This window comes from Convolutriloba macropyga, chromosome 5, assembly GCF_964194025.1.
Source record: "Convolutriloba macropyga chromosome 5, txConMacr16.3, whole genome shotgun sequence".
Lineage (NCBI taxonomy): Eukaryota > Metazoa > Xenacoelomorpha > Acoela > Convolutidae > Convolutriloba > Convolutriloba macropyga.
In genome coordinates this window covers 72,289,215-72,433,393 of record NC_134472.1, presented here as the reverse complement: position 1 = coordinate 72,433,393, position 144,179 = coordinate 72,289,215, and the positions used below count along the sequence as shown (strand labels likewise).

Genomic DNA, 144,179 nt, shown 5'->3' with positions numbered 1-144,179 from the left:
TGGAGTAGTGATTATGGTCACGTCGAAACAGTAAGTGGAGCGAAAAAGCGAGCAATTCAATTTTCACTCCAATTTTGAAGCAGAGAGTGAAAAAAGTGTTTGAGCAAAAATTTGCTTTCTTGCTAGTGGTTTTCTGTTCACATGCGGCAATTTCATTTTAATTTTTGCTGGGTTTTCAATTTTTTGGATCGGATTTTTTGCTAAATGGTTTTCTCATTCCATTCACAATTCACTCTAGGCCTTTTTTTGTTTGAACCAAATTTCCCTTTCTCGTCTCGCTTGTGGTTTTTTGTTCACATGCGGCATTTTTTCATTGACTTTCTGTTTTCTATCTGATTTTTTGGACATGGTTTTCCCACTTCAATCATAGTCCGTTCTAGGTCTAGTTTTTTATTTAGTCTAAGAAATTTTTTTGAACTGTACATCAGAACTTGTCCTGCTGAGTTTTTTAAAGATCTGTTCACACATTTTCATGATATTTAAAGTCAAATTGGAGTAGTGATTTTGGTCACACCGAAACAAAAAATTGAGCGAAAAAGCGAGCAATTCAATTTTCACTCCAATTTTGAAGCAGAGTGAGAAAACGGCGTTTGAACACAAATTTACTTTCTCGCTTGTGGTTTTGTGTTCACATGCGGCAATTTGACTTTGATTTTTACTGGTTTTTTCATTTTTTTGGATCGGATTTTTTTCTAAATGGTTTTTCCAATCATTCACAGCTCACTCTGAGCCTTTTTTGTTTGAATAAAATTTCTATCTCTCGCTAGCGGTTTTTTGTTCACATGAGGAATTTCGATATTGCTTTTTTGTTTTTGTTCTCAATATTTGCGATCTCATTTTTTTAGAAATGGTATTGCCAATTCACTCATAGTCCGTTTTAGGTCTAGTTTTTTGTTAAGTCATAGAAAATTGTTTGAATTGTACGTCAGGACTTGTTCTGCTAAGTTTTTAATTCGCTTTACCTTTTGATTGCCTTTTTCATTTTACATAAGTCACGATATTCACGTTTGACTTCTGACTTACTTCACACAATGTTTCAATTGAATAAATATGAAATTCTGTCACCCAATTGAATTACGCAATCTAGTGAATACTGTCAATGTCAAAAGAGCAAAATCAAAAGAAACGGGATAAAACGATGAAACCCGGTCATTAAGTCGTAGCGCGCTAGGTTATCAAAGTTCATTGGAGCGATTGCTAGCTCACATCAAAATTAAGCTTAATAGCCTTCAGTTTAAAATTTGAACTGAGTTTTTGTTACAATCTAATTGAAACTGCAGAGCGCATTAGAACAATTTTTAAAAATAGGGGAAAAAATCTGTCAATTTCCATTTATTCATTTTTCGTTTTCTGCTTCAACCCCATATGAGCCTAGCGCGTCAACGGCAGCTATTTTCCGGCAATCTGCCCACTATGCTCTGATTTCAATTGGTCCATGTCCGAAACAAGATGAAAAAGTGAATGCTGCACGTGCAAAAATTTTTGATTTTTTGAACATAAATGGAGAGCAGATGGAAAAGAGGCTGGTGTTTTTGTTCATATCATCTGTCAAAGAAAGAGAAAAAGTCAGTGCCAATAAAATGCGCTGAACGAGCGGCATTGTTGATAACGTGTAGCCTTTTAAAATTTGTTTTTTAGCATTAGTTCTTAAATTTTTGGTATAGTTCTTCTAGAATATATTAACAAATATTTGTACTTATGGGAACAGTTTAGACCATTCTAAGCATACATTCGGCCTATAAATGCAATTTTTAATCATTTTCGACAATTTTGCGTCCCAGACGCGTTTTGTGTCCAATTAGAATTTGCGATAATTTTGGCGATCTGTTCATGTTTTTGCCAACCTTTTGGGCTATGACTATCAAACGTATTTCAAACCCTCTTAACTGAATTTGTTCAATTTTAAGCCTTTTGTCTAATTGCCTGTTTTTTTCACATTTGCGTTTTAATAGAATAGTCCGCTGTTTGCTTTCAATTGTTTATTTTTATTTTTCTCGGAGGAACATTAAAAGGAGACACTTTAATGTTTGATCGGCCAGTCTTAATAAATTTAATAAAACATATTTAAACGATTGCCGTTTTTGATTTGTTTTGTCTATGTTTAAATTATTTTGTGAGGCGTCAGATGAATAATTGTTCCTTAGTCACATAAGCAGTTCCTGACCGATTAAATAGATTACCAGAAAATAAATCACTGAAGAACAGTCGAAATGAAAAACAACTCGTAGAGAGTATCAAAAAAATTGACAAATTGTATTGAGTATTTGATTGTTTGCTTCCGTGTGTCAGGTTGAAACTTCAACATTGAAACAACTCAATTGTATCACAAATTTGTTGAGTATATAAATTGGCAGTCCTGCAAAAAATCTTCACATTTTGTGGAAAATATTAGATTTTGCCGTTTTCTTATTTCTTTCTCTCATTTATTCTTCAAATTGTATAGCTTAAGGCAGTAAACAGCCTATTTAAATTATCAAGTACAAGTTTTATTTATAGTGTGAGTCAAATTTTAGTTTGAGCTCCGGCTAAGTTTCTTATTTCGGATCATTTTTGTTTTTGCCTTTGTGTATTAGTGATTTTGGTCAAGTTGAAACAAGAACTCGAGCCAAAAAGTTAGTAGCTTTGCATTGTGAAGTTTTCCCTCTCAAAATTTGAGAACAATAAAAAAACGTTGTTTGAAAAAAGTGCATTCTCGATTGTTGTTTTTTGTTCGCATGCGTCAATTTGACTTTTATTTTTTTTCAAAATTTTTTGTTTTTTTTTTTCACTGGAGTTTTTCATCTTATTGAGCTTTCAAGTACAATTTTTTTCACCTTGAGATCTATTGTTTTTCAGTCAAGGAAATTTTTCTGAACTGTGGGGCAGCACTTCTCTTTCTTCCAATTTTTTTTTAATTTGTGGAACAAAGTTTTTGCTTTTCCTTAACTATCAGCCTGTTCAACATTTTGCTTGATTTTTTTAATTCTTGAGTTTCACTCTTTTCTCGCTCTGCTCAAAGTTTTTTCAAACAGGAGTTGCTCAGCGAATATTCTAGAATCAACAATGTCAGTATCGAAAATTCAAATCAAAAACAGAAACCGAGTGAAACTCTAAAGCCAAACTTTTGATGCCCACTACTCTAAGTTTGTTCCTAGTTGCATTCTCTAGTGCTTACCGGGTCTGATACTAGCCCTTCTCACTAAAAACAAAAGTATTTCTAGCAACGAGATGACATCAATTTAGGTCGCACTTTAAAAATGGTATTGTACAAAAATCCGTTTTTTTTTTCGTTTTTTTTCCTATTCTTTTAACCCTAATCGTGGTCATGGAAATCAATGGTGGTTACTTTCCGGTTGTCTGCCAAGAATGTTCTCAAAAAAGATCAAAGTCGAATTTTTGCAACACAAATAACAGATAAGTTACCTATAAGTGTATACCCTGTGCAAGCATAAAGGAAAGCAACTAAATTTTACCGGCAAGCCTGCTCCAACTCAACGTGTCAAAACTAAAGTGTATTTCACAATAGTGCAGATTGATCAGATATAACAGTTTGTATGCACTTTTTTCTGTTAGAACACCCAACCCTCAGGAATCTACAGCTCCCAATATAGTATGGAAACGGCAATTTTTGTTTTTTTTTTAATCTGAAGTAAGTAAAAAAAACCTCCTGGTTAACTTTAATGCTAGAAACTTTAAGACAAACATATTTCAAAATGTAACTACCTTAAACTTATAAAAATTCTTAATTCTGTTAAAAATTGTATTTGAATTCGGTTAATCTTCCGTCAATGGGAACTCTTTCGTACCATTTCTCTTGCTAGTTTTGTTTTAATTTCCGCTTAGGTGTTTTGTACAATTAATATTGGACGTTCAATCCATGTTCGAATCCGTTTTCGCATAATTGAGCTGTTACTCCATCACAGCTTACGTTTTGATTCCAAAAAGTTCTCGATGCCATTATCTAGATTAAATGTTAAATTAGCGAATAATTTGTTTTGGCTAAAGCGGTTTTTTGTCAGTTGTCAATAATGAGAACAATCTATTTAACGGAACTTTTTTATTTGCAGTTCTGCTGGGAGAAATCATTGATTCCAGGAGAAAATCCCTGGCGATTTCGTTTTTGGGCTTGAGAGAACAAATATGTATGCCCCAGTTTATCTGCTTCTGAATTATGTCAATGGAATGATATGATAATTTATATTAATACTAATGGGAAACAAGTTACAAGTGTTTAACGTCGCAGCTTTCTGATACTTGCTTAGAAATTGTTGGCATAAACTATGAGTTTTGAGAGCTCAAAAATCTTCCTAGGGAAGTGATCACCCAACCTGAAGTACGTGAGTATACAAGAAATCAACTTAATTATCATGCTTGCATTTGGCAAGCCTAAGTGAAATAATTAAGGTCTATGTGTCTTCCGAGCAATTAAAGAAAACAAATAATAATATTAAAAAAACATTTTTGCCCGGATTCATTTATTGTGATAGATTCTTTGTAGCCCACAACAGCGCATTTTAGGTTAGCATCATGGTATCAAAGAGCTACGTACAACTCAATTCATTTTTGATAACTTCAAAAAACAATTTATGTTGAAGTATATAGCAACTTGTTTTGTAACCACGACTATCAGACGTTTTTTTATCATCCCAGTGAACTGAAACTTGGTGACCTTGATAAGAAACATACTAAATCTTGTTAAATCTTGCCATGATGTTGACACGGTACTTACCATGAAAATATCAAGATTTATACGAAATTGAAAGATGGCTGTCAAGAAACAAGATCTTAGCAAGATAACCAAGAAAGAATAACTTTGACATGGCAAGATATTCCAAGTTGTGAAAAATGAAAAGCAGCTTTGAACAAGATTTACCTCGAATTGATATGAATACGCAACAATTGTCACGATTTACCAAGAATTGTCAAGAATTATCAAGAATTGTCGGAATGTTGGGATTTGAAGATCTTGGCTAAATGTTTCAAGTTTTGCAGGAAGTGTCAAGATCATGCATGTCTTATCAAGGTGTATCAAGTTTCAGTTCACTGGCGTTTACATACAATTTTCGAAGGATATCTGCATCAATTTCGTTCCAATTTTATTTCCTTATAAATTTTCCCCAAAAAATGTTTTCTAACCGCTGCTAAAAAATTTGTCATAAATTATGAGATATTTACTGGCCTCGACATATGTAAAATTTCAAAATGTGTATGGGGAGGGTATATATTGATTACAATTGCACAGTCGAGGTACACAGATAAAGTCAACCAAAAGTCTTTTCATGGGTATATACATGACTATGTATAATTTATAATAGGCGAAGAAGTGATGGAGGAAGAACAGATAGCCGAGGAAGAGAAATTGGCCAGAAATGAAAGAATGCCGACTGGGATGTATGCGAGCGATGACATGGAAGAGGCGGAACACTTTGAGTCCCTGGATTCTAAGAGTCCAGAGGAGCAGGAACAACCTGATGACAATTACATGGATGATTATTATTATCAGAAGGATGATTATGAGGAATTGTTTCTGTTCTTTGAGGCAAATAAAACCGTCATAAAGAGCAAAATGTAGTTCACTAGAGAAAGATTGGCAAAACTCGAAAATGTGTTGTCTTTTTTTTCGAACAAATATTTTGAAAACTCATAGCCAAAATATGCTTTCAACTTAAAAAACATACAGTTTATCTCGCAACTTCGTAGCGAACTAAATGCGCCTGCTTTTAGTGAGACTAACTCATAAGACTATAAAAGAACACTAAATACAAGATAAATTTCAAAAACATTTTTCATTAGATAACAACCGAAATCATTATATTGGTTCACTTACACCTCATCAAGAAGCCATTTGGTTCTTTAATAGCTTACATTAGTAATCAGACTGCAAAAAGAATAACAAATGAAGGCAAAATACAGGAATTCAGTTAATGTTTTTTAAGTTTCTTCGTCAAAGCCATAAAAACCAGCAGGTTTTCTTTGAAAACAAACTATATCTACCTTCAACCTTATTTTGAACTAAATAGGAGCTGTCAATAATGGAGCCCTGAAATAAAACTTTTGCTAGTAATTATCACTAAAAAAATAAAAGCAAAATATTTTGAAACCAACAACAGCGCCGAAAAAAGTTAAAAAATTCTGATCGTAAGAATCCCTGATCAAATCAAACGTGCCCTGAATTGCGGCGCACGCAACAAACTGTCCAATTGTTCCTGTTTCAAATATTTGCGCGTTAGACCAATTCTTAAGTGAAATATTTCAAAAATAAAGTAAAACAACAATAGTGCGTTTTGTATAATTATTGAGTTAAGTTTGCAAAAAGGAGGCAATATATTAGTTCCAGAAGAATTTTTGGTGGCGCCTAATTTAAACTAGCTCGCTTTTGGAGTTCACACAGATTGTGTCAGCGGTTTCTAGGGCTCTACTTTTGGCAAAGTAAACTAAAAGAGACCAAAAAAAGCACTTTTTGCACCACTTGATAAAAGTTTTTAGCTAGAAAAACTACAGTCGAACAATTCAGCAACGTTATTCAATCTCTATTGTTAACAATAACACTCTACCGTTAAAAATTTCAACATATTTGACAGTTTATCAGAAAAATTGAGCTAAAATTTAGCAAAAATTGTGGGTTGTGAATAAAAACTGTCGTATTTTCCCAAAAATTTGAACCTCGGTAACTCCCTGAAAAAAATAAATTAGAAAAAATATTTTTAATTCCATATTCTAGGATGTACGTGCTTTCTAATGAGACCACTCGCAACTCTCTGCAATGAATATATCGATCAGCCAAAATTAACTGAACAAAAAAACCCATTTGAGTATATAATTCCTCCCTGTCCACTAAAGTAGGTAAAAAATAGGTAAATTTTACGATATATATCGTGTAATTTAGTGTAGAGAAGATGCGTACTTAATACTTGAATTTTCGTGTGCTTTTTAAAAAAATGGTTTTCTTTTAAGATAATTACCCCCCCCCCCAGTACGTTATGCTCCCCCAGTTACGAAGCACGTGTCATTACATAGCAAATCATCAAGTAAAATCACAACCCTCACATTTCCTCTATTTTTTAAAAGAAAATAGTAATCATATCAACAAACTCAAAACAATTTTACATTAGAATTTTCTAGAATAAAAAGTATGAGCCACAATTGAAGACAGCTTTCGATACTTTGAGGAAAGAAACATTTCCATTTGAAGGAAGAGGCAGCGGATGATCAGGAAGCTGAATATGATTATGAAGGGGGGCAAGAATACGACAAAGCACACAATGTACAAAATGAGGAAAAGGGCAAGGGAAGCAAAAATATGGAAGAGACTGTTGATGGAGTCGAAGAAGGTGACGGAGCAGAGATGGAAGCTGAAGGTCAGAAAAAATCAAATCCTGAAGGATGGAATTTTGTTTAATGTTTTAAGACCTACGAGAGATATTAGGGTAGTTTAACAATTTGGCATATATATCACAAAAAAATTGAGCTTCAAAAATTGAGTTTTTTCTGTTTTTAAGTTATAGATATAAATGGAAAAACACCAATTTGAAAAACGTTGAAACAAAACAAACTCATTTTCTTAAAAGTTCAAGGTTTGACTGATAAAGTTTGACTTGTTTCAGCTAGTTGAGATTTTAGAGACCCCGAATATCCCCTTAAGACTAATTCATATATTTGACAAGGTCAAACTCACGGATAAACTCGACAAAACAAATAGGTAATTAGAGTGAAAACACAGTTGTTGACTTAAATTGAGCTGTAGTTGATCCTTCAATTGTTCCTTCATTGATTTACATTTTATTGTCACGACTGAAAAATCTTACTGTTTCAATTGTCTCCAAAATGCTCCAAACCAAAGAATAAAACAAGAATTTCGGATACGATATTCTTGAAGAGAACTAACTTGTTTACTTGTTTACTTTCCAGCTCAAGTTCATCTTCTCAAAGCATTGAAACACACAAAAATTATCTTGGTTCTGGCAATTATTTCAAAATCACCCAATAATACATAGTGTGTACACAGCAAAACAAAAAATAAATCATTGATAGTGCATAATTTTTCAGAAGCCGAAGCAGACCAACAGGACCACTTAACTGCCAAATCTGAGAAGACAAGAGACAACGAGGAACTGCAATCGGCTGAAAAGAGTGTCAATTTATCCGCAAAGTCACGTGAGGGATCCGACGACAGGAACCGGACACCCTCAGCTGACGACTGGCGAAGCAACCTCACTCCTGACGATGTTCCCGAAAACGCTGACGAGGAGGACGAAGAGGATCGAATGCGAAGTATAAATGACGTCATGTATAAATTTGACAACAAGGACGATAAGAAAGTAACAGTAGATCCAAATGCTCCGGGTTCAACCGTGGTTACTTCGTCGCATGATCAAAAAAGCAATGTTAAAGTTCGCTCACTAAGAAACACAGAGCGTGAAAAGTTATTAAAGAAGTCAGAAGCTGAGGGGGAACAGATTTCTGAAGAACCGCAAGGATCTCAGGAACCTGGAACGTCAAGAGATCTCAATGACCAAGATATCCCGAAAGAGTCTGTTGGACAGACAATCGGAGAGCAAGGATCAGAGACCAAAGAATCGGATGTTGTCCTCGAAGGTTCCAAGCGCCGTGACTCGGACATCGATTCCTTGCCGGCAGCATCGAAAGGTCAACATAGTACGCCACGAGATGCGTTTCAAATAGCGAAACCAAATCAAACTCACAGCGAGGTCAGTGGCAGTCTTCAAGAGGAGGAGGAAGAAGAAAAAGAGGAAGAGGGGGAACAAACTCAAGAACCAAAAGAAGATCCAAGATCGGAGTTTGAAGATCAAGAAGAAGAAGAATTGCAAGATCCGACGCTGCAGGAACCAACGTTGCAAAATGAAAGAGAAAGCAACAACTTGCTGTATACTCAGGAAATGACTAGAATGCAATCCGAAATGCGTACGAGTGAAGGCCCCGAACCCTCGTCCGCTGATCCCGGACAAAAATCCGAAGAGTTCAAATCACAAGAACAATTATCCGAAGGTGGGAAGACTCATGAACCACAATCTGAAAGCCACGTGAGATCTGATAAGAAAACAGAATCCGAAATTGAAGAGGACAAAGATCTGAATGGTGATCAAATCGCAGTTTCGGTTTCGGCCGAAGATGAAGACTGGCAAACAAGGAGCATCGTGTTTTCCAGTTCTGATGATAATTCGTCCAAAAGACGCCGCAAAGCTAGAAAGGGCAAATAAATCACAATCTCATTCAGAAATTCATAGGACAAAAATTATCATGAAAACGAAACTTTTCATGAAAACGAAAAAAAATTAAAGTACAGTAAAACACTTGCATCTACCATTATATGGAAACAACGGTGCTCATAATATTGATAAAAACTTGTTTAGTATGCACAAATATTTATTATTATTTTAAAATTCCAAGTAGGTTCTGATAAATTAATTTCATTTCATTAAATTTAGATTTCAACCATTAAATTTTTATGTTCATCTTTTGTTTTGGGGAGCTCGCAATAGATTTCGGCTAACGTCTCAAACTGAATTTTTTGAAAATAAATATTTGGATCCTGTTGGTATTTTTGAAGCCATTTTTCGTTTGATCAATTTTTGTTTGAAAAATTGATCAAATGAAAAATGGCTTCAAGAAGACCCCCCCCGTACCCCCTGAAGCTAGCCTCCCTAATGTTAAGCTGCTAGTTTTACTACTCAAGCCAACCCAAAGACACGGGGGGAGCAGATTGGATCCTCAGAAGTTTAGAAATACGATCATTGTTTTGTTTGCAGCATTGAGTTACTTTTCTCTCCCGCTGTGATTTGGCTCGCCAAATTTTTATTAGCTTTATTCATCAAGCTCAATGTGCGATTTCAGACAACATGCAAACTAAGAACTAGTCTGCATACATTAGAAAAAATTTTTAAGGATCGGTTGGCTCGTGTGGTAATCTACTAAAACTTTTTGGCAATGAAGATATAATCAAGAGGAACATTTTGGAATTTAGACAACCTCTACTTTGTGCTAACCGATTGCCACTGTAATTTTGTAATTTTTGTAATATTGACAAAGTTTTCCTTCCTTTTATTTGCAATTACAGTAAAACATTTTATTAGAAAATTTGAAAAAAATTTACGACAATACTAATATTATTATTTCTATTACAATCTCACTACAACTAAAACGAAAGCAAAGATATTCAGTTTTGCAGCCAAGATTTATTTTTTTTCTTGCTGTAAGCTGGCTAGCCAAAATTTAACCCGCGTATGGCCAGGGGCTACTGCCATTAAATTAACTTTAATATAGTCAGCCCTTAGTGTAATCCCATGTGTTGCCTAAATTTTTGGCGATCTCTCAAATTGCTGGTTCAGTAACTGAATAACAAATGGTTTTTTTTGTTGAGCGCTAAAAAATGAAAGCCTTGTGTTTGTAAATTATCAAACACCTTTGATAGTGTTTCTCATGAGCCTTCTTATCGATAGGTGATAATCTGAAATTTGCTGTCTTAATACACAGTTAGCAATAAGAGTCAGTTTATGTGGAGTTATTGACAAATTAGGCTTGCATTTGATGTCTAATTGAAAAGATAATTTTTTTGCAATCAAAATATTTGTTAGCAGGTTTTTATATAGTTGCTCTAAATATTCAGCTAACACTGGTATCACATTCTTGAGGAAATGTGAATCTAGTGAGGTAGTTGACAGAAGTTTCTCCAACTGCTCTTGCATGATGATTGCAGTAATTATTGCAGTCACGTATTTGTTTTTCAAAGAAAAAATTATATTCACTGTTTTTGGCGTTTACCTTCACGTTTTTTCGTTCACATTTTTAAGCATATAGCTCTTATCAAAGGGCGGAAGTTTACTGGTAACATTGGCTCTATTCTGCTCCCCCATGCGCAATGTGCTATTTTTTTCATAGTAACGTGCTATATAGCATATATTTTTTGAGTGAGGTTTAATAAACACTGTCGCAAAAACAGAATAGATCCTAAGAATTCTTTTCCAAACACTTTCACTTTTCCAATTCAGAATCAGTTGCTCTTCTCTTATTGCAAACTATCACTGCAAGTAAGCGCAAAAAGATTAAGTTCAGATTTCGATCCGCTAATCACAATTCTGGAAGTATTAAGCTAACGCACATCGCATTTGCCTAATTAAATATAATAGCGTGCGACAAGGCGCAAAGGAGTTGCAGTGTCTGTATCTATAAGATGAATTCAAGTTCTTCTTACAAATTATAAAATCACGCTTAACAGCAAAAATCCAGGCCTAGCATGCTGAACCCTTAGGTATTAGAAATTCGAGGATGAAGTACTTAAACGGAAACGCTGTCGGAGCCTTCTTTGTTTGAGTCAATATGCTGAACTCATCAACGTAGTTTAAAAATATTCACCTCTGAATCAATCAGCGTGTGTGTGTGTGTGTGTGTGTGTGTGTGTGTGTGTGTGTGTGTGTGTGTGTGTGTGTGTGTGTGTGTGTGTGTGTGTGTGTGTGTAAAATCGCAGGATTCAATGACACCAAATGTACGTGCTCACATAGTCTTGAAAGCCGACGTGCGCTCACCAATTTCGAAAGTGTGTGCCCTAAGTTTTCATCACGCCCAAATTAATTACTACTTCACAAAATAAACTCGAAGTTAAAAAGATTAATTTCTGCTCTTAATCTTTTTTGCCAATTCTTTAGGATCCTTTCAATTGGTTCAACCTGTTTCATCCTGCTTAATTTCTTTGTGGCAATGTTAATAAATTTTTCCTCTTCTCTAATCATTGGTTTACTAAAAGACCTCAAAAGCGCTACATCGTTTTGTAAGATATCGCATTATTTTCTCTACTAACTTTTTATAAGACCGTTCTGGCAGTCAGATGAATGGCTCTGAGTGTTGTGATTACTAGCAATCAAAATTTGGCACCATACAGAACTCCTCTGCAAACACCAGAATTCAATTGACATGAGAGCTAAAGACATGATGGCATTGAGGATATCAAAGAAAAAAGCAATTCCTGGAAAACCATTGAAAATTTGAAAAAGAAACAATGCAAAATATCTATAGCGAAACTGTTGACTATATGATGGTCTTTTTTAATATCGGCAAAAACGAAATCGGATTATTCTGACCTATATATTGGGGAAATTCGTATTAAAATACTCAAAAACTCTAACGAAAATAGTCAGCCAAACGAAAACCCAATGAAACATGCAATGATAATGCCCCACCTAACTCTTGCCCGAACAAAATTGATGGATCAGATGCAATTTAGTTGATCAGAATAACGAACGCAAAGACAAATCAGGAACCTTTACATCAGAGCAATAAAAAACAAATGAATGAAAACCAGGTTTTAGACAAACAGATAGAAATTGTTAAGATAGCTAGCGCTTTTGGATGATCGCCCGATGAAGCAAAAATATTTTCCAATCAAAATCAGGAAAACTGAGTATCAAGGAAACAATTCAGACTCTAAGCAAAACGTAAACAATAAAGCAAAAAGCAAATTCTAAGTAATGTGTGTCTTGAATTACCCCTCACTAATAAATCTTAAGAGATGCATCGAAAATCCAACTGGCAGCAGTGAAGACAAGTAGTGGTCACGGTCCCTTCGGTTTTCGCAGAACACTTGCATGGCAAAAGTTATTAACATCATATGGAGCTTCGTCAAACGATCTTTGTAACATTTGAGCAAAGCTTGCCATTGGATTTTTGATTGAAGATTCAGACTTTTTGGCTCCTCACCATGCTTGCTTTCTAATAGCACCAGATACACATCCACACCAGACTTCTTGGTATAGGCGAGATGCTAACAATAATAACAATCTTGAGGAGTATAGCAAAGCTTCGTTCAGCAATTCATGCAGCAAAAATTGCACGAGACAACTGCAGACTTCTTCTCAGAGAGAAACTCAAGTCTCAAAATGGTACGACACATCGGCACCCCATAGCTATGGCACTGTTTGGTGTGCTTTTTCCTTTACTCCTACATGTGTTTAAAAATCAGAAAATCTCCTTACAAGGGAATGCTGATTACATTAATGCCACAGGCCCTAGTAAATCATAAAAACTTGTACTGGAAGAGCTCACTGAACATCATTTTTTTTCTGGATACAATTTAACGAAGTTTCATCTAATTGCAAACTCGAAATAAGTAAAGAGAGAGTGAAAAAATTTTGGGTACAGATGTTAATGGGATTGAACTTGTTCTAAAATGAGCTCCATAGTAGACTCAAGTGAATATTACAATCAGTTGCGAAAGTAAAAATCAAACCTTGTGATTTAACTTTTCTCATTCCTAGTAAAACCAACTTTAACTATTTATGGTGATTTGTTAAAGTTGTTTCATTACCCTCATTTACTGTTTGTGTTTGTGTATAGCAAACTACTATGTACAAAATTATCAATGTGATTAGGGTCGTAAATATTATATGCCAGCTGTGCTGAGGGGGGAGCAGAATAATTCCGTCAGAATTTATACATGTATATAGGAGCTCACTTGCCATCCCGAATAGACTGTCTACCCTCAAAGAGGAGGTGAGTTCTTTTAAGTGACGATTTTGAAGAGACTACAAAAAACTCAGGCACCCAGTTGTTCGAAACTCAATCGTCAAAATTTCGCGGTTGGTTTTATTGCTCTCAATAGAAGTTTGCAGGAATTATTTTAGTCCTTTTGGTGTTGTTTTGCGATTTTTTCGCTTGACCGCCTTTTCGTCTGATCTTTTTGCATTTGTTTTTTAAAACGGGATTAACAGATAATGCCGAGCCGGCATTAAAATTCACTACAGGCATTAGACGCATTGTGTAGTCCTTCGAATGCTTTGTAGGCTCAAGTGAATGGGAAGGCCGCAGATAGGGGTTAAATGGGCTCAGGTACCTCCTGAAAAATTTCTTAAAAAAACTGCTGCAAAGTTTAGAAATAATGGAATGATTATTAACAATTAATTACCCGAGTTTTAGCAATTTTCAAATAAAATTTAATTTCTAATCTTCAGAAAGTTATTATCATGGTCCCAATTTATGGATTTTTATGAGCCAGTGAAAGTATTTTAAGCTTGAAATAGGGATATGGGATAGTCTATTGAGACAAAGAAAGGGTTCTGAAGATAATAATATCGCAATTTTCGCGAGATTTTGTAATTCTATTTTTTTAGTTTTTGGATGTTTTGTGTCTTATTTTATTATTATTGTTATTATTATTATTATTATTATTATTATTATTATTATTATTATTATTATTATTATTATTATCATTATTATTATTATTATTATTGAGTCGTATCATACACATCAAAAAAAATTATTAGGGTGTATCTTACACAGTGAATTATTGAGATCGTATCATACACCGAAATCCTCAAAGTCACCTTTTCAACTGAAAATTTTCAGAAGTCTTGTGTGCGATTCTTATCTTACCCCAAAACAAACCTGCATGCTGAATTTCGGCCCTACACAAAAACTAAAAACCACTAATAATTGACTAAAAAATTTGCATAGCAAATTGTTAATTATTAAGGGCGCATCATACACATTTTTGTGAATCGACCATTCCAGGCCTGCCATGTTAAGAACTGCTTGAAGAACGAAAAAGTGGGCCTCTTTCAGATCTAATTTCTAAAAAAGGCCTGTTTTTGAGAAGTTTTTGAAAAAATTGTTTTTAATTATTAGGTCGCAACATACAGCCCGATTGTTAGAAAAAAGCTGTTCCAACTTTTCTCAGTGCGATTAACTGGACATTCCGCAATCTGTCTAGCAAAACATAACTTTTTACTTTTAAATTTGGTCTTCTACAGCCATCATTGGCATACCAAGCGATACCAGACGTTGTCAAAGCAACATCCCTGGCATGTTTGTACAACTCATTTTTTATCAGTAGTAATGTATTCGTTTGCGAATTCGAACTCAATCAGTTTTTTGATGTATTCGTATTCCATCAACCTCGTTCCCCGGTAGAACAAAACAAACTGTGCCTTCTGAATTGAATCTGTTGCAAACAATTCCTAAATTTTTTATTCGAAACAAATTTTACAAAAAATTTATCTTGATGTGCATAGAGATATTTCTCTACGTCATCTTTGTCTGCTTTATCAAAAACTTCGCAAATTATGCCTCTCGTTTTTCTGTTTGAGTTCAATGCGTGAACTTAGCGTAGAAATGGTAACTGGGTTATCCAGTTCATCAAGTAAACACAATTCTTCCCATGAACTATTAACTATGGTAAAAAAGTCTGAATCAAAATCATTTTGCACTAAAATCTAAACAATTTGTCAAAATCAGTTTAAAATGTAACATCTGAGGACTGGAATCGAAATATTTGATGCAAAATCATCGCTAACAGCAGCTTGCCTGAAGAATATGCCGTCGGAAACAAACTTTTCAAAAAATTTATCTTGATCAGCATATAGATAATTTTCAACGTCATCTTTGTTGCCTGCTTCATCAGAACTTCGCATCCTATGCATTTGTTGCTCTATTTGGATTCTAAGAAGAAACTGAGTGTAGCAACGCTACTTGAGTTATCTAGTTCATGAGTTAAACATAATTCCAAAGATAAACTATCGACTTTGATATCAAATTCTGAAACGAAATAATCCACTTTGCACCGAAATTAAAACAAATAGTCAAAATCAGTTTTATGATTAACATTACAAGGATTGAATTGGAATAAAGTAGGCAAATTTATTGCTAACAGCAGGCTGCCTGACGAATAAGGGCGTGATCCGAACAGAACAGCACATTTAAAATAAAGTGAAAGTAATGTTTTCAACAAAAAAACCTCACATTATAACATCGTTACTACCGTGCAAGCATGCTGTTATACCCAGCAGAACCCTAACGACCAATAGAACACTCGTTGCGGGTTTTCTGGGAATAGAGATAAAGTTTTCACAAAAAATATCACCTTGGACATTTTTTTTGTATGATGCGCCCTAAATAGTTTTTTTAATAATGATAATTCTTAAAAATTTTTGAGCACCGACGGGGCTCAATTTTTTTTCTGTCGATGAAATTGGACCTAATATCTTAATCTATGTTCAAAATTTCATCCAAAAAAGTAGTTGGCTCGGTGTTGGCCGAGGGCGTATCATACAATCATACAATGATATTTCAAAACCGGCCAGGGCGCATCATACATTTATCATTGTATGATACGACCTCAATAATAATAATAATAATAAAAATAATAATAAAAATAATAATAATAATAATAATAATAATAATAATTATTATTATTATTATTATTATTATTATTATTAATATTATTATTATCATTATTATTATTATTATTATTATTATTATTATTATTATTATTATTGTTATTATTATTATTATTATTATTTTTATTATTTTTATTGTTATTATTATTGTTATTAATATTATTATTGTTATTATTATAATTATTATAATTATTATTTTTATTTTTATTATTATTATTAGTACTATTATTATTTTTATTATTATTATTATTATTATTATTATTATTATTATTATTATTATTGTTCTTATTATTATTATTATTATTATTATTACTATTATTATTATTATTATTATTATTATTATTATTATTATTATTATTATTATTATTATTAATATTATTATTATTATTATTATTATTTTTATTTTTATTATTATTATAGGTTTAGGCACAATTTAAATACTCAAAAGTGCATCAGTATTAAATAATCATATTAAAAAATTTTCTGTTTCTTCATATATGTAAGCTTATCTGGTATTAGCTTCAATTCGAATGGCAGTCTGTTCCATCCGTGTGGAATTGCAGGTCTGAAAGACTTTTTTCTTTTTTCCGAAGTTTGTTTTAGTGACCGAAATTAGAAGGTTGTGAATATACTGGCATCTTTAACTTTATCATTGCGAGACACAAGAGAGCTAAGATACGTTGGAACTCGTTGAGGATGATGAGTTAGACGATGACAAAGAAGTAAATTTTCGAACAGCACACGTTTGTGCCCAGGTAACCAATGTAGCTGCTTGATGACTCTTGAAATTGCTGTTCCGTGTGACAGTCGAAACATCAGTCCGCATGCACATTTCATTATCCTTTGTAACTTCGCATGGAGTACAGAAGGTAATCAATTATAAAGTGAGTTGAAGTAGTCTAGCCGCGAAATAATCATAACTCTTACCAACTCTATAGAACATCACTGTCATGTGTGTCTCTGATAAAAAAGATCTTCAGTAGCAGATAAAAGCAGAGAGAAGTAACCGAGCCGATTTGCTTTGAAAATAAAAGTTTGTCCTCCAAAATGAAGCCAAGGAAATTCACATGATTCAAAAATTCGGAATCCACAGGGAGTTTTAGATCGGCATTGAAAGTAATAATTCGCACAATTTTCATAAACTCTGTTTTACTGGTATTCAATTTCAGTTTGACGCCACAAAACCATTTCTTTAAGGTGCTAATAATCAGATCAAACTTCTCCTGAGTCACCGTTTCCTCATAGACAATGTAAATAACGGTATCATCCGCATAGAAATGATAGTTTGTTTGCAACTGTTTAAATATTAGCTCTAATGGCAGCAAATAACAGGAGAAAAGTAGGGGGCCTAAAACCGATCCTTGTGGTACCCCAGTCTTTATTTCCTGTTTTGAAGACAACATACTTTTTATTAATACTCTCTGAGATGGACCACTCAGATAGCTTTTTAGGAAACAGAGAACATCAAGAATTGATCGAAAAATATCATGATCCAGTGTATCAAAGGCTGCCGATAGATCGAGTTCAGTGTAAAAAGTGCTCTTTTTGTAGCTCTAAATTAAGTAACATGTCGTTGGTGGCTTTTAGTAGTGCGCTTTCTGTTACATAAAACATTCTATAGGCACTTTGAAACACACAGAACATGGCATTGCTCTCGAGGTTATCGGTAAATTGTACAAGAGCTGATCTTTCTAATAACTTTGATGTGTAACTGAGGTTTGATATAGGCCGATAGTTTGCAAAGACCTCCGGATCAAGGTTTACGTTTTTAATGTGAGGTCAAACAATTGCTTGTTTAAAACGTATGGGCAAACTCCTTTTTCCAAAGAATAATTGATTACGTTCAATACTACAGAAGACAATTCATAGGAAAAGAATTTACATTCCTCGTCGGAATCCTATCCAGCGTTGATAGACTAGTCGTTGAAGCGGTAAGTTGCTTCTTTAAATCGCCCCGGGATAACAAAGTGAAGGCGCAAAACTGTTTATTTGTCAACGGGAAGATCTTTGGACATTCAGCTGCCTGAATTGATGCAATAATATTCCCAACTTTTGAAATAAAAAATTATTTAAATCTGTAGCAAGCATTTCCATTTTTTTCACATTTTGGTAGTATCTGCTCATCTTTACAAAATAGACATTTCAATAACGCATACTTTTGACCTGTACACTTCCCCAACAAGTCATTGTTGATAAACAGTGCCATTTTTTCAAGAAACTTATCGAAATGAACTTTGGTATTCAAATCAAAAGCCGCTTTAATATCAACGCTTCGGGTTTTTCGATATTATCGCTCATATTTCCTTTTCTTCCTCTTCTAGAATAACAAGTCGTCGTCATAAATTGCGCATATATGGTCAAAGATAGTTTTAACTTTGAAAGATAATTGATCCATCAAAATATTTTCCTCTGCAGCCAGATAGTCATTCCAGGCCTTATCAACGCTCGAATTTAGCTCTATGCTGAAACTATTTAACAGCGAGTTCAGATACAAGTCAGGCCTAAACAATTTCCAGTTCCGGTAAAATGTTTGTCGCTTGGGTTTGCTAGGTTTCAAATTACTTATCCAAAAACAAATTAGGGAATGATCAGAATGAGTCAGAAAAGATATCGATATTACTTTAATCCGAATTTCACCCGACGGTATAACATGATCGAGAAGACCACCGGATTTGTTAGTTTGGCTTTTGACTTGCTGGATTACACCAAAAGCTTCCATAATACGAGCCCAGAGCCGTGAAGCATCATTGTTGATATTCAAGGAAATGTTGAAATCGCTTAAGAGAAGAATTCTATCGAAACGTAAATTTTTATCTTCCAGAAAGATAGAAAAAATTAACAGCGATTGAATAAACAACTTGACTCTACCTCCAGGCACTCTGTACACTATGATTAGGCAAAAAATATTTTCAAGCGCAGCAGCATTTGAAGAGCTCTGACGATTGTATTTCAAAATTCTCTAAATAAATATTTGATCTGTAGAAAAAGCAAATTCCTCTGCTTCTTTTGTTGAGTCGTGGTGCACTGTGAAACTTAAAACCCAAGGGGCAACATTGTTGCAAGAGGAAATTATAATCCATATTATTTCTAATCCATGAGTCAACACATATTCTAATATCTATCTCATTTTTTTGCACTAAAGCATTTATTTCTTTTGTCTTGTTTCTCACATAGCGAGCATTATGTAAGAAGCAGTTAAACCTTCGCTTTTCATAGTTGTCAGAAAGAAAAGCTAAATTCTAGTTATCTTTTCAACTCTTTTCAGCCATTCATGAGCCGGCTCATTCAGATAGAATCTTGATACGGTAACATTTTCAGTCCAAAATTTCGCTGACTCGACTTTTCATATTCAAACATAAAAACACAATGAAATGATTGCGCTGTGATTCTGCTCCTGAAATTTGACCAATTTGAAGGAGTTCAGTGCCGTTTGTTTCATAGTATTCTTTCATTTCAGTGACAGAGATAAGTTGGCTAAGTCGTCCAACATAGATATGACGGCGCTTTGGAAGTCTTTTAACGCCCGATATTACCGATGTGTTCGTATTGGTACCAGTTTTTAATTCTTTAGAAGCTCTTTGTTTTCGCTGTGTTGTTTTTATTTACAGTCAAATTTTCGGCTTTTCGTTTTTTGTTACCTGAAGCACATTGATAAATCGAAGTGCTGTTATTTTGGGTTTTCAGGAGCCCCGTTTTTGGGAAAATCAGGTTTTTTCATCTTAGCTATTCCATTTCGAAGTAAAAACACCTCGCGGATAAGAGAATCAACGCAATCCAGTTTTCTTCCAATTGTAGAAATTCAATCAAATGCCGAAAGCTCTGCAGCGCAAGTTGGCGAACGCTTTCTGCAGGACCAAAAATCATTCCATTAATAATTGAACTGTTCAAAAGGTCCAAACACGCACAGTGGGCATAAACGTTTTTACATTTAACACAATGGGTACCAACATGGGCGCTGCATCACTGAACTGAAATTTCACAAAGCCGTTCAGGGGGTGGTGGCGGTGGTGGGGATGCCATTTCCCAGGCGAATAATAAAAATGGGGATCAAAGGAGTTCGCCCACAAGGAGCTCGAAGTTGCGCGCTACAGAGGGTTGATGTACACATAATTGCTTTGATAATCCACAAACTTGAAAAAAACTATTGCAAGGTCAGTCAAACAGATCAAACAGATGCGGAGAACCTTCACGTCAAACGTTTGAGCTGAAAACTATGCAACGTGCAGAGGAACAAGTTCTGCGAATAACTTGAGCAAAATGAATAAACCGAGCAGATTCGGAGAAACCACACGCCAAATGCTAGAAAATTCAAATTCAGATGTCTGTCCTAGATACGAATTCTTCCGCCGGAATCTGAATCCCAAATAATTTAGGCTACCCAAACAATTTCCGGCCTCTTATCACTCAGTAAGTAACAACAATCACGAGCTGAAACAAAAATAAATAGCCTCCCGGTTGCAAAGTGGAGACTATTTAATAAATTTATCACAACAATTGGGCTAACAGTCAGCAATTAGCACAACAATTAGCAATTATTTTGAGCTCAATGATCACTACTGTCCAGCAAATTTTTTTAAGTCTTGCACATGGGTCTTGACAGAACTCTAGAGAGAAAAAAAGACTTGAACGTTTTTTGCGCTGCAAAATCTGGAAACTTTTTCAATTTTGTTTTTTTTTCACTGCTTTTTTTCTATTTAGTTTAACTACTAACAAGGCTAGAAAACTAGAACTTTCATAGTGAAATCCCACCATGAAAAATATTACTAGCTCTCTCTTTCTCTCTCTCTCTCTCTCTCTCTCGCTCTCTTTCGGTTGGGGTTTCTTTCCTTCGCTTTCTCGTTCACGTTTTATCTTTCATACTATCTCTCTTTTCTTTCCTTAACTCTTTTTTGTCGATGCTGCACCTCAGCTGCTATTATGTGGCGTGATGTCATCATCTAATATCCTCTTTTACGCTGAAGTAAAATAGAAATGACTTGCCATAAATTACCTAACTAGCACTTTCACTGCTAAGAAATCACTGCTATTTGTTGTGGGCATTAGGTTATCATAGAGCCTTTCAGCTCACTAGTCTCCAAGTGTGCGATTCACATAAATCCTTTTGGGGACTTATGCTCATGGTGTTAAGGCTGGTTCTTAGAAATTGACCCCCCCCACACGCCACGCCCACAGCACCCCAGACCCAATCCCCACCCCTGCGCATTGTTCAGGCCGTAAGGGCACCATGCAGTCAAAGATCATCTCTAACGGTCGCCCCCCACCGCGGCACCACTGTCTTTCTGCAACATGTAAGTTAAAACTATAAGCATACGGTTAAATATACTTGAAACAAAAAATACTTCAAACCATTCAAACAAAATAAATTAATAATCATCAACAAGTTTTTTAAAGAATCACATTGTAAAGTTTTCTTGCGATTGTTTTCTTCCTAAAAATAAAAATAGCTTTTAAAAGCTCCTACGTTTCCATTCAAAGAATTTTTTTCATGTTGTTAGAGCAAGAAGTCATTCAACGTGGTAACTTATTTCATTTTTGTACGCATTGACGAAGGATGGAATTGATTCCAAAGCTGGTTTTTGCAATCTGTCTAAATTTGAATTGTTTTGTTCTAGTATTTTGATGAAGATACAGATACCCGTGAAAGTGTTCAGAATTTTTTGGCCTGGCTAAATCAAAATGAAATTTGATTAGCGACATTTTTGCTATGATTAGCTCAGCTGGCAGGGTCTTTGTCTGGATTAAAAGATCTCTCGCTTTATCATACTTTTTGCGTAAAAGACACAATTTCATACCCAGTTAATCTGTCGGTTAAGGCGTTTTAGGTTTTTTGCAGGTAAATTTTGAAAAAAGATTGCCGAAAATGATAAATGTGAAAACACAAATCATTTTAGAAGAAGGATGCGCGCGTTCAGGGGAATTTGATGTCTTATTAAGTAAATTGATCTTATAGCATGAGCCAATTTTTTAAGGGTTTCCTCAGCTGCTCATCGAAACTAAGATTCCTGTCAATTTGAATACCAAGATATTTGCAATTTTGTTCTGTTGTGAGAACTTCGTTTTTGTAAAAAGTAGATCCGAAATCAGAATTATCGCGAGAAAAAGATTAATTCGGTTTTGTTTGTATTCAAAGTTAGTTTTTTCATCTCTACATATTATTCTGTTTTTTGTAAAATTTCCATGACTTTTCCTTGTGAGCTACTTTTCTGTCCACAACAGACAACACTTGTGTCGTCTGCGAATTGAATTACTTCTTCATTGTATTTATATCAGACAAAAAATTGTTCACAAATAAAAAAAATGACTGGTCCTAAAACAGTTGCTTGTGGCACACCGTGATTCACAATTTCACAATCAGAGAACATGCCATTAAATGTTACCTTTTGTCTTAGGTTGGCAAGAAATAAACACAGTAATTCTTTTGCTCCCCTGGAAAAACCATACAACTCAATTTTTTTAAGGGAAATGGAATTAAACGCTTTTGCAAGATCTAAAAAATTAGCAACAGTTTCTTTGCTTTGATCTAAATTAGAGGAAACTGTTTCAACCAGTTCTAAAACTGCATCTGTTGCTGACTTTTTTATCTGAATTCCAATATGCTCTTTTTTTAATAATTTTAAGCTTATCAATGAAATCAATCATCTGAGTCAGAAGGAGGCGCTCGAAGATTTTTGCAAAACTCGGAGTTACAGAAATTGGTCGATAGTTTGTGCTATCTGCTGCCCCCCTCCACCCACGCTGCGCTCACCTCACGACCATTCAATTAAGCAAAAGCTCATCTCTCTAAACCGTGGCTAGTTTCTGACGAAGCCAACCGCTCGCTTGTAGTTTGAGAGCAATTCGCTCATAATTTTTTTTTTTTTAGATGCCAGATAAGCTTGAAGGGCAGAATAGATCCTTCAGAATTTTTGCATGTATATGGGAGTTGACTTGCAGCCCCGAATCGACTAACTAACCTAAAAGGGGGAGGAGAGTTCTCTTAAATGACGGATTTGAAGTCACTACAATAGAGTCAGGCCCCCAGTTGTTTGAAGTATATTCGCTCGAATTTCGCTGTTTGTTTTGCCTTTTTTAATTGTTTCGAGTGGAACATGATTTCTTCAAGGAGCATATTTTGATTGCGGCGATACCGAAGAAGGGATCTTTTCAGTTTGCCCCCAGCTTGCCACATCTTTTTTGCACCCCCCGACGCACGTCTCTTGTTTTTATTGTTGTTGTTGTTGTTGTTGGGGATTCGCAGCGTGTTTGCTGCAGGGCCGATTTACGCCCGATCGTCAGTTGTTAAAATAGAGTCCATATATTTCTGCATACATTGCAGTCACAAAAGGTTTGCCAAGTGTAGACTATCTTATCGCAAAATCGTTTATTGACAAACTCCCACATTATGTTTATCAGTCTCTTCTTGAGTCCGTAAGGTCTACTGAATTCGACATATTTCTCTAATCGGTTTGCGAGTCTGCAATTTCGGAAGGTGAATTTGTTTCTAACTTTTTCCGTTCTTGTTTTTTGGAAACGAAAGACTTCCCTTGTGCGTCCATTGGCTCTGGCGAGGTCATGTAGTTCAATGCAGTGCAAGCTTTCATGCATGACTTTTGCAAGTAGAAGTAGGTCGTTCACTTGGAGAAACATAGGCAAGGGGAGAAAGTTGAGAAGCCGAAGTTGACTGATATAAATCACTCCTTTGTTTCCCGTGATCCACTTCATTGCTTTCTTTTGAAACCATTTGAGGTTTTGTAGCTCGGTTTGTAATGGGTTTATGCAGGTGAAGCCGTAAAGCAAAACGGTAAGGATTAGTGATTTGTAAAGCCCAAGTTTGATGAGTGGTTTAACTTGTACTGCGACGTTTTGTCTGAGGAAGTATAGTACTTTGTTAGCTTTCCTGAGTCGCTCTTCTATATGTTTACTCCAGCTCAGGTCATCTTTGATGTGAATTCCCAAGTTTTTACTGCATCTGCATTTGCCAAATCTCACCCACGATATCGAAATTATGCTTTTTCTCTCGAAATGTTATCTGAGCACATTTGTCCATTGCCAGCTTCATCTTGTTTGATGTGACCCACGTTGTAATGCGGTTGCTTAGTTAGTCCATGAGAATTTGCAGGAGACATTCTCCTACCCCAATAATTGCAACCTTTTTTAATAGCTCAAAATGAGGTAATTTTTCGAAAGCTTTCAAGAAGTCCGTGTAGAACGCAATAACTTCTGAGTTTGGATCGTTATCAAGTGCATCGTGGAAATTTATCAGGAAAGTAATCATGTTTGTGAAAACAGATCGATTTTTAACAAATCCATGCTGGTGCTTTGTCAAAAAAAAGTGGCAAAGTGGTCGCAAAGAGTCACGTAGTTGCACTTTTCCAGGATTTTACTTTCTATGTCAAGTAGGGACACTGGACGGTAATTTTGAACGTAGCGTCTGTCTCCCTTCTTGTGAATTGGCGTCACAGCGGCTGTCTTCCATGTGTCAGGTATCCTTCTTTGCTTCTTTATCACCTTCAGGAGCTTATTTAGGACGGCCAAGATTTTTCGTGACGTTTTATTGAAGAAGGCCAGAGGGAGTCCATTTGTGCACCTGGATTTATTAATGTCCCTTTCGGACCCAAGGGAATGTATGATCCCAATCGATATGTTAAAGTTTGTCAAAGTAGGGTTTTTCGTTTCGATGTCAGAAATGCTGAATGTTTGTTTTGGAGAGAAAAACTGAATGGAAGAACTCGTTCATAATATCGACTTGTTCGTGGACAATGGTGCTCACTTTATCACCACTCACGATTTGCTTCGGAAGGCTGGGATATTTATTGAGACTTTTCATGTGTTTGAATATAACTTCAGTGTTTCTTGTGGACATTGAATTCTCCTGGTAGTCTTTCTTGTCTGCTTCGGCTGACTCGGTTACCAAGTTCTCCAGCTTCACGACTGCTGTTTTCCGATAACTCGTTGGTTTCCTTTCAAGGAGCCTTTTCTGCGTTTTCAGTTTTTTCATAAGATTTGACGTGAATGCAGAGATCCATGGAGGGAGGCTTTGGCGATGTCTGGTTCTTCGAGGTACATACATCTCAACCACTTTGTCGACATATTGGTAAAATTATTCACACATTGTGTTGACGTTTGTATGGCAAATAAATTGGAACGGGTTGTCTGTAAAAAATTTATTCATTCCGTCGTAGTCAGCGTTTCCAAAACTCCTGAATGATTGAAGTACGGGTTGCGGTTCAGTTACTGGGCATTCGATCAAAGATGGATCGCATCGTGGTCAGTGCAGTCGTATGTCCTGGAGAAAGACTGATCGTTTTTGGCAAAAAGAAAACAGTAGCGATAGAAGGCCACGTCAAGGATGTTATTTGAACAGGTCGGAAAGTCAATGGCTTTTCTGAACAGGGCTTCGTCAAGGATTTCGATGATCTCGTTTTCTTCTTCGTTAGTGCTGCACGCTGTTTTCCAGCTGAAGTTCAGGTCGCCACCAATTAGGGCCTGTTTTGACTTTGGAATGTTTTTAAGAAATTTTTGGAAATCGTTGATATCTTATCGGTATGCACTACCTTTTGATGGGTTGTTGAACGAACAGATTATCACTTCAGATCTGTCTAATTGAATTTTGCAGGCTAGGCATGAGTTGAGAAGATCCGCATTGATCTTCTCAGAGTTTAGAGAGTTTTTCACTGCTATGAGGCTACCGCCGTGGGCGTTTTTATCTCCCAAGAGTGTACGGTCGCTTCGATAAATGTTGTATTCGTTTAAAAGTAGTTCGGAGTCGTTGATCAATTCGTTCAGCCAGGTTTCGCAAAGACATATGAGAGTGTAGTCCGCTACTTGGACTGCATTGACAATTTTTTCTCTTCGGTCGATGTTTACCAGACTTCGTGTGTTGAGTTGAAGAATGTTGAGGAAACCTAGTCATGAAGACTCGGTTTTCTCAGATTCTAAGTGATTTTTCTTCCTATCATTGAACAGCTCCAAATTTTGAATTCGCAACTTCTCTCGAGGAACGCCTTGGTCGAGTAGTTGACGTCTTGTTTTCAGAATGATGTTTTCCTTCATTGCATCTTCTCGCGAGAGAGCAGACAGGAAGTAAATGTTTCGCTGAGTGAGATCTTCCTTGTGTTCTTGACTTTTTGCCAAGGTCAGGCGTGCTTGATGTTCGTTCGCTACCGTGACCAGAAGGGGTCTGGGTTTCTTTCGCTCGGGGTCGAATTCGCCTAGTCTTTTGAACTCAAGAACATGTGGCTCAGCTCCAATCGTAAACAGTATTTCGTTCAGAGTTCGTTGGAACAAAATATTCGGCTTTAGATTTCGATGGGTCTTCTTTTAACCCTTGGATTCTGAAACTTTGGTTGATATTGTGATTTGACTTTTGGGCCTTTTGTGCTTTTGGTCGCATTTTGTGCTCCTTTGGGTTTCCCGCTCGTGGTTTTGTCCACGGCGACGACAGCTGCGTATGTTTTCCACTTTGTCGCAAGTGGTCATCATTGCTTCTCCAATTTTTTACATAATGATTTGCTATGTTATGGCACTGCTCTGTGACTGGGGGGGGGGGGCATAACGCACTGGTAGCACAAACGGAAAAGGTCCTGATAAAGATCCGAGTGCTCACTTGCCGCCGCGAATTGACTGTCTACCCTAAAAGGGGGAGGAGAGTTCTCTTAATTGACGGTTTTGAAGAGATAACAATAGACTCAGGCCACCAGTTGTTTGAAATTTATTAGTCCCCATCACCTTCTCAATTCATAATGATTTGGAATATTGTGTTGAAAGAATTTGTTGTGTATGGGGGGCATAAGGTACTGGGAGCACAAACGGAAAAGATCCTGAAAAAGACCCGAGTGCGAATGAAAAGTATGTGTCTTCAATTGCTCTCAAGTAAAGTCTAGAAAAATTTTTATTTTGATCTGTTCTGCAGTAATATGCAATTTTTGGTCAGTCCGATAAAAACGTACTGAGAGAATCAACTGCTAAAGCCGGGTGACATTAAGTACCCGAATACTTCTGTTATATATTAGTTGGTATCCAAAAGCATATACGGCCTGAACGTTTGGATCACCACCCCCAGTTCTCTGATCTCCTACAGCAGGGTGTTGAAAATGCTTCAAAAGGTCAATAAAGACATCAAGCAGTTTTTTTTATAACTTGACGCTCGTTGACAAAAGTAAACTCACAAAATGCAATTGACTTCGAGAACAGGCAGTCTACCATCTAAAATTGGATTTTAAGCGCTTACTTTTGTCAACGAGCTCAGAAAGTTTTATTGACTTTCATATAAATCGACGCATATTCAAAAGAAGTTTAGTAGATCTTAATTGGCGCATTTAGGAGAAACTGACTAGCGCACTTACCAACTTTTTTGAAAATGCATTTAAAACATTTCAAAAAAGTTGTCAAAGCATTTGAAACATTTTCTTTGTAAAAATGACCGTAGTTATTTTTGTGACTGGGCCGTCTTTACACTGTCTGGAGGGGAACAGCTTGGAGTGCAGCATCTGGCTAAGTGCTGCTCATCATCCCTTATGTTCGGACCTACATTCATCGTTGCCGGATGGTGTACACGGTCCTTTTTAAAGGAGGTAAAAACAGTGCAAATTGAGCACGAAACGACTAAGTAACTCTTAAAAGCTCCTAAGAAATTTTGTCAGTTTTTGCCGGAATTTAACACCGTGAAGATTATTATTTTTCTGAAGTTTTTCAATTTGGAAAAAGAACCTTAGTGCGCGATAGCTTCGTTTTGAACTTTCTTCATTAAGAATTAGCGAAATGGTTTCATAACTGCAGTTTTTATCCGAGATCACTTAAGTGAAAATAGTTTTTGATATACAAAAAACAATTTGATAGAAAGTGATTCGTTTCTTATTTTCAACAATTGAAGAAATCTTGTACCTGTTTATTTTCAATACAATTTTAGGATATTAGTAGTGATGTAAAACGAATTGTCGATAACTATGAATATAACATCATTGTAGTGCATATAAATATCTTCATCAGAACAATCAAATATTTATTGTTCGCTGAAAATTTTTTATCAATTTTGAGAAATATTGGTTACTTTTGTCCTGCGCTAAGGCGAAAGCTTTTACTACAAATCTACTAGCACTGATGAAAACGCTCGACTTAACGTCAAAGCAAATGGCTTGTGGGGTCTAGATTCCGCAGAATTGTTTTTCGACGTTTATTGGTCAAGTGCTGCCCAAAAGAAGCCAAGGAAGCCTACAAATATCACGAAGAAATTTAAAATCTAAAATACGCATTTTGAAAATTGAAAATAAAAATGATATTTTCAGTTTTTTCCTCCAGTCCTATATAACCAGTATTTTGTACCCCAAAATATGCACGTTTTGGAACGGATTTCTTTTCCGGTTGTCAATGAAATTTATTTTATATTTTTGAAGTTTTTTCGAGACTTCTCTTTAGTTGCAAACTAATGTTTAAGAGCGGGTAATCTGTAAAGAGTCAGCCTCTTCGAAAGTTTTAATCCAACTTCTTCAGTTAATGGAATATAAAGATCATTTTCTGCTGAGACTCATTTTCTGCTGAGACTCAAAACTGTAGCCATCTGAACCTGTTTCTCCTATAAGTGATTAACATCTGTTTTAGGATATTTACGCCGGTGTGATTATAAAGTTTACTGTTACACGTATGTTTTGAGATATTTAATTCCATGCCTCAGCGGCCCGTGGGATTTGATATGAAACTATCACAACCGATCGTGGGATTAGATTATCCATTTGAGTATGCTAAACATACGTGTAATAGCGACTGCTAATTTTTTGTCGGATTATTGAACGAACATATCAAAGTGCATTGGGTATAAAGGCATATGGAATTGGTTAAATTGTCCTGACAGCGATTGAAAACCAATATTAATGAAGATTCTGATCCTGGATTGATCAAGAAATTTAGTCATTCGTTGAGAGGCAACCTTTTACTTGCTATTTGATTTTTCGTTGCGGCATGGAAATTAAGTTTTCATACACTCCTTGAATACGCTGACAAACTTCCACCGAATTTGATTGCTGGTTTGAGGCAATCTGTGTATAATAGTTAAGTTATGCAAGCTGATTTTTAGGTCAATTAAGGGTAGGGACTATTCCTCCGTCATTATATTTTTTCTTCATTTTTAAAATTAGAATGCCATAAGATGCCTCAATTCCTTTAGCATTTGCATGCCAAATGAGCGAAGCCGGACAGTGGATTAAATTGCGGAAAATTAGCATGCAAATAGGATTTATGAAGCTCCCTTGCAATATTTGATGCAGATTTATGGCTGCTACAGAGAGTGGCAGGGAAAAGCGTGTGCCACACCAGTCAGGAAAAGCGTGGAAAAAGTGATTCCCTAAAATGCCAGCTAAGTTTAGTGGGACTGGGATCAAATCGAATCGAATGCATTTAAATTGCAGTTGCAAAGTTGAACTGAGTAAGTAAGTGCGTTAGTTGGTTGCCTGGTCGATACTTGTGAAGTTAAGATTTAAGCTGCGGATTGACTTGTGGGGCTGACTTGACTTGACTTGACGTAGCAGGGATTGAACGAAAGTAGTGCTTAGTTTTCTCTCTTTTTCTGTCACTAACACTACCACAGCCACCAATGTATATTTCACTCTTACCAACCAGCAGCTAACTCTTTCTCTAAGAGTGCTTGGTGGTGTTGCTGTTGTTGGTGGTGGTGGTAGAAGGAACTAAAACTAGAAGCAAAATGAGAGAGAGGTACTCTCTATTTCTCGCTTTTCTGTGCTGTGAACAATTATTTTAAGATACGTGCCTCCACCCGTTGCGCGCTTTAATCCCCTTTCAAGCTGCAACAACTATTGCGTGTTGGTTGTAGTGGAGATATTTCGCTGTAAGCAAGATAGCTTTAGCGCTCTATTCCCTACTCTACTATCCTACTAGCTCTATCTATCTCCCCCCACCCCTCTCTCTCATTCCTTTCCCTCGCTCCTCGCTCGCTTTACTAGAGGCTAAGGATAGAGTAAAATGAAAGGAGCCAGTGTTGAATTATGAAAATGAAAAAGATAGAAAAATCACTTGAGGCTGGACCAATCCGTTTTCCATTGCTTAATGCCTGTTCGATTTTTCCTGTCCTTCCATTATTTGTATATTCGTGCCATAATATTCTATGTCTGTTTTGTATGGTGTGTAACGTAGCCTGCCATTTTCCATCTATTTGCTAGATTCTTCTCTTCTGTCCAACATATTCTTCCATTCCTAGTTACTTACTTAACTCTCTCTCTCTCGCTCTCTCTCTATTTCTTTCTCTCCCCTCCTCTCTCTCTCTCTCGTTCTCTACTTCTAGTTGTAGCTTGCTAGAGAGAGCTAGCTACTAGCTCTTTTCTTTTTTCTTTGCCTGTTGTGTTATACGCACTGTGCCACTTTACTTTAGCCTAAATACTACAACCAATACCAACTATTAATTCTACCTAACATACCATTCCGTGTCTTCTTGTTCTATCTATCTTTCTCTCCACTCTCTCTCTCAGCGGCTCAGTTTTGTTTCTAATAATATTCGAGTCCCCCTTTCTTTATCCACTACTACCACATTTTGATTAGTTATTATATCGCATTTGCTTCAAAGCTCGCTCTCGCCCTCTCTGTCCCCCGTGCGCTCTCTCTCTCTCTCTATCCTTGGGCCTATCTAGAATTATCACGGTCACGCCAAACCAGCTGTTTTTCCCGAGCGCACAATCGCCCAACTTGCCTTAGATCCATTTCCTACTCCTTGCTTGGATAGAAAACAAGGGAAACAAATTCACAGTTTGTGAACTTACAAGCAAAATTAACGGCCGCGAAAATAACTTTTCAGTCAAGTTTATACCACCGCTTTGATAAACATTCTTGCCAACCATTTTATAGAAATATGTTGGAAGGCAACCGAAAAGTCTTTGATCGTGAAACGGAGTTCATTATTGAGTGAAAAATTATAGGTGTTGTGTTTGATTTTATAGACTCGTCCATTTACAATGCACCATTGCTATTGAGCCATTAAGTGTCCATGAATCGAACCCTACTTGAAGGTGAGCTATTTCAAATGACATTTTAAATATGCCATAAATTCATCCGTGACTAAAGTTTTACATGTTTTGAAGCAACAAATACAAATGCTAGCTTATTTTTGTATGCATATTATTAGTGTATAAACTAACACTATCAAGCACAAAAACCTGAAAACAAACTAACCATGAAAAATTTTTGCGTTAGTATATTTCCGTACAGAGTAAGGTGCGTCTAAGTTTTTTTTTAAATGGCCAAATACGAAAAGGTATCGTGTCGCTATAAACGCGTCATTTCATGCTTGCTTTCTCAAACTAATTTTTTAAGTAGTCTTCGCCCTTAAATGCTCTGCATCAAATTAGGCTTTAATTGCATTTTTGTGGGCTGTTCATATTCTTGTCTTGTGACTTTCTCAGAAAACAGAGTTTGACTTTTTTTGTTGATTCATGCTATGCGACTATTGAAATCTCGCGCTTCCCTTTTAGACCATTTTTGTTGCGACCCACTTTAGTGGGGGAGGAACTATATACTCAAACGGTTTTTTTGTCTTGTTAAGTCAATTTTCGCCGATCAACATGTTCGTCGTAGAGGGTTGTGTGTGGTATCATTAAAAAGCCCGTCCAGCGCAGAAGATAGAACTGAAAAGATTTTTTTGATTTCGTTTTTCCACGGAGTTATCGGGGCTTAAAATTTTGTGAACATTTGACTGATTTTCGTTCTTACTGTTCACATTTTCCATAGTTTTACGCAATTGTTGCCAATTTTGCTTCAAAATATATTAGAATTGGCAACGATAGTGTTGTTGGGTTCACCTCTAAAAACAAATGGGGGCTGTTGAAATGTTTGATCCAATTTTTTGGCCAAAATTTTTCAAAATTCAGTCTCATCAAAAATGACACGAAATAAGCTTTAGTCTCTTTCGTTTGCATTGACCGAATTAACATCCCTAAAAAGCGCTGAAACAATCTTTATCAACTCATTAGCATTTTGTGAACAATTTCGTGTTCCCAAAAGACGAAAGGCAATAGGAAGGCTAGCTTTGAATTAATCGTTCCAAAAAAATTCGGATTGCAATTAGTTGATTTTTCTTAAATCACCTTTTTTGCTTTTTCTTACAATAATTACAGAATAATATGAATCAAGGCGTACTAATGCCAGATGGAATTGGCTTGTCAGAGAGTTTCAAGGGAACTTATCTATTTTCTTATTAGATAGCTTATGGTTTTCACTTTTGTAAAAACATCTTTCTAAAATAAACAATGATGAGCTTTGCGGCTTTTTCCTCTTTGTTGGCCAACTTGTAGCTTCGGGTCAGCAAAAACAGGTCGCATCGTGTTTCTGATGAATTAAAGTTTAATGCGGGTTTAAGTTCTAAGTAATGGTTTTCTGCTGCGATACTACGAGTTTTCACAGAAAAATTGTCAGATATCAAAATTGTGATATCTGACAATTTATATCACAAAATTGTCAGATATCAGAAAATTGATATAACAAAATTGGCATATTAATTATCTGAAAATTGGCATCTTAAAAGAAGGCGAAACTGAAGGCATCAGTTCTTCATTTATAGTTTTTAGTCTTCGTGTTGTAGCAGAATTCGATGAAATTTTGACTTCGTTTGTCGTTTTTGTTGTCGAATGATAAATTCTGAACAATATCAGGTGTTATCGGCGTCCTATGGCAGAACAAGAAACCGCTTTCACTGATTTAAGTTGATATTTACAGTTTTTCATGACTTCGAAATCAAATCTTTAAAAAGAATGTATGGAAATTTTCTTTGCATTTTGCTGATCTTTTTTGTCTACTTATACTTAGTCTCATTAACTACAGGTCAAGTATGCACAGGTGCATATTACAGGTGCATATCAAATTATTGGTGTTAGAGAAAAGCACAATTGAAATGATTTTGGGTTTTCAGTTAACTGCTTATTGTTTTAACGGCTTCGATACCGGTTCTTTGCAAAATGTTTATTTTTTTTTTGATATTTGTTTTTTTATCGTTTTTTTGTAGACGTATGGCATATTCTTAGTTACAGATCTTAATTGCTTTTGTTTGAGAAATTAATGAACTTAATTTTGCATTTATTTTGCTCGCTAATGTTTTAATGCCTTTGAATTAAGTTTTTTTGAAAAATAACATACAGGTTTTAACTTTCTCTTTTTGTTCTTTTATTATACTTATTACCTAGTCTCATTATTGAACGGTCATATATCTCGTTATTGGTGTTCAAAGAAGGCCCTATTGATTACATATTAAATTTCACGAAATAGATTGTTTTAACGGCTTCGACACTGTTTTTTTTTTGCTAAATTTTAATTTTTCTCTGCTGTTTTGTGTTCAGAAAACTGAATCCAAATTAACAACTGTCATAGTACTTATGTACATGAAAACTGTAGAAAACAACTTTTCTAGAGAGCGAGGAAAAGACAACACAAAAATGAAATTTTTCATTCATCTTGTGGTTTTTTTCTGGCTGCCTGAACAACTTTTTTTTGGGTGCAGTTTGATGGCTCTATTTTTCGAGACTATTTCATTATATTTAGAAAATTAAGTTTCATAATTTTCCTTCGATTTGTAACGTAAATATTATTGAAAAGAAAGAAAAACCGCTGTTTAGTTTTCTTTTAATTGTACAATATTAAAATTTTTCAAATATGGAAAACATGAAATTAAGAAAAACTTGGAATTAACTTCTTGCCGAAAAGACAAACCATGACATAGTTAGTTTTACTCTGATTTTTATTTGCTGACTTAAAATTTTCAATTGCTTTTTTAAACTTGAAGTTTCTGTAAAAATCTGTTTCAAATTGCAAAATGGTTAATAACGCCATTGATACTTCATTTCGTTAATTTATGTCAACATGAGGGTTCAGAATTGTTTTGTAGTCACTGAAGATTTTGTAGTCAAAAAATTTTTCACTTAGAATACGGAGAAGCGTTTGACGAAGTTTAGACGTTGTTTGGGAACTTTCTGTGCTACGCACAGTCTCGCCTTAGCCGTCTGGTTTTGTTTTCGAAAAAGTGAATGTGATAACTATCTTTTCAAACGGAAGGGCTCAAGACTATAAATCAGCACACTTGAAGCTGATAGATTTGCTTAATTAGTTTTGTGAAATAAGGAAGAACATTCTTTGGCCAAACATCTCTTAGGAGAATAGCGAAATTTCAAGTTGAACAAGTATGGAGATCGTTAATACCATGCATTATATGAGATTGAAAAAAAAAATAGGGTGCTCCTTAACTAGCGTTTTATTATCATTTTTTTCAAATTTTTGATCAGATAATGTTTTGGACTTCTCTGCCTGCGTAATAGCAAGTATATCTGTAATGGCAGGAACTTTTGATCTTGGTAGTTCCTGATTTTGGAACATTGCATTCCCAAGCCAGTCTATTTTCAGTTACACTAGGCTGTTATTGTTGCGGTTCCTTGAGACAACGATTAAGGCGTGTTGGCTAATTATTTGCTATCAAAGGAAGTTTGAAGCAACTTTTGTAAACTGGTCTTTTTTGCAAAATTTTTGCCTGACCGTTTTGGATAATATTCTTTGATCTTGGCGATATTGGACACCTTTGATATTGGACACCACTGGATTGAGAGCTGTTTGTCCAACGGTAGTCGGTTTATAAGTTATAAATATTTTTAATCAAATTATAGTATCTCAGTAATTATTAAAATTTGAGAAATTTCTGTTTTTTGTTATATTTTTGAGACTCCTGATCTGCGAAACTCCACTGGATTGAGAGCTGTTTGTCCAACGGTAGTCGGTTTATGTTTGTAGACTCTGGTAAAAAAGAGGTTTAATATGGTGTTCTATGAACTTCTGTTTTATAAGTTTATTAATTGCTTTCAAACGAAGTTCGTAGCAATTATAATAGTCCTTTCGGTCTTTTTTTTAATTCAATGTTCGCTTGACCGATTTTTCGTTTGACCCATTTGACGTTTTGCCCTCAAAAACGGGATAGCGCTCTTTGAGCTTTTCAGCTCACTAGTCTCCAAATATGCCATTCACAGAAACTTTTGGAGGCTTATACTTATGGTGAAGGGCTGTTCTTAGAGGTTGACCCCCCAACCCACATCCCCTCCCCTCGCACAATATCCCTCACCCCCCCCGCCTACTTCAGCCCCACTCCTCACTTCACCTACAATCCTCACGCCTGCACATTGTTCTGGCCGTAAGGGTCTCGTGCAGCCAAAGACCCCCCTTTGCCCCCACTCACCCACCTCAGACCCCCCGCCCGGTGCAGCCCCCCCCCTCCACGCTGCGCCCACCTCATGCCCCTTCAATTAATCTAAAGCTAGCCTCACTAAACCGTGGCTAGCTACTGACGAAGCCATCCGCTCGCCGGTTGTTTGAGAGCAAATCACCCGACGTTAGTCGGTTTGAGGTTACAAATATCTTGATATTAATGCTTTTCTCTTTTGAATTTATGCTTGATTCTAAATTCAAGATGAGGTCAACTGAGTACTTGTAACTCTAATTGAAGGTTATTGGGGAGCGCCTAATGGAAGCAGCTATAAGTTATAAATATTTTTAATCAAATTATAGTATCTCAGTAATTATTAAAATTTGAGAAATATCTGTTTTTTGTTATATTTTTGAGACTACTGATCTGCGAAACTCTTGCAACTATGTTTTGGCAATCTGCCAGCTAAGTTTGTTGTTAATCGAACTGCAACTGACTAATGTTTTTGTGTTCAAATGCTGCTTTGTCTAGAGAACTGCGGCAATAATTTTTCAAATTTGTAATCTGGGTTTTGCCATTTTTAAGTCTAGAATTTAAATGCTCTTATGGGGAAACTAACTTTGAAACAATTTGAGCTGAACATCATCCAAAATGATTTTTCATTATTTAGGCAAATTTATCAGTCGTATAGTCATTCAAAATGGAATAAACGTGGATGCAGGTGCGTTAATGTGGGGCTCAAAATTTTTTAGCATTATTTAAGTAACATTAAAGTTTTAGTGTCATTTCTGTTTTGAAAAGCGGTGTTGAGTTTTAGCAAACTTATATGCAATTATTTGGTCTTCTGTTGCACGCTTTCCGCGTGGTTTGATTCTTTTTGCTTAAAAGATCTGAAATTAAAAAAAATGGGTTGCAATTTCGTTTTAATACTTGTATACAAAACAATGTTTGCTGTGATAGAATAATTCTAATATGAAAGGGTTCACGCTTTCCTCCCGTTGTGTTCACGCGATCAGAGCCGATCTGTGAGAAAAGGCACGCCAAAACTATCACCTGTCAATTAGTTTCTGCCGCAACTTACATGACAGCTGCTCTTAAATCCTACCTGAACAACTTTCATATCAGCTTGTGTAATTAAGGGTTGATCAGTTTGGCAGCTGATAATTTTTGAGTGACTTCTCCTGACTGATTGTTTCTGTTTACGGGAAGGATTTGATCACGCTCGGTCAGCATGTGAAGTGTTTACGTCGTCTAGACAGGTAAAGATCTTGTTAATCACGCATGTAATGTGATGTCTCATGCTTAAACGTGTGTGTCATATGAACACGGTTTGCAGAGCTCTTGTTACGGATTGTGTTTTTCTTAGTTTCAGAACTGCTGACAATTAAGAGCGAACAGACCCTAGTTCAGGGAAAGCTGGAAGGGCTTGAACAAATTCTCCAAAACAGCTGAGATGTTTTAATTTTTATCCTCCTGTGAATATGCAAATCATAAACATTTTAAGTTTTGGTTTTTTTCTTCAGTTGTTTGAGTTTTTGCTCTAATAGATTCAAAATATTTTAATATAATGATTGATTCAGTTGTTGGATTGGATTATCAAACTTAGCGGACTTCACTACTCTAAATTGATTCATTTCATTTTGCGTAGTAAGATGCTTTTTCAATGATACGTCTGTTAATGGCTGCTGTAATATAGGAAATAATTTGGAATTTACAACCTGTTTTCAGTCTTCATCACGTTTTTGTATCTTAGATCTAGCATCAATTGCGTAAAGTGTTATGACTGCTAAGTCTATAATAGTTTAAAATGTGATAGCAAATCTATTTCAAGAAAAATAGGAAATTTCAATTTTTTAAAGTAAATTTAAGGAGTATAGCCAAATGTTAAACATTTGCATGTTAATCTGTAAAATTGATGTGCTCTGTCGTTCAGTTTTCCCGTTGACCTCGTTTTCAAATTGATAATGATATGACGTCATTTTTGCCATTGTAGTGCTGCTCACTCAGAACGTGAACCTGTAATGAAAACGGTGTTTTGATTTCATTATCATTCTTGGGAAACGTTGCTTTCTGAGATTTTGCTCGGAAAACTGAAGCAGAATGTAATTAGTTTCTCAAAATCAATTTTGCAAATCTAGTAAGCTTTGAAAATTTGGCAAATTCAATACATAATTGAATAATTTTTGCAAGCTATTTATACTATTTTGCGGTATTTTGGGCGGGCACTTTAAGCTCTATTGTACGTATTTGATACGTTTTTCTTTTGACATATCTCTAAACAGCGAAACCAGAAGATCGTTTGAAACGTTTTCCATATATTATTAATAGATCATAATTATTCTTGACAAATGATTTATTGTCGTTTTAATGTGATTTTACGTACATAAACGCTAAATTTATCAGTGCAGTGGAAAATGGTGGAAAAGTATATTGCTCATTCCTTTGGGTACGTTTTTTTTTCTTTTTGGCTTATTTTTGCCTCGATGTCTAATCCCCCCCCCCCCCCACCTTACTGAGCGCAATTTCCCCCTAAGCTAGGCTAACTAAAACAAAAGCCAGACGCACGCGAGTCGATTGAAAGAAATTAGTCCGACATTAGTCGGTTATGTTTGTTTTTTTTTGTCGACAGTGTTTCGTCACAGAATTTTGGTACCAGCATTTGTTGAACAATACTTGAAGTCGTTATTTTGTTTAGTCTTTGACGAGGGCCAATCGGTGCCAAGATATAAACCCAAAATTAAGCCAATGTTTCGCTCTATAATTCAAAATTAGGATCAAGAAATAAATTACTGTTTCGAAATAGCCGCATAGCGATATGGATATTGTTTATCTAATCGTGTTTTTTTTTTGCGACTCGAAGAAGTTTAATAGTGATCTTTTGTTTTCAATGTGTCTGAATAGCATGTTAAAGTCCATTTTAACTCTGGAAAATTGGTTTTTAGTTGCTCTCGAACGAAGTTTAAAACAATTTTTTGTAAACATTCCTTAATGTTTTCGTCAAGAACTTGTTTCTGATTTCACTTCTCGAGTGTCTTTTTCATGCTCGACTCTGATTTTTTTAGTTATTTGAATTGCGCGCTTTAAAGTATTAAGTCTGCTACTAAAGTAAAACCGATTGTTGACAGTTGAACGTACGTAATCTTCGCGGGTTTGACGCCCCTCACTAGGCAGAAGTTTCTGCACCATGATTGTTTGTCCCTTCTTAATTTTTTGTCTCGGCAGTCGCGCGAGAGCAAATCGTCGGACGTTAGTCGGTTTTTGTTTCTCTTATTTGCTAACCAGAAAATAAGCGTTTGCCAGCATTTTTGAAAACCATGATACGCTTTTATTCAACTTATGAAATTTGGGGGCTATTTTGACATTTTACATCTTTTTAGACGTTTTTATTTCTTATAGTTTTCAGTCTCTGGAACACTTCTGGGGTGAATTTTTTCATCAGCTTCTGAGAACTTATGATTCGATTGTATCAATTTTTGTTATTTTTAGTGAAGAGAAAATATCGAGGACAGCTATATTTTTGCTTTAAAAAATATATTTTTGGAGTTATTGTTGCTTTCATAGAATTGATTATAACTAATCTATCGGGTTTGTTGCTAACAGAAATTGTCTGAATGTTTGATGAGACATGTTTAGTGAAGTGAGCAAATTTTTTTCATTTGTTTCTTTTGCTGTTTTGTTCTTTTGATTCTTTAGCATTATTGTATTTTGACATATTGCTTGTCGTTCCTAGTGGCAGGCACTAACTCGACAAGAACAGTCGATTTTTTGGGGAAGATTTTTTGGGGACGTCAGATGTTGGAATTCGTGAAAAAAGTTTCCGGTTTTGACTTTATCTCAAGGTAACCTCGATATGTATCTTTTTAATTTGTCTGTCCTGTTATAAGTAGTATTTGAACCGACAGGGTATCACATTTTTTGTTGCAAATATTTATTTTGGAGTCTGAACCAAGTTTTTTTCCAATTAAGTTTTTAAGTTTCATATTGGGTTTTTTTAATTTTCATTTACTGCTGCTTTTTAAGCGCCGTAATTAAACAATCTAATTCACGTTAGAGTTGGCTATGGTGTCAGTCAAATTTTACTTCAATTCGAGGCTGGAGTAGTCTCGTAGGTGTATCAATTGAGTGTCTAGCTCCAAGATTCTTCGAACGGTTTGTCTTAATATATCACTGAGCATTGCTCAGCAATTTACTTGGTGTACGTCATCTGTTTCTCTCTTTCTGAGATTTTAGGTCATGAAAAGTTTTTTTTTATTTGAATAAACCCAATCTAAGTTAATGACTTCGGCACAATTAGTTTTAAATTCTAAATGCGTTCACTAACTGAAACCCATTAAAATGCACCTCAATCTACTTACTTTTTTGAAACGCTCATCTCAGACATCTAAATTTCTACAGAGCTCTGTTCCTTATGAAATCTATCTTTTACGGGTTTCAATTAAGTTTCTTTTCTTTCAATGAGTCCTATCGCAGCTGTGGGTAATATGCCATAAACATTTTTTAAACTTTTTAAATTTGTTCAGTGTAGATTACTTAAATTATGCATGTTTAACCTGGGCTATTGTTATTACTTCACATTTTGAACCGATAGACCTCAATCACACGTCTCAAGGAAAAGCTGTCCTTTAATTTTTCTCTTGTACTTCGGTCAATTTCTCAACTTCAATTGATCTACTTATTCAGTGGTCGAACCGAAAGCATGAATCGTGCCTGTTCGAAGTTTTATTGTCCATTTTCTTGGGGCGTAGAACGATGCTAAAATGGACGCTCGCTCTCAGTTCGGACAATTGAAGGTGTTTTCCATCTTATATGTTCAGTTTGATTTGACTGATTAGCCGGCAACTTTGTGGTCGAGCTCGAACGAAATTCTAAGCAATTATAGCCGTGTGTGTCTTTTTATGTATTGTTTTTGGTCACCGTTTTTATACAGTATTGATTGATCACTTGAGTGATTTGTTTTTTGAGAGACTTTTTCACTCTTGTCCTTTTGATTTTAGCGTGGTGTTAAGTGCTCTTAATTAAGATTTAGCCGATAACTTAATTCAGGGCAGTTTACTGCTATAAGTGTAACCAAAAGTGGTCCGAAATTGGTTTCACTTTAAGGTCCGCTAAATTAATTAGAATAAAACCCTTATAGGTGACATGATGAAATTTTTTTCTGATTCAATTTTTGCCAAATTTACTCATTTGAGGAGGGCCTTCAGTTAGGCTAGGAGGACCATTGCTTATTTTCTTCTCATGAGCCAGGAAAGAACCATTTTTGTTATCATGTTGTCGTTTTTTGGAGCAAAAAATTTTAAGAGCTAGATAAATATGGTAGCAGCTAATTCAAATTAATCGGTGCCCCAAAAAAATCAAGTTCTAAAAAATTTAATTTTTAAAAAAACTTGAAACAGTTTTTGTTTTAACCTCAAAAACTTATGCAAAAAGAACAATACCAAAGCGAGGTTGAGAAAATTATTTTGATCGAGTCATTTACGAGAGAAAAAGAGGCAAAATGACGGCGGCAAAATAATTTAACAATAATTTAAAATTATGAATTTCATTTTTTTTTGAAAAAAAAACGTATATTTTTCAACAAATACAATTATTTTCGCATAATATTATTTTAAAAGAACGACTTGTGTCTGCGTTGTTATAATTTTTTGATGTGCTCGCATTTCAAGAAACGATTTAAACACTTTCCCAGATATACAAAATTAACGTATCAATTTTGGAAATTTTTAGCGACAATTTTTCTTCTCTTTTCTCAAACCTATTAGTAAGCTTTTTGTTATCTTGTCTGCCTACCTCAGGTTATTGTTCAAATGTTTGTATTCGAGATGTTCCGAGGTAAAGGTTGCAAATTATATGCATTTTTTAAACTTTAATGAACTATTTGATTTTCCAGAGAAATTGTTTATCAATCTAATAATTAACGGAAATTTTTGTAGCTTGGAATTTATCAGCACGTTTAGTTTCCAGTGCTTTCAAGGTCTAAATTATTTTTAAAAGAACAAAAAATAACCGCGCCCTTTCTGCATTTAACTTGTTTTCATTTTACTGTCTAAGTCTTAGCAGTGGTCGGAAGAGTGCTCTGATTACTCCCCCCACCCCCCAACAACCGCGCCCGCTGAAACATGCCACAATTAAGCTCAGCCCCATCACTCGTTCGAAATCAATTCTTCCTACTTCGGTCCGCTAATGTTTATTACTGATTTTCTGAAATTGTTAAAGACCTGTTTACAAGCAGTATTGGTTTTCGGCGTTGAATTTTGAGCAACTCTTTGATTATGATTAATGACAAGTATAGTTTTTTGCAAAAATTTCGGCCTGGCAGAATCATCGATTTGTTATACTCTAAATCGCTCTGGATTTTTACTGTGGATATTTCACTGGGGTTGTGGATTTACAGTAATTGTGGTTTTTACTGTGCTTTTCGCCATCGTAGAAGTTATAAGTTATTGTGAAAGTCTTCTGTAAACTAGGGTGCAAAGCAATTTCATTTTCGAAGGAGTCTGGTCACTTTTTGACACAATTTCAGTTGAATTGAATTTGCTCTCAATCTTTCAATTTCGTGCTGTTGTCTCGTGCTAAGTTTGCAGCTAATTAAAAAACACTTATTCCGAATATATATGTTGTTTTTCATCTTTCTAGCATTTGGGTATGACCTCGAAAGAATAATCAATCAACTATTTTTGAGAACTTCTAAACGGATAACTTCTTCGTGGCAACCTTTTCGTTAATTTTGAAATTCTGACTTTTGTGAATTTACTGCAATTTCTTACAGTAGAATTTGTTGTTGTGAACGTGGAAACCCGCTGCTAGATTGATATAACGAGCAATCGAAAGCTTAGAGTATTTATCTTATCTTAATTCCTCACGTCATGAACAAATCCGTTAAGTAGAGATTGGCGAAGTGCATTTCAGTCAGGATTGTTTACACAAGATATTCACCGTAGTGTTTAGGCTACAATCATAAAATACCAACTCTTCTTCGTTTCGATTGTTTTTGTTAGTTACCTTTCTGTGGGCTAAAAAGGCCCCAAAGCAATTATTTCGGTTTGGCTAGTTTGCCTCAAGGAGGAGACGGCAATTAGTGGTTTGCTATCTGAAATTATATAACTGCTGGGTTTTGTTTCCGATTCCCTCTTCTACTGCCTAAGATTGTATTCCTTTAAACTTAAGTTTTTGGCTTCATTGAAAAAAATCGAGTTAGATTTTTTGTGAGTTATAATAAATTGATTTTTTAACACGATCTCAAAAGTAGAGTTTACTACTCTGAATATGGGATTGTGAAAGGAAAAACTTGAAGCATGCGAGCTGAACATGGTAAGTAGAGATTTAGAACTGCGCCGGAAATTTGAAAACAGTGGAGGGAAGAGGCATAGTTTTTTTTGACGTGTTGGTTTGACGTATGTTATTCTAATGGTCGGCTCCAAGCTTGTTACAATTATTTGAGTCTGGCTGATTTTTATTGTGCCTTTTCTTATCAGAAATTTGAATTTTAGATTTCTTTGTATGTTTAACCTTGGGGAGCCAACATTGGTTTGATTTCTTTGGTCAAAATGAATTATTGAAAATGCTCAAAATTCTATTATTGACATTACTGAGAGCAGCCATAGTAGACTTTTTGTGCCATGTGCCATGCCAGGATATATAAGTTACCGCTTTTGTTCTGACCCCACTTAGTGCGAGATGAACTAAAACTCAGCTGTTTTTTTGTTCAATTGTGGACGATCGATATATTTATCGTAGAGTTGTGAGTAGTATAGTTTTTTTTAAAAACGGCCTTTCGAATTGCGTTTTTTTTTTCGAGGTGTTATTGAGATTTGAATTTTTGAAAATCAAATGATTTCCGTTGTTTGTTCTTCTCAAAAGTTTTTTTTCAAATTTTGTTATTTTGTTAATACTTAATTAGAATATGCTTAATGGTTTCATTTATTTCATATATGAAGTTGACAAATGATGCTGAAAATTATGGGTGAATTTTTTGATAATTTACTTTTTTCGTAAAACTAGCGGCAGATCATTTAAGCCGTTTTTGGCTTAAATTGGCAATACTTGTTGCAAAGACGGCTCAACTATTTATCAAAATTGTTTGATACAGCAGTTTTACCTCTGCTTTGCTAATTTGAATTGATTACCTTAACTTTGTCCTCTTTTAGTGTCCGTTTTAATCCTCTTTTAGTGTCCGTTTTAATCAATTTTGGATATTTTTGAATCAATAATGAAGCTATTTGCGGTTTGAGTCAATGGTTGCTTTCTTATAAAAGACTGATTGCTTTTTCGTCGAATTTTAATTGCTCTCGAGCAAAGTTCGAAGCAATTATTGTAAACGCAATCTCTTGCATGACTTTTGCGCTTTTCTTCATTTTTGAACTTTCTTTCAATCTCTAGTTACTGTTTCATGCTTGACTTTTTTGTGATCTAAATTGCTCTAATACCGAAATTAGGTCTGTTACTATTATGAAGATGATTGTAATTTTGTCAACAAAGCCGGATTGCTGAGTGTTTAAGGACTCAGGTTAGCTGGGATGTTGAGAGTTTGAAACATCGCTTTTTGTTAAACACCCATTATGTTTTCTAGGCATTACCCCTCCCATTAACTGAATTGCCCCGCCTTTCGTTGGATAGCAATTCGTCCGACGTTAGTCGGTTAAAGGTTTTATGCCAATGAGAGGAAAAAATAGGAATATTGACTTTGATCACGCTAGAATAGTAAAAATTAGGGAAAGAGTGAATATGTTTTGAATATTGAAATCTGGAAATTTGAATATTCCCTCATCTATTTGAATGTTTTTGTGTCTATTTTCAAGTGTTCAGTTGTCGCTAATGTTATATACTAATACGCTAGTTACTTTCGATCACTTGTGATTGTTGAACCTTATTTTCATTTTTTGATCTTCACTTGCCTTGCTGATCTTATCGTCACTGTGTCTCTCAGTCGAATTGGGAAATAATTGTAGCTGCCACTAACTTTTAATGGTCTGAAGGATTTTGTTTCGTGTTTTTTGTTTTGCAAATGGTTTTGTGCGCTAATAACTTCGACGCCACTAATTTTCGAAAACATTATAGGTTTCAGCAATCTTTTTTTTCTCCTTTTTCGCATCTTTTCTCTCATCTTTAGCAAAAACGCTAGGGGTAATCTTGAATAAATCGTACCTGGTTTTGATAATTTCCTCGCTTTGTGATTTTGAAAGGAATTTTTTACAGGTTTTATACTTTTTTTTATGAATTGTAGGGTCGTATGCTTTGTTGATTATCATTGTTCCCTAAATTTGTTGAATTTCAACGCTTTAGTTTTTTCTTTTATTTCTAATTCTGGACATGTCATGCTGTTTTTAGTTTGTCATCTTCATCGATTTATGTTCGACATTTTGATCACGCGTTAAGAAATCGAAAAACGACTTTCTCTCTTGCCTCTACCATAGAGCAGCTAATTGTGTGTGAGGTCATTTGTTACTGCAATATATATATATATATATATATATATATATATATATATATATATATTCCCTCATCTATTTGAATGTTTTTGTGTCTATTTTCAAGTGTTCAGTAGTCGCTAAAGTGTTCAGTAATCATTTGTAAAGCCACTCAATCATTTGTATATATTCAATCCAGTTGTATGATATTTTTTCGGAACTTAATTGACCCATCTCACTCTATAAAAGGGTTTCTGTACGCTCTGAAATCTTTGCTTACATTAATTTGAACAAAAATTAACAGGCATTGAAGATCTCCTTAACCTGATCGAAGTTTTGAATGCCTCTCCGGTGAATGCCTCTTTCATTGCGAACTCGGTAAGAACCACAAAGAATCATAGTTAGCTTGACAACCGTTTTCATAATTTGAATTTCAGTAACTGATTTTATCACATTATTGGGCAAAAATTATAAATGATGTCCTGTCTATAATTTTGTAGGGCTACTCCCAACTTTCCTATAAAGCTACCGTGAGAAATTGGAATCTGGTTTCTAAAATGCAGAGCTGAATTTAAAGCCACTCAATCATTTGTACAGTTAAATTTCAGTCATGGTAGGTAAATAACTGGTAGATTTGCAAAGCAGGAAGAATTTTTTATTTTATAACAGCGGCCTCATTTTTCTGTAATATTGAACTTTTTTTACACTGTCTAATCAGACTTCTCAAGGTTACTGAATTTTTGCTGCAATTTTAATGCTCGAAGTGTGGACTAAGTTAATGTAGATTTACACGTTTTGCTATGTTTCTATTTTTTTCGCAACTTTGTGTTTCAAATCTACCAATATGTAAAATGCTCACTTCATTTGGGTACAAAGGGTTGGAAACAATGGTACTAATTGTGCGTATTGTTTATCTTTCTGAGGTGAGGTTAATATTTTTTTGCGTAATGACGCCGTGAAATATTGAATATGAATATGACTTGACGAAGTTAGACAATATGAAACCTAATTGCCCACTTTCGTGCCCTCAAATTTGAATAATAATTAAGTCACCTTGTCTATGAAAGTAGGCTTTCAAAATATTTGATTAAGTGTATTCAGTTCGTAAGGGGGCTGTGCATTATGCTTGCCTGTTCACCCAAATTTTCACCTCCCGTCTATTTTAGTAGTAATGTGAATGCAACAGACCGTTAATGTGAGTGACAGAGCTGTTCAAATTATTGTAGAGAAGGAAACAATCGCGACATTTCCACAATCTCCTGTACCCAAAATACCCACTCTATTCAAGGAGAAATAAAGAAAGAGACAGTGCTTGTTTTTGAGCCCCCAGCCGATCTGACATGGAGAAAGCCCAACTGTATTTTTACTACTCCCTAACCACCGCCAGTCTTCAAATTGTTTCCCGGCTACCTGTTCTGGCTGCTTGATTATCTTGTCAACTCCCTCTTCAACCCTCCTCCTCCCCCACTCAGAGAAGACCCGCTTCAACTGGCAAGCCAGCTTAGCAGCCAGCAGAGTGTGTTTATCAGGTAAGACATTTGCCCGGAGCGTTAATTTGTTTTAAGCTTGCTGTTTATTTTTGGACCTGATTATTTTCAGCGCTCTAGATTGCGATCATTTTGACTCAAAGTTCTCAATTTTGGTTGCATTAGTTGAAAGAAACTCAAAACTGTTTTGCTCTCATTTTCTGCTTTATCTGAAGTCTTCATTTCGCTCGTTGCTAAACCTAGGTTATTTCGGTGGTAAGCATTAAAAACATTAAAGCTCTTAAATTTTTCAGCGAAGCATGGTCTAAAAGAAATTTTATTATTAGCTACTATTAACCAAATTTCCACGCAGATCGATATATTTTATTTTATTATTTTATTTTACCAGAATAGTTTGTTCTACGTTTTTGTTTCATTTAGTGCTCTAACCAAATTGCTCTTTTCAATTTACTACCCCTTTGGTCCAATTTCAAGTTCTGTTCAATTTTAATTTAGAAATTTTTGAAGGCAAAGCCCAAAGTTGAGCTAGTGGTTATTGTTTATTTATTGTTGTTGTGGTTATTGTTGTTTTTCACTGAATGACGACAGCTTTTGAAAGTGAAGATAGCTCTCGACCTTTATAATCACAACAAAGGAGTTCTTTCATGTTGAGCTGGTGGTGGTTTTTTGTTGGTTCTGTTTTGTGTGTAATGAATTATATCCTCCGGAGGACGATATAGCATGTGGACTTGTTATGCTTTAGTTATAGCTGACAGCGTCACAGTCATATTATCTTTTGTTCAAAACTTTCTGATGAAAATTACTCTATGTTAATTGTAGCCGTTGTTATTATTCAAGACGCCATCAATGTGAGACTTATACTTTTGATGGTAAAATATGAAAAAAGTGACTTGGCGAATTTTGTTCAATACATGCGTGGTCAGTCTTTGCGAGAAAAGTAACGCATAGAACATTGTAAATCTCAATTATTATCTATAAGTGATTTAGTTTAGTTGAAAAACAATTCGGGATTTGTTTTTATCCCTCGTCACCAAAATTTTAAAAGCATGCGGCGTGAACAAACTTTTGTGTAAGACAATTTTTTGTCAACTTTTCAAACATTTTTGAATTTTTGATCTCTTTTTTTATATTGATCAATAATATTATGCATATCTTATTGAGGGCATTCAAGACATGCAGACCTTTTCAATCATACTCTATCATATTGTTCATATGTGGACTTTTCTGTATCATTACATTGAAATTATTTTTAAAAAACTTTTAACCATCAATTTGTAATTGTTTTCAAATGAGTTGTTTCAAAGGGTGAATTCAACAAGACTATTTAATTAGATGACGTAAATAGTTAACAGTGAACTACAGAGTAATGAGGACTTGGGTGTGTTTGCCGAAAGACCCTAGTTTTTGCCCAGCCTATAGTTGAGTTAAAAAATGTGAACACAAATTTTGTTAGAACTGTCTGCCGTGTTCTGGTGAAGAGTCTATAAAGAGGCGGTAGATTTTATTTTATAGGAGTTCTGAAAATAATTGTTTAGCAAAATTTACAAATAATCAAAAGTCGAGGAAAATTGTTTTTGGCGTAGTTCTTTTTCAATTTTGATAACTGAAGTGAGACAGCTGAACCCCGCAAGCTTGAAAGAGGATAGAAACGCCTACTCGTGAGCGCAAATGCACTAAGTTGAATGCGAAATTGTGATTCTCATCTACTGATAAGTAAAGAAACCAAAAAGTTTCAAAATTGCATGTGAAACGTGCCATCGAGTATGGAATTTAAATTTGGTACATTAGTTTGATCCTTGTATTTGTGACATGTTCACACGATAAATCTCTATAGAGGGATTGTTCGGTTATCCGTTACTGCAATGTCTAACGTAGCAAATCAACATTTTTTAGACAAATGTTGAATTGCCTGCATGATAATGCCTTTCTTTGCGTTATCAAAGTTTTATCATAGGAATCTTCTGAGATTTGATAGCTGCCAGTTCGTAGCTACTGTTCGCTTTCTTCTGCTTGTCTTTTCACAGAATCTTTTTTGCAAAAATCTGATTGCGCTTGAACAGCCTAAATTTTGCTGTTTTTTTATTGTTGTCTTGATTTTCATCCTTATGGTCATCTGTAAGGCTCATTGTTGGGTGAACTGTCTGTAGAAATATCATTCTTGGCCTAAGCTACAAATGTCTTCCGCTGTTTTGTAAATTATGGATGTGAATTTAAGGTCAGTAAAACGCAGTGTTCTTCTAATGGTGTTGACTTCGCCTTGAATTGATTGTAACGATGTACTCTTATGCCGGCTTTGAAGTAGCTTAAATCAATTTACTTTTGCCAGAAGTTTACCACTAAAAGTCGGGATCTATTCTGCCCTCCTCCTCCCCCCTCCCCCCCCCCCCACCTTAGCGCGCATATAACTTTTACATCCTCAGTTGCTCGTGTTATTTTTTTTACGTAATAGCATGCTATATAACAACACAAAACATCGAGAAAGGGGGGGGGGAGTGCGAAACAGAATAGATGCAAAAGTTAAATGAAGTGCAGCGAAATTGGTATTTTTTCTCAGTTTAAGTTAAATTATTTTAGTTGTCTAAAATAAGCCGTAATAGGATCATTCGAAGCTCGTTAGTGAAATTATTGCCACTGGACTAAAAAAGCAAACTACAATTCCCTCCACTGAAGTTGACTATCTGATCTGGTGGGGAGCATATAACAAAATTGACCTGTAAAATGTTCGCTCACAGGTGTGTTCAATTTTAATACGCAATTCCACCGTATTTGGAAACTACCTCTTTTAGTGAATGTTAATTTAAGCAATATTTTGCTATCGATATTAGGGATTTGTAGTCATTCTGGTAATTGTTCCAGCATTTTTTCAAAATTGGGGAATATATATGCGAGGCCGACTTTTTTCTTCAGTCAAATTTTCACTTTTTATTTACGCAGCGTAGAGAAAAAAACATTTTGTAGCCCTTAGAGGCTACTTTTGATTTTTATAAATAATCTACAACTTTTTTTGCATATTGAGAATGGGGAGCTACTAAAAAATTTGCAAGGAAAACAAAAAAGGAAACGAATGGGGGGTATTAATTTATTATAAAATTTTGGCTCAACTATTGCTCTGTGAGTAAATTGAAGGTTTTAATTGCATAGAAAAAAAAATAATTATGTTAGGTGTACTTCTATTATAAAATGAATTTATTAATTTTCTTTCTAATTTTATAATTTTAAATTAAGTTGGTGTTTTATGAAAATTTTTTCTGTCCCTTTGGACTCATTTTTTTAGCTTTGTTACTTAACTAATTACCAGCTCACTGAAAATCTAGTTTTCGTTACAGAGGGGACTGTTCGAGTTGTTTCCCAATTTCATGCCGCAATGATTTTTTTGGATTCTTTTTACCTTTCATTCAAGTTTTTCGGTTTTCATAAGACGACTTTCACTGTTTGATTTCTGACTAACCTTACTCACTGTTTCTGCTGAAAAGAATTGTAATTGATTCACTTATTGAATTGCACATATCGACCACGGGCAAGGTCGAAGGAGCAAAATCAAAAGAAAGGGGATAAACTGAAAAAACTTATTCATAGTGTGTTGGATGATCAAATTTCATTTGAGCAATTGTCAGTCATTAGTTATAAGCTAAATAGCCTTTAGTTAAGAAATTGAATTAATTATATTTCTAGAATCTAACTCCAGCGAGACACCCAATAAGAACACTTTTTGACACTGAGAAAAATTTCCATTTTCTCTGGTTTCAATACCGATGTGCGTCAATGGTGGCTATTTCACAAAAATTTTGGCTATGTTAAGGTTCTGTTTTAAAACAGGAAAAGAAATGTTTATAATTCCTTTATAAAAAACCATGTATTCAAAAGGCAAAACAACAAAATTTTTTTAGAAAAGTTAACGGGCTCCGCTTAATTATTGTTTTAGGTTGTTGTTATTTTTACTTTTAAGGTATTTCAACAAGTTTCCAATGTAACAAAACAAGGAAATTTTAGGAAACGTGGAATTCGCAGGCATTTAAGACAAAGGATCTAGAAAAGCTAAAAATTAATTAATGATAAAAGTAAAATTTTTTAGTTTCTCTTTTTTTTCTTTTGTACGCTTAAACTTTTAAAACCTTAATAGTTATTATTAATTGCTCTCAAACAAAGTTTGTAGCAATTATATTAGTCCTGTGGGTCTTTTTTAGGCGATTTTTCGACTGACTCTGTTGACTTTTCGTCCTCAAAATCAAGATAAAGAGGTAGAGCCCAGCGTGCATTAAGTGCCCTTAGAGCCTTTCAGCTCTGTTTCACAGCTCAAACTTTATGGAGACTCTCAAACGACCGCTCACCGGTCGTTTGAGAGCAATTCGCCCGACGTTAGTCGGTTATGTTCTTAGATATTGGAAACTTCGTTAGAAGTTTTTAGTTAGAGGATGACTGCCTTCGATAACTAGTGCTAATTAAGTTTAATAGGCGTGAAGGAGGACAATTTTTCTGTCAAAATTTACTACTTGTTTGATCAAAAATAGCTATTTTTGGAATGTCGGAGGTCAAAGAGAAATGTCTACTGTGCTGGAGAGATAGTTTTATAAGATTTTGTGTCTGAATATTCGAGATTTTTTGTAGCACTAAACTTAAATTTTACTAAGTATTGATCAGAAGTTTAGAGTTTCAATGGGAATCGGTGGGTGATCACATTTTCTTCAAACTTGTTCGCAGCTGCACTGTCGTTTTTCTACAACGCCTAATTTTTTGGTGTCTTTAGATCAGGTGGCTCGAACGCTCCTACTGGGGATTGTTCCATCAACCTGTGGCATAAAATTACATTTTTCCTCTGTGAAAACGCGGCTACGGTTTTGGTGCTATGTTTGTGCAAGTCATTTTCTGTTTACAAAATGAAGTATTTTATTTTTAAAATTCTCATTGAGAATATGAGTATAAAATATGATCTTAGAGCCTTTTAGCTGTGTTTCAGCTCACTGTTTTGGTGACTTATAATTATGGGGTGAAGGCGGTTCATAGCGGTTGAAGACACCCCCACTGTTAACCCCCCATACTATTGCCCCCACCTCCCACCCCGCTGTTGCCCCCCACCCAGCTATTGCCCACCCCACCCCCCCCCCCCCCCCGCATCACCCCCCGGTGCACCCCCTCCCCCGTGTTTACTTACAAACAACCGATCGCTAAAGACACGCAATTTTATAATTTTCACAATTTTTAAGCTTTCTGAAAATGTTTGTCATTTTTTGAGTTTTCTCAGCCCTAGCTGTCAGGAAACTTCCTCTAGGGTCTTATAATAGGTTACTGCATTGTTTCTAGTGGTAGTAGAATGGTTTCAACATTTTAACATCACGAATTTTAGCATTTTTTTTGACAGTTCAAATTTTTTCATTTTTTTGAGATTTATTTTTCATTATTCACGTCTTTCTAGACGCAGGGCCAGAAAATGTCCTTAAGCGTTTGATAATAAGTCGAAAATTTTTTTCATCATTGAAGAGCTTTCAATTTTTTAGTATGACAAATTTTTGCAATTTTTTGAACTTTCATTTTTTTCAAGTTATGAAATTTTTTATCGCTTTTTAGGTTTCTCCAGCTTCAAGAGACGCATAACCTCCTCAAGGGTTTAATTATAGGTTAGTGCATAGCTTCTAGATGTAATGGATTGTTTTCCAGATTTTAGTATCAGCAATTTTTTGATTTTTTTAATCATTTTTTCCGGCACCAGGGTCCTAGGAACTCCGAGGTTTGATAATAAGCTGCTTCATAATTTCTATGGTTAAAGGATTGAAGAAAATTTATTTATCATGAATTTTAGCAAGATTTTGTTAAAATGTGCGATTGTTTTCAAAATTTTAAAATATTTTTGTCCTTTTCTGAGTTTAAGGATCATTACTGGCCAACGAAGCTTTTCCAATCTTGCAGATGGGTTACTTGGCATAACTCCAGAGACAAAAAATAGTTTTAAACATTTTCACTGCGAAATCCGGAAGCTTTTCTTTTAAGTATTTCAATATTTTGCAAATTTTATTTATTTACAAGGCTAGAAAACTAAAAGTTGCAGAATAAAGCTAAGGCTAGCCTCACTAAACCGTGTCTAGTTACTGTCAAAGCCAACCGCTCAACGGTCGTTTGAGAGCAATTCGCGTGACGTTAGTCGGTTATGTTTTTTACTCAATTTATTGTATCTTATAGTTGTTTTCTGTAGGTTGACTTGCCTGGACCTGAATCCAATTGATCGACTTTGATACTCCCGATGCACACCAAAAGCTAGAGATCATTTTTTCTAGGGCACAAGGAAAAGACTAAATGAAAATGAAATGCGTCGTGCATCTTGTTGATTTTTCTCTGGTTTCTCGAAGAAACTATTTTGTGTGCAAATTGGTGCCTCCATTTTGAAGATTTATCGGATCAACCGAAGTAGTGTTTGAAAATAACTAAAACTACTTTGATTAAACAAAAAGGACAAACAAAATTTTGAGAAATAATTTTTGCCGATTTATAAAAGCTCCATAAGCTCACATCCAGTAGTTAGTTTGAAAAATGATTTGATTGAACTTTCGCGGGTTTGCTTAAATATGGGATTCTTGCAAGCGGAACAAAGAAAATCTACTTTTTGAGAGAAAAGAAAACGTCATTTTTCTGTTGATTATTCCTGGTGCTTCAAAAAAATTCAAATTCTCAGCTGGGTTACAATTGGTTGCTGGCTTCACTTAATTGAAAATCTTCAAAATGTAATGCAGTCATCTATGTGTTTCAACTGAATGGGTTTAAATTCTTTCACGAATTGAATTTTTTAATTATGCAATGTAGTGAAAACGTTCAAAGTCAAAAGAGCAAAATCAAAAGCAAAATCAAATGATAAGGATTCAAAGACCGCTCATCAAGTCATGGTTCATTAGGTTATCAACGTTCATTAAAGCGATTGCTAGCTGGCATCAATATCATTCTTAAAAGCCTTCAGTTTAGCGGCTGAATTAAGCGTAATTTTTGGAATCTAACCGAATATGCACAATTTGCGCACTAAAGAAATTGACACTTAGAAAAATTCTGTCAATTTCTTTCTCTATATATTTTATCTTTCTGTTTCAACCCCAATGTTCTTCAAGCGGGTCAACGGTGGTTGTTATTAAAAATTAAATCAGTAAACACGAGAATCTACCAGTTTGAGCTAATTGATATTAGAAAAATGTCCGTTTTTCAGCTGCAAAGTTTAAATAAAATTGATTTGTAATGTAAACCCTGAAGAACTTTTTTTCGGTTCGCTTTTAATTGTTGAATTTAAAATTTTGGGAGTATAAGACACATCAATTGAAAATTTTTTGATCTTAGTTTCTTGCCCAAAAGGGAACTTCACATATTCCACCCTAATTTTTTCAATTTTTTTTTTGTTTGCCTAAAGTTTTCAATTGCTACTCTTTGAAGTATAAATAAGACTGTGAAAACAAACTATTAGTTGCAAAATAATTGAGAACGCAATTGATTTTTCATCTGATAAATTTAACATGAAGGTTCTGAAATTTTCATTTTTGCAAAATAAAAATACCCAAGGTTGCTACTATAAAAATGCTTCAGTTTATCTTCGGAAAATTGACTGTCAGAAGATCTTGTCAACTGAGAATAAAAAGACAAACTTGAGACATTTGTTGGAACATTCTGTGCTACGCACAGTCTCGCGCGAGTCGTCTTGTTTTTTAAAGTTAATGGACGATATTCAATCAGGCGTGTATTTGCTTAACATTTCTTGTAGAGAATGTCTGTGGGCATATAAAACCGTGGGAGATTTAACGAAAAGGTGCCGATTTCTAGTGGTTTGGTCAAAATTTATGGATCGAGAGAATTTACTTCAATTTTCACATATTCGAAAGTCTCTTCACGTTAAATGAAGTGTTTGCTTATTTTTGTGGACAGCTGGATTTGAATTCATTTGTTAGTTGTTAGAATCTTTTTGCTTTGAGAATTGCTGACTTACGTGGTATTAATCTATTAATGTTCAGGAGCTTCCTTATGATGTTACAAAGAGTTTCAAGAAATTCTCGATTTTGTAACCTGACATACAAAACAAATTTTGCGTTTTCCCATGAATCTGAATTAAATATTTTAATGATTTCATAGCATACACTACCAGTTTATCGTTCCATTTTGACTTTTTTTAAGCTGATTTAACTTGTGTCTGGTATTTTTTTGTAGTTTTGTAACTACCCGACGCGACGCAATCGCGATGTTTAAATTGATAAGATTTATCACTGGCGAGTTTGCTATCTGATCTTTTTCTCGGGTAGTGTTCTTGTCTGTTGCGAAAGTCCGTTGCAAAATCTTTTGATGTAAATCTAGTCCAAGAGCCTTTATGGCTTTGAAGGAAGTCACTGCATGATGATAATGAAAGTGGAACCATGGAAAATTACAGGCACCCATCTTTTGTTGCTAAATATAGACATATAAAAACTATGGCCCGAGTAGTTACCCTTGCACCGGTCTTTTATCCTTGAGAGTAGAATGTCTTTTGTATCACTTGTCAATAGTAAAATGGCTAGATCTCAAGTAGAGAGAATAATTGTGAATAAATTGGAACAAAAACGCACATAGTAATATAGTTATGGAAAAATAATTCAACAAAATAAGTGAACAGCTACGGAATTCGATAGATTGACATACAGTGAGCTTGTTGGTCGCATTTCGCCATGTTTTGCTATATTGCATGTCTTAGCTGGAAGTTGCCACGTTTTATGGGTTATATTGGGCTAATAAAATGGGCAAAAAGAAGAAGATAAGGCTGTGTTTTAACCCATTTTATTACACTATCACTTCCGCATTTTACCCACCAATTATACCTTTGAAACATTCACTGTATTATATATAGTCTGTCCCCTGGTGCTCTTTTACGGCCAACTTTCTTTAAACGATACCAGTCACGATTTTCCAAAAAAGCGGAAGGAAATTTTTGTGGCCAAATTTTGTTCACGCGTGCCAGGCCAGTGTCTTGTGGCAGGCAGGCAGGTCCATAAAAGGAGCGCTTTAAACAGAGCATCTTAATTTCGCCTAAGCCTTTCCTCTCAAGTTTTTACCAGATTTGTAATCTCCCTACTTGCGTTGGATCTACCTTCTCTAAGCGCTACTCAACTGGCTTTGATATTCCAGTTTTTTTTCATAAATCGAATTTAATAAAATCTGATCAATTTTTGTTACTGTATTTTATTGTTTTTCATCAGCAAGGAGTATTGGTTTTTCCCCTTATTCTACAGTGTTGGAATAAAATCTCGAACTGTTTAGAGTTCATTCAAGTTTGGTTCGAAACGTTGCCAAATTTTTAGATGACTTGAATAATGAAAAGTATCCGTTTTTATTTGACTTATCGATTTAGCGTGCTTCGATTTTATCTCACACTTTCATCTTTAATTTCCTGAAGTTGGGAAAAACTTACTCTCTATCTTACGTGTATTTATTTGCCTTGATCTTTAACAGTTATTTGCGCAATCTGAGAAGGCGAAAAAAGCAAGCAGAAACAGAAGGGCTGATGTTCTCTATTTTTGCAGTCTCTGCATCGCAAATTTTGATAAACAATAAAAGATGTGTGCATTTTCAGCCAAGGAAAGTTTGAACAAAAAGTTTATAATTGTGTTTAATTGCTCTCAAACGAAGTTTGTAGCAATTATATTAGTCCTGTTGGTCTTTTTTTTATGCGATTTTTCGCTTGACCGATTTTTCGTCTGACGCTTTTGACTTTTCGTCCTCAAAAACGGGATAAACAGGTAGCGCCCAGCGGGCATTAAGTGCTCTTAGAGCCTTTCAGCTCTGTTTCACAGCTCAAACTTTTTGGGGACTCTCAAACGACCGCTCACCGGTCGTTTGAGAGCAATTCGCCCGACGTTAGTCGGCTATGTTCTTAGATATTGGAAACTTCGTTAGAAGTTTTTAGTTAGAGGATGGCTGCCTTCGATAACTAGTGCTAATTAAGTTTAATAGGCGTGAAGGAGGACATTTTTTTTTGTCAAAATTTACTACTTTTAAATTACGGTTTGATCAAAAATAGCTATTTTTGGAATGTCGGAGGTCAAAGAGAATTGTGTATAGTGCTGGAGAGATAGTTTTATAAGATTTTGTGTCTGAATATTCGAGATTTTTTGTAGCACTAAACTTAAATTTTACTAAGTATTGATCAGAAGTTTAGAGTTTCAATGGGAATCGGTGGGTGATCACAGTTTCTTCAAACTTGTTCGTAGCTGCACTGTCGTTTTTCTACAACGCCTAATTTTTTGGTGTCTTTAGATCAGGTGGCTCGAACGCTCCTACTGGGGATTGTTCCATCAACCTGTGGCATAAAATTACATTTTTCCTCTGTGAAAACGAGGCTACGGTTTTGGTACTATGTTTGTGCAAGTCATTTTCTGTATATTATTTAGCTTTTTAATAGCCGCCCTCATCTTCTCAGCCGGCTATTATAGCGCTCCTATTTTTTTACAATTCAAAGAATTTGAATTGTATTGGGGCGCTGTCTTTTTTTACGACTCGAAGAATTGGAGAAGTCCTTTATTTTAATCAATTTTATTGGAGTGATTTTTGAAGCGGGAAATGAAACGCGAGAAAAAATTTGGAGTGATTTTGGTGCTGAACAAAAGTGAAGAGCGGAGCGAAAAGAGAGTGGTTTTTGTTCATACCGCTGTTTTTGAGAGAGCGAGAAATTGATGTGTGAAAAAATTTTCTCTAAGCGAGCGAAATTTTTTTGTTCACGTGCGGCTTTTAAAAGCAGTTTTTTTGCAACTTTTGATGGTTATGAGGCTTGATTATGATATTTTATTAGTTTCAGGCTTGTTATGATAGGAATTGAAGGTTTCAAATTGTTAATTTGATTTTTAATGCTGATTTGGAGGTTTTTGATCAGTTTTGCTGATTTTTAGACGAAATTTAATGATTTTTTACCTGTTTTTTTTGTTGTACTGCTTTAAGTGGGATTTGAATAGGAACTTGTTGCTTACAGAATCTTCAGATTCCAATTTATTAAAGTTTTGTTGGTATAAATAATTTTTTTTTAGGAAAAATTACAGAAAAATTGAGAAATTTTAAACCAATTTTTTCTTATTTTTTTGCAGTTTTTCTTTTTTTATCTTTGACAAGTTTCTTACCCACCCTATTTGACTTGACCATTGTTGTGCGAGATTTTCATTGCTCTAATTGCATAGGAACCCTATTCGGCGTTATTTTTCTTTGTACTAATAAAAAAACTCATTAAGTTTTTATAGTTTTTTTTTTTCAATTTGTTTTTGAATGCCGTTTCTATTCTTCCTTTTTAATGGCATTTGTGGAGTTATAGGGTTCACAATATTTGTTCTAGTTGTTTAGTATTAAGCCTGGGCAATTTTTTGCTTCGAGTCGTTTCCGGAATTCTTCCGGCTATGTTTTTCTTAAGATCTGTTCACACATTTTCATGATTTTTGAAGTCAAATTGGAGTAGTGATTTTGGTCTCGCCGAAACAGGAAGTGGAGCGAAAAGCAATTGTTTTTGAGGTGTGAAATTTTTCCGTTCTAAATTTGAAGTAGAGTGAGAAAACGGTGTTTGAGCAAAAATTCGCTTTCTCCCTAATGGTTTTTTGTTCACATGCGGCAATTTCGCTTTGATTTTTACTGTTTTTCGATTTTTGATTGGATTTTTTTCTAAATTGTTTTCACAATCCATTCAAAGTCCGTTCTAGGTCTAGTTTTCTGTTTAGTCAATGAAAATTCTTTGAATTGTACGTCAGGACTTGTCCTGTTATGTTTTTTTTTTACTTCGTCGAACAAAAAATGTTTCGCTTTACCTCATTTTGCCGCTTTTTCAACATTTTGCGTGAAATCTTTTTGACTTCTTTAGGCTAGTTTCTCTTTTCTCTCATTCTGCTAAAAGTGATTTTGAACATCAGTTGCTCAGCAAAGCAATTCAAAATGAACAGAGTCAGAATGAAAATTGAAGTCAGAAATAGAAACTGGATAAACCCATAAAGCCCAATTTTAGATGCCCGCTATTTGAACGTCGTTCCTATAAGTTTTAGTTACCTCTCTCTAACGTTTATTGGTATCAACAGTAGCCCCTGTAGCCTCTCTCTAAGAAACAGAAGTATGTTCAACTACGAAATGCCATCAAAATAAATCGGACTTAAAAAATGTTTTTTTTTTACAAAAATCTTTTTCCAATATCTATTCTTTCAATCCCAATCATGCTTATTGGAATCAACGGCGGCTATTGTCCGGCAATCTGCGGGGTATGTTTTGTCTTTGGTTTGTTCAGTAAATTTTATAAAGCTACAGCTCATTTAATTAACCACTTTCTTCGAAAATCAAAATTTGTCTCTTTGTTGAAATGTTGACAAAATATTTGAAAAATATTGTTTTAAATTGTAAATTTCATCGGCATGAATAATTGAAAAACTTTTTGAAAAATTTTGATGACCGTTTCGTAAAAGCTTAAATGAATGAGTTCTATGACTTTCTTGTACTCATTCATTCAAGCTTTTACGAATTGGTAATCAATTCAATATTTTTTAATATGTTTTTCAATTATCCATGGCGATGAAATAGATTATTCTTCCCCTAATTTTGCTGAGAAATTCAATCGTTTTGATTAATTAATGTTAGGAATTTGTTATTGATACGAATCGGAGAGTCGATTTCATCTTTTGGCTGTTTATATTTATTTTCTGTATTTCTATTTAAAATTTTTGTAGTAATGCTGGAATTTCAGACAAGTCGCTCATTTTCGGGTTTTGGATGCAGCGCGCAATGTTCTGTTGGATTATTCATTTTGAAAGTTCGGAGATTCTTTTTTGAATTCATGCATGACTTTGGCAAATTGAAAAATAAGACCGAATTGAGGACAATTTATTTGACGTTTAATCGAGATTTGAGTCTTTTAATGCTCCCATGCAAATTATCAGTTGTCGATAAGTGCCGATATGGGATTCTAATCTATAGGAAAATTTTACTCTTGATTACGAAGACAGTTTTTCATTGATTAATTGCTATCAATTGAAGATTGTAGCAATTATAATAGCCCTGCTGTTTTTTAATGCGACTTTTCGCTTGACCAATTTTTGTACTTTTCGTCCTTAGAAACGGGATGAACTGGTAACTCCCGGAGGGCATTCATTTCTCTTGGTGCCTTTCGGCTGGCTAGACTATGAGTGCTAGTCACCGTAACTGTTTTTGGAGTCATAAATTTATGGGTTGAAGGGCGGTTTTTTGAGTTCGATCCTCTCTCCCTAAACCACAGCTAGCTATTGACAAAACCAGCTGCTGTCTATCCATTTGAGAGTAATTTGGTGATCTTAGTCGGTTATGTTCTCATTAGTTCATTTCATGTTGTTCGACCAAAAATTAAACTGAAGTCAAACAATTCTTTGAAATTCTGATTCCTAAGTTTTTGCAGGAATAAAATCCTCTTCTAGAGAAGAGAGTTGTGAATCCTCTCTTCTCCTATCACTGATCAGATGATTTTTTCGAGTGTGTTGGCCCTCAATTATTGCTAAAGAAGTTTGCATCGTGTTCTTCTTTGATTTTTTAACTGAAACCACCTTTAGATCTCAACTATAAGCGAATTTACAATTGAGTTTCTCAAAGTTTAATGATTTTTTTCGGAAGGTTAGAGTGTTTTTATTTGCATGAAGAATATTATTCCAATTTACCTGAAAAAAATGTAGTTTTCAAATGGTCTACTTGAATTGCATTACGGCAGGTGGCCGAACTAGATGAATTTCAAATGTGTAGCTATTCGTACCATTTGTTATGTACACAGCTGTCTTAGTTTGAGGCAAGCGTTGAATAAATCGTTGTCTGATTTTCAAGTAGCAAGGAAGTATAATGTTTATAATTGTCAACTTCATGTTCAGAGGGATTTTTAATTCGAATTCTTTTTCTGTCGTACATGTAGTGTCATATTAGTGCTTTGATTTTTTTCACTACACGCTTGTGTGGCAGTCAAATATTGTGTGAATTATTCAAATCAATTGTTTATTTTAGTTGTCAGGTTGGGAAGAATTGCTGCGTATTTTTGTGCGTCTGTGTCTGAATCTTTCATACAAATCCGTCTGATTCTTCAATGGGCATCCATCAAAGAAAATTTATAGCGACTCTGTTTTTCTAGCTGTATTTTTACGTCATTATATACCTCGCTCAAGACTGCGTTTGTTTGGGTTATTTTGCGTAGAGTCTATATTATTGCGATGCGTTATTTATTTACAGATTTTTATTATCTGTAGCATCGTTTCAGTGGTGAATTCTGATCGTTGTGGGTTGAGGATTTAGGTTTTGTAATAAAGCGGCGGTTGCTGTTGGAATTCCTTGAACCGTGTTGTTTATATGGTGGTGGTCTATTGTCGTAACTGATGTGAACAGCAATCTATCATAATTATTGTATTGCTATTTTGTGTTCATTTCGGTTTTGTTGTCTTTTTTGAGGAAACAATAAATAGTTGAGCAATATGTGTTGTTGGGGTACCTAGTTTGAATCGTAATGAGGATACTATCTGACTAGTGCAAGGATAAAGCAATCCCTGATTTGCGCGGAAAGGTGGAAGTGGGGGTGGTGGTGGTGGTATGGGTGGATGTAGCCCTACTGCTTGTTCATAGGCAGCGTTCAATGCGAAATGCCAACTTGTCAGCCCAATCTATAGAAACTAGAAACACGGCGGCAACGCCGTCCATTCAAATTACCCATACGCATTTGCATAAATAAACATAATACCTAGCTAGAAGCCGCCCCCCCCCCCCCCCCCCACGAACCGCGCCTCCCCGCACTGAGTACCTCTTTCACTGTATAGCTCTCTTTCTCTTCTATATTGCTTGCTTATGTAGTAATAACACTTTCACCGCCTTTCCCCGAAGGGAACTAATCCCGTCTACCTGTTGTTTGTTCTACCTGTTGCTGATTGCTTTATCTGACATCTGTTAACACATCCTTATTTATATTTCCATATTAAAAGGCGAATTAACCGTTTTTGCTTTATTTTCACTTCTCATTGATTTTTACTGTTCTGATTGTAGTTCTCGTTTTTGACGTTAAAAGCGGAAATATTGATTAAAACTTGTTTCATTATATTGTTGTAAAGCATTGAGGAAAACTCGTTTTTCAGTTAACTCCTAATTGCAGTTACAAGTTAAAATAATATGTTGATATGGTGGTTTGTTTAACTTATTAGCTACTAAACTCGAATGCGTTCTTATCGTGGAAATTATTGTTCCAACTAAGTTGTGTTTTCTCAAATTGACACAATTTAAATCCGTCTTGTACATTTAAAAACACGTTGCCTGTAATGGCGTTATGACGTGAATTTTTAGTTCCCATTTTCCACGTTTTCATCAACAAAAAGTTGTTTATTTTAAAACAACTTGCCCCCCAGTTTCTCATATTTTGTTCACACGCTGCAGGCTCATTTGTTCGAGCTGGTTTGAATTGCATTGTGCTTAAATAAATGCGTTTGAGTGAAGGAAATGCACTTTACGTGTTATAAGTGCTAGAATTGCCCTTACGACAGATTATATCATTTTTCCATCCTATTTTTCCATAGTTTTTTATTAATTTATCTCTTAGTTAACCACCGACCTTGCCTGAATATAAATAACACTTACCCCTCCTTTTTTGACGATTTATTTGTTTCTATAAGGATAGACAGCAGTTAAAACTTTTGGCCGTCTTCAAGGGCGGGAGTTTTCTGGCCTTATCTCGATTTTCTTACTCAGCCTTGATAATGGAATAAAAAGTTGGGTTTTCAACTTCACTTGCCCCCTCCCACACACACACACCCACACATACACACACACACACACACACACCTTGCAATATGATCAACAATTTTTCCTACCGCTATTAAACTGAAAAACTGGCTCTTCAGTTTACTTAGCAGTGATTTCTCAATTTTTGTAAGCTGGATTTTGTAAATTTTTACTTTAATTTCGCATTGTAGATTTCTTCATTTTGCACTTGTTATTCCACTAATTACCCTTATAAGTTTCTCGTGGTTGAGAAGATACTTGGATTCAGCATTGGATATTGCGTCCGTGTATTTTCTGACCACTTTTATTGTAACATTGTATAATTATTTTCCACTGTCTTCTCTTGCTAGTTACTACCTGAAGTTGTCTGGCGTGAAAGCGGCTTTTAATAGATTTTTATCTTACTTTAAGCATGTTTTATGAGCGCTTTCTTCGTCCATTAAAATTGAAGTGACTGTTGAATCCTGAATTAAGAATTTACACGATAGACACTGAGCAAGAAAATTTATTCGTTTTCCGTTTGCACGGACAAAAGTTAATTATTAGAATATTTTTAGTATTTGTTTACTTGGTCGAAATATTTATTCGCTGGAAGTGAGCTAATTTAGCCCCTGTTTGAGTATTTTTGTAAGATAGTTTATTGGCTAAAATGTCTGGACTGCAACGTTGCTTTCAGACTGTTTTAACTGGAACCGCTCCTCCCTCTCCCCCGCCACCACCGCATCATCACAGACCTGTCTCGACCCCGGGGTCCCTGTCCAGTGCTTTAGTTCCTGGACCCCAGCCTCATAATCGAGGAGCGTCGCCACCTGCGGTCGTCCATCGAGGGAAGAACCAAACGCCCACTAGGAGCTTACAGTATCAAGCTGCTAGTGCCAATTTGAGCTCGTCTAGCTCTAACTCAGCCACAGCGGTAATCCATGTTGCGTTTATTTTCCTAAATCTATTTTTCATGTCTTCACGAAATGTATTAGGCTCTTGTCAGCACTTAGGCTCTATCATTCGAATTTCGAAACAGAAAAAGAACATCTGAGAACGTGACCGGATCAGTGGAGAACCATTTTGAAGTCGAAAGATTCAAATTTTTATGTGAAATAACAATAGATTAACAATAGATAGAACATTTTTTCAATATTAAAAACTCATGACCCTTGTAAAATCTTTTGAATCAGTTAAATTGAAAATCATTTCTTTTTTTCAAATCTAAACTTTTCTAATCCAAGTAGACTCTTCCGAATTTTTATACTGTTTGACTATTTGATATTTCAAAACTTTAGATACCTTAGATTACAATGTTTCTATTGCTGTGGTTTTTTTTCTAGTGCTGTGGGTTTTTTTGTATTTTTCGCCTGACCGATCTTTCGTATAACCCTTTCAAATTTTTGGCCTCAAAAACGTGATAAACAGGTGAAGCCTGGCACGCATTAAACGGCTGATCAGCTCTCTTGGAGCCTTACTGGTCTCTAAGTATGAGATGTACCAAAACTGTACCCGCCCCGCGCAGCACTCGCCCCCCACCCTCCTCCACTTGGCGATTTGAACCCCTTCTCGTCCAGCCCCGCTCACCCCCTTACCACTGTTAGCCTCACTCAGCCCCAGTTAGCTACTACTGCAGCCAACCGCTCGCCGGTCTGTTGAGAGTAACTCGTCCGACGCTAGTGGGTTATGTGTTCATTTCCCTTTTTTTGTGATTTTTGTAATTCTGAAAGTTAATAATGTTAAATTAAAAATTTCATTCAATAGCTTTGTCTCCCTGTCCTCTTTCATTGGCTAAAAATTTGCTCTCCGATAACCTTTGAAATATGGCACCTTTAAAGCCTTCCAGAGAATTTTGAGTTACATAAGTTGAATTTCTAATGTTCATTTTAAGCGCAGGATTTTAATTTTTTATCTCTTGGACCAGTTTTTTGAAATATCAGTTGATGACCGTATAGTTTAATTTACTATGGACAGCTATACGCAGAAATAATTTGACTCAATTTTCTGAAGTTCTGATAATTTTGAGCCCGATAAAAATGAGAGACCATTTCTGGAAGATATATTTAGTGCTGCCGGCTGCCGTTCAAAAAGTCGCGGAGTCAATAAACAGTGTCGGCAAAATAAAATGTTTTGAAAGTATGTAAATCGTGAAACTTTGGTGAAAGCAGCTCGACGTTACCAAAGTATGGCTTATTTTTGCTTTTTAATTGCTCTTAAACGAAGTTTGGAGCAGTTATATTGGTCCTGCGTTCTTTTTTTTTGCGTGACCGGTTATTCGTCCGACGCTTTGAATTTTTTGTCCTCAAAATTTGGATTAACTGGTAAAACCTGAAGGGCTTCAAGTCGCTGAGCAGCTCTCTTAGACCTCTATTATTCATTCAATGTACAATTTATCGAAGATGACATAATTGTAAAGGGCAGTTTTTGGCGGTTCGGACCTGCCAGTCCCAACCCAATCCCCGCTCCCGCCGCTTACTACCCCCCCCCCCCACCCACCCTAAACACGAGCTGGTTTTTACCAAAGATTACAGGTCGTCTGATAGCAATTCGCGTATGACGTTAGTCGGTTATGTTTTCTGCACGCGAAAAGCCCAAAGGAACATTTTTGATCTTTTTTTGTTCCGCTCATTAATTCTTTCATGAGTGTGTCGCTATTGCTACACTCACCAGCAGCGAGTTTTGATTAATTGAAAGTGTATAATTAGTGAAAATCTGGTGAAAGCTCGAGCAATATATTTGCTTTTCAATTGCTCTCAAACAAAGTTCGTAGCAAACTGTTGCCCCCCCCCCCCCACTGTTGTCACCCCATCAGCCCTCGATGCACCCCCCTCCCCGGTACGCTCACTTGCGCCCCTTCAATTAAGCTAAAGCTAGCCTCACTAAACCGTGCCTAGCTACTGACGAAGCCAGCCGCTCGCCGTTTGTTTGAGAGCAATTCGCTCGTTGTTAGTCGGCTATGTTATGTCGGTCTTATCCGTCTTTTTCATGCTATCTATATTTGCCTGATGACTTTTTTGTCGGACCAGTAAATTGTTCACTGTCTTCTGCTTATTTTTTGTGTTAAATTGCGCTCATTCGGCTTTTAAAGCAGCTCAACTTAATGGGTGGAAGTTAACAACTATAAGCCAATGGAAGGTTCCCTAAAGTATTTTCTTGTTGATCCCTAACCACCGTTCGGGAACAATTCGTCCGTCATGTCAGTTAAGTTTTTCCTAATTATGTAGATTATTTTAAATCTTTTGCTGTTAGTGATGTTATTTTGGTCATTCAATTTGGGCCATTTTGAATTTATCTGTTCCACCTGTTTATTTGCAAAAATGAATTAATACTGAATTAATTTTTGAACCGTTTTCTTTCAGGTCGCGGTTGGGCACGGTGCAAACGCTAACAGCGCCCTCTCTCATCAGCCAGGAACCCTTCAGCGAACGGTTTCCTATTCGACGTCCGTGTTATCACCCGCACCCCCAGGAGGAGCTGTATCTGGTGCGTTGGGGGCATCAGTGACGTCAGTTGCCGTATCGTCCAGTGGGCAGTCCTCATTGAGTGGAGTTGCTGCAGCTGGAGTTTCAGGAACTACAACAAGTGCTAGTGGTACGAATACTGCTGCTGTTGTTGGTAGTGGTAGTGTTGCAGTAGGAGTGGGAATTAGTAGTGTTAGTGGCAGTGGTAGAATGGGAGACGACCAAAGCGACACCCGGATGCCGCTCTACACTGACGAGGCATTCCACGAGGGGATCCGATTCAACGCCAAGGTTAGATAAATTCATAAGTAAAGGATATAAACTCATACACATGATACTCAATTCTGCGCGAATTGTAGACAGCACAATAAAGTGAAGCTGAGTTTTTGGGTACTTGGAAAAATTTCGGGAGAAATCTGGAGGACTCTGTAGTTAAATTAAAATAGTTGAATGGAAATTATAGTCAAGAAAACATCCCATCAGTGTTAAATATTATGTAGAATTGTGCTGTACTTTTTTCTTAATTCTATTTAAATTTTGTTTCGTAATTGATAGGGGAAAATATTTCAAATATCGATTTAATTGAAAGTTGATTTACATCAGAATGCAATGTATGTTGTTTCAGTATGTTGGCAGCCTAGACATTCCGCGACCCGCGACCAAAGCCGAGATACTGGCTGTCATGCGTCATATAAGAGTAAGTATCTCAGCACCTTGTGCATGCTAGCGGTTTGACAATTTTCAGCGAGATTTTATTAACTTGATATTTACACGAGTTTTGAAACCGCCCCGATGAAGTCGAACAGTTTTTATTGTGAACGTTGTTATTTTAGTATTATTCTGTGTTTTAACTCATGATCATGGACTCGAAGCGATAGTGGCTGTTACTGGTTAGTGGCCCTTTCCAGAGTATTTTATGGGTTCGCTTTCAGCAAACAATTATCTATGTTTAATCATTTTCATTATCTTCAATTCTCATAGCCGCAAAGCGATAGCTGGGGCTATTTTGGACTTCTCTTGTTTTTTACAATCCAAAACATTTGAATTGTGTAGGTGTGCCGTCTTTCTACAATCTAAAGTATTTGGATTGTGTTGGTGTGCTGTCTTTTGTTAAGATCTGTTCACACTTTTTTCGGCTTTTTCACGTCAATGAGAACTTGAATTAGAGCAGTGATTTAAATCATGCTCAAGCAAGCTGTAAAAGGAGGGAAAGTCGAGTAGTTCTAAAGTGTGATTTATTGCAAACTACCGTTAAAGTGGAATGAGAAAATGGTGTTTGAACAAAATTTAATTTTTTTCAGAGGGATTTTTTTTCCACGTGCTTCAATTTGACTTGTTTTCGATGTTTCTTCTCTTGAGTGCTATTCAAATGATACATGTGCTCTAATTACGCATATTTGCACTCACTTTATTTCATCAATGGGCAGCTATAGCTGTTTATGACTTTGACGCCATTTGTTGTCATAATATATTAGTGAATATTTCAGTCTTTCTACTTTTTTTTTTAAATAATACTCGTTTCATATCTCTTAGGATCATCAGTGACAGGTCCTGCGGGATGCTAAGCAGACATTGAGTAATCTAATTAATGGTACGAGTCCGCAGCTACTGGTCTTCATTTTTCACAACTTTTTCAAACGCTTCACTTTCTCACTTCTAATTTTTTTAAAATGTTTTTCGGGTATTTGTTGAACTTTTAGTCGCCTTATCAGTTAGTCAAATTAGGGACTTGTCTTATAGGTTCACAATAGGGAATAGGTTGAGTGATTGAATTTTTTCAATATTAAACTATTGACTTCTTTGGCTTTGACACTAATTGTTTTAAAATGTCGATTTTTTGTTGGTTTTGAGAGTTTTATTGTGATTTTTGTTTATTAAGTCTCGTAGATGACAGGTCTTGTCAGTTGCTAAGATGCTTAAATCAATCAATTTCAGGCCAATGCTAATGCTTTCCATGAATTATACTACGTTGTTCGGTTTCAAAAAAAATGATACTGACTTTTGAGTTTTTGTATTTGTTGTACTTTTTTCTCTCTTAACACTTATTCGCAATAATGACACGTCTCTTCTGTCGCTTATGTAGAATTTCTGATTTGAAACTTTTCTTTCAGTGCCTAGATAATGCTATGAGTGGCTTTTATACTGTTATTGTTCAAAAATTATCAGTTGGTTTTTGCAAAAATTGGGCGTATTTTTTATTTAGTCATTTTTGTTTTAGTCAATGTTTTCAACAAGTGTTAGTATTATTGTTTCTCAAGTTCCTTGGATTGCAATTCCTTGGACTGTAATTCGGGACATGTCCGGTTATGTTTTTTAAGATCTGTTCACTTTTTTTCGGCTTTTAACGTCAGTGAGAAGTCAAATTAGAGTGGTTATTTTAATCACGGAGTAGCAAAGGGAGCAAAAAAGTGAGTAGGTTTTAATCTAGATTTTTTGTTTGAATTACCTCTAAAGTGGAGTGAGAAGTTGGTATTCGAACGAATTTCAGATTTTTGAAGTTTGACTGCTGTGGTCATTGTTTCGTCTCTTGGGTCTTAAGAATAGGATACAATATGAGGCATTATTGAGTCTCGAGAGAATTTGAGTTTATCGCTAATGGTTTTCATAACTTTGATACTATTTGTTCTCAAAATGTTTAAGCAATTTTTAGAGTTTGGAAGTATTTGTTGTATCTTTGTTGAGTTATAATTTACTATCTCTAGGGACAGGTCTCAGAGATTTCTAATTATAGCTGCGAAGCTGTAAGCTGAGCGTAGCTATATTGCGGTGCTCTTGTTTTTTTTGTTTCGTCGTCTGGCGCTCTTTTTTCGTTTTACATTTGTTCACACATCAAAGCTGAAAAAGTCAAAAGTTTCTCAATGACTTCTTCCTCTAACTAACGGCATTTGCGCTCGTGACGTCATTTCTCACTCGCTTTAGCGAAAGTTTTTAGGTTATTTGCGTGATTAGATTTTGATCATACGTGACTTACCTCACTCAATAAAATGACTTTTGCACTTTAAAACTTAAGTTTAATTTGAATTTGTTTAAGGTCAAAGGAACTCATATGTGCAGTAAGGTCCTAATAAAATGCTTCTGTGGAATGACTTTTAACAAGCTTTATTTTATCGCTGAATGTTTTTTAGCCTAGTTTTTTAAGCGGCGTCGATTTTTTTTCAATTTATATCTGTTTTTGTTTCTATTTCTATTATTTGGCACGCAGGTCTATTCTTTCGCAGCTATTCCGGCAATCTGCCGGCTATGTTGTGAATTTTTTAAGCTTTTTGATTGTTTCATTTCAAAGCTGATTCTTTTTCTGAATTTTTTTATTTGAAGTATTGAATTTTTTAGGTTTACGAGTTTTTTGCTGAGTTTGTTGTCTTTTCTCCTAGTCTGCTTAACGACAAGTCTCATGGGTTGTTTAGGACGTCTAAATTAATCGTTTGTTGTGTTTTTTAGTTGGAACTGCTAAAAAGTGTTTAAAGCTTTAAAGGGCTTTAAAGTTTTATGGTAGCTGTCGTTATTTTTGTTTTGACTTGTAAGTGTGAGATTCTAGTTTGGGGAATCTGATTTTCAAAGTTTCTGATGTTTGCCAATTGTCTTCAGTTTTGGCCCTCTGCTTTGTCTGTAATTGATTCCCACAATTTTTTTGTGTTTTGTACTCATTTTATGTTTTATTATTGTTGTTATTGTAGGTATTCTTCAACGCTAAATCTTGGGGAAACAAATTTTGTTTTTAATTTGTTTTGTTGTTTATTTTTGCGCATATAGGGTCAGGGGATTTGTTAATTGTTCTAGTTTGATGTTGCTGTAGAAATATTAATAGTCGGGTCTTAAGTCATTTCATTTCTTTGGATTGTAAACTTGTCTTGCTATGTTTTTAATCATTCTCGAATGTTTGTAAACGTGTGTGTCTTTCTTCTTCATAATTTTGAGTGATTTCAACTGCTCTCACTCCGAAATAAATTTTATTGTTCAAACAAAACCGATTGTTACATTTTCGATATGGCCCTGATATCTCAGTGGTTAACAATAATAATAATAATATTATATGAATTCAACCAAACATGGTTACAACCAGCTTGGTTGTCCCAGATTAGAGGAGAAATCAAGTTTCAGTAATTAAATTTTCTCGAAAACTTTCCACCATGAAGGGTAGCTTTTATATTTGAATCTATTCACTGCCTCCCCTTCCAAAAAGCTCTTCCCTTCTCTTCAAAACTGACATGGATTTTTGTGTGGTGGATAGTTAGAAAAACTGTTAAGTTGAGACAAAGAATTTTGGAATCGGACCACTCTATTAAAGTAATTATCTTCAGAACGTTTCCGAAATGTTTTTCTGGCTTCAATAAAAAATTTTTCACTTGATCTGGTCTTTGGACAACCAAAAGTTATTGACCAGTGGTCTGAGGCATTCATAGAAGTTAAGCCCACTAAAATCTTGTTAAGCAGAATTAGGTCGTAGGTCGTTAAGAACTAGAAAATAGCCGACTGGCAACAGGCAATTTCGAATTAGGCTCTCAACGTATTCGTTGTCACCCAAAACTGAACGGCAAGTTATCCATTTTAAACACGATCTTTGCAGTCTTTCCAAGCGTTGAAGATACTGCGGTCCTGGATTTCAGACATTTGACGCATAAAAGACCGCAGAGAATATATACGTTTTCACCAATGTGCATTTGACAGTTTCTTTTGTGGTGCGGGTATAACTCTTCTTAAATGATTCAGTTTTGGGAATCCTTTCTTTATGGCTATTTAGAGGTGACAATTCCAAGTAATGCTGGACGTAAAAGTTAAACCGAGGTCTTTAATTTGTTTTTCGTTTCTGATGGCAATGCCTTTTGCAAATAACTTTGTGGACGAATCATATGTATTTTTGTATGAGAACTCGAGAATGCTGAATTTGTCAAAGTTGAAATTCAGTTTGTTTGAACCAGACCATTCGATGGCTCTATTTATATCAAACTGAAGATCTTCACGATCTGAAATCTGTACCATTATTTTTGTATCATCGGTATAAAGAAATGATTTCTTAATAAGTTGATAAGGTAGGTCATTTATGTACACGGAGAAAAACACAGCAAATATTGATCCCTGGGGACCCCCGCTTGAGATTTTTTGCAAATGTCGAGTAATTGTCTGCAATTTTTACTCTCTGCTATCGGAATTGGAGGTGACGGAATTAGACTAAGAAGGTCGGGGCTCCAATCCTACCGTCGGCTGATGATTTCGCACCCATAAGGAAAAATTTATCCAGGCTGAAGCCCCTGAATCAAATTGTGCAGCTCTTCAAATCTGCTTTTGGATCGATCGTTGATGCAATCTTAACTGAAATGCGTGCGTGACGATATATTTTACCCTCAGCGGAGTTCTTTTTCTCTTTTGTGGTTAATTTTTGGTCACACGTGACATACTCTCAAAAACGAATTCCTCTCTGAAATTGACCTTTTTTTTACTTTAATTCAAAGAGATAAGGTCATGTGAGTGTGCGTCATTGTAATTAAAGGCTAGGCGTAATTGTGCGTCATTGTAGGTTGAGAGCAGCAAATAGAAGCAGTAATAAGTTAAACAGATTGTTGATCAAAATATAACATCTCCGCTTTTAATGAGGTCTGAATATTTTAATATTTTCTTTTATTAATAGCCGCACAGCGATAGCTGGGGCTATTATTGGCCTTCTCTTGTTTTTTTACAATTCAAAGAATTTGAATTGTATTGGGGCGCTGTCTTTTTTTTTAAGATCTGTTCACACATTTTCATGATTTTTGAAGTCAAATTGGAGTAGTGATTTTGGTCACGCCGAAACAGGAAGTGGAGCGAAAAAGCGAGTGGTTTTGCGGCGTGAATTTTTTTCGCTCTAATTTTAAAGTAGAGTGAGAAAACGGTGTTTGAACAAAAATTCGGTTTCTCGGTAGTGATTTTTTGTTCACATGCGGCAATTTCACTCTGATTTTTACGGTTTTTTCGATTTTTTGGATGGGATTTTTTTCTAAATTGTTTTCCCAATCCATTCACAGCTCTTTCTAGGCCTAGTTTTTTGTTTGAATTAAATTTTAATTTCTCGACAGTAGTTTTCTTTGTTCACATGCGGCATTTTGACATTGATTTTTTGTTTTTTTTTGTTTTTTTTTCTGATTTTTTTAAATGGTTTTCTCAATTCACTGATATTCCATTCTAGGTCTAGTTTTTTTTGTTTAGTCAATGAAAATTCTTTGAATTGTACGTCAGGACTTGACCTGCTATGTTTTTTTATTTCGTCGTCATGATTTTTGTTACGACCATATGACGTCACAGCCACTTTTTGTTCATTCGTTCATGCAATTTCAACTGAATTGCATGTGTGACGTCATTTTTCGCTCTTAGTGGAGCGAGTTCTTTTGTTCATGCGCGTGATTAAATTTTTGGTCACACTTGACTTACCTCACTCTCAAAAATGACTTCCTCACTTTGAAATTGACTTTTAATTACTTTATTTCAAAGAGATAAGGTCAAATGGGTGTGTGTCACTCTAAATGAAGGTTATTTGAGATCAGCTAATAGAGGCAGCAATAACTTTACAGATTTTTAATCAAAATATAACAGATCAGCCTTCAATGAAAAGACGAATTATTTTGGTCTGTCTTTTTTACTGTTTTTTTTAGACTGCCGATCTACGAATCTATTGCGGCTATTTTCTGGCAATCTGCCAGCTATGTTCTTAATTTTTTTATCAGTTTCTTTTACTACAAAGCTCTGCCAGCTATGTTTTTCTGTTTCACTGGCATAAACGTTTGTGAAACTATCCTCTGACTCTACAGTTGGTGGGACGAATATAATTTCCGAGAAAAAGAATTGATGAAAAATTGCAGTTTACTGTATGCGTATATAAAAAGCAGGCAAATAACTGCTTGTTATCTCTTCTTCATCGATCTGATCTGTCTCTCATCTATTTTATAGTGCACTGCAATATTCCTACAATTCGCGGTTTGTTAACTTTGATTTATTTTGCTGTCGCTTCGGTTTTTCAACGACTGTGAGATCTCTCCGAAACATTTGGGCCTAGTTGTCGAATTCAGCTATGTTCAAATCTCCGCAACAGCCAAATTCAAACGTCTGCTCGTATTAATATTTATTGATATTAGTACACAAGAAACCTTGGATTTACATTACGGCGTTGGCCTTATTCCTTTTAAATAGGACGTGAATTGAAATAGGGCCACGTTTGAACTTTAATTAAAGAAAAGAGCCCAAAGCCAGCCCTTGTTTTGCCCGAAGTGAAATTACAACTTGGCTGTTAACTGGGGTAGTTGTATAAATATACAGAAACATGAAGGGACCCAACTCTTTTGATTAGGGTGCGAATGGCTGTAAAACGCCAAAACGCAATTACGGAACTGTGCCCTAATCTGGGTTCTAGTTTGCCCTAATCGGGCTTTCATAGTTAGCACTATGTTATTATGCATGTGAGTTCTGAGCGTGCGGGAGGTATGTTTTTGAGAAAATTTAAAGTGTTGCTTGTATATGACAAGAATCTGACGGATGGCAATACTGTTATAACTGAAATGCTGTTATAACTGAAGTAACCTTGGTAGTCAAGTTTAGAAGGGCTTAGCATCTCAGTGTTATATTTGTAAGTGGGCAAATTGGTATCGCGTTGTTTTGGCTACGCCACATGTGAACGTGTTTTACGGCGTTTTTATAGCAGAATTCACACAAGGTCAAAAATTAGTTCAAATTGGGCTCAAAGACATTTTAAAACCCGAAAAAATCGCGTTTTGATTAATCAAAAATTTTATGCTATGTTATATAGTTGACTGTGTTCTAAATTGATCAGCTCAACAGAAAGATCTGAAAATTCTGTTATTTATCTTGAAATATAAAGAGTGAAAAAGTTGCCTCTTCCTCATTCCAGGCTTTCCCAGCTTAGTGGGGCTAGAAATAACATGTACACCCCAGAATTATTTTAAATTTAATTATTTTAATCGGGGAATATTTTCGCAGAGGCATCTATAATTGGAAAGGCAAAATATCAGTTTTTTGAGAAGTAAAAATAGTTGACCACTTTTCCTCAACCGATGAAGGTACTTGAAGTTTAAATTGGCCGGGAGAGGGGGTGTATTTTTGATGCCAGGGGTTTTTGAATTGAAACAAAAATGCCGGGGTTTTGATTTTTTGGAATGCGAAGATGATGGCTTGTTTTTGTAATATTTTTGAAACCTGAATTGTTGGATGGTTAGTTGCACAAATATATGAGACAGAGTATGAAAAATAAAACAATGAAAACTGGTTTTAACAAAGTCGATCTACTTTTGCAACTTTTGTTGGATCCGTTTTTGCTGAAAAGTGAGAGGTCTGTATGGTTCCCAGTGTTGGTTGTAACGGCTTCAAGCCATGTTGGGCATCTAGAAGCGATAGTAGCTATAATATCTGAAATCGGGGCATGTGGGATTTGAAAGTAGTGAGTTGCAGGGGGTATCCTGTTAGACGGACAGGTTCTAAGTGAAAAGCAATCGATTTTTACCCTCAAATCGGGCCCAACTAAAGCCCTATCAAGTGCACTCTAAAGCGACCTCATTGATTTTCCAATCAAACGCAGGTCGAAATTGTCCCGGCGCTTGTGCGTGATTTATAGACGTAAAGTTTTGTTACTGTAGCTAGATAGATAGATAGATTTATTTAGATTTTTCGTATAAATACAATAAAGCAAGGGTGATCAAGGGGGACATCAAGTTCCTCTTTTCAGATCACCCTCAAAAACTGTAGCCATTTTGAAATTATGATGCTTGTATATTCATGTTTTTCGAAAAAAAATTGCTATTTATAGAAGAATTTAGTTTTAAGATTGATTGGCACTTAACGGAATGATTTGATATAGGATATTGTTTTTCTCTTCATTACAAATTGATTTGAAGTTCTTGAGGACGGTGTGAAATATTTGTTTGTTCAGCTTGGCTGTTTTTGAAATGAGGGCTGAGTGTGTGAAGGGGGGGGAGGGAGGGGCGTGGGTTGTAGATACTGAAAAGAAATGCAAGTTGGTAGGCACCTAAGTACGTAAGTGAATGAGGGGTTGATCAGGGGAAATATTGGTGGATTGTATGGGATTATTTAGAAACAACATGCCTGTTTTGTGTGAACTAACAATAGATTCTACCTTCCCATGGGACTAAGAGGACTCTAAATGAGGAACAGTTCGGTCTAAACGGGCCTCATAAACAAAATTAATTTTTCCAGACTTTTCTCGTTGGCCTAAATAAGCCCAATTCGCAGAAGTGGCCTGACTGAAATCCCCGGATTTCCAACTAGTTTCCAAAACAATTGCGGTGGGAAAACTAGTGGGATAAAATAAAGACAACTCCATGTGGACAATATTATGTTTATGCTTTATAAATACGTCAAGTATAGCAACCCAGTGCATTGAGCTTGGTTGGCTAACGGCTCGTAAATTTCCGTTTTAATGCACTTTATTACAGTTGGTTGTGTATCTTTGTGTATTTTGTAGCCGTAATAAAAAGGCAACAAAGGTGCGTTGAATTTTCGGTCGCTTATAAAGCACCTGTTTTAGTTAGTTTACAAAAACAATGTACCAATTAAATTTTGATAGGTGCTCCTATTGGAAGTGAAAGCAGCTATATTTGCAAAGTGCAACGCTAATATGTTTGCGAGAATAGCTTTTGGATTGTAATTTGATGCTCTATATGCTTAATGGATTGTTTCTGATGACCTGCTTTATAACGTACTTTAAGACCTATTTTGAGCAAGAGTTCAATTTGGCTGAAACGACCGTTCTAATTCAACGAATAAGTTGTATACACACGTAGATGAAACAGTTCACGGCCACAATGCCATCAGACCCTGGTTAATAGATCTCAAACAAAATTAGCAAAATTTGTGGCAGCTATTTTGAGTGTATCTTTGACTTTTTCGGCAGTTATTTTTTTCATATTAATCGAGCTGCTGTGCTCAAAACTGTGCGAATTTGCAGCAGATAATTAGCAAAAAATTAACTGTGTTGACTTCAGTTGCTATGCTGAGTTAAAAAAAATAATTGGTTTATAATAAAGCTTTACCTTCCTGAGAGTTCCTTTGAAACTCGACTAAAGTTTCTCAATTGGATAAAAATTATTTTCTTGCTTATTAATTCCTCTCAAGCGAAGTTTGTAGAAATTATATTTGTCCTGTCTGTCTTTTTAATAGCCGCCCTCATCTTCTCAGCCGGCTATTATAGTGCTCCTATTTTTTTTACAATTCAAAGAATTTGAATTGTATTGGGGCGCTGTCTTTTTTTTTTTTTTAAGGTCTGTTCACACATTTTCATGATTTTTGAAGTCAAATTGGAGTAGTGATTTTGGTCACGCCGAAACAGGAAATGGAGCGAAAAAGCGAGTGGTTTTGCGGCGTGAAATTTTTTCGCTCGAAATTTAAAGTAGAGTGAGAAAACGGTGTTTGAACAAAAATTCGCTTTCTCGCTAGTGGTTTTTTGTTCACATGCGGCAATTTCACTTTGATTTTTACTGTTTTTTTTTCGATTTTTTGGATCGGTTTTTTTTCTAAATGATTTTTCCAATCCATTCATAGTCCGTTTTAGGTCTAGTTTTTTTAGTCAATGAAAATTCTTTGAATTGTACGTCAGGACTTGTCCTGCTATGTTTTTTTATTCGTCGAACTTTTTTTTCGCTTTACCCATTTTGCCGCTTTTTCGACATTTTGCGTAAATTCTTTTTGACTTCTCTAGGCTAGTTTCACTCTTCTGTCATTCTGCTCAAAGTCCTTTTAAACAGCAGCTGCTCAGCAAAGCAATTCAAAATGAAGAGAGTCAGTATAAAAAAATCAAAGTCAGCAACAGAAGATGCCCGGTACTTGAACTTTGTTCTCATAAGTTTTAGTTATGATCTATAATGCTTATTGGTATTGATACTAGACCCTGTAGCCTCTCACTGAGAGACAGGAGTATGTTCAATTACGAAATGACATCAAAATAAATCGCACTTAAAATGTTTTTATACAAAAATCAATTTTTGTTATTTTCATTTCAATCCCAATAGAGAATCATGAGAAATTATGAGAATCAACGGCGGCTATTTTCCGGCAATCTGCCGGGTATGCTTTGCTCTTGAACGATGTCCATAGCAATTATTGTAAACGTTTTGGTCTTTTTTGCAATTTTTTCGCTTTACCGTTTTTGGGCTTTTCTTCTAGAACATTCTTTGACTTCTCCAGTGACTTTTTCACGCTTTCGTTCTTCTTTTTTGGGTGATCTCTCTTGTTCTCACTTCGAAGTATAGCTTTTTGCTAAAATAAAAACTTTTGCAGCATAGCAACAAGCAGGGACTGAAATTCGAGTGGGGAGTGCTTCTGGTGAGGGATTGCAGAGTCCATGGTTCGAATCCCGGCGTAGTTGACTGTTTGCTCACATAAAGAAAATTTTATCTAGGCTACAGTACCTGAATTAAATTGCCTCGCCTGTCGTTCAAGAGCAATGCTTACGACATAGTCGCATTATGTTTTTATGCGATTATTCGCTTTACAAAATTTTTAGAGCCTTTCAGCTGAGTAGTCTCCAAGTATGCGATTCCCGGAAACTGTTTTGGTGACTTATAATTATGATGTGAAGAGAGGTTGCCCCCAGTCCCCGGTGCAAGGTGCACCCCCCCCCCCCGGTGGCTAGCCACTGACGAAGCTAACCGCTCTATTAGGAGCAATTCCCCCAACGTTTGTCGGTTACGTTATTCATATTTGCAGCCAAAAGCTATTCAGAAAATTTAACATTAGCACTGCATCAATCCTACAAAATGACAAAAATTACTTGTGAGCTCTGACGTACAGACAATTAAAAAGTAATTTTAACGTCCTGTAAGGTCAAAATTTAGAGGCCCGTAACGAGTCTTAAACATACTCTTCGTGTAAAACTGCGTATTGTTCGTCCTTAGCTGTTTATTTTCAAAGGTTCGCGTGGACTTGGTAACTTTTAGAAATTTCAAAAAACATGCAGATTTGTAAGATGCACAAGAAATTTATTTTGGTTGTGCTTTTCAAGAAAATTGCAGCTTTCAACTCTCTGAAATAGGTCTAAGTTCTTTATGGAAAACATGTGACCATAATCATGTGCTAATCAAACAGTCATTCGACAGGGACAGCCGAAAAGTTTTCGAAACTCTTTACGTTCAATGAGATACTATTTTACTAAGTTTTCTGAATTTTACTTTGATAGCTTAAGAACTTTGGAAAAATTTATGCTAGTAGTCGCCGCCATCTGTTCAAACGCCTTTTTTATTCGGGCGCTTTTTTTCATAAATTTCATAATCGTACCTTACACTTGGTTGTACTTCTATTTTTGTCTCTAAAAATTTGCGCGAAAAATTGTTCCGCCTTCTTAATTCTTTGCTTGAATTTTGAAATGCAGTTCCTTTTCAAGTTTTCAATTATGTCGGGGAATTGGATATTAGGCGAAAACTCGATTAGGCGAACGAAATTATTTCAGCCATTAGGCGAAAATCCTGACCTAAAGTTTTGTGGTAATTAGGCAAGTAGCTTTTAAAACACCTAAAAGAAATTATTCGTGATCTTTTCGATGCAGCCAAGATTCCCTGACAGTCGTCTTTGCATGCAAGCGAGTGGTGAAAGTGCGTGCCATTTGTATTATTTTTTCAATGTTTTTGCGTCGCTTTACTCGGCTTCATCAAAGCCAATTTTTTGTTTTAAAGAACTAACAAGGAAAGAATAGAGAATGTTCAAAATTACTTATCAATAGCTTTAATGTAAATAATTTAGAAACAATTTTTGAAAAAAAAGCACTACCGGAGTTGAGGAGTTAAATCCCATCGTAAAGATGCTCAAAATTTAATAACTGGTCGTGTTTTGAAAGTTTTGTAAGCTATTTTTCGATGTCAATTATTATGGTCTTTTAATTACATTATATTACCAATCGGATATTGCAGTGTCTTAATTGGTATTCGACTAATTTTTACAAAACCATAGTTAAAAATTTTTGCCTAATGGCTACAAAAATCTCATTCTCCTAATCGAGTTTTCCAATTAAATCCTACGCTTGATGTCATTTTAATGAAAGAGTGGATAAAGCAGGCAAATGCTCCAACAACATGGCATTCTGTGATTCATTTTATAGTTAAGAATCGTCCTGGCAGAGAGACTCGATAAAAGCTTCTAAATTGTGAGAAATTGGAGAAATCGTTTTCCAGAAGTTATTATTCTTTAAAACGAAAATTTATGCGAGTAATGTGTGAAAAAGCCAACCTACCAATTGACAAAAATGCTTTTGATCTCTAAATTACAAACAAACGACTAAACCAAATTATTGTGTTTGTGTAAGGCAAATGTTTAGTGCCCAAAAAAAATTTTTTTTCATTTAAGAAAAAAACGCATTATTTCCTCGGTATGTGGAATATCATTCGGATTCTTTTATTCCCGGTAGCGTGTCGGCGAAAATTGTTTTGCAGGCAAGTTTTCTGTTGCCATTATGCGCCATTGCCTTATCAAATTGGGTAGGGCGAGTAGGTACGTTCCAGCCCAGTAGTTTTACAAAAGGTGCCTTTTTACATTTGTTAGGGCACTTACGTTGAGGAGTATGTTGACGAAGTAACGATTATACAGATTGGCAATTAGACATTGTCGTTAATTGCTTAAGTTAACGTGCTAAAAATTATATTGCATTTGGTTGGGACGCTGGTTTTTAATAATGTTTCAATTTGGAAGCCAATTTGAATTCCCAATTAACCATTTTTTATAATACTCGGGAACATCGGCAAGTAGAGAACTTCAACTTGCCTTCTTGGCACACGAACCAATGTGTTTTCTTTGTTCTGTTTCTATTGGTGTTGTTTATCAGCCGTCGTCAACTACTCGAACGGCTTTTATTTACGGACTCACCTTAACAATTTGAATGATCGGGGTGCTGTCATTTTTTGAAGATAAGTTTAAATAGTAGTGGTCTGTCAAGTCATTTAAATGGGAATTTTGAACGCGCAGAAAAATTAATGGAATGAAAAAGCGACTGGTTTTGCGTAATTGAATTTTATGGGGCATTGTTGAGTCTGAATTGATTGATTGCCTAGTTTTCTAAAGTTTTGAACAGGTCTCTTGGAAGCAACCCACAAAGTGACTTATTCACTCACTTTTCCTGTTTGAATTCATCTTTGAGGTCAGAGAACTTCAGTCACAACTGAAGGCCACAGTAGTATCTATATTAAAATTTTAGCTGTAGGCATTTTGACTGATAAAAATTGCCTGGCGAATAGAGCAGACATACCCTCCTAGCCCACCTTTTTGAACGTTTTAAAACAATTCTCGTTCTTGTTTTTGATCATTGACCTTGAAATAGTTGGGAAGCTATTTACTAGCAATCTGACCCTTCCATCTATGTTAGGATACTAGGCTTGTACGCATCGATACGTATTTTGTGAAATGTTTTACTGCCAAATTTTTGCATGATAAATAAACGGAATTTATGCGTTAAATTATTGACTGGATAAACTTCTATTCCCGAAAGCCTAATTAAACTGTTTTTCTGGCGCTTTTGTGTTTATATAACTGAAATACCTGTTCTTTTTTTATATCCAAATTTATGGTGGCGATTTATTTTGCTGTTAATAATATGCCTGGTATTATAATAATAAAATGTTTTAACGGCTCATGTGTTGTCTGTTTTTATAATTCACGTTTTCAAAATTTACCATTATTTTTATAGATTCTGTTTTTTGACAAATCTTTTGCTCTTTAGTTCCGGGAACTGGACTTATAACTTAAGCCAATGAAGCTGCCAGTTGTCGACAAAACATACCCTTTTTACCGAGTTTTTGCAGATTTTAGGAAAAATATATTTTGAAGCTTCAAATTGTTGTTCTTGTCCCATCCTTCTTCCACATCGTGGGCAGATATTTACCCTGATCACCTGTGTCGTAAATTGCCGCGATGGGCACTCATTGTCTGGGGGAGGTTGGCTGTAAAAGATCCGATGGAAGCCAAGTCATTTGTGGGCGGGGGGAGCTAATGCATTTCGGGATTAGAGGCCGGCTCACGCACATATCTAAATTAATATCTGCGAGTAATCCGATTCCCATGTCCGCAGGCGTGCATTCACCCACAACCTGGGTGCGATTCAGGGGGAGGAGGGTACTCTTTCACTTGTGTGCCCAATTTGCTCCTGAAAACAAAGTGAATTTGTTTGGACTGGCTAGATTAAATTAGGCCGCCAAAAAATCCACTTTGGCTCTATTTATTTAGACCAGTAGCGCCGCTGCAGATTTCAATTCATTTTTGCGCAGTTCTCTGTGTGAAATAAAAAGACGCCAGTGTATTAAGAATAAATTGCAAACTACATGTTAAAGGCCTCCTCTTTCCCGGAGGCTGTTTAAAACATGCAACATGTTTTCATGTATTGAAAAATATTTATTACCACATCCAATATTAAATTGATGTTAAACTTTTTTTTGCACAAATTGTTTTGTGTTCCAATTCGTTTGATGATGCCGAGTCTCGTTGTAACAAAAAGAATTTGAGTTGGGAATTTGAACATCTGGTAGAGAAATTCGCAAATAATACAGATCGACGTTGGTGTTATTTTTATGTGCATTTGTAATGTAATATTAAAATGGAATTTCGTTTGCATCCTGAATTATAGATGCAAATGCTCCGAAATAGATCAAGATACCAGCTGAAACTACTCAAAAAGCAAATTTAAGATGAAAAGGCGGTATTTTGTACAACGAAATCGATTATTGGGAACGTGTTCATATGCATGGAGCTATGAAGTTTACCTTTTTGGGACATGTTCATGTGAAATCCACATGCATGAAAATATAATATATTTTTCTATTTGGACGTATTTGGTAATTGCATGAAGTTTCCTTCCGGGAATTTTCAATTAAATAAGGTGTATTGAATTTACTCTGAAAATGAGCATTTAACTGTTTGTCTGCATGTGCAGGGTTTTATGGCAAACTATATTGGATCTGAGCTTCGCGTCCTTGCAACTAAAATTTTTAAATAAACATATAGAACAGTTTCCTTTGATATGATTCCAATCTAGCAGAGCAAAAGCTTCATATTTGCTCTCCAAACGGCTCCATATCAAAAAACCTGAAAATAATATTTTCTGTGTTATTGGGCCAGAAGAAATCCTGATGAATCCCTGAAGAAAATGTTTCTTGGGAAAATTTCAAATCGACAGACGTTCCATCAAACGTATCTTAAAAAAATAAACATAGCTAGCAGATTGCCAGAAAATAGCCGCAATAGCTTTGTAGACGTGCAGTCTCAAAATTATAAACATCACAGACTAACGTCGGGCGAATTGCTCTCAAACAACCGGCGAGCAGTTGGCTTCGTCAGTAGCTAGCCACGGTTTAGTGAGGCTAGCTTTACCTTGATTTGACTCTGCAACTTTTACTTTTCTAGCCTTGTTAGTAAATAAATCAAATAAAAAACTGATATTTTAAAAATTTGCAAGACATTGCAAAATTTAAAGAAAAGCTTCCAGAGTTCGCAGCGAAATTGTTCAAAACTATTTTTTGTCTCTGCAGTTAAGTCAATTAACCTATATGCAAGACTTGAAATGCTTCGTTGGCCATAAATTATCGTTAAACTCAGAAAAGGACAAGAATATTCAAAAATTTTGAAAATAATCGGAAATTTTAACAAAATCTTGCTAAAATTCAAGAAAAAGCCTTCAAAAAACGATAATTGTCTCGACAGACTATCCAGTATACCTGTTTCAAGCTTTACATAGTTTCTCTGGCTCATAAAGATCCATAAACGTGGAACATGATAATAATTTTCCGAAAGTTTGAAAAATTAAATTTTATCAAAAATTGCAAAAGCTGGAGTCGTTAAAATATTGATAACCATTACATTAACTCTACAAACTATGCAAAAACTTATCATCAAACCGTGGAGGAGATCCCTAGGACCCTGGTGCGGAAAAAATGATAAAAAATTCAAAAAGATTCAAAAAACTTCAAGAAATTGCAAATATTTCTTGAAAGTTGCTGATAGTTAAATCCTGAAAAACATTCCATTACATTTAGAAGCTATGCAGTAACCTATAATCAAACCCTAGAGGAGGTTAAGACGCTCTTCAGGCTGAAGAAACCTAAAATGACAAAAAAATTCAAAAAAACTTGAACAAAATTGAAAGTTGCATACAAAAACTGCTAAAAGTTGTGATAATAAAAGTTGAAAACTAATCCATGGCCAAAAATAATTTCCAGTAACTCTTTATCAAACCCTAACGGAGATTTTCTGTTAGGCTGAAAAATCTGAATAATGACAATGTCAAAAAAATTATTAAAAAAAACCAAGTTTTGTAAAAAAAAAAATGCTAAAATTAAAGGTGTTCAAACCTTGAAACATTCCATTAATATTTAGAAACTATACAGTAATCTATTGTCAAACCCTAGAGGAGGCGCCTCGGCTCTTGAGGTTTGAGAACCCTTAAATGCGAGGAAAATTTTCAGACAACTTGAAAAAGTAAAGTTTTATCAAAAAAATTGCTAAAATTTGTCATTAAAAAATTGAAAGCTATTCCATGATAAATAAAAGTAACTTATTATCAATCCCTTAAGGACATTTTCTGGCCCCTGTGTCTGGAAAGACTTGAGTAATGAAAAATGGGTGGAGGTTCCTTGACACCTAAGGCTGGAAGAACTCAAGAAATGATAAACATTTTCAAAAAGCTTGAAAAAATTGTGAAAATTAGCATAAAATGCATGTTTTTAGCAATCGGTTGTTCGTCAGTATCCACGGGGTGGGTGCACCGGGGGGCTACATGTCCATCCCGTTTTTGAGGACGAAAAGTCAAAAGCCTCAGACGAAAAATCGGTCAAGCGAAAAATCGCTTAAAAAGACCAGGACTAATATAGTTGCTACAAACTTCGTTTGAGAGCAATTAAACATGACTATCGTCTATAAGAGAAAATCCGTGAGATAAAATTTCATACGAAATCACTCGGTCTGTGATTATTTAAATCAATTGTTTTTATTCCAATATCTGTAATTTCGGTAATTTATTGAATTAATATGATAACTGGCATGAATACTGGCGCTAAAAAAGTCTGAGTTGTTGAATAACTTAAAAATTTGACTTTTAACAGCTCTTGTCAATTCAACGCAGGTGGTCTAATGTAATTCCAAGATCATATCAATGAATGATATTGCAGACTAATTTTGTAGATAGAAATTTTAAAAATTGTGTAAATGATAATGATCATTTAAGAATTCGTTTTATCATTTTAATCATCAGTTTAAAATTAATTTGTTTTCAATGATTTTAACCCTTCTTCATTTCCACGCTACAGGCTTTCATAAGATTTTAAAATTGAAAGCAAAATAGCTGATCATGAAATTAAACTTACCCTTGTTAAAACCGAGTTTGAAGCAATTATTGTAAATGAGCGTGACGTTAATTTTTGCTTGGCAGCTTTGTTCTAGAACATTATTTCTATTTCACCCCTGGAGTGACTTTTTCAAGCTTGACTTCTGATTTTTTTTGCGTGATACAAGTGTTTGTTAGAACAAAATTTTAGTCGCCCGAGGGACTTTGTGTCCTGAAGAGGCTCGAGAGAGACTAAGATTTTGTTCTATTGTTTTTAGAGAACTAAACGCTACGTGTTGAATTTCTTTTGAAATTGAAGTTAAGATTACAATTGTGAAGATTAGTGAAAGAGAAGTTTGCTGGTGCATTTTTTGCAATCGATTTTGTTTTGCGGATCTACAACGGGGTGGGACATTAGCCTTTTCGGAAATTAAGATTGCAGAAACAAATTCGATTGCTGAAAATGTCCCCCCGTTGGGTTCCCTGCCAGCTGTCTGTACTACTTTCAAGTGTCATAATTTAGATTTCTAACTGAGTCTATTTTTTTGCCCTAAACTTAGTGTCCTGAATTGGGACAAAATGTTTAGGGCCAAAAAAGTAGAATTTCACTTAAAATCTTTTTACTCTTTACTTTTACTTTTTACTTTTACTCTTTAAGTTCAATATTTCATACTAAACTCTCAGCCTCGAAGTTTTAGTGACCGATGAGATTGTACCCAGGGTTCTCTAAATTGTTGTTATTCAGTGAATGAGTGATTTTTAGAGCTTTGCTAGTCTAATAAGTATACAGTGTGTCAAAATTAATGACACAATATGGGAAAATTAATTCAAGTGTGAAAAGGGCATTTTTCTTTAGTTTATACCTAGAGTTAACTTTCCTTCCCCCTCCAGTCTTTTGAGAGCTATTCGTACCGCTTTAGTGACTTTTGTTTGGATGCAGGTTTAGAAAGTATTCATTGCCGTTTTTTGTCATTGAACCCTTTGTTTCCTCAAACTTGGTTAAAACAGTTGCAGCTGAGGATCATTTGATTAATTGCTCTTGAACGAAGTTCATAGCAATTATTGTAAACGTGTGTGTCTTTTTTATGCAAAAATTTTTCTTGGACAATTTTGACTTTTCGAGTGACTTTTACGCCCTTGACTTTTTGCGTTTCGCGTGATCTAAAATTCTCTCTGAATTACAATTTTTAAGCAGCTTAACTCAATTGGCGGCAATTTAATACTAAAAGTCAAATAAAAAGTGCGCCGAAACTGGTGCCATTTTTTACTTTAAATTTTAATAGTGGTATATGTTAACCTCTAATGTGGTTATTTGAAGCCCACTATTGAACTTCTTAGTCCCATTTAGGCTCCCCCTCCCCTCCTCCCCTGACTGAAGCAGGCTGCAATTGATTAGAGCTCCCACTAGTCGTTCGAGAGCAATTCTTCCGACGTTTAGTCGGTTATGGTATACCAGTGAAAGGATTTTTTAAAATCACGATCTTTTTGTCTCGAATTATGGGTCAAAATCTGAATGATAGATTTCGGTTTTTCTGTATTTTAGTTTGAGTTCAAGACAAAAGCGATAAAGAAGAAGAAAGTGAAGATTGTGGTCAGCATCAGTGGAGTCACTGTGACAGTTAGGAAGAAGAAAAAGGTATCAACAAACAAATTAAGCAAACAAACAACTTTGTTTATTCAGCAAACAAACAACTATTCGATCCACCTGTTGCATATGTTTTGTTCCAATAACGTTGATTCATGTTCTCTCAGCTTAAAAATAAATCTAACATTGGATTTTTAATTCAGCCTTAAGCCGTCGATAAATACTTGGATTGAATTAGATTGAGATTTTCTGTCCTAGCTCAAAATTTCAGTTCTCTGATTATTTTATCTGAAAAAGATTTGTTTGTAGTCATGAAATTTATGATAACAGTGGTCTGTGTTGTTGCAGGGAACAGAGACAGAAGATACCCAAGATACAGAAGAGGAAAACTCACACAGATACGATGAGGTAATTGTTCTTTTGTTAGCTTCTTCCTTTCGACCCCATTCCTTTTACCCCCTATATTATAACACCATAACCTTTTACCCAGCAAGATTTGTACCCCAAACCTTTCGTATCCCTTTTTTGAAGTGTTAATACCGAAATTCTTTAGCGAAACACGATGTATTCCTAATCTTTGATTTTAATAGTACGAATTATATAAAGGATTAAAATAGGGGTGATATGATAGAGGGGTGAAATTAGGGGAAAAGGCGGAACACCGTTTAGTTACTGTTCTCTGCTGCGCAAAGTTTCCATAATCTGTGCGCTTGTTTCGGGTTGCTTCAAAGTCATATTAAACATCACTGAAATATCGGTTTGAATTGCTACATCCATAAAACCCCAAAATTGGAAACCATCAAAATCTGTCTTGAGTGATGGAGTTTTAGTAATTTTACGATCGGTTTGAGTCAATAACCACTTGCGAGAGAACAAAAAGTGCACAAGCCCTGCCTTTCATAGTCATGCTGTCAGTTAAATTCGAGAAACCACAAAATCTACGATTTTAAAAGAACGCGTAAATATATGTCGAAAAGTTTCTCAGCATAAAACGACTAGGAATTGTATTTATTTACAGACAAACAATAGTAACATATTGTTGACAGAAGAATGTTATTTAAAAAAATCAAAATTCTTAGTTCGACCAGTGTCCTAAAAGAAGTTCAAACTTAAGTGCACACCTTTTTGTGCAACATTAGTTTCTTGAATTGTCACCACATGCAGTTTTTAGAGTTTTGAAGATGATACTTGATGACAGCAACTAACCTGTTATGCTTGTTTCAGAAGAGTTTTCGAGGATGGGATGATAGCCAAATGATCCTTCTGCAGCACCCCATTCATAGGTGAGCATATCTTTTTATAGCTGCGAAGCTGTAAGCTGAGCGTAGCTATATTGCGGTGCTCTTGGTTTTTTTTTGTTTCGTCGTCTGACGCTTCATTTTCGTTTTACATTTGTTCTAGAACATTCTGTCTCGTCACTGCTTAAATGGCTTTTTCGCGCTTGATTTCACGCTTTCTGCGTGACCTAAATTGCGGTTATTCAGAAACAGAATCTGTTCCTAAAACAAACTTGATTGTAAGAAAACAGATTGTATGGTCCGACAGCCGAGTGGTTAAGGCAACTGGCTGTTAATCCCTACATCGCAGGTTCGAGACGCGACAGGGAAAATTTTTTTGCACCCAAAAACAACCTCCTTTGAAATAAACTTGTAAGTTTTATAGGCGGCGGCGATAACTATTATCACCTCACTTCTGTATCTTTTTCCATCTGTATTTTACGGCACGCAAGTCTATTTCGCAGCTATTCCGGCAATCTGCCGGCTATGTTTATGACATTCTGATTTCAGCTTCTATTCAATGGTTGGTGTTTTAGCACTTACGACTTCAATTGGACAGTTTTGTTTTGTTTTGTTACCTTCCTAACGTGAATGGCTAATGATTTATGAGGACCTGACTTAATATAAGATAATTGATCAAGTATTAAGCATTGATTTTTTTTGATAGAGTATACATTTTCACAAGCGGACTCGAAACAATTTGTTTCAAGTTGGAAAAGATTTTCGGATCTTTTCCGTTTGTGCCCCCCCAGCTTAGTGGGCGCATATTATTTGCAACCCCCAGACGCACGTGCCATATTTTCACTATGATGATTTACTATGTAATGACACGTGCTCTGTAACTGGGGGGCGCATAATGTACTGGGGGGGCACAAACGGAAAAGATCCAGATTTTCTTTAAGAGGAAGAGTTATATTTACTTGGGATTTTACAGATGAAGAAGAGATCTGATAAGATACGGAAAAGATAAGATATTTATGTGATATGGACAATGTTCGGCTTTAAATTCGACATCAGTTGTTATGACTAAGGCCCTGGATATATTTAGGGTGTTCTACGTGTCTCATGACTCGCAAGACCTGAAAGTGTTCAGTTATATCTGCAAGGACAAAGACACCGGAGGAGTTGAGCATGTGAAGAGCTTCAAGTGCAACGTGTTCAAATCTTACAAAAAGGTTAACGGAGCCTTTCACTCCGCAATACTTAAGAACCTTACATGGTTTCAGTCTAACGTTCTTATATGCAATCTACTATCGCAGCAGTTGACGAAAAAGATACAAAACCAGATTAAAACATTTTTTCGATTTTTAATACTTTTCGTTATGCAAATCTTAGCATCAAATTACTTTATAACTTTATAGTTGGTGTAACTGTGGGTGGCATCATAGATACGAAAACAAACGGGGGAATTTATTGACCATATTCTTATCATCATTAGGCACAGGTATTGATGAAGTTGGTATTCAATATAGGCCGTTCCTGTAAACGCTTTCAAGTTTAGATTGATGGCAGTTAAATTCAAAATCTTAATCAGAAGTAATTTTGTGTTTCAGAGCCAGGCCATGCGAATAGTGCGTACTATAGGTCAGGCATTTGAAGTGTGCCACAGGTATCACACAGCCACGTCAAGAGATGGCTCCGAGATTGATCACGCGTCATCAGTCAGATATCAGGAATCCATCGATGGTTAGTCTTCTTCAGCACTCATGTACGTTATATTCTCACTCCAAAATGGAACCTGTAATTGTTCCAACCCTCAATGAAATTTTTGTGTGCCAACATGTTGCGACTTTTTGGCTGGCACGAAGTTAATTTTGATGTATAGGACGTGATTTTCTGAATCTTCAATTCTTTGCAGGGATTCTCTTGGTCTCACTCAACTTCATTTTTTTTATAGCTGCGAAGCTGTAAGCTGAGCGTAGCTATATTGCGGTGCTCTTGGTTTTTTACGACTTGAAGAGGAGTATTGGTTTTCTTAAGGTTTTTTTTTAACCGGAAGTACTATTCGTTCAGACGCTGTTGACCTAAAATTGAAAGTGAGTAAAATTGCCGTGCGAACTAATTTTTTTCTGAGTGCAAATAATTTTTATTCGATGCAATATTGAATTATAAACCTCGGAAATTGATACCACAGTGTTTTGCAGAGGCTGAAGATGCGTTTCAAGTTCAAAATTGGCACATAAGTCTTGATTTTTTAGTTATTTTTTGGCTTTTTTCTATTAATTTCTTCATTTTTGGATCTTTTAACCGTCTTGCTGTCAAAAATCCGTTAATATGGCAACTTCTTTTTGATAATTCATATACTCAACGCTTCTTTCTACCTCAATGTAATTTTTTTTTGTATTTTGGTTTTAATTACTAGAAATAGTCTTTTTGTGCAACATGATGGACTTTAATTACGTTTCAATAAAAAATCAACCATTTTTTGGCGTTAAGTTTTTGAAAAATAGTTCGAAAAACTTTTTCACAAATGTAGTCTTAAAAGTTTTTTTGACCATTTTTTTCCAAAATGTTCCGATGTTTCGTATTTTCTCTATTTTCCTTTTTTGAGTTCCCTTCAAGATGATAGATCTTTGTATCGGATGGCTCGTTATCTTTTCTATGTTTCGAATGCTTATTAATGAAATGCATTCGTTTTTCTTGATTTTTTTTATTTGATTTTTAACTTTCAAAAATCAAGAATGTCGTTTTGTTACGGTGTTCCTTAATTGCGTCCATATTCTTCACATTCTAGTTTGTATCATTCTACATAAGGCAGTACTGAGAGTCTGCTAGCAATACTTTTCCAAAACATCCACTTATTAATGGTTCCTGCAACTTTCTTCCGGGCTTGGTTTTAATTTGAACGATGATTTCCCTTTGAATATTCCTCTGCTGCTTATGCCTTTTCTATGATCAATTTAATTTTTGAATTAGTATGAAATCATGTTGTCTTGCGTATGTACAAGGAAGAAGTATATGCTCTTTTTTTCCTAATTGCAGTGATTAGAAGTGTAATTATAGTGGTTTTCTGATTCTTAACTTTTTGAGCATTCTTTTTTGAAAAGATTTAACTTAGTTTCTACGATTAATATCTGCCGTTTGTTTTCGCGATCTTTGAGATTAGAATCATGAATTAATTATTTGTGGGCAATTGATAGTCCTATCAGCTTTTTCAGCCTATCATTATTTTGACCATGTTAATTCGGACTTTTTTAACGTTACCAAACGTTTTCAGTAATATAAAAATTTGCTGCGTTTTGTTTCTCTTGGTGACAGTGGTTTAAGTCACCAAATCTTAGATCAGACCTGGGGAGGTAATGAGTCAAGGGTTTGATACAAATGGTAATGGCTTCCGCTGGATTTACGGTTTTTTGTGAAGTTCTGACGCTTCAAGTCGCTTCCGGAATTCTTCCGGCTATGTTTTTTGTTTCGTCGTCTGACGCTCTTTTTTCGTTTTACATTTGTTCACACAGCAAAGCTGTAAAAGTCAAATTTTCTGAATGATTTTTTGTTCTCACTAACGGCATTTGCGCGCGTGACGTCCTTTCTCACTCGCTTTAGCAAAAAAATTTTTAGGTTATTTGCGTGATTAGATTTTGATCATACATGACTTACCTCACTCAATAAAATGACTTTTGCACTTTAAAACTTAGGTTTAATTTGAATTTGTTTAAGGTCAAAGGAACTCATATGTGCAGTAAAGGTCCCTAATAAGAGGCTCTGTGGAATGAATTTTAACAAGCTTTATTGATTTATCCCTGAATGTTTTTTAGCCTAGTTTTTTGAGCGGCGTCAATTTTTGATCTGTATCTGTTTCTATCTCTATTATCTGGCACGCAGGTTTATTCTTGCGCAGCTATTTCGGCGATCTGCCGGCTATGTTACGGAATTGCTTTGAAATTACTGTTCTTAGAAAATGTTTTTAAAACGTTCATGTACTGTGCGAGTAGAATCGTTAACAATAGCCATCGTCATTATTAATATGACGTCAAATTCACTTAAAATCTGCTTTTTTCATTCATGCAATTTCAACTGTATTGCGTGAGTGACGTCATTTTCCACACTTATTGGAGCGAGTTTTTTTGTTAATTCGCGTGATTAAATTTTTGGTCACAACCTCACTCTCAAAACTGACTTCCTCACTCTGAATTTGACTTTTCTTTACTTTAATTCAAAGAGAAAATGCGTGTCGCTCTAATTGAAGAGAGCAGCTAATAGAAGCAGCATTATACATAATTCTAATCATTATATAATATCTCAGCCTTTAATAAAAATATTTTTTGGTCTGTTTTTTACTATATTTTTGAGACTGCAGATCTACAAAGCTATTGTGGCTATTTTCCGACAATCTGCCAGCTGTGTTTGCAAATGGTTGATTTTGAAAGCGTAAATAAGGTTTAGACAAAACGTGCCATTTTTCGCCTATACCAGCTATCGTTTTGCGTATATAACTATTGAGAATCTGTTTTTGTCCTAGTTCTGCGGTCCCTTCTTTCGAACTTCATTCACTGAGCGTGGGTCAGATTTTGTTCAACAAATTTTTCTCAATATACTGATTATGATCACAATCAAAATAGCATGATGAAAAGAAACGGTATAAAATAATATAGCTAGATAGTTGAGATATTGTGCTTTAGATAGACTCTAGTATTATGCTAACTGAAGCTGAACGCTAAACTTTTGAGCTTTTTTCGATACTTCGAGAAATTGCCGTCATTTTGCGTCTTTTCTTTCTTAACAGCCACCCTCAACTTCACAGCCGGCTCTTGCGGGCTTATGTTTGCAAATCTAAGAGTGGTAATGGTGACAATTTTCTTCAATCGGTGAATTCTATTCACATGATGTACAGGCAAGTGTTGCACGTTAAGAAAGTTTGTAGGGCATTCTGCTGTACAATAATAAAATGCAGAGAAAAATTAAAGTTTTTTGATGCATAGTTTTGTGGGAACTAGAAGAGTAGGCTGGAAAATTTTCGCAGCAGAGGAAGCATTTTTTTAACGTTCGAATTGTCAATGCAGTTTTTGAGTTTCAAATCTAACTTTTTCGCCCGAACTGGCTTTTTTTTGTTTTTATTATCAAGTACTTGTTTTTTGAGCATTTATGACCCTTTTGTGTTTTTATTGGACTTTTATTCACCATTTGCATTTAATTGTGATTTTTGCTGTTTTGGACGCTTTTTCATTGTATGAGCTTTGTTTGTTTATCATCAATTCTAAGTTGTACTGTTTAGCAAGTTTGATCAAAATAAGTCAAAGTTTGGCATATTTTCGGCGTTTTCTTCCTATTCCTGTGATTTTCATTTATTTTTTATGCGAAATTGTTCTATAAGTTTTATCACTAACAGGATGTTGAATGTTTTATCAACTGTATGTTGTGTTGGCCGGTCATTACTGGAATAAATGTAGTAATAGCGAATTGAAACCGGGCCAAAGCAATAATTATAATCACAAATGTTGAACTGTTTTCTGGGGTTTTCTTGTTCACTGCTAATTAAAAAATTAAAAGTTGCTAACTGAAAAAAAGTAGTAAATGAAAAAAGTAGTTAGCTGAAAAAAGTATTAGTTAAGTTCCCGGATTCCTTTCTACGAACTAAGCTGGTGGAATCAGTTCCATCACTTTTTGATGTGCGGAGGATTTTTGTCTGGCTTTTTCAAAGAGAGCCATTGAGTAATTTCACTCTTAACACAAGAGCTGTTTGTCAAGGTGGTGATAAGAACAGTTTACAAGCTACGGACACGAGTCCAACCAAGAGTGTCTCAAACACATACACCTCCCCACCAAATGTGGATCAGCAACAACAACAGCATAACATGGACCAGCAGGCTCAACCACCCTACTCACAGAATAGTGTCTCGGGTGTACCTCCCCCTCCCCAACAACCCCCTCCCCAACAAATGCAGATGGCTCACGGACAGCATCCTCCTACAACGCCAGGTATGAAATCGGGACGTCACTGCTTTTAACTTGAATTTACTTCTTCGGTGGCTCTAGTGAACGTGGTACAGGTGCACTTGCCTTTTCTTGTACCGTCAATAAAATTTACTAATTGCTTAAGGAGCTACACTCACCACTAAACATAATTTTAAATGGGTTTCGACTGTTAAGGGGGAATTTTTTAAGCATAAAATGATAATTAAAGTTCAAATAAATTAATAGCCCTTTTCTGATTTGCTGAATTTGAAATGATTGGCAATTGATTAGAATCTAGGACCCTCGGGACCAAAATGACTTAGAAAGAGATAGAAGAGAATACTTTTAGGATCAGTGCACAAAGACTACTCTCAACAACAGCAGCAGTTTCCAGGTCAGCAGCAGCCTGTCCCTCCCCCACCACCTGGCCAGCAACAGCAGCAACAGATGAATGCTAGCCAGACTGCCTACAACCTTGCTCAACATCATCAATCCACTTCCAACGTCTCCTCTTCCTCTCACCACCAACCCACTAATCAAGGTCAAATCACCTCAACATCACCCTGCTGAATTCTCAACTTTTGTTCTCAAATCAAACTTGTGACAATCATTTTTAATTGCTCTGAAACGAAGTTTATCAATTATAGTAGTCCTGTGGTCTTTTTTATGCTATTTTTCTATTGACCGATTTTGTCTGACCCATTTGACTTTTCGGCCTTAAAACGGGTAGCGTTCGGAGGGCATTAAGTTCCCTTGGAGCTTTACGCCTTACTATACTCTAAGAATGCGATTCACCAAAACTTTTGAGGAGACAATTTTATTGTCTGATGGGCGGTTTTTAATCTTAAAGTTTGAGTCACTCCACTCCCTCAGCCTCTCCCCCACTAACAAACACACTCCTCAACAATCCGCTTGTCCACCCTCCGCTGCCTGTCGACTTGAAACCCCACCCTCAGCTCCCTCTCCTCAACACTCCGCTTGTCCACCCTCCTCCGCCTGTCGATTTGAACCCCCCCCCAACATTCCGGTCAACCATCACCCCCAACGCTAGCATCCCTAAACCCCAACTGGCTATTACCGAAGCCAACCGCTCGCCGCTTGTTTGAGAGAAATTCGCGGGACGTTAGTCGGTTATGTCTAATTGCTCTCAAACAAATTTTGTAGCAATTATATTAGTCCTGTTGGTCTTTTTTATGCAATTTTTTGCTTGACCGATTTTCTGTCTGACCCATTTGATGTTTCGTCGTCAAAACGGGATAAATAGGTAGCGCCAAGTGGGCATTCAAAGCTCTCAGAGCCTTTCAACTCACTTTTCAAGTATGCGAATCACAGAAATCATTTTGGTGACTTATACTTATGTTATGAAGGGTGGTTCTTAAAGGTTGACCCCCCCACACACACGCACACACATCAGCGCCCCTCACTTCACCCCCCAATTCACACCCTGAACATCATTTACCCCGTAAGGGCCCCGTGCAGCCAAAGACCCCCTCCCGCCGTTGCCTCCACCCAATACCCCCCCTCACCCCCCGTTGCTCTCAACTCACGCCCCTTCAATTAAGCTAAAACTAGCCTCACTAAACAGTCGTGGCTAGCTACTGACGAAGCCAACCGCTCGCCGGTTGTTTGAGAGCAATTTGTCGGACGTTAGTCGGTTATGCTATTTTTGGTGGTCTTTTCAATGCGATTTGTCGTCTGAACGATTTGATTTTTTTGTCGAAGAGGTAGATAAGCTGGCAGAGCCCGAGGGGCTCAAGATGAGGTGTAATTTTGAAAAGCTTTGCTTTTCTCAAGATGAGTCTTGGATTAATTTCAAATTACCAAAATTCGGAAAAATTGATGTCAAAAATGTGGTTCGCGCAGCTAGAAAGAGCAACTAATTGCTCTTAAACGAATTTTGTAGCAATTATTTTAATCCTGTAGTCCTTTTTTGCAATTTTTCGCGTAACCGATTTTTCGTTCGACCCATTTGACTTTTCGTGATCAAAAAGGGGATGAACAGGTTTTGCTCAGATGGCATTAAGTGAGCAGTTCTCTTAGAGCCTTACTCGTCTTTAAGTATGCGATTCACCAAAGCTGTTTTGAGGAGACACCAACTAGCCCTTCCCCCAAACTGACCTCCCCTTCAACCCTCCTCCAAACCGGCGATTTGGACCCCCATTCTCGTCCAGCTCTCCCACAAGCCTACCCCCATCACTTGATCCCCCCTCACTCGACTAACACCCACCTGATGCATCCCTAAGCCCCAGCTGGCTACTACCGAAGCCCATCGCTTGCCAGTTGTTGAGAGCAATGCACCCGACGTTAGTCGGTTATGTTTAATAGCCGCCCTCATCTTCTCAGCCGGCTATTATAGCGCTCCTATTTTTTTTACTTTGTCGAACTTTTTTTCGCTTTACCCATTTTGCCGCTTTTTCGACATTTTGCGTGAAATCTTTTTGACTTCTCTAGGCTAGTTTCACTCTTCTGTCATTCTGCTCAAAGTCCTTTAAATAGCAGCTGATCAACAAAGCAATTCAAAATGAAGAGAGTATGTATAAAAAAATCGAAATCAGAAATAGAAACGGGATAAACTCATAAAGCCCATTTTTAGATGCCCGGTACTTGAAGTTTGTTCTCATATGTTTTAGTTACAATCTATAATGCTGATTGGTATTGATACTAGACCTTGTAGCCTCTCACTGAGAGACAGGAGTATGTTCAATTACGAAATGACATCAAAATAAATCGCACTTAAAAATGTTTTTATACAAAAATAATTTTTGTTGATTTTTTTCTTTCAATCCCAATAGAGTTATGGGAATCAACTGCGGCTATTTTCCGGCAAGCTGCCGGGTATGTTTATTATGGTCAAACTAAGGTAGAAATAGCTAACAAATTTCATTTGGAATTTTGTTGGATAGGTGGTGAGCCTCCCCACTCAGATTCCACTCACAATGTCCAGCAGTCTCACTACCCAATGTCGCAGAGAACACCCACGAACACCCCTGGTCCACACCACTCCCAACACCAGACCCTCCCTCATCCACAGCAACAGCAGCACATGGGTAAGACCTGTATGAAAGTCTATATCAGTGCTGGGCATGTGTAAAGCCAATTTTTGGTCAATAAAGTAACATTTTTAAAAAAATGTTATTCTGCCATCATTATAAACTTGATCGGAATTATTATTATTATTATTGAAGGCAAGATTTTTCTGCCATAAATGCCATACCAATAACACTAAAAACTCTTTGGCACATGGAATGTCAAGCGACATAAATCCAATTCTTTATAAATGCTAGTTCAATAAAGTCTTGATTTTTTAAAGATTTGACGGGCACTGATAGAGTGGGGTTCTCATACGTTTTCTCATTTTTTGTTTTAGTAATTAGTAGGCCAGCTCCATTGTTTTTGATACCATATTGTATTAGCTGATTTAAGATCTGTAAGTCTTAGAATCAATTGTGTGAATACAGAAAACGATTCCATTGCTACAATAGTAGCGGAACAACAGTTGACATACAATACTTCATGGTTTGATTGATCAATTCGAATGATAATAATGAGCTCGTTGAGGATGCTCTTTCATATAATTATTTGTATTTAGGTCTGTAACTGAATTTTTAATTGAAACAAGGAGGCTCGGTAATGTGAGTCCGCACATAATCTTCCGACCCCTTTCAACCACTCTTTTGACCTATTTGTCACCAAAAGAGGAAAAGATAGAAAACAATTAATAATAAAACAATTAAGACATTATAATTCACCTGAAAAAGAATGTGACCTCTCTCTTTAATCAGACTTTGTTTAAGAATGCAAATTTAAGTTTGAAATTGTCAAATCTCAATAAACCATTATTTCAATATTAAAACCATAAGACATAACAACCGTAAGTTGTCAACTAAAAATTTAAAAATAGTTTAACTTGTTTCTGCCTAGGAAGCCTAATGTGCATGCCATTTGTGAGACTAAGTCAATAGACTACCCATAAACTCTTAATACAGGCAGAACTCTAACTTTGGCGAACATTATGCAAACGGCGTTGAAGCCAAAAAAACATGCTGTTCGCTGGAATTTTTATTTATGATCATTGGCCTCCCCTTTGCCTATAAATTTGGGCTTGTGATATTTAAGGTTTGATTTGTAATGATTCTGGTCTTTAGCTAACATAAAAAACGAAAAGGAAAAAGTATTTAAAAGAAACATAGTGCCCCATTAAAATCTGAATCTTTGTTGAAATATACAATTCCACAGCTAGACCAACACTGATCTTGCTCCTGCTTCTTTTCATTAAAACAAAAAAATGTACTGCCAAATGTTACAGACTTTTGTTAATTTGATCAAAATTTTGTAATCAAAAATAAATGATGAAGTTGGGATTCTTGTCGAGTTATAATACCAAAAAGGGCAGTGTATCAATTGAAAACATTAGATAATTTCTTTAATAGCTCTCTAGATACCCAATTAGAATTTTGATTAATTAGATTCGGTCATAAAACTAAAATAAGATAATCACCTGCTGGCAATTATAAAGAATTTAATTTTTACGAAAATAGCATTTCGGAGCCATAAAAAGCACGAGCTTTACTGATAAAACCCAATATTGTTTTATTGGAACTTATTGGAACATAAACGGGCCTCTTATTAATTGAATCTTTAAATGAGAAAAGACTTCCGGTCTCATCCTTGAATTTTGAAAAAGGAATCCGATTGTATTTTGGGTCTGTCTTTTTTGAAAAATTTGCAAAAATGATTAAAAAAGACAGAGCCAAAATACAATCAGATTCCTTTTTTTGAAATTCGAGGATGAGACCAAAACTTGCCTTGCTGCCGCTGCTCGGCTGTTCAAAAACGTACTTGTTTTAAGCAATAGGTTTTTGTCAAACGCATTTTTAATAAATATCGGTTTCCAGAAATTTTTCTTAAGAACCGGAGGTGGAATTAGCCCAAATCTAGGTAAAGAAAGGTTTTGTCATCAGTTTTTATGCCTGCACCGCCGGTCAAACTGGATAAAGTGGACCAAATAGGCATATTTGATGCCATTTTTAATGAAAAAAGGGGAGAAATGCTTTCAAATATTTAGCTGAAAATTTTGCCAAAAAGTGAGTTCAAACATTTCGCCAACTCTCTCCAATCTTTAAACGTAAAACAACAATGAGACTATTGTTAACAGTTTTTATCATATTTTATCAAAAGCTGATCAAAATTTTAGCAAAAGTTACGAAAACATGACCGAAACAACGGGAGTTAGGCTAACGTTCACAAATCTTAGAACCTCTGTAACTCCTCGCAAAAGCAAAATTCCAAGAAAAAAATTTTGATTTGAAATACTACGCTTTGCAAGCTTTCTAATGATACCATTCACAATCCTGTACGATGAATATATCGATCTACGATAATGGACTGAACAAAAAAACAGTTGAGTATTAGTCCCCCCCCCCCCCCGCTAAAGTGGGTCAGAACACTTAAGTGCAGCTAGGTGCATAATTTGTTCGCTAAGGAATATGCAATTCTTTGTATTGAGCGCTATAGAGCTTGATTCTGTTTTATTTTATCTGTTTTATTTTAATCAAAAGGGGACTAAATACAGTGTCATAAGTGTAATAATGTTTTTTGGTTTCAGGTGACGATGTGCCTCCTGACTACCCAGCGAGACCTCAGACAGTTGCCACAATGCACAGTGGAGGAGGTGATCTCTACACGTCCCCCAAACACGTCGACTCATCTACATCCGTGACTCCCCCAACGTCACTCCTGGGAGGTCACGCCGATGCTTCGGGGTACAATCCGAATATGGGAGCCCTGCCTCCTCATGGCATGCATAATCAGCAGGAGTTGATGCTACAGACGCACGCGGGGATGGACCCTAGCAAAACTGTTAGTAGCTAACCTCAATAATTAACGATTTTGAACACACCTTCGTCTTCCGGTAGATTTCCGTTATTTTTGAACCGCCAGAACACAAATTTATGTAATATCTTCGTTAAATATATTGAACGGTAAATTTTTATTGAACAGTAAAATCTATAAATTTGGATTAAAAATTTTACTAGGATTATAAAATTTAAAAATGTCCATTTTTATGTGCTGCAAATATCCTCGATACGAAATTGAAGGCTGGAGTTTTAAAGGTCCCTGCACTGGGATCTGTTCAGCTTTTAATCTCTCCGGCTCGATTTAACACTATAAATGAAAAAGGAACGTTCAAATGAGATTTGGCAGACGAACGGAGGCGTTTTGACTGACATTAATCCTGCTCAACTTGACGTTAGTCTCTTTCAGTTAACGAATTTCGTTTTATCAAATTTAATTTTGCAGGGCTACAATTCGCTGCCCCCATACGCTGTGGCGCAACACGGTGCTTTCAACTATCCTCCATATAACCCCCAATCGGGGGCACCACCACCACATCACCCTCCCCAACAGCCCCCTCCGCCCTCACAGTACCCGACTACCCTCCCCAACTTTAGTGCCATGAAGGGCATGTATGGGGGTAACCCTCCCCCTCCACCGCACAACGCTCCCTCGATGTACAGTTCTACGACGCAGCAGTTGGAGCACGAGATCTCAGGCTTGATCCGCTCAGCGCACACAAGGTCACAACACTCGTCCGGGGCATCCGACGCCACACAGATGTACACTTCAGCTGCTTCGGGACCTGGTGGAGCGAATGCCCCCGGAGGACTGTCGAACTCGGCCTATCATCAGGTATGGTCCACTATGGAAATTGGGTTTGTGAAATTTATCCACAATTCAATGTAATTTCTTGCTGGTAATGGTGCTCCTGTACATGGTAAACATGCCGATAGCTATTTGTGCTTGCGGTGAGAACGCAATGTTGCAAATATCCTCTAATTAACCATTTGTTGGGCGTTTATTAATAGCCGCACAGCGATAGCTGGGGCTATTATTGGCCTTCTCTTGGTCTTTTACGACTCGAAGAGGAGTATTGGTTTTCTTAAGGTTTTTTTTTACCGGAAGTACTATTCGTTCAGACGATGTTTTGACCTAAAAGCAAAAGCGAGTAAAATTGCAGTGTGAACTAATTTTTCGTCTAAGTGGCCTAGTTTTTTTTGCTTGTAATTTGGTTTTTTGTAGAAATAATTTTTAATTGATGCTATGTTGAAATGTAAACCCCGGAAATTGATAGCACAGTATTTTGCATAGCCTGAAATTGCGTTTCAAATGCGAAATTGGCACATATTTCTTGATTTTTTAGTTAATTTTTGGCTTTATTTTCTATTACTTTCTATTATTATCTATTATTTTCTATTACTTATTACTATCTTATTAATTATCTATTACTTTCTATTATTTTCTATTAATTTCTTCATTTTTGGATCTTTTAGCTGTTTTTTTTTTGTCAAAAATCAGTTAATATGGCAACTTCCCTTTGATATTTCAAATACTCAATGCCTCTTTCTACCTCGATGTAATTTTGTTTCATAAAATTGTACATTTGCTAATCCGTTTTTCGTAGTTTTTTGCCAATTTTTTTCAGTTTTTTGTATTTTGCTTTTAGTTAGCTTCTAGAAATAGTATTTTGGGGAACATGAGGGACTTTAATTTCGTTTCAATAAAAATTGAGTCATTTTTTTGGTGTTAAGTTTTTGAAAAAACAGATAAATTTTTTTCATAAATGCAGTCTTAAATATTTTTTGGCCACTTTTTTGAAAAATGTTTCATTGTTTTGTATGTCTGAATTCTGCTTTTTCTTGTTTTATTCTGTTCAGCAAGTTGGATTTTTGTCTCGAATGACTCGTTGTCTTTTCTATGTCTCGAATGCTGATCAATGAGATGTACTCGTTTTTAATTGCTCTCAAACGAAGTTTGTAGCAATTATATTAGTCCTGCCGGTCTTTTTTTATGCGATTTTTCGCTTGACCAATTTTTCGTCTTACGCTTTTGACTTTTCGTCCTCAAAAACGGGATAAACAGGTAGCGCCCAGCGGGCATTATGTGCTCTTAGAGCCTTTCAGGTCTGTTTCAGCTCAAACTGTCTTGGAGACTTATACTTATACTTATGGTGTGAGGGGCGGTTCTTAGAGGTTGACACCCCTCCCCCCTTTGTTGACCCCCCACCCCCACTATTGGCTCCACCCCCCCACCGCGCTTTTGCCCCCCCACCCAGTGCTGCCCCCATCAGCCCCCGGTGCACCCCCCGTGGCTAGCTACTGACCAAGCCTACCGCTCGCCGGTCGTTTGAGAGCAATTCGCCCGACGTTAGTCGGTTATGTTTCTTGATTTTTTTAAATTTGATTTTTAACTTTCAAAAATCAAGAATTTGTCTTTTTGTTACGGTGTTCCTAACATTGTGTCCATATTCTTCACTTTCCTGTTTGTATCATTCTAGTTTTGTCCTGGCACCTACTTTTATATTCGTTATATTGATTTTTTCAGTTGTTAAAAAATTGACTGAATTCAGCTTTTTCTTAGATCTTGCTTTCTTCGGTTTGCAATTGATTTAATTCAAAATAAGGCAGTACTAGGATTTTGCTAGAAATAGAAAGTCTTTTCCAACATTTCTACTTATTACTATTCATTGCAATTTTCTTCCGGGCTTGGTATTGTTTTTCGACGATTTTTTGCCTTTGAATATTATTCTGTTGCTTTTGTTTTTCTATAATTTAATTTTTGAATTTGCATGAAATCATGTTGTCTAGCATATATACAACAAGGAAGAATCATTTATTATTTTTATCTTAATTGCCGTGATTAGAAATCTAATTGTAGTGGTTCTCTGATTCTTAGAGCACTCTTTTTTGAATAATTTTGACTTTCCTGTCTTTTTTGAAAAGTTTTTATCTGCCGTTTGCTTTCGCGATCTTTTTGAGATTAGAATCATTAATTATCTGAGGGCAATTGATGGCCCTGTCAGCTTTGTCAGGCTGTCAGTTTTTGGATCTTCATAAAAATTTCAGACTTTTTTAACGTTACCAAACGTTTTCAATAATAAAATTTTGCGGCATTTTCTTTCTCTTGGGGACAGTGGTTTAAATTTCACCGATTTTTAGATCAGACCCGGGGAGGTAATGATTTAATGGTTTAATACAAAAGGTAATGGCTTCAGCTTTTCGTGAAGTTTTGATGCTTCGAGTTGCTTCCGGAATTCTTCCGGCTATGTTTTTTATTTCGTCGTCATGATTTTTGTTACGACCATATGACGTCACAGCCACTTTTTGTTCATTCGTTCATGCAATTTCAACTGAATTGCATGTGTGACGTCATTTTTCGCTCTTAGTGGAGCGAGTTTTTTTGTTCATGCGCGTGATTAAATTTTTGGTCACACTTGACTTACCTCACTCTCAAAAATGACTTCCTCACTTTGAAATTGACTTTTATTTACTTTAATTCAAAGAGATAAGCTCAAATGGGTGTGTGTCACTCTAAATGAAGGTTATTTGAGATCAGCTAATAGAGGCAGCAATTACTTGTACAGATTTTTAATCAAAATATAACAGATCAGCCTTCAATGAAAAGACGAATTTTTTTGATCTGTCTTTTTACTGTTTTTTCAGACTGCCGGTCTACAAATCTATTGCGGCTATTTTCTGGCAATCTGCCAGCTATGTTCTTATTAATAGCCGCGAAGCTATGGCTGAGGCTATTATTGGCCTTCTCTTGGTTTTTTGCAATTCAAAGAATTCGAATTGTATTGGGGCGCTGTCTTTTTTTAAGATCTGTTCACACATTTTTATGATTTTTGAAAGTGATTTTGGTCACGCCGAAACATAAAGTGGAGCGAAAAAGCGAGTGGTTTTGCGGCGTGAAATTTTTTAAACTCTAATTTTAAAGGAGTGAGAAAACGGCATTTTAAAAATTCGCCTTCTCTCTAGTGATTTTTGATCACAAGCGCAATTTCACTTCGGTTTTTACACTTTTTTCAATTTTTTGAATTGAATTTTTTCTCATTGCTTTTCCGAATCCATTCATGGTTCATTCTAAGCCTAGTTTTTTGTTTCAACCAAATTTCTTTCTCGCCAGTGGTTTTTTTGTTTCGACCATATGACGTCACAATCACTTCAAATCTGCTTTTTTTTATTGGTTTATGCAATTTCAACTGAATTGCGTGTGTGACGTCATTTTTCACTCTTAGAGAAGCAAGTGTTGTTGTTCATTCGATTGAACAAGTTTCGGTCACACGTGAATTACCTCACTCTCAAAACTGACTTCCTGACTCTAAAATTGGCTGCTCTTTACTATAATTCAAAGAGATAAGATCAAATGAGTTCGTGTCACTCTAAATGAAGGGTATTTGAGTGCATCCATTAGAAGTAGCATTGAGTTAAACAGATTCTGAATCAAAATATAACACAAAAAGGTTAAGAAATGGTTTTTTGGGTCTGTTTCTTTTATTAATTGCACTCAAACGAAGCTTGTAGCAATTATATTTGTCCTGTCGGTTTTTTTTGTGCGATTTTTCGCTTGACCGATTTTTGGTCTGACGCTTTTGACTTTTCGTCCTCAAAAGCGGGATAAACAGGTAGCGCCCAACGGGTATTAAGTGCTGTGTTGCCCCCCATCAGCCCCCGGTGTACCCCCCCCCCCCCCCCCCCCCCCGTGGCTAGCTACTGACGGAGCCAACCGCTCGCCTGTCGTTTGAAAGCAATTCGCCCGTTTTTAGTCGGTTATGTTTATAATTTTGAGACTGCACGTCTACAAAGCTATTGCGGCTATTTTCTGGCAATCTGCCAGCTATGTTTATTTTTTTAAGATACGTTTGATGGAACGTCTGTCGATTTGAAATTTTCCCAAGAAACATTTTCTTCAGGGATTCATCAGGATTTCTTCTGGCCCAATAACACGGAAAATATTATTTCCAGGTTTTTTGATATGGAGCCGTTTGGAGAGCAAATATGAAGCTTTTGCTCTGCTAGATTGGAATCATATCAAAGGCAACTGTTCTATATTAGATCTTCGAAGCATTAAACTGAGCCTAGCTACATTGCGGTGATCATGGTGTTTGTTTTTGTTTCGGCGTCTGAAGCTCATTATTTGTCGCCTGGTGCTCATTTTTAAAATGTTTTGACGCCCGCAAACCTGGAAACGGAATTTTTTGCATTTTTCTGCTGTTCTTCTATGTGTGTGACATCTTTTTTTTAATAGCCGCCCTCATCTTCTCAGCCGGCTATTATTGCGCTCGTATTTTTTTTTACTTCGTCAAACTTTTTTTCGCTTTACCATTTTGCCGCTTTTTCGACATTTTGCGTGAAATCTTTTTGACTTCTCTAGGCTAGTTTCTCTCTTCTCTCATTCTGCTAAAAGTGAATTTGAACATCAGTTGCTCAGCAAAGCAATTCAAAATGAACAGAGTCGGTATAAAAAATTGAAGTCAGAAATAGAAACGGGATAAACCCATAAAGCCCAATTTTAGATGCCCGCTATTTGAATGTCGTTCCTATAAGTCTTAGTTACCACCTCTAATGCTTATTGGTGTTGATAGTAGCCCCTGTAGCCTCTCTCTAAGAAACAGAAGTATGTTCAACTACGAAATGCCATCAAAATAAATCGAACTTAAAAAATATTTTTGTACAAAAATCTTTTTTTTTTCAATATATTCTATTCGTTCAATCCCAATCATGCTTATTGGAATCAACGGCGGCTATTTTCCGGCAATCTGCCGGGTTTGTTTACTTCTCTTGGCCAATATAATTCTGCGCTCAATCTCCATTTTAAGAGCAGTTGCTCAGAAAAAAAGGACAGACCCATTAAGAGCAGGCTTTGTTTTAATTCAACTTTGTTTTTATTCAGCTTGGCCGCCAGGTCTAAAGCTAATTAATAGCCGCACAGCGATAGCTGAGGCTATTATTGGCCTTCTCTTGGTTTTTTTTTTATTTCGTCGTCATGATTTTTGTTACGACCATATGACGTCACAGCCACTTTTTGTTCATTCGTTCATGCAATTTCAACTGAATTGCATGTGTGACGTCATTTTTCGCTCTTAGTGGAGCGAGTTTTTTTGTTCATGCGCGTGATTAAATTTTTGGTCACACTTGACTTACCTCACTCTCAAAAATGACTTCCTCAATTTGAAGTTGACTTTTATTTACTTTAATTCAAAGAGATAAGGTCAGATGGGTGTCTGTCACTCTAAATGAAGGTTATTCGAGATCAGCTAATAGAGGCAGCAATAACTTATACAGATTTTTAATCAAAATATAACAGATCAGCCTTCAATGAAAAGACGAAATTTTTTGGTCTGTCTTTTTTACTGTTTTTTTTAGACTGCCGATCTACGAATCAATTGCGGCTATTTTCTGGCAATCTGCCAGCTATGTTTGGTATTGTTACTATCCGTACGTCATTCTTGAAATGGGAGCAAGCTCGAACTACAATCAAGTTAAAACACATACTATTCATCATTTTGGAAGAAGACAATCATTTTTTTCTCCTATTTTTTAAAGCTATAAGCTAAGCATTGCTATGATGAGGTAATCTTGGTTTCGCTTATCATTTCACTTTTTTCACGCAGAACAGCTGAAAAGGTCAATTTTATTCACGCTTGATTAAAAGCATTTGTGAGCGTGACATCATTTCTCTCACTCTCGTTCTCTATAGCAGGTGTTTTAGGTCATTTGGGTGATTGATATTCTGATCGTGCGTGACTTTACCTCACTCTGCAAATTAAATTTTAGCTTTTAAACTTAGTTCAATTCAAGTTATTTTGAGGTCAAAGAAACTCTGCTAATTTTAACAAGCAATATCAGTTTCCACCCACATGTTTTTTTTAGTTTTCCAGCGTTCAGTTTTTCATTGATAATTTCAATTCTTCCCTGTATCTGTTTCTATCTATGTTCTGTGCTTTTTTCAATTCCAATAATCGGTGTCATTGGAATTAATTCCGGCAATCTGCTGGCTATGTTGCAAAAAAAGATGCAAACATTTTTTTGACAACGAGCAGAAGTTTCAAAAAACAATTGTATCTCCTCAATCTTAGAGCATAACTATAATAATTTTTTAGCTTGATATAGAAGGATATCCATGGTAGAGAGATTTAATGTTTTGATTTGTTTGGCAACTTGATTTGTTTGTTCTTACTTCGTTTCACCTCTTTTAGTTTGGCTTCATGTTCTTACTAGTTTTGTTTTTTCTCCTTAGTTTTTGGATAGCTGGTCAGAGATCATTGGCGGCCAATTTCAAATAGCTATTTTTTCTTTTTTGCTCTGGCTATAACACAACTATGTTCGACAAATTTGAATAAAATTTGTTGCTCAATTCAAATATTTTTGACCAAATTCATTTAGCTTGCTTGATTTTGCGCATTTGGTGTTACTATAATCAAAGATGTGGTTACATGACATTATACCCAATGCCAAAATACCCAATGCCAAAATACCCAATGCCAAAATACCCAATGCCACTATACCCAATGCCATTATACCCAATATACTTTAATGTTTTCGTTCAATAATCCGACTACAAATTAGCCGCCGCTATTAAGTGTATGTTTTAGCATGCTCAAGCGGATAATCTAATCCCATGTTCGGTTGTGATAGTTTCATATCAAGTCCCATGGGCCGCTGAGGCATGGCCACGGCCATTAAGTACATTAAAACATACTTGTAATAGCGACTGCCTATTGGTAGTCGGATTAATGAACAAAAATATCAAGATGCATTGGGTATAATGGCATTGGGTATATTGGCATTGGGTATGGTATAATGGCATTGGGTATATTGTTCTGATACCAACGATATCAATCTTAATGTGCGTCCAGCATAGAAATATTTAATGTTTTGAATTGTTTGTTCCCGTTTCGCTATTCATGCTCCCTTGGTTTCACTTGTTCTTTTTGTTTTTAAATTTTTTATCCTTAGATTTTCGATAGCCGCTCAGAGATCATTAGCGGCCGATTTCAGATATCTGATTTGTTTCTGACATTTTTTGCACTGACTATGACACGAATAACGATGTTAGACGAATTTGAATGAAATTTGTTGCTCAATTCTAGTGTTTTTGGCGAACTTCATTTAGCTTGCTTGATTTTCCGCTATTGGTGTTTTGTTGGTTTATCTGCTGGACATAAATTTTTCCGCTGCATTTTAAAATATTTTTGTGGGCCGTAAATTTTCAATTGAAGTGATCAAAGATATCGTGCTCCAATTTGTAAGCCCTGTTGACTGTTTCCAAAGCCGCTGATTGTCATTTCAGCTGATTGTCAACTTCTTGGCTGATTAATTGTGCGCGCCTGATTTCTTGTTATTTCTAAACAGCTTTTACAATTTTTAACTCTGTTTAATCTCGATTGGGCTTCAACTGTAGGCAATTTAATGCTAAATCTAAGTTTAACCTGCTGTAGTTTAAACCTATTGACAATTTTTTTTAAAATTTTTTTTTTCGTTATTTTCTGTTCTAAATTTAACTGCATATCTCATATATTTAGCATTTCTCATAAAGAGCTTTCGTCATGATTCGTTACAGGAGCATACTTTGTCTTCAATCTTTTAAACAGAAGAACCGAAGTCGGTAGTTTTAATAATTCTCAGTTTTATTCTCAGTTTTGAGGGGTTACGATAATATCCGCAACAGCTCAATAAATTTTCGTAGTTAGATCAAACTTGAGTCGATATATATTTCTCAATTAATTTGTAATCAACTAATAAATAGCTCATTGTATAGATTTTGTCTGTACAGATTTGAAATCAAATTTTTCTCGATAAATCATTGGTCCTTATTGTAACCTGTTTTCTCTCGTTTTTAGCAGCGCATTGCAACTTGGAGTAACAACTAGGCTCAGTTTTAAATTAGCTGGTCATGATTTTAGATATGATTTTGGATAAATTAAGTGGAGTTTTTTACAGATTTTTTTCAGTCAGTAATTATCAAAACGTCATCGAGCGGACGAATTAGCTAGTCAAGACAACCAAAAATTCAATTTAAAGTATGAGTTTGACTTTATAGAGGTAGTTCTATTTGATTTGGTGCTTCTTATATTTGCTTTATTCAAATAGTTACTTTCTGTATTTTTGATTTGTTTTGAACCTGCATATTAGTTATAAATTGGTGAAAGCACTTGAGAGGGGAATCTATTGCGTGAACAGAACTCAGCTTAAATTATACCCTGATTGTTTATCGATTTCTCTCTGCTTTGTTTGTTTGTTTGTTGTTTACTGGCGATGTCTTTTTGCTGCCACGTATAGACGGATTACCCATCCTCTTCCCTTCACTACCCACGTGAAGAAACGCAAAATCAACAAACACAGCAACAACAAACAAATCAGTTGTTGATGACATCCTTGACTTTGCCCCAACCCCCCAACAAACCGCCCATAATCCCTCTGTCCCCCAACCCTATAAGACACGCGCGAATGAGAGCCCCAAGTCCCTTAGGGTTCAAGCCTATACCCCCATCTAATAACCCCCTGTTGCATAATGCTGGTAACAGTGATAGAAGCTCCAGTGATACCCAGAACCAATTAATGGAAGGGAATTTGACGGGGCACTCTTTAACAGTGGGCTCAGTTACCCAAAACTCGAACAACCAAAGAGGTCTTCACCAGTATTACCCATCTACTATTGTGCCCAACGCACTGCCACCCCCGCCTGCTTCGCTGTTCGAATTAATTGGAGCACAAAAGTGTGTGGAAATTTCCTCTCCTAGCGCGTCAGCAAATGTACCCCTGGGAAATATTAGCGCGTCCTCATCCAGTGTACAAGTATCGGCTATAGCAGCAGCAGCGGCTACTTCGGGGGGACCTGTTGAAAAGAATAGGCATTTGCCTTTCGTGGTAAATAATCGAGCTAATCTAATTCGAATTTCCCTGGTTTATATCGCTGTACCTGCTTTCGAATTCCCCCTCTGTCCCTCTTTTGTAAGCGTCTCAAAGTAACAAACGACCAATTCACATTAAATGTAGATAACTGCTATGTTCTATCTACTTCTGTTGTTGTTGTTGTGTCTAACACCATTTGTCATGTAAACTGTTATGTACCGTTTCAAGGAACGGTTTGCGCCCTAACAAAAAATATATCGACAAAATGCTGTCATCACATCGACTTTGAGCAATGTACCCTCTAAAAAAACGTCAATGAAAAGTACCTACTTTTGATTATGTAGAATTCATAAAGTTATAATTTGAAAATTAAACGGAAATATCTTGGATGTAGGTTTGAACAAACGTTGGATCAATTACAGAATAATGGTTTCAGCACTTTTGTCTATTTTTTTTCCTTGCTTCATTATTCTTGAAAATTTAAATTGATCTGCTACAAATAGTTTCAACCAGGCTCCAACACAGTACATAGCATTTTCTTGTCTCCTGTTACTCTTTTTGCTATATTTTTCTCATCAATTTTTGTCTGATTGAACTTTTTTCTTAACCCCTTCACGCATCGCTTCTTGATTTGTTTCATCTTTGTTGCTTTCATTCTTAAAGATTGTTGCAATATATGCGCGTCTTGTCTTTAACAGTAATAGCTATCGAAGCTTGTAACATTTATTTTTAGTCTTAATTAATTGCCCTCAAACGATGTTTGTAGCAATTATATTGGTCCTGTTGGTCTTTTTTATACGATTTTTCGATTGATCGATTTTTCGTCTGACCCCCGCAACATCTTCTGGTCTTTTTGTGCAATTTTGTGTACTACCAACTTTTCATCGACGAATTTTATCTCCGATCGTTTGACTTTCTGTCCCCAAAAATGGGGTAAACAGGTAAAGTCGAAGCCTGAGCAGTTCTCTTAAAGCTCTACGCTTTACTAGTCTCTAAGTATGTGATTCATAGAAACTGTTTAGGAATGAATTTACATGAATTTACGGTTTGTGACTGGCCAACCGCTCGCCAGTTGCTTGAGAGCATTTCGTCCGACGTTAGTCGGTTATGTTTAGTTGTATTGCATTTTTACAAGGACATTCCGAAGGCATTACCACAGGTTAAATAAATCTGACATTATTTGGATATGTTTGATTGCCTCAAGTTTAAAATTATGCCATTGTAGGTAAAAATTAATAGAAAAATCATGTTGATCAGAAATGTTTGATCTGGTTCTTTGTGATTTTTTGTTATTCTAGCATATTTCATATTTTTCGCTACCCATTAAGAATGATGTGTGAGCAGTTCGCAAGTATCTCTGTGACAGTGTCGTGTTTACAGGAGTTCCGTTGCTATTACAAAAGTTTAAGCACCAATTGAAACTTGCAATTTCATATCGAAAGCTTTCACCTTTTTCAAGATTTTCATTGTCACCTGTTTGAATTTCAGTTGGTGAATTTTTTTTAGCTCTCAAAGTTTTCCTTTCCCATCTTTTTAAATGGTGGTAACTCTTTTTAAATGTGTCATTTTTACAATTTTTGGCGAATTTTGCCAATTTAAACCCCAAGTTTCAGTTGAAAGGAAGCAAGAATATTGTTATGCTTCAGCTCTAAATTTAGGTTTTTGTCTCGCAAAAAGTCTGGTTACACGTTTAAATGATATCTGCATACTTTTCTCACGGTTACATGACAAAATACCCAATGCCAAAATAACCAATGTGGCAAAATACCCATTGCCATTATACCCAATTTATTCCCTTTGATCTTTTCGTTCAATAATCCGATTACAAATTAGCTCTCGAAATTACAAACATGTTTTCTCGCAATTAAGTTGATAGTGTAATCCCATGTTCGGTTGTGATAGTTTCATATCAAGTCCCACGGGCCGCTGAGGCATGGCCATGGCCCGCGAGGCATGGCCAATTGCACTAAATAAATTTTGTGCTAAATAATCGTTCTGATAGTTTCAACGTTAGAATAAAATATTGGGTATATTTTGGGTATTTTGTCACATTGGGTATTTTGGCATTGGGTAGTTTGTCCTGACACCTTTTCTCACACTCTTAGATGAAAACTGAGCTTTGACGTGGTATAAATCAAACAACTTTCAGCAAACTTGATGAAGAAATCTTCGGAAACTTTGAGACACGCTTCTTGGAAAATTTTTTTGAAGCCCAGTAAGACGAAAGTTATGGCTTTCAGTTTGCAAAACCATTGAAGGTTGACGCTTTCACCAGAGTAACTGATGTTTTTATCAAATTGTGAGCATTTCTAGGTACGTTTTTTCTCAATGAGCAAAAAGGCGAGTTAGTGAGTTTTTTTAGGGTGCAGATGTGTCAAATGATGGGGTAAATTACACTCATCTGCGACTTGAAGCAGCAAAATTGTTTTCTAAATAAAAAAATAGTTCTGGGATTTTTTTTAGCAGTTCGAACTCAGTATCTGGCTCAAGCCTTCCTGTTTTGAGCATTAAATGCCATTGGCCTCCCATGACTATATTCTAACATATACTAAGATTTACAAGCAAATGTCACTTGAATTTCGGGCTGACCATTATATAAACAAATTTTATAATGACGACCTCAAATTTTTCTGTAAAGCCAATTTCAAATGGACATCAGCTGTAGTTTGATCATCCTTTATTTTTTAATTCGAGTTTTGGCTGTTTTAAGGGCATTATCCATTTTAATAAATTTTGTGAACCAAATTTTGGAAGTCAAGTTTCTGAAAAACCTTATCAGTTGAACTTTGCAAACAGTAGCTCACTTTCGTATAGTATCTTGGCGCCTGTGTAGTTAGAGCTATATCTCTGTCCTTCAGTTTTGTACCCCAAGTGTTAATATTTACATGTGTTTCGAAGCGGCCTATCTGTTTTAATTTGTGTCGTGTGTTCTTAGCCAATTGAAATGCTGTGGAAAAACTGGCTGCTATGATTCCAAATGTGTGTATGCGGGACCTTTATGTCTGAAAGCCAAATGTTTGGAATCTCGTGTCAGGACGAAATTAATTGAACGCACTTAAGTTAAGAAATTGAAACCAAATTACCTAATGGCGTAACTTATTTGTTACATGTGATTTCATGTATCCAATTTTGGGCCTTTGTTAAAGTTCCGGGAAAAATTCGCGAAATTGAGGCGAAAATGTGAGCCTAATTGCCAGTTTTGTGCAATCTATGTCCGTATGTTTCTAAGGATTCCATCTTAGCGAAAGGAAGTTGGTAAAAGGTGGTTATTAAATTGCCAAATTTACTCAGTTGCTTGTAATATAAAAAGTATAATAGAAAAAGGAAACCGAACTAAAGTGAGGAACACAAGCTATGTGTAGATTGTATATGTGTATGTATTTGGACGTGTTTTGCCCTATTCTTGTTCTATCTGACTGTTTTTAAAACCCACCCCCCCCCCCCCTCCCACGAGTCCACACCAAGCATCCATCAAAAATGTCTACAGCTTTTGACACTTCTTCCCTCCCCTCACCCTCCCTCTTTCTTTCCCTCTTTGTGGTGCTTTCTTTGGCAGCCTCCCATTTTAGTGGGCTCCTTTTATTACCCTCAGCTAGCCTGATAGCCGCTGGTCGTTGCAATAGTAATAGTTGGAAAGCTAGATAGAAGAATAGGTAGATTGATACTTTTGTGTGTGTAGGATTTCCTCTGCCTAGCCAAACTGGAAACGACTCTTTTCATGCGTGCAATAAATGCTGCCGAAAGTGGTTATAATTGAATTTTTGCTAAGCCAAATTGTTATGCTGAATAACAAAACGCAACTTTCTTCAACATGATAGTATTGTGGTCAATGGTTATTTAAAAATCATTTTCTCGTTTTTCTTTGTTTTTTAACCAAAAATTGATAGAATTCAGCCTGACGACCAATTAATTTTTAAGGAAATCTAGCCATTTTCGGAAGGATTTTGCGAATTCTTACAAACCATTGTTCGACGTTGATATAAACCGAGAATTACAGAGATCAATGCGCAAATTATGCTTCCAAAACTTTAAACTCAACCTTTATTTTGCGGACATAAATCATATACTTATTCCAGCCGACTGAGTTCAACTCATTCGCTGAATTAGGAACCAGACAACTGATAAGGCTAAATGAATTAAAGAAAACGGTAACATTTGAGTGCTTAGAGGCGCAAGAAAATCGTGCAATACATTAGTCCCAACTTCTCATCAAAAAATGAAGTTGGTTTCTTCAAGTTGAAGACCCACTACTCCTGAATTTGGAAAAATTTAGAAATCCTTCAATCGGATTAGTTTTGGAGACTGATGGGTTATTAATTGCTCTAAAACGAAGTTTGTGGCAATTATATTAGTCCCTTTGGTCTTTTTTAATAGCCGCAGAGCGATAGATGGGGCTATTATTGGCATTCTCTTGGTTTTTTACAATTCAAAGAATTTGAAGTGTATTGGGGCGCTGTCTTTTTTTAAAGATCTGTTCACACATTTTCATGATTTTTGAAGTCAAATTTGAGTAGTGATTTTGGTCACGACGAAACAGGAAATGGAGCGAAAACGCGAGTGGTTTTGCAGCGTGAAATTTTTTTGCTCTAAATTTGAAGTAGAGTGAGAAAACGATGTTTGAACAAAAATTCGCGTTCTCGCTAGTGGTCTTTTGTTCACATGCGGCAATTTCACTCTGATTTTTACCGTTTTTTCGATTTTTTGGATCGGATTTTATTTTCCCAATCCATTAAGTTCATTCTAGGCCTAGTTTTTTGTTTGAACCAAATTTTTATTTCTCGCTTATGGTTTTTTGTTCACATGCGGCAGTTTGACATGGATTTTCTGTTTTCTTTTAAATTTGTCAACTGATTTTTCTAGAAATGGTTTTCCCAATTCACTCATAGTCTGTTCTTGGTCTAATTTTTTGTCTAGTCAATGAAAATTCTTTGAATTGTACATCAGGACTTGTCCTGCTATGTTTTTATTTCATCGTCGCGATTTTTGTTACGACCATATTGCGTCACAACCACTTCAAATCTGCTTTTTGTTCATTCGTTCATGCAATTTCAACTGAAGTACGTGCGTGACGTCATTTTTTGCTCTTAGTGGAGTTTTTTTGTTCATTTGCGTGATTAATTTTTTGGTAACACTTGACTTACCTCACTCACAAAAATGACTTCCTCTCTTTGAAATTGACTTTTATTTACTTTAATTCAAAGAGATAAGGTCAAATGGGTGTGTGTCACTCTAAATGAAGGTTATTAGAGAGTAGCTAATAGAGGCAGCAAAAACTAATCAAAATATAGCATATCAGCCTTCAATGAAAAGACGATTTTTTTTTGGTCTGTCTTTTTTACTGTTTTTTGAGACTGCAGATCTACAAATCTATTGCGGCTATTTTCTGGCAATCTACCGGCTATGTTTATGCGATTTTTCGCTTGACCGTTTTTTCGTCTGAATCATTTGACTTTTCGTCCTCAAAAACGGGATACACTGGTAGCGCCCAGCGGGCATTAAGTGCTCTTAGAGCCTTTCAGCTCACTAGTCTCAAAGTATGCGATTAACGGAAACGGAGATTTATACTTATGGTGTGAAGGGTGGTTCTTAGAGGTTGACCCCCCTCACCCCCCCCCCCCCCCCCCTCCCCTCCCACATTTGCCACCCTAATATTTTTCCGCCACATATTCTGAGCAGTTTCGAATCTTCTTCTTGAATTTATATTCAAGAATCTCGCAAAACCTCATAGCAGAGCATCCCATAGACTTGGAAAATTGACAAAAAAAACGTTTTTTTCTGGCAGTAAATCTGTAACAAAATGATGTCGAAAACACTTAATTTACGAGAAGTATGATTTAATGTAATGCATCTTTGTAAAGTAAATACATTAAAATTATTATCATTTAGTTCAAATAGGAGCTAGCAGGAGAAATTAAGACTTTTTAGTTGCCCCCTAATCCACACTGGGGAGGGGAGGGGGTAAATAGAGTCAAACTTTTTCAGAGTTTCACATTGTTATTTTGAAGTTCTCCTTTTCATCCTCTTCATCTGGCTTATCCCTGAGTACTCGTTGCACTGTTCTTGAATCTCTTCTCCTAAAATGAAACGGTTCATTAGAATCACGACACCCTTAAAGTTATACTTTCTGAAATGGAAAACATTGAAGAATTTAGTTAACTAAATTATGATAATAATGCTTCGAACTTGTTCTGTTTCTGGTATCCGAGTACTATGAATGGTTTTTGCCTGTTTTGGCTATGTAAACCTCTCAATTTGAGGAGCATGTGTGACGAAAAATTTTGTGTGCGTTTTTCCTATTAGGTCTGATATTAAAGGTCACTTTGAATAGTATGGAACACTACTGGTTGAGCGTTTTGCTATTAGAATATAATGTATCAGTATTGAAATACTCTGAAACTAGGGTCAGGGCGCACGCACAATTTTAGCCCCCCCCCCCCCCAACCCCAACTAAGCAAATTTTGTTCGCGTTTTCCAAAGTCTAGAATTTAATTTACCCGACCATTCACGCCGTTTCGGTATTCTTTTGAAACAATGTCTCGCTTGATTGCGTCGCTGCAAGTTTCGCGCAATTTGAGGCGTTAATAAACTTCATTTAACAGCCTTTAAACGATCGCGAGGCTGTGTTTGTGTTCTTTTTAGTTTATCGTATTCTTACGTTTTCAAGCTGCGTTTACTGAAAACTGTTGGACAAAACAGTAATAAATAGTTTTTCCGATACGCTGATTAGAGTTTCGTGGTCATGGCATGCCAAAATGTTACCAGTTTATTTGATAAAACCCTAATTGAAGCTCAATTTCGCGCAGCTTTAAAAAGTGAAACCGAATCGTTAGTTGCCCCCTAATCCCCAAGGGGGGGGGGGGGGTAAATAGAGAGGTTTACTTGTCTAGAGTTTCGCACTGTCGTCAGACCTTTCGCATTGCTTTTGACATTCTTCTTGTAATTTTGCAGTTTTTCATTTCATCTGACTGATGCCTGAGTACTCCTTACTTCCAAAATGTTTCCAACATTTAGCTGACTACAGTATATTTGATAAAAGCCTGATTGATGCCCTATTTTGCGCAGCTTTAATTCTTTATATAGGGTAAATTTTGTGCCCAAGTTAATCATTCCGTCAACTGAGAGACCCGAATGGATCTAGTTGAACTTGAATATTCAGGCTTGATTTTTTCGTATTTCAGTGAAATTTCCAAAAAATTTCCCAAGCAAGGTTGTGAACATAACATCGTTTAATGGCCTTTAAAAGATTGCAAGGCTGTTACCGTGTTCTTTTTGATTCATTGTGTGCTTACGTTTTCAAGCTGCGTTTACTGAAAACTGTTGGACAAAATACTAGTAAATAGTTTTTCCGATACTCTCTGATTAGAGTTCCGTGGTCATGGCATTCCAAAATGTTACCAACATTTCGCTGACTACAGTTTATTTCTATAAAAGCCTAATTGAAGCTCATTTTCGCGCAGCTTTAAAAAGTGAAACCGAATCGTTAGTTGCCCCCTAATCGCCACGGGGGGGGGGTGAATAGAGAGGTTTATTTGTCTAGAGTTTTGCACTGTTGTCAGACCTTTCGCACTGCTTTCGACATTCTTCTTGTAATTTTGCAGTTTTTCATTTCATCTGACTGATGCCTGAGTACTCCTTACTTCCAAAATGTTTCCAACATTTAGCTGACTACAGTTTATTTGATAAAAAGCCTGGTTGATGCCCAATTTTGCGCAGCCTTAATTCTTTATATAGGTTAAATTTTGTGAACAAGTTAATCATTCCGTCAACTGAGAGACCCGAATGGATCTAGTTGAACTTGAATATTCAGGCTTGATTTTTTCGTATTTCAGTGAAATTTCCAAAAAATATCCCAAGCAAGGTTGCGAACATAACATCGTTTAATGGCCTTTAAAAGATTGCAAGGCTGTTACTGTGTTCTTTTTAGTTCATTGTGTGCTTACGTTTTCAAGCTGCGTTTACTGAAAACTGTTGGACAAAATAGTAATCAATAGTTTTTCCGATACTCTCTGATTAGAGTTCCGTGGTCATGGTATTCCACAATGTTACCAACATTTCACTGACCACAATTTATTTTTATAAAAGCCTAATTGAAGCTCAATTTCGCGCAGCTTTAAAAAGTGAAACCTAATCGTTAGTTGCCCCCTAATCGCCACGGGGAAGGGTAAAAAGAGAGGTTTAGTTGTCTAGGTTTTCACTCTGTCTTCAGACCTTTCACACTGCTTTCGACATTCTTCTTGTAATTTTGCAGTTTTTCATTTCATCTGACTGATGCCTGAGTACTCGTTACTTCCAAAATGTTACCAACATTTAGCTGACTACAGTTTATTTGATAAAAGCCTAATTGAATCCCAATTTCGCGCAGCTTTAATTCTTTAATTAGGATAAATTTTGTGCCCAAGTTAACCATTCTGTCAACTGAGAGACCTCAATGAATCTAGTTGAACATGAATATTCAGGCTTGATTTTTTTCGTATTTCAGTAAAAAGTTCGAACGCAAGTAAAAATGTCCCAAGCAAGGTTGTGAACATAACATGAACTGAACTGGAGACAGGGAAGTTTTCTAAGGTTGCAGTTTTACTTGGTTCAACTCAGGCTTTGTTCAGCCGAAATTAATCTGCCTTCGTGCATTCACTTTGGTTTTGTGCGTAATTGGCCTGATAATAGAGTATCCCATAGACCAGACTGACCCTAATTAGCGCCTCTGTTCATAGGCTATTCATAACAAGCAGACCGAAATGATTGCCTGGCCATGTGATAGAATTGCTTGCCTGTTGAAAACAATTGAAGCGTTTCCCAATTTCAGAATTTGATAGTACCGCGTGTTTTGTTATTCAGTTATAAGTCACTTCGAAAATTTTTGATTGCATGCGCGTGACAACCTATGAGTGTTCATATTTTCCCCTTTGCCCAAATTTTATCACCCGCGGGCGGTGGTTTATTCTTTCTTTTCTTTTTCCATCTTTTCAATCAACAAGTATTGTTAGTCCGCTACGTGAACAAAGTTGAAAGGGTTTCACTCGGCTCTGACAACATTTCATAGTGGTATGTAGCTTATCTTGTGATAAGACAGTTCAATGTCGTTGTGACAAATGAACCGCGGATGCTTATCACAGTTTTTCTTCTTTCTCTTGCCTAATGTAGCGACCTTGCCTATAACGGGGCTGTCAATGGTACGGGGGAAATTGGATAGCCATAAGCAGCCTTTCCTTTTCAGTCATCTATGTTTGTTTACGAACGAACTTGTGAAGCAACATCGATTTCGGATATTGGGATATTTTGGGTTCTGATTAGCAGTCACGACCTCGATTTGAGTGTGCAATTGCCCGAATAATTTTTGCACATGAGATGACGGAAAAAGCTCACCAGCGGGGGGGATTTGAGGGTTATTTTTAAAAATAAATCTATTTTAAGTTGATATACAAGCAGAAAACGGGCGCCGTTGAACCATTTCAAACGTTTCAAAGTAGAAAACTCTCTTAGGACTTCAAAATTTATTTTTTTTAAATAAAGCAACCTAGAGTGTGAATTTGTAAATGTGAATTTGTATTAAAATTAAGTTGCATTAATCCCTCGGCCTTTTAAACTAAATTTTTTATTTGACGTTATTGTTGACTTTATCTCCAACAACGTATGAGGCATTGAGGTCATTTTAAACGTCCCAAGTTTTTCTATTCTTGAAGTTAACATTTGAAGCAATTGGTCGCATGTGTTGTTCTTAAACGTCTGAAGATAATTGCGCACTTTGCATGGAAGGCTGCTGAACCAGGGAAGACATATCGATGTCAGTTTTGGACATTTCAATTAGTAAACTTATTCAGAAGAAATAGAATGGCTGATTTTGAGCACTTTTTGATCAATTGGACTAAAATCAGGTGCAGTTTGAAAAGGATGTCACTGAAAGTCGGCACTGTATTTTTTCGGCTTTTTGTTATTTTTTCTTTCAATTTTTGAAATGGGGCAAACGAAAGTGGGCTCAGGTGGTTTAGTAACCCCTAATTGAAAATTGTGACCGAATATTTACAACCATTACTCTTTTTTTCAAATTAATGTTGCAATTGAATGTTATAGTATACGAAATATATTACTATGAGTTCTTATAGTGATATGGGTGCAATATTTGTCTGGCTTACATTGCCAATTTTTATATCCGGTATAGACTCGTGGAATTGCGTTCGCAACGTTTAGGGTCTGTACTTGACGGATATTTAGATTGATAAGATCGATTTCCTGCTAATTGCAACGGGATCATTTTGTGATGTAATCATTTTTCTCTCAGATCTATTCTCAGGGATTCCCAGTATACGTGTGAAGCCTTTATAGGGAATTGTTTTCGCTTGCGTTCCTTCGAAAAATGTGTTTGTAGAATTATTTATTGGTCGGAGGAGTGAAACAATGACAGATATCATTTATAGCCTCCATAACACTTCACAGTAGGTGTTCCCACAAAAGTGTTTGATGCGGTGTGTGGGGGAATTGCGATGGAACATTTGATAAATGAGCGAATAAATAATTCACGCTTGCTTTAATCCAAGTAAACATCATTGCTGTCAATAGAAAATCAATTAGATACGCTTTTGGGAGTATTTTGTTTGTTCAACGGCCTTTCTGAAGGCAACATAATTTCCACTTTTCACCACCATGAATAGCTAATTTTTTTTACTGATTGATTTTTTCAAAATTTTTAACAAAATGAGAAATGCCAATTTGACGTCAAGTACATGTAATGGGCAATCGAATCGAATGATGTCTAAATTTAGATTTAGATCTGTGAAATTGGCGGCTTTCATAAATAATGGCTTGTCAGCCATATATATTTTTTAAAAAATGTTTAAGTTATGCGCACAATTACTGGTCATCGCTAGACTAGGACCTCTTGGACCTATTGATGACCTGTCGAGTAGATTTGTTATTTTGGTACATAATTTATACCATATGTGTTGCAAACAAGTGCACATCCTACTCGAGAACAAATTATTATTATAGGATTGGTTCGAATTGCTCGTTTAAGTGATTTCGGTTGATAAGTTGATTTTTAAATTATTTTGTAAGCTTTTAGAAAATTTTTAAAATGTAGTGTCGTTCTGTGTTATCAATGGACGATCGAAATGTTGGAATTTATTTTTCAATCGTTTTTTTTTTCAATTGTGGTGAACATCATTGGCGTTTGCTAGATCGAGCTTTGATAAGAGAACTTTAACTCAAGGCTTGTTCTAAAAAAATGACAGTTTATCTTTCCCCCTTTTTGGGCTGATTTATCTTTATGGTTGGATTTTGCCCCCTTCCAAATATTTGTTATTTAAGTTTGAAGAGTAAATCGTATAATTAAAAAGCTCAGTTTTGCTGGAGCTCTTTAGTTAAGAAATATTCAATTGTATGACAGAACTGTTTGACAGATACAATTTAAATCCTCGAATATTCGCAAAAATAAATTGAGAAAATAGCCTGATAAGATCATATGTTGTTGTTGTCAAATTGCCTGAATAGGTTATCCGGGGATTAGTTACTTGGGTTCCATTTTAGAACTCAATCGCCTCTCATTTCTAATAACTTTTAATATGAATTATTTCACGGAGGAATTAAACCTTTTTAAAGCAGCAGCTTTATCCTTAATCTCGTCGGCATTGTTCGATTACAATTCACCCACCGGCTATTTTTTACAATGAAAGAATGAGGCTGTGCTAATATGAGTTGATAGTCAAAACTTATTGCGTCACAAAAGCGGATTCTCTTACGCCTGAATGTACCTGAAAAAGGGACAAGATTTCAGGCACCTTACATGGTACTTTTCATATTGCTGTACAATAGGGATAGCAAATTAGTGTCTGAAAAAGCAATGCGCTTATTGCTGCATGTAAAAATCCCTTATAGAGTAAAATTTTCAAGACATTAAACGTTCTTTAAGCGACATAAAATTTGATTTTTTATTTTTTAATTGCTCTGAAACGAAGTTTGTATCAATTATATAGACCTGTCGGTCTTTTTTGAATGCAATTTTTCGCTTGACCGATTTTTCCTCTGACCCTTTTGGCTTTTCGTCCTCAAAAAAACGGGATAAACAGGTAGCGCTCGGAGGGCATTAAGTTCTCTTAGAGCATTAAGCCTTACAACACTCTAAGAATGCGATTCACCAAAACTGGATTTTGTGGAGAAATTTTCATTGTGTGAAGGGCGGTTCTTAATCTTAAATGTCTGACCCCCTCAGTCACCCCCACCCCTCAAAGGTTACCCTCCTCTGTGTCGATTTAAAAGCTCCACCCCACCCCCCACCCCAACTAGCCTTCGCAACCCTACCCGCTCATCGCTTGATCCCCCTCACAAAAATAACCACCTCCCCCTCCTCCCAATGCTGCATCTCTAAACCCCAGCTGGCTACTGCCGAAGGCAACCGCTGGCCGGTCGGTTATGTTTTATTTGCTTATTTCTTTAAAATCTCATTCTGCGTACGAATGTGCTGAAAAAATTTGCTGTGAATATACATTAAAAAGTTTTTTCTAGGTCGCTCACTGATCAAAGAAAAGTTTTAATACTTTTGGAATATTTTGTGACGTATTTTGTAATATCCCTATTTGTTAGCACTTATTAGAATTTAGTGAGATCGCAGCTGCTTTTTTTAATGTTTTAATGAATCTTTTGCAAATTTTTTGACCAACGGACAATGGCTCTTAATAATGGTTCGACACTAAGATTACAAACCGAACACTGTTCTGTTTGGTAGCCTAACAGCGAAAAATGATGACTGATAATTTGCAATTAGTGACACATAGCTATTTTGAGTTCTGGAAAGTGTTTGTTATAAACTTTTACAGTAGATCATAGTGGTTTTGTGTTTCTCTGCCTTAAAATGAAGTTTACATCAATTATTTTGTCCAGTTAATTCTTTAATTGCTCTCATACAATGTTTGTAGGAGTTATTTTGGTCCTGTGGTCTTTTTTATGCGATTTTTCGCTTGAGTTTTTTCTTGGAACCTTTTGACTTATCATCCTCAAAAATGAGATAAAGAGGTAACTGTCGGAGGGCTTTTATTTTTCTTAGAGCCTTTCGGCTTGCTAGGGTATAATTATGCGATCAGTTAAACTGTTTTGGAGTTATAAATTAATGGTGCGAAAGGCTCAGAGTTTGCCCCTCCTCCCCCAATTCATCCCCCCACGCCGCGCTCATCCCGCGCCACTTCAATTAAGCTAAAGCTAGACTCCCACATCCCTAGCTAACTACTGACTCCTCCCCAGTTGTTATGGAAAAGTTTGCCCATTTCTTAGTTCCTATGGTCACCACTTTCACCTCTTGGATTTTGTGTTCTAAATTGTTCTCTTTGGAAATTGAAAGAAGTTGAACTATTTTGAACATGCTAATTCATGAAAGTATACCGCAAATGGCTGATGAAAAATACGTCAGCAGGTTTTTTCTCAGTTTACATCTTTTTTACGCATTTTAGAGTCGGTTGTGCTATATTTAATAGTGCAAGGGTCAAAATTTGGATCTTTTCCGTTTGTGCCCCCCAGTACGTTGTGCTCCCCCCAAGAGCATGTGCAATTACATAGTTAAATCATTATGAAAAAAAACATGGCACGTGCGTCGGGGGTGCAAATAATGGGTTTTTCCCATTATAGACCCCCCCCCCCCAGCTTAGTGGTCAGATAACCTATAGCCTAAAATGGATTGTTAGCGGCTGACTAACCATCTATATGTATTTGGCAAATTAGCAATAGCCTAATGGCTTATAAAGTTTTTGAATTTAATGAACCGTAATAATTGGTCCTATGAATGAATTTCTTGTTAATTAATCACTCCAAATGGACCAAGTAATAAATACGGAGTTTTCACCGACGGAGCGTCATATCTTTGGAATAAATTTGGAAGCGTGCTCGGCAAGTTTATGTTTGCCAAAAGTTAGTCTGAATATTTTGTAGTTTAATGGGTAATGTAACCAAGCAAATCCAATGACCGCCTTTCTCACTCGGAACCCAATTCAATTAACTTTTGTGATCTTTTCCGTTTGTGCCCCCCCCCCCCCCACAACTTGTTTCGCGTCTTTTCCGTTTGTGCCCCCCCAGTACGTTATGCGCCCCCCAGTTACAGAGCACATGCCATTACACAGTAAATCCTTATGTTAAAATATGGCACGTGCGCCTGGGGGGGGAGGGGGGGTGCAAAGAAAATGAACCCACTGAGCTGGCGGGGGGGGGGGGGGGGGAGGGGGGGACAAACGGAAAAGATACAACTTTTTTTGTTTTATTGATGTGTGGCCTATTCCCTTCACTCTCTGATCACGTGCTAATCATTATAATTACTCTTCCTATTATTGTGTACACCTACATTTTGTTAGAAAAATCCATCTTGACGTTTATATTTCAAAACGGCGGATGAATAAAACAATTTATTGAAAGAAGCCGTTTTAATCAATTCTGAAACTGAATTAAAACTGTGGCTTTTATCAGTGTGATGTGATCACTCTCTTGTCACAGCTGCCTTTACTCGATGTCCACTTTCGCATGTTCAGAGCACAGATTTAAATGAACCACTTTTCGAATTTAATTCAATTGTTGCTCCAAGACAATTTTTCAGCAGGTTTTATGTTTTGAGGCTCGTGAATTTTAATGCGCGTTATAAGTTTTATGAATTGCTCTTGAACGAAGTTCAAAGCAATTATTGTAAACGTGTTGGTCTTTTTTATGCAAATTTTTTGCTTGACCATTCTTGAGCTTTTCTTCTAGAACTTTCTTTGACTTCTCAAGTGACTTTTTTCCACGTTTTCGGTCTTCATTTTTGAGTGATTTCTATAGCTCTCACTCCGAAGTAAAGCTTATTGCTAAAATAAATTGGTTGCAGCGTTTTAAATAAGAAGCCATGCTGGCCTTGTTGGTAGTGCATTTAGTTAGGGAGCGGTAGGTCAACGGTTCGAATCTCGGCATGGTCAAAATATTTTTTTACCCGCCCGTCGTTCAAGAGCAATTATTCCGACATTCGTCGGTTTACGTTTGTTATTCTACTCGAGATGTGAATGCTGTGTTGTGTCGCTCAAACAGTATTTTCAGCAAGTCGATTGATGTTAACAATAATCCGTGAACTTGGATCTTATTTTTTTTCAACGGAAAGAGGTTGTTTTGTTTTCAGTTGGCCCTCATTCAAGAACAGCTGACGCAACAACAGAGCGAAACGCAAGTTGCAATTGCCCAAGTAAGACTTCTCAAGGACCAACTAGTAGCCGAATCTTCAGCCAGAATTGAAGCCCAATCGCGCGTTCATCAACTCTTAATCCAAAACCGAGACCTCCTCGTCTATATCCAGCAACTTGTGGCACAGCTCAACAATCTACAGGAAAGTGGTGCCGGCAAGTTCACAGGCTTGGGTTCGATCCCGACCGGGGTACATTCAGCGGCGGCAACAGCGCAGCTGCCTTTGAGTTTGCCACACAGTTTGTTGGCTAGTTTGGGACTGGGAGCACCCGGCCAGCCACCGCAGGGTTCGGGGACTGGAAGCAATACGGCATCACCGTCAAATACTTTGTCAAATAACCAAGTGAGTCTTTGCGAGATTTTTTCAACGAGATCATTGGAAATTACCATAATCTTGAACGTTTTATAATAGACCCTGGGTTTTGATTAAAACTTCTCCACCGGAAGCTTAACTTTAGATCTCAGATGAAATAAAGTCAGATGAAAAAAAATGTTTGAGCTGTCACAATGTTGAGGCGAAAAACTCAAATTGTACAGATGTAACAAGCAGCAACAATAAATGTAAGATCCTGACGCAAGGTAGTACTGGGAAAATACAAAATAAAGAGAGCTACTAAGCGTCTATAATCAATTACGTACGGTTGATTCTTGTTCATATTTGGTTACAACTTGTAAACTATTTCACATCACACCTTAGCTATTTTAAAGGTGATGGGACGCGAGGGTACGTGTGTGTCTATTATAGTAACGACTACTAGATAGGCGTGTTTCAGCATCAACAGCAACAGCAGATGAATGTGGCACCAGTTAAAGTGGACAAGATCACTCCCCAGTTCACGACCACTTCCAACGCAACAGGAGCAGTGACAGTTGCCACAGGTGGTGGATCCTCTCTCCCAAACACAGACTACAATAGCCCAAACTCGTCTTCGGCAGCGTCCACAAACAGCAACCAGAATCAATGTTAGTACTCTCACTCATGATACTATAGTATTATAGTATAAATTGAGAGCGGAAAATACTCACCCCCCCCCCCCCCTCCCCCCTCTGCTGCCCCCCCCCCCATGTAAGCGTAAGAAATTTGAATACTGGAAATTTTTCTCGGGGGTGAGCAAATCAAAGATTTGATTCACTGTCAGCCATTTATGCAAATGATGTTCAGGCGCTTTCAAAAATGGTGGTTGATATACGAGCGACCTCATTGCGATGGGGGTTCAGTGCTGGCAATTTTGAGATGGGGGTATTTTTCCGTGGGGGGGGGGGGGGTTTGTTTCCTAAACCCTAAATTGCAATTTCATTTCACGCCTTGCTAGTATTATTCTTGGCACAATAGTAACGAACGCCTGTTGACGCACAAACGTCCACATAGAGAAGAAATGTTGTCGCTCAATTATAACAGGATCACTATCTCCTCATCTATCGATACTGTCGATAAAAAAATACCATAGTTCACTTTTAAAGTTCAATGCAGAGAAATATCTTAAATTTCGGAATAATTTTGGCAAGCCCTCGCTGGTCAAGGTCGATGAAGGTTTTTTTGTGAAAAAAGTACGCCAGTTTGGCTTCTGAAAATTGTATTAAGAATTCGACATAATCGGTTCTATCCTCTGATAATGAGTAGGTAGTTTTGATTTGTAAATCACATGTTCTTGGAATCTTAGATCGCCTGCTTTGAAATGTAGCATTGCAGTACAGTTTTCAGTTTTGCCAGTTTCCTGTTTATTTGATCGAGCTCGCATTTCGAAAACAATGAGTTAGTTGCAAGGTTGTAGCGATCACATTTTAAAATGTGCAAATTGACCTCTGAAAAAAGGACTGCCCAAGTTCATATGCGAAAACAGTGCACCAATTATTATGCAATTGACTAACTTTGATGAAGTACATCATTCGAATTTTGAGATAAATCCGGGTGATTTTTAATTGCTCTCGAACGAAGTTTGGAGCAACTATTGTGGACGGGTTGGTCTTTTTTGGAACTATTCTGTTTCGGCCCCCAGTGTTTTTTATGACCCCCAGTTACAAATTATATGTTGTTATATAGCACGTTACTATGTAACAAAATAGCACGTGCTCCTGGGGGTCATAAAAGATTTATGCTCACTAAGCTGGGGGGGGGGGCGAAACAGAATAGATCCCTTTTTTATGGAAAATTTTTGCTTGACTTTTCGATTGACTATTACGCCCATGATTTTTTCGTTTTGCGTGATCTAAATCTCTCTCTCGCTCACAAGTGTCAACAGCTGAACTGAAAGTGGCGGCAGTTTAATACGAAAAGATAAATGAAAAGTATGCCTAAGTTTGTTTATTTTTTAATAGCCCTCATCTTCTCAGCCGGCTATTATTGCGCTCGTATTTTTTTACAATTCAAAGAATTTGAATTGTATTGGGGCGCTGTCTTTTTTTTAAGATCTGTTCACACATTTTCATGATTTTTGAAGTCAAATTGGAGTGGTGATTTTGGTCACGCCGAAACAGGAAATGATCGAAAAAGCAAGTGGTTTTGCGGCGTGAATTTTTTTCGCTCTAATTTTAAAGTAGAGTGCGAAAACGGTATTTGAACAAAAATTCGGTTTCTCGGTAGTGGTTTTTTGTTCACATGCGGCAATTTCACTCTGATTTTTACTGTTTTTTCGATTTTTTGGATCGGATTTTTTTGTAAATGGTTTTCCCAATCCATTTATAGTCTGTTCTCGGTCTAGGTTTCTGTTTAGTCAATGAAAATTCTTTGAATTGTACGTCAGGACTTGTCCTGCTATGTTTTTTTACTTCGTCAAACTTTTTTTTCGCTTTACCATTTTGCTGCTTTTTAATAGCCGCCCTCATCTTCTCAGCCGGCTATTATAGCGCTCCTATTTTTTTTTTTTTTTACTTCGTCGAATAAAAAAATGTTTCGCTTTACCTCATTTTGCCGCCTTTTCAACATTTTGCGTGAAATCTTTTTGACTTCTCTAGGCTAGTTTCTCTCTTCTCTCATTCTGCTAAAAGTGATTTTGAACATCAGTTGCTCAGCAAAGCAATTCAAAATGAACAGTCAGTATAAAAAATTGAAGTCAGAAATAGAAACGGGATAAACCCATAAAGCCCAATTTTAGATGCCCGCTATTTGAACGTCGGTCCTATAAGTATTAGTTACCTCTCTCTAATGCTTATTGTTATTGATAGTAGCCCCTGTAGCCTCTCTCTAAGAAACAGAAGTATGTTCAACTACGAAATGCCATCAAAATAAATCGGACTTAAAAAAATGTTTTTGTACGAAAATCTTTTTTTTTCAATATCTTCTGTTATTTCAATCCCAGTCATGCTTATTGGAATCAACGGCGGCTATTTTCCGGCAATCTGCCGGGTATGTTTCGACATTTTGCGTGAAATCTTTTTGACTTCTCTAGGCTAGTTTCTCTCTTCTCTCATTCTGCTAAAAGTGAATTTGAACATCAGTTGCTAAGCAAAGCAATTCAAAATGAACAGAGTCGGTATAAAAAAGTCAGAAATAGAAACGGGATAAACCCATAAAGCCCAATTTTAGATGCCCGCTATTTGAACGTCGTTCCTATAAGTCTTAGTTACCACCTCTAATGCTTATTGGTGTTGATAGTAGCCCCTGTAGCCTCTCTCTAAGAAACAGAAGTATGTTCGACTACGAAATGCCATCAAAATAAATCGGACTTAAAAAATATTTTTGTACAAAAATCTTTTTTTTTCAATATATTCTATTCGTTCAATCCCAATCATGCTTATTGGAATCAACGGCGGCTATTTTCCGGCAATCTGCCGGGTATGTTTCACTTTAAATTTTATTAGGGGCTATAGTGATACATAACAACCTCTAATGACGCCATTTAAAGACCCTCTCAGTAAATTACTCCCCCCTCCTGCCCCCTTGAAGCAGGCTGCAATAGATTCGAGCTCCCACGTGTGGTTCGAGAGCAATTCTTCAAATTTAGTCGGTTATGTTGGTCGGGGTCCGATCATTAAAATTTTTTTTATAGATGATAGGTTGCTCCTTTACTTTAGACACTATCGGATAATCGAACACCGGACCGCCATCGATACATACTAGATATGTTCCCAAGTCGGCTATTGAATGTAGATTTTATTGAAGAGACAGTTTTCCTAAAATATTTCATTACCCATCCTTCACCTTACCGCTTCGTGTTGCTGTCCACGGATAAGAGAACAAGTTTAGATACCACTTACTCCTCCCTTCTATGTGTAATGATTAGTTACTGTTTGTGGCTATTGAAAGATTGTTGACAATATCCACGCCCTCTCTGGACAGGTGAGTGGAGCAAGTAAACATAAACACAAACAAACAATAAACAACGCGCACATACACCGACATCCCAGCTAATCCCAACTTGTATGTGTCCTCTTCAGCCTTAACAACTGCAAAATCTCTTCATCAAAAATTCTGTCTCTCTTTTATACTACCTTACACTGAGTTGCCTTCTTTCTTTAGTTGACAAATGGTATTAAAATAACAGGTCATATGCTCTTATTATCCCTTTTCTTGTAACATGCTGGCGTTTTATTGATGATGTTTTGGGCCATCTGAGGTAAAAAAAAAAATCTGCCAAGTCATCCTTCCTGATAAGCATGCTGAGTCATGCGTTGAGGAGTTCGGAACGTTAGAATATAATAAACTGAGATGCTGGAACATGCCTGCTCTTTTATACAGAATATTTTGGATCACGAAAATAAATGCGGTAGTCGCATTTGCTCAAATTAAGGGGGTATTTATATGGTCTGTGCCGTCCTTGTGATATTTTTAATAGCCGCGAAGCGATAGCGGCTATTATTGGGGACATTGTGGTTTTTTCTTAATTCGTCGTCTACATCAATGATTCTTACGACCTAACTTCTTGGAATAGACTTTTTCAGTTACTTCAGTGACTTCTAATGCTTTGCAGTGGCGTGGCGTCATTTGTTCTGCTTTCAGGTCAATTGCGTGACTTACCTCACTCAAAAAATGACTTCTGAAATCACTTAATGAACTTTAAATTTTATGAACGTTTACTAATGAAATAGCGTGCATCCAAGTAGTGTCAAACAAATATGCCCTAATTCTTGAGTATTAGAGTCTGGTCAATCTGTCTATCTTATTAATTGCTCTTGGACGAAGTTCATAGCAATTATTGTAAACGTGTGTGTCTTTATGCAAAATTTTCGCACATATTTCGGCACATATTTCTCACATATATAAAATCGGCACATATTTCTCAATGGTTTTTGTTAATTTTTGGCTTTTGCCATTTATTTCTTCATTTTCGGTTCCTTGAGCGGACTTTCTCTTCGAAAATCAGTCATCTGATTTTTTTTAATAATCCATGTATTGGATGCCTCTAGCTAAGATTTTATAAATTGTAGACATGCTGATCCGGTTGTGGCAGTTTTCGTCCAATCTTTCGTAGTTTTTTTTAGCCGCCCCTCAACGGCTATTACTTAAGCGCTCTCCTTTTTTAATTTTTGCTTCACCTTTCGATCATGTTTTACTTAAGTTGCAATTTTCACGTTTGAATTCTGACGTACTTCACTCACTGTTTCATTTGAATGGATTTTAAATTCTTTCACGCATTCAATTACGTAATGTGGTAAATACGGTCAATGTCAAAAGAGCAAAATCAAAAGAGACGGGATAAACCGATAAGAACGGATCAGTAAGTCATAGTGCATTAGGTTATCAAAGATCTTGTTTGCTAACTGATACTGGTATTAAACTTATCAGCTTTCGGTTTAGAAGCTCGAAATTAGTATAGTTTTAGAATCTAACTGAAATTGCGTGCCAATTTAGAAGGCTTTTTGACACAGAAAAACAGAAAAAAAGTTTGGCCGAATTGTTTCTTTTCTTTTTTAATAGCCGCCGTCGGCCTCTCAACGGCTATTTTTAGACGCTCTCCTTTTTTAAATACGCATTACCTTTTGATCACGTTTTCCGTTTTATATAAGTCACGACTTTCACGTTTTACTTCTGGCTTATCTCACTCACTGTTTCAACTGAATGGTTTTTAAATCCATTCACTCAATGACTTACGCAAGATAGTGAATACAGTCAAGGTCAAAAGAGACGGGATATACTGGTAAAGGCAGGTCATTAAATCTTTGAGATTTAGGTTATCAAAGTTCTTTAGAGTGTTTGCTAGCTGACATTGGTATTAAGCCTATTGGCTTTCAGTTTAGAAGCTGAATTAAATATTGTTTTAGAATGCAACTAAAACTGCACGCCGAATTAGAAGAACACTTTTTGACACTGAAATCATATGGAAAAAACTCGTTCAATTTATCTCTTTTTTCTGTTTTAATGCCGATGTGCATCCAGCTCGTCAACGGCGGCTAATTTTGGGCAATATGCCGGCTATGTTTAATTTTTTAGTTTTGGATTTTATGTTCTGGAAAAGTTTTTAATGTGCATTAATGTTTTTTTATTAACTGAATTTTTAATGTTGAGGCTTGGAAATTTGGTGAATTTTTGCGTAAATACCGTATTAAAAAAGTTTTTTCTACATTTTTTCCCTTAGAGCAGGATGGATCTTAAGTTTCTGTAAGACTCAAATGCCAAATAGTAGAATGCATTTGTTTTATACTTCAGTTTTTTTCAATTTCGTTATTAATTTTCAAAAAACAGGAACTAATCAATCCTCTTTGAAAGTCTCCATTTTCCATTTTCCAGCATGTATCATTCTAGCATTCTTTTAAAACCTGAACTTATTTCAATCTCGGTTTCTCATTCGGATAAAAAAATTAATGATTTCAGCCTTTCTATTAGATTTTCGTTTTTTGGTTTGCAATTGATGTAGTTTAACATTATGCTGCACTGATATTTAGCTGAAATTTCGTTTTCAAAACTTTTGACTGATTATCAGCTGCAGATATTCTTTCTGCCTCGGTCTTGATTTTTTAAAATTTCGATTGTGTTTGATTTTGTCTTTTCATGATTGGTTTATCTCAGCAACAGTTTAAACCCATTTTGTCTATGATATTTGAAAAAAGGGAGAAAAAAAATGTTTTCTCATTTGCTGTGACTTACAACGAAAAAGGTGTGTTTTCTTGGGTCCTAATTTTCTTCAAATATTTAGTCTCCCATATTTTCCCTATATTCGTCTTCCCATACTTTTCTTCAAAAATTTAGTTTCTAATAATATTATTTGCCTCATGCTTTTACTATGACAGCAGTGTAAATTTGACCAAACTTTTTAACATCTGAGGAAGTAAAGAGTTACTGTTTTAAGGTAACCGTTGTGGCTGCAAGTTAGGTTTTTCTGCGCGTCCGACGCTTCGAGTCGCTTCCTGAACACACAAGGCCAACAAATATGTGTTTAATAAAGGTCCATAATGAAACAGTGGCGTGAAGTTTAACAAGTTTGATTAATTTATTGCTAAATGTTTTCTACATAGCTTTTTGAGCAACATCAACATTTTTTCAACTTATATCTGTATTTATATACGGCACGCAGCTATTCCGTCAATCTACAGATTTTGTTTGCTATAACCATTTGTTTTTAATTTCACGATGACTCTTAATTCATTTAATAAGTTGGTAATAAAACCGCTTTCAATAATTTGAGTGATTACGTGATGTAAATTTCACGAACCACCGTTTTACGAGCATGCATTCGTTATAAATTGATGTTTTACGTAGTCTTCAGTACCAAGATTTTTAAGCAATTTCTGGTGACCATTTTTTGTAGTTACAACTAGCTGACTCTGACTATTTTACACACGATTTGTTGATTTTTCTAAATTTAAAGCACTCTAATTCTCAATGGCGCAGCAATTGGTTGCTTTTAACAAGTCATCCATGGGTTCTCAATATAATTGTCCTTAGTTATACAAGTTGAGTGATAAGCTCTATAGCAATACATGACTCTTTACAATTAAAATTACATAATAGCACACAACGATGATGATGCCTCTGATACTGGTTTGAACCGAGCTCCAGATTTCTAATAACAATGGCAATGTTAATCGGTCATGACGCAGCGACAAGGACATGGCTGAACACGGAAATCAAGAAGATGCAACAATAGATTGACCGAATATACCGCTACAGCACCGCTGATCACCATGGAAAGAACCAAGAACAATCTGCAAGATGTAAGAAACCAACTAAAAATAAAAACGCTAAGGTAGGAGATTGAACATCGCCATCTCCGAAGAATTGCATATGTCATTCGGCTTCCAGACGAGCGACCCACAAAAATAGCCGCTCTAGGATGGCTACCTCAACTTGAATGGTTTCCTCCCTATTGACACACCACAGTACTGGAACAAACTTCTCTGGGAGGCAGGCTTTGATGCAAAAATCCTCGACCCCCTAGCCACAGACAGGAATGGAGAAAATAGGCGAGCGACAGGATGCAACACCTGGCAGTGTGTTAACATGGCATGGCAAACCACAAGGACGCCGACAAAGAAAGCCCCACAAGCAGAAACAAAGAAGTGCAGAAGAAGTCTCTGGTCTGCCAACACTGCGGGAAGCTCTGCAAAACAGCAGGACTGGGAATTCACGAGAAGGAAATGCATCGACAGCAAAACAAGAAGTTCCCATGTCAGTCCTGTGAGAAAGTGTATACAACGGCCTTAACAAGAAAGAACCCCGAGAAGACCTGTGAAGGCGAACCAGAACGAAACGGAAACAAACAGTTCAAAGTATGCAAAAAGTGGAGCGAAATCTCAAATTTTGCCAGACACACGAAGCGATACGCAGACTACAGCAGAGGACTCGGGGAAGAGCAGACCTCCTGGAAGATAAAAGCTAAGACCAGACAAGAATCCAGATGTTTAATAACAATGGAAACGTTAATCGATCATGTTTTTGAAGTGTAAATTCGTTATAAGCAATTTGTGCATGGCAAATCAGTTGATGTTGCATCTGGTGGACTCCGTTTTCGGGACTTCTTTGGAAATGGTGCTTAATTTTGTTAGTATATCAGTCGCAGAGTATTAATAGTATTAGTCGCAGAGTCATGTAGTCTTTCTTAAATCAAAGTCCAAAGCTTTCACATTTTAAAATGAAAGTCAATGAAAGATAACTTCTGGCTATTTATATAGCAATTTCTGGAATTTTGGCTTCTGGCACTGCCCGCTTTCGGCATTTTATATTGTGCACGTGCGTGTTTGAAGTAATCGTTTAGACTTTTTGCTCCCGGAAAACGTCCTATCCAATAGAAGTTTCATTGATGCCTGTTTCATCAATCTTTGAGCCAACGAAACTTTTTAGGGTTTGAATTTAGGTTACTTGATAGCCTCTCGAGACAATGAAATAGTTCTTAAGAAATTATGGTCACAATTTATAGCAACATATCATTAAAAGTTGGAATTGTTTTTAAACTTTTTATTAGCCGCACAGCGATAGCTGGGGCGATTATTGGCCTTCTCTTGGTTTTTTTTATTTCGTCAAGATTTTTGTTACTACCATATGACGTCGCAACCACTTCAAATCTGCTTTTTGTTCTTTTATTCATGCAATTTCATTTGAATTGCGTGCGTGACATCAGTTTTTGCTCTTAATGGAGCAATTTGTTGTTCATTCGCTCAAAAATGGTTTCCTCACTAGAAATTGATTTTTTCACTTTCGTTCAAAGAGATAAGGTCATTCTAATTGATGTGTACTTGTGGGCAGCTAATAGAAGCAGCAATAAGTTTTTTGAAGCTGTTGCGGCTATTTTTGGCAATCTGCCATCTACGTTTTTTTTTTCGTTTATCGATTATATTGGCCAATGAAACTTTTTTAGGTAGTGCAGATGTGTTACTGGACAGATTTTATCATTTAATAATTGCGAAATTAAGAAACTTCATCTAAATTTCCCATTTTCAGTTGATCTGTTGGTCAGGTACGGTAGTTCTAAGTTTTCATTCACTTCTTTTGATTGTATTTCAGGACTTGTCCTGCTATGTTTTTTTAACTTCGCCGTACAAAAAGTTTTTCGCTTTACCTTTGTTCACAACTTGTTCAACATTTTTCGTCAAATCTATTTGACTTCTCTAGCATAGATTCACTCTTCTCTCATTCTGCTGAAAGTGTTTTTGGGCAGTTGTTGCTCAGCAAAGCAATTCAAAATGAACAGAATCACTATAAAAAACGAATTCAGAAATAGAAATGGGATAAAACCATAAAGCCCAATTTTAGATGCACGTTAATCGAGCTATGCTCTTAGTTACCATCTCTAATTCTTATTGGTATTCATACTAGCCCCTGTGTCGTCTCACTACGAAACAGGAGTATGTTCCGCTCCAAAATGACATCAAAATAGTTCGTACCTTAAACTTCTTTGTGTGCAAAAATAATTTTTTTTCATTAGTTTTTCCTCTTCTTTCAATCCCAATATTGGTTATGGGAATCAACGGCGGCTATTTTCCGGCGATCTGCCGGGTATGTTTTTGGATCGTAAAATAAAACTGATCCGCAGAAAAATGTGTTGAACTAAATTCTTTTCACATTTTGACCTGAAATGTAACAATGAGTTAACTTTGGAAAGCAAACTTTCAAGAACCCATTTGAACCTCCTAAGCATGAATAGAAAGAGTCATTCAGGTGGTACAGATTGGCCCTAGTCTTATTAGCCTGGCCACGTCTAATGAGGCGAAGGAAAAGTTTCCACTAAATTAGATCTGAAAAGTAAACGTACTATCCACGACCGCCTCAAAGAATTACTTTGAAGCTAATTGAGCGCTTTGATTCTCAGACTAGACTGACTGATTTATGAGATCAGTCGCAGTGTGAGTGTGCTTTAAACTTTGTTGCGAGAAAATTTGGTCCAATTTGTAAGCGGAAAAGTATTGCGATCAGATAGTTTAATGGTGTAGCCATAAATAATGTAATGTGTACCAAAATGACGAAAGTTCAACATGGTCTCTGGATTGCGAAAAGAACAAATCTTTGAATGACTGAAGTGAGAGTAAAATGTCAACGATGATGTGACAAAATTTTAGATTTCGGTCAGCGATGACAAATCTTTGAATGACTGAAGTGAGAGTAAATTGTCAACGATGATGTGACAAAATTTTAGATTTCGGTCAGCGATGAATGGTTATTTTTTAATACCACTGCAAAAGAAATAATGATTTGCCAGTTTGTCAATTTTTTTTTTTGATAATTCTGGTGAAAATTATGCATTCATAGTTATAAATACAAAGATAAAAATTGATATTTATAATCACATTGTCATCAAATGCTACCTGATCGTCATAAATTGCATAAAATATGGGGCATTTGTTAGGCCAGTAAAAAATTAATTTATTGGCAATTTTGTTTGATCGCTTCGCCTTTCGAAAAATTTCAGTATGGTCTATCGTAAAATTTCCTATTCTACTTTTTTGCCTCGTAAAATGCCTAGTAATGTATGTGATGAGGTCCGAACACTTTGAATAATGACCTTGTCTCATTGACCTTGTGACATTCTGTAATTCGGGTAGAAAGAGTCCTGAGGCTAGAACTTGGCTAGAACATGAAAGATATTGTTTGTTGTGGAATTAACAGGTCACCGCCTGTCTTATCCACAGGGTAGAATTCCGCCCTCCGCCGGTCCATTCTCGCACTCCTCCAACAATCACTCTATGACGTCATCTGCTAATAGCAAAATGACGTCACTCCTGAAACGTTCCAGTTTTCCTGGAATGGACGAGTCTGTATATAATACTGCTGATGATCACGAAGATGATGATGACGATGAAGACAATGATAATAATGTCGACTCGATTCGACAAATGATTCCCCCACAGCAATTTGAACCCTCGGCTAATAATCCCTTTAAATACGGTTTAATTACTCGTGAGTATTAGTAACGCCTCTGAAGGAAAAATGTGTTGTTATTGTTAATGTTGTTATGTTGGAACTCACGAGAAATATCATCTTCAAGCAACAATCACTTTTGTGCGTATTAACGGCACACTTTTTCTGTTCTCACAATGGCGTGAGGCTAATTTTGATGTTGTTTGTCCTTCACTTAACAACACATCACGATTGGCTACTGCTCTTCTAATTCGACTGCTTCATTGTGAACCTGCTTCATTTTGGCTTTTTGACCACTCCCAACTCAAAAGATAACCAAATCTTTATGACTGATTCCTTGTTTTAATGGTTTCTGGTCTGCAGTCGTTTTGAATTTTGTTTCCTTCGTTTTCGATTTTCTATAACATTGTAGGGATTTTTGTTGCAGTATCAATTTTGTATCAATTAATAGGACCCGCTAGTGACATAGATTTTGCGCAACTAGGAAATACTTCTACATGTTAAGGTAAATTTTTTATACTCTTCTAATTTTGGTGTTGGAAGGAAAATCCCTGAGATTCATATTTAATTGCTATCAAACAAATTTTGGACCAATTATTTGGGCACCGTCGGTTTTCTTCAACGCAATTTTTGGTTGACCAGTTGGTCTTCAAGAGATTTTTCTTGGACATTTGCTACCTAAACCACTCTCATCAGCATCTGAACTCAGTCGCACTATCTAATTGAAAAAGTCTTTGTTTTAAAGATCAGATCAAAATTGTGTCAATTTTGATGCACTAGTCCATTTACATCACGAAAAATGTCAATAAATTCAACAAATTTTTCATTTTTCCATTATCTTTAATCAACTGAGATAAATTTGACTTTGAGATAAATTATCTTGAATCAACAAAATTTGAGATAAATTATCTTGAATCAACGGAGATAAATCAACTGAGACCAACTTGAATCTTGAGATAAATTTGTCCGGTGTTAGTTTTTTTGCTTTGTATCTTCGATTGAGGGTGTGTACTATTTTGAAGGCTTGTCTATCACGATAAACTTCTATGTGTGCATGTGGTCAAAGTTTTATCTGGTCCTATAATTCTTAATTTTTACAAACAATTGTACAGTCCAATTTGTCGACAATATTATTAATGGTCGCAAGAAGATACAAAATTTCCCTTATTGTGTTCAAAATTCGTTTTTTTTAGAAATAGCTTTTTTAGTCAAATTTCACAATGCCCGTGCAATTGTAAAATGCTTGTTTTGGTTCTTAGAGAAGGTTTTGGAACGCTTTATTGACCGAAGTTGTGACTTTTCTTTACAAGTCATAAAAAGGGGGGGGGGTTTGCGCTTGGTACTTGGTGTTGACAATCAGTTCAATCTACAGAGCTTCTGAGTTATGAGCTATTTAAACCGGTTGTTGAAATAATCTCTTTTGAAAAATATCTGACTGAGAAACGGCTACGATAAACGTTTCAAGAGCTACTTAACGGTCAAATTAGTATCATAAGATATCGTTTTTGCGACCTCGTGGAATATCTCTAATATGAGCCATTAAGACTACGTATCTTTCTTCTGATTTTGTTGTGAAAGCAATTGTTTTAAACAAATGACTTTGTAGACATTTTTTTGAGAACTTAATATTAGCAGTATTTTTCTGTTATTTGAGCCTGGGAAATGGATATACGGTTTGTTGGCCGAAAGGGCGTCCGGCGGACAAAAAAAATGGAAATTGAGCCAACAATTTACTTAAAGTGGGGAAATAGATTAGTTTTGGAGCTGTTTTAGCCAATTTGAAACAACATTTCGTAAGCGGTGAAATACAGAGAACTTTTTTGTCAACTAGCGTAACGAAAGAACGTCTATTTGGGTTCGCACCCCATTCCTAGAGGACGACCGAATTGAGCGCCAACCAAGACAATGGTCCGACAAACTAGTGATTTATCGACCATGGAAATTTGATCAAATAAGAACTGTCGACTAAATGTATCAATTTTTTTTTCATTCTCAGCTAAAGCCCCTGTCGGTCAATATTCTTAGTACCTAGAAGATGGTCACTGCTTTGTAATTTCGCTCTGCTCCTGCTCTTATTGTGACTAACATTACTGTCTAATTAAGGCGATATGGTTTTGAGAAGTTTAAAAGTAAAGATCATTGCAAAAAATAAGGTTCGCTTTGAAAAAAAATTCTGGGTTGCAATTGTCTGCTGTTTGACTAATTTTCTTCTTTGGGACTATTCCTACGAAAGACTGTTTCATTTTCTCTCTAATTGAAATGATCATTTTGGTTCAAAAGAAAAACCTCTAAATTGCACAATCATTATTAATTATTAACTGTTTCCATGTGTTGCTAAAACTGACTGAGTTTAGTCAATTGTTTTCTTTGCAGTACAGTTCAGTGTCATCTATGATGACTGGGATCACTCGGATGATAATTCGGCTTAATTGGAATAGCTTAAATTGCTCTCTGCTGTCATTTATGACGACTAATAAAAAGAACCAGGTACTGCAATTATAGTAGAATCAAGAGTAGAGTCAACACCACTACCTCACAATCACCCCCGCCACCACCCACCGACTTTCCCCGAGGTCATGACCTTTGATCACACGTGAAGAAAAGAAGCACTTTCCTTTAATTCAACCCCCCTCTCCCCTCGCCTCTCCACTTCCCTCATTTTTTTTTATCACGGCACTAGCTTATTGTAACCACTTGCGATTACGGCGAATAGTATCTGCAGCTCACAATTGTCATTATAACTCTTACCCCCCCCCCCCCCCCCCCACCCATTTTGAATCGAATACCTGTATCGTATAAGTGTTTTTAATAACAGGTATTGTACTGATTGTGCTACTTTACTTGCAGTACAAAGTTAAACGAGAAAGAGTTAAAAGAATTAGAGATAGAATAAAAGGCATTAAATTAGCGTCATTGTCATTGAATTCTGCCTTCAACACTCCATGTTAACCGCATTTGATTAAAAAGGCAGTTAAAAAGACCCGTAAGGTGTAGAATATAGATCTTCTTAAAAAAAGTTTAATAGTTGTTTAGAACTTATTGAATACATTAAGGCTTTATCTATGATGTTAACAAGCCTGTAAGAAAAGCCTTCGTGAGGATATATTCACAAACCACTGCTGGCATTTATTGCTCTGAATGGGAAGTTTTGATTTTATGTATATCGTTGATCTAACTGTTGTAATTTTTTTTGATGATTAATTGCTCTTGAACGAAGTTCATAGCAATTATTGTAAACGTGTGTGTCTTTTTTATGCAAATTTTTTGCTTGACAATTTCGCGCTTTTCTTCTAGAACATTCTTTGATTTCTCAATTTTGGTTTTTTGCACCCATAACGAAAAATTGATCTAGGCTACAGCCCCTGAATTAAATTGCCTCGCCTGTCGTTCAAGAGCAATTCTTCCGACGTTTGTCGGTTTATGTTTTTAAGTTGATTTCGTTCTTGTGGAAATTGAGTTGATTATGTATGTTTGGCTGGTGATGAAATAACAAGACTGAAGATTTCTTTCAGCCTGAAGAAGAAATGGGCTCTCATTACTATTAAACTGAGCTGATTAATAACTAAGCCAATTAACACAAGATAGCAAAACGACTTGTTTAAGCTATATAAATAATCGTAATGCTTTAACGAAGATCAAAGTACCGTATCTTTTACTTGGACATTTAGATTGATCAAGTATAACACATAAAATTTATGGGTCTTTCCCATTATAGCCCCCCATGAAATTGTAGCCTCCCATTATGGTATATATACCATGATTGGGGGGTTATAGGTTATCTGACCACTTAGCTGGGGGGGGGGTATAATGGGAAAGACCCAAATTTATTATTGGCGCAAAATGATCGGCTTAGTTTAACAGTGCAGTAGGCAAGATTAACCGACTTGCGCATGCATTACGGATCTTTTCAAATGAATATAATTTTGAATCTATATTCTGATTCATAAGCAAATTTTTGCTGTTTGATTCAGTTCATTTCTAAATCAGTTTCTGTACAATATGGGGTTATTGTAATTGATTGTGAAAGAAGAATCTTCTGATGAGCTTGTATTTCGAATTTTCAAAATTGGTTTTTGTCAGTTTGGTTTTTCTCTTTATTCAAGTTAACGCCAACGAATGCTTTGTATAAGCTTAATTCTGACGGGCTAGTTATGAAAAGCTAAATGATTTTTGTTATATGGTGTTTGAGAAGATCCACGCATGCAAAGATTCCGACTTCATTAACTTAAGTTTATACTTTGTTTTAGCCCAAACAGCAGAGCCTTCTAGCAGTAACAGCAAACTTGACACCAAAAATCAAAGTGATGAGCCACAGCAAAGCAGCGAGAAATCAGAACCAACACATAAAATGTCCGAGCATGGAACAGGAAACTTTGCAAACGTCACCAATCCAAATTTTGAGGACCAAGTTTCGAAACTGGAAGAGATATCAAAGTTGATTTCAAAACAGCTAGCACTCGCTGAGAAAGTAGCTGCACGCAATAAAGCGGCGTTGGAAGCAACTGGTCTTATTGACGTGGATTCGGGAAGCTCAAATGGCAGCGGAAGCGGCGATGGCCAGGGTTCTATCAAGGGTTCAAGCAACCCAACTGCAGCGGCGTTAGCAGCTGCGGCTAAACGTCAATCGATTCACAGAGCCAGTATTGCATGTAGTCCAATCCCAGAAGCAGAGATGCTAAATGCCGCAACGTCATTTGAGGAGTTAGGTGCTTACAATGCTATATACAATGCAGTCGCAGCTCATGTTGATTCGACCACTAACGCCGCAGTTTTGGAAAACCAACAAGCTGAGCAAGGTCTCGGAGACGGATCTGAATTGAATAGACTATCGGCATCACAGAGGTCACTACCAGCGTTGCTACCCAGTCATCTTGCGTTCATGCCTCCAGTACCGCCAACTGTCGGATACCCACCGATTAGTTTCCTGCCCAACGTCATACAGAACCCAGCGTCTCCGGGTTTCGCCAACAGCAAGTCGCCCTCTAATTTTCTGTCGGCGACAGTACCGCGTAACGCCACGCAGCAGAGTTATGATAACAGTGCGTCACAGAATGGGGATCGAACCCCAGTCGGTAGCGAGGCACATCAGCAGCATCATTCGATGTCTTCCAACACATCACAACCATCAGTATTGGTTCGAGGTGAAAATGTTGACGATTCGTCAATGTCGGCGCCACCGCCTCCCACCGCGTACAGTCGGGCAAACGGAAGTGCGGCTTTGGAGGTGATTTCTGGGGGAAGCAGTTTTGACTCGGATTGCTACGGAAGCACGGGAGGGGGGTCGAAGTCTGAGAGAATCAACTATCTCGAAACTACTCTGGGTCCTAAAGTATTAACTACCTCTGTTCCTGGACCAAACCCAGACGATGATTTGAATGGTATCAACTCGGATGGTGACAGTGGTTACGACAAACAGTCTTCGCTGAACAACAACAGCAGTAACATGTACTTTCACACCGATTGCTGAAAACTTTGTCTGATGATGATTAATGCACAGAATGTTTCGAAAACAAAATTCTAATCCGAACTGCCGATTTAAAACGATACTTGACTAAGTTCATGTAATGCTACGGAATCCGACAGTGACTTTTGATGAATTTCTCGCACTGCTGCGCTGTGCTGTACTGTTTGCGAAGTACTGTTTATTTTTTTTCTATCTTTTGATCAGAATCACGCCTCATTGGATAAACCAAAAATCTCATCTTGTCTATTAATAAACTTTGATAATTAGGTTGCCAAGTCCCCTTGTCCGCGGCGGTGTTTTAACTTTTGCATATGATGACAATTTTTGTATCAAAATTTGTAATTTTCAAATCAGTTTCTAAAACGATTTTAATATGTTACTCATTTTTAGCTTTCAATTCGCTAATTTTGATTGCTTGTGAGGTCACAATACATAGCAATGCACCCTGACAAAAAGGTTTCCATTGTTTATATAAAAATAGTGTATCAATTTTTGTATTGGAAACCTTGCTCACCAAATTACATACAATTTGCAATTTTACTCTAAATTTATATTTTATAAAGTATTGTGGGGGCGGTGAATTAAATTTTGAATTTATCTACAAATGTCCAATTTTAATGGCCTTAGAAATTTTGAATAATTGTCAACAGTGATTTAATGGATAAAATTTGTAAATTAAAAATTTCAATTTGAATATATTTTAAATTGTATGAAGTTAATCTCAGTGTGAAATCTGTTATGGTTAAACTCCAAACTTGATTGCTGGTAATTGAACTTGGTTGCCACTCGCCATTTTTATACTTTTTCTGGTTACGTTCAAATCACCCGCTTGGCTTGCTTTAGTTGATCAGAAGAAATGAGAACGAAGTGTGTATCAGAATCACGTAAGCTTATCAATGTACCAATTGAATTTACTGCAGATTGAGTAATGATCTGTATTGATAATCAAACTGTGGATAATATAATATGAGACATGACGTTCAATCTCAATCCATCATCAATTTTCGTTTAATATGAGAAAAGACGTAAGGAAACATAGGTCTTAAAACGAAGATTACAAAGACGATATCAAGAATGTATCGGACAAGGAACAAACGCAAATACTTTACCTGGTAAATAAACGTGAACAGGTTGACAACGTATGTAGCGCTGTAAATCAAATAGCGCAATTTTCCTTTCTACAAAACCTGTTGCTAAGCAAAAAGTTAGTTGTAAGAAAGTAACAAAAGTTAGTTGTATGTTTACCAAAATTTTTCCCATAACTGTTGTGTTCTAAAACATGTCTCTGCTCGTTTCAACAATTTCCCTTTTCGAGCAATTTTTCAGTCGTCAATTCAAGACTTTCGAGTGCTCGGAAATGAGTTTTTTCTCTTAAGCCTCGAACTTACGTGGAGTCTTCTGCTATAAAATGAAATGTTTTCAAAAGTCTGTAATAAATAACTTACACATATGCTACTACCACCCTACTTCAACCACTCGAAGCCCACTGAAATCGAATTGTACCACCGCCAGTCAAAACAATTAGTCGGCTTAGTTTTTTTTGCTGTTGCGAAACTTCACTACGACTGAAATTTTTAAAAAACGAACCTGGCCAAACGTCCATGTGAGCAAAAAGAAAAGGACCACCGAGATTAGTTAAAGATCTCACAACTTATCTTTAATTGAGGAAACAAAATCTCTAGCACTTATTTTTTAATGTTGGTCTTTATCACTCGAGTAAGATTATTGGTTAAATAGTTTTTTAAATGCCGCCTCAGCTTCTCAGCAGGCTATTATAGCGCTCCTATATTGCTTTACAATTCAAAGTATTTGAATTGTATTGGGGCGCTGTCTTTTTTAAGATCTGTTTACACATTTCCATGATCGTTGAAGTCCAATTGGAGTAGTGATTTTGGTCACGCCGAAACAGGGAGTGGAGCGAAAAACCGAGTGGTTTTGCGGCGTCAATTTTTTTCACTCTAGTTTTAAAGCAGAGTGAGAAAACGGCGCTTTGAATAAAAATTCACTCACTAGTTGTTTTTGACCGCATGCGGCAATTGTACTTTGATTTTTACTGTTTTTTCGGTTTTTGGAGCGGATTTTTTTCTTAGTGGTTTTCTCAATCCTTTCCTAGTTCCTAGGATTAGTTTTTTCTTGGAACCAAGTTTCCATTTCTTGTTAGTGGTTTTTTGTTCACCTATGTGAATTTCACTTGAATTTTACTGTTTTTATTTTTGTAAATGGTGATCCACAATTCACACATAGTCCGTTTTAGGTCTTGTTTTTTGGTTTAGTCAAAGCAAACTCTTTGAATTGTACGTTAAAACTTGTCCTGCTATATATTTTTTTCGTACTATAATTTCATCGCTTTACCTTAATTCACAGCTTGTTCACTATTTTGCGTGAAATCTTCTTGTCATGTCTAGGCTAGTTTCTCTCTTCTCTCATTCTGTTAAAAGCGTTTTCAAACAGCAATTGATCAGCAAAGCAATTCGAAATGAACGGAGTCAGTATCAAGAAACGAAATCAGAAACAAGCAGGATAAATCTATACAATCCCAATTTTATCCAATCTCCATAAAAGCTTTTCTCAATTTTAGATGCCCGTTACTCGAACTATGTTCCTAGTTACCATCTCTAATTCTTATTGGTTTTCATACTAGCCCCTGTGTCGTCTCACTACGAAACAGGAGTATGTTCCGCTCCAAAATGACATCAAAATAGTCCGTACCTTAAACTTCTTTGTGCGCAAAAATAATTTTTTTCATTAGTTTTTCCTCTTCTTTCATTCCCAATCTTGGTTATGGGAATAAACAGCGGCTATTTTTTGGCAATATGCCGGGTATCTTTTATAAAACTGAAGCAGTTATACTTAACTTTGTTTTTTTTTCTCTATTTGCAAAATTAAATCCTCGTTGATACGTCGGGCATCAATTTTTAGCGTACTCGGGTTTTCTATTGCAAATTGCTCTCAAACAAATTTGTAGCAATTTTTTTAGCCCTGTGCTCTTTTTTATGCGATTTTTTGCTCAACCGGTTTTTTGTTCGATCCATTTTACTTTTCGTCCTTAAAAAGAGTAAACAAGTAACGCTTGGGGGGCTTACGCCTAAGCATTGTCTAAAATGCGATTCACCATACTGTTTTGAGGAGACAGTTATTCTGGAAAGGGTGGCTCTTAATCTTAGTTTGACTCCCGTCACGTCCACTCATCCCCAACACACGATCAATGCAAGCACCCTGAGTACCAGCTGGGTACTACCGAAGCAAACCGCTGGCTGGTCGTCTGCGAGCAATTCGCTCGGTGCTAATCATTTATGTTCATTAATTTATTAACTGTTAATAATCAATGTGGAAAGCCCTTTTAAGAAATTTTCTCTTATTTTAGTCCCTCTTCCCTACCCACATTATCAACATCCGTCTCATTTACCCTTATCACGCACTTAATCATCAAATTGTTCCCCAACCTTACCAGAGGCCTTCATGAGAATGTGTCTGCCTTTTAACACATAGTTTTTTGGCGAACATTTTTTTCTTAGTGTTGTCCTTCATTATTGGTTTGGGGAACCAGGTGATTATATTCCTTTTTTTCTAATTCTCGTTTGAATGTGTGCATCATTGTGATATGCCCTTCAAAGTGACTTTAGCTCTTTTGATCGTTTCGTGAGTCGTCTATTTTTGCTAGTTACTAATAAATGTAAATTGAGCTGCACGACCATAGAATCTGACGATTGCTTTGGAGTGCAACTAGCA

General features: G+C 36.2%; 2 protein-coding genes across 8 annotated transcripts in view; both read left to right on the top strand.

Annotated features, from left to right (window-relative positions):
- The window catches only part of LOC142339619 (uncharacterized), a 62,748-nt gene extending 53,294 nt beyond the window's left edge, over positions 1-9,454 (top strand). For both annotated transcript variants that reach the window (XM_075389789.1, XM_075389788.1), the window contains exons 13-15: positions 5,295-5,500; positions 7,175-7,337; positions 8,026-9,454. In XM_075389789.1, coding sequence (XP_075245904.1) covers positions 5,295-5,500; positions 7,175-7,337; positions 8,026-9,197 — 1,541 coding nt within the window. In that variant the 3' untranslated portion in view covers positions 9,198-9,454. The remainder of the gene's footprint in view (positions 1-5,294; positions 5,501-7,174; positions 7,338-8,025) is intronic.
- Positions 9,455-30,154: 20,700 nt separating this feature from the next.
- On the top strand, positions 30,155-141,235 carry LOC142339617 (uncharacterized). 6 transcript variants are annotated; one of them, XM_075389784.1, is made up of 20 exons: positions 30,155-31,147; positions 45,941-46,243; positions 62,592-62,828; positions 65,254-65,646; positions 65,981-66,052; positions 85,182-85,274; positions 85,572-85,631; positions 86,448-86,506; positions 87,549-87,675; positions 88,054-88,186; positions 92,186-92,416; positions 92,742-92,933; positions 95,296-95,439; positions 97,998-98,251; positions 98,693-99,082; positions 107,515-108,102; positions 123,200-123,604; positions 124,035-124,224; positions 134,735-135,025; positions 139,234-141,235. In XM_075389784.1, the coding sequence occupies exons 4-20, from the start codon at positions 65,566-65,568 to the stop codon at positions 140,451-140,453; spliced, it is 4,530 nt and encodes a 1,509-aa protein (XP_075245899.1). In that variant the 5' UTR covers positions 30,155-31,147; positions 45,941-46,243; positions 62,592-62,828; positions 65,254-65,565; the 3' UTR covers positions 140,454-141,235. The 6 variants fall into 6 exon arrangements, with proteins under 6 accessions (XP_075245899.1, XP_075245897.1, XP_075245896.1 ...); XM_075389782.1 differs by having other exon boundaries at positions 45,884-46,243; XM_075389781.1 differs by having other exon boundaries at positions 45,881-46,243.
- The last annotated feature ends 2,944 nt before the right edge of the window (positions 141,236-144,179 follow it).

What these genes read in the sequence shown, in the direction of transcription:
- LOC142339617 (XM_075389784.1), top strand. Translation starts at nt 65,566, where the DNA reads ATGGGAGACGACCAAAGCGACACCCGGATGCCGCTCTACACTGACGAG. An exon ending in CTGCAGCACCCCATTCATAG is followed by an intron (nt 86,507 to 87,548) that starts GTGAGCATATCT and finishes GGATATATTTAG; the next exon opens with GGTGTTCTACGTGTCTCATG. An exon ending in GCATCCTCCTACAACGCCAG is followed by an intron (nt 92,417 to 92,741) that starts GTATGAAATCGG and finishes GAATACTTTTAG; the next exon opens with GATCAGTGCACAAAGACTAC.